The sequence below is a fragment of the Marmota monax genome, unplaced genomic scaffold, assembly GCF_021218885.2.
Source record: "Marmota monax isolate L192 unplaced genomic scaffold, Marmota_monax_Labrador192_F-V1.1 WCK01_AAM20220418_F8-fsc00234, whole genome shotgun sequence".
Lineage (NCBI taxonomy): Eukaryota > Metazoa > Chordata > Mammalia > Rodentia > Sciuridae > Marmota > Marmota monax.
The window spans coordinates 2,030,917-2,170,023 of record NW_026692493.1 but is presented as its reverse complement, the minus strand read 5'-3'; the positions used below and the strand labels follow the sequence as shown (position 1 = coordinate 2,170,023).

General features: G+C 49.4%; 9 protein-coding genes and 1 pseudogene across 27 annotated transcripts in view; 7 read left to right on the top strand and 3 right to left on the bottom strand.

The window, feature by feature from the left end:
• Positions 1 to 14,142: 14,142 nt before the first annotated feature.
• Positions 14,143 to 24,130, bottom strand: Mapk8ip2 (mitogen-activated protein kinase 8 interacting protein 2). Of its 2 annotated transcripts, XM_046443623.2 has the most exons (13): positions 24,058 to 24,130; positions 23,899 to 23,985; positions 22,981 to 23,086; positions 21,297 to 21,578; positions 21,064 to 21,157; positions 19,753 to 20,970; positions 19,297 to 19,372; positions 19,012 to 19,184; positions 18,821 to 18,930; positions 18,012 to 18,119; positions 17,783 to 17,853; positions 15,140 to 15,238; positions 14,143 to 14,943 (listed from the first exon to the last, which is right to left on the bottom strand). In XM_046443623.2, the coding sequence occupies exons 2-13, from the start codon at positions 23,961 to 23,963 to the stop codon at positions 14,871 to 14,873; spliced, it is 2,475 nt and encodes an 824-aa protein (XP_046299579.1). In that variant the 5' UTR covers positions 23,964 to 23,985; positions 24,058 to 24,130; the 3' UTR covers positions 14,143 to 14,870. The 2 variants fall into 2 exon arrangements, with proteins under 2 accessions (XP_046299579.1, XP_046299580.1); XM_046443624.2 differs by lacking the exon at positions 24,058 to 24,130 and having other exon boundaries at positions 22,981 to 23,147; positions 23,899 to 23,999.
• A 30,956-nt stretch (positions 24,131 to 55,086) lies between these two features.
• Chkb (choline kinase beta) lies at positions 55,087 to 58,706 on the top strand. 10 transcript variants are annotated; one of them, XR_006851541.2, is made up of 11 exons: positions 55,093 to 55,526; positions 55,768 to 55,876; positions 56,131 to 56,244; positions 56,408 to 56,555; positions 56,768 to 56,863; positions 57,016 to 57,074; positions 57,152 to 57,233; positions 57,359 to 57,467; positions 57,603 to 57,766; positions 57,981 to 58,062; positions 58,221 to 58,255. XR_006851541.2 is itself a non-coding variant. In XM_046443617.2 (11 exons), the coding sequence occupies exons 1-11, from the start codon at positions 55,275 to 55,277 to the stop codon at positions 58,293 to 58,295; spliced, it is 1,230 nt and encodes a 409-aa protein (XP_046299573.1). In that variant the 5' UTR covers positions 55,099 to 55,274; the 3' UTR covers positions 58,296 to 58,510. The 10 variants fall into 10 exon arrangements, 9 of the variants coding, with proteins under 9 accessions (XP_046299572.1, XP_046299570.1, XP_046299571.1 ...); XM_046443617.2 differs by having other exon boundaries at positions 55,099 to 55,526; positions 57,603 to 57,706; positions 58,221 to 58,510; XM_046443619.2 differs by having other exon boundaries at positions 55,102 to 55,519; positions 56,422 to 56,555; positions 57,603 to 57,706; positions 58,221 to 58,510.
• Positions 58,707 to 58,878: 172 nt separating this feature from the next.
• Positions 58,879 to 67,127, top strand: Cpt1b (carnitine palmitoyltransferase 1B). Of its 2 annotated transcripts, none has more exons than XM_046443612.2 (19): positions 58,879 to 59,022; positions 59,565 to 59,724; positions 60,022 to 60,161; positions 60,472 to 60,649; positions 60,866 to 60,967; positions 61,160 to 61,297; positions 61,378 to 61,455; positions 62,279 to 62,386; positions 62,462 to 62,546; positions 63,133 to 63,328; positions 63,594 to 63,779; positions 64,040 to 64,145; positions 64,223 to 64,339; positions 64,739 to 64,903; positions 64,981 to 65,115; positions 65,206 to 65,358; positions 65,831 to 65,944; positions 66,551 to 66,643; positions 66,798 to 67,127. In XM_046443612.2, the coding sequence occupies exons 2-19, from the start codon at positions 59,584 to 59,586 to the stop codon at positions 66,879 to 66,881; spliced, it is 2,319 nt and encodes a 772-aa protein (XP_046299568.1). In that variant the 5' UTR covers positions 58,879 to 59,022; positions 59,565 to 59,583; the 3' UTR covers positions 66,882 to 67,127. The 2 variants fall into 2 exon arrangements, with proteins under 2 accessions (XP_046299568.1, XP_046299569.1); XM_046443613.2 differs by having other exon boundaries at positions 58,978 to 59,115.
• A 7,910-nt stretch (positions 67,128 to 75,037) lies between these two features.
• On the top strand, positions 75,038 to 92,099 carry Syce3 (synaptonemal complex central element protein 3). The gene is made up of 2 exons (XM_046443472.2): positions 75,038 to 75,181; positions 91,827 to 92,099. Exons 1-2 carry the CDS (start codon positions 75,073 to 75,075, stop codon positions 91,982 to 91,984), a joined length of 267 nt encoding a protein of 88 aa, XP_046299428.1. The 5' UTR covers positions 75,038 to 75,072; the 3' UTR covers positions 91,985 to 92,099.
• A 1,015-nt stretch (positions 92,100 to 93,114) lies between these two features.
• Klhdc7b (kelch domain containing 7B) lies at positions 93,115 to 96,819 on the bottom strand. The gene has a single exon (XM_046443485.1). The coding sequence runs from the start codon at positions 96,817 to 96,819 to the stop codon at positions 93,115 to 93,117; it is 3,705 nt and encodes a 1,234-aa protein (XP_046299441.1).
• Positions 96,820 to 101,133: 4,314 nt separating this feature from the next.
• Positions 101,134 to 102,150, top strand: LOC124092128 (partitioning defective 6 homolog gamma-like; annotated as a pseudogene).
• An 18,427-nt stretch (positions 102,151 to 120,577) lies between these two features.
• Positions 120,578 to 122,608, top strand: Cimap1b (ciliary microtubule associated protein 1B). 6 transcript variants are annotated; one of them, XM_046443608.2, is made up of 6 exons: positions 120,681 to 121,159; positions 121,324 to 121,527; positions 121,774 to 121,878; positions 121,958 to 122,079; positions 122,180 to 122,378; positions 122,470 to 122,608. In XM_046443608.2, exons 1-5 carry the CDS (start codon positions 121,051 to 121,053, stop codon positions 122,360 to 122,362), a joined length of 723 nt encoding a protein of 240 aa, XP_046299564.1. In that variant the 5' UTR covers positions 120,681 to 121,050; the 3' UTR covers positions 122,363 to 122,378; positions 122,470 to 122,608. The 6 variants fall into 6 exon arrangements, with proteins under 6 accessions (XP_046299560.1, XP_046299562.1, XP_046299559.1 ...); XM_046443607.1 differs by having other exon boundaries at positions 120,687 to 121,159; positions 122,180 to 122,320; XM_046443604.1 differs by adding an exon at positions 120,578 to 120,652 and having other exon boundaries at positions 121,018 to 121,159; positions 121,958 to 122,608.
• Positions 122,596 to 126,671, top strand: Tymp (thymidine phosphorylase). Its single transcript, XM_046443602.1, has 10 exons — positions 122,596 to 122,999; positions 123,204 to 123,427; positions 123,574 to 123,776; positions 124,194 to 124,292; positions 124,824 to 124,953; positions 125,191 to 125,309; positions 125,705 to 125,867; positions 125,960 to 126,190; positions 126,277 to 126,417; positions 126,514 to 126,671. Exons 2-10 carry the CDS (start codon positions 123,214 to 123,216, stop codon positions 126,669 to 126,671), a joined length of 1,458 nt encoding a protein of 485 aa, XP_046299558.1. The 5' UTR covers positions 122,596 to 122,999; positions 123,204 to 123,213.
• A 901-nt stretch (positions 126,672 to 127,572) lies between these two features.
• LOC124092168 (protein SCO2 homolog, mitochondrial) lies at positions 127,573 to 128,396 on the top strand. The gene has a single exon (XM_046443611.1). It carries the CDS (start codon positions 127,573 to 127,575, stop codon positions 128,350 to 128,352), a length of 780 nt encoding a protein of 259 aa, XP_046299567.1. The 3' UTR covers positions 128,353 to 128,396.
• An 88-nt stretch (positions 128,397 to 128,484) lies between these two features.
• The window catches only part of Ncaph2 (non-SMC condensin II complex subunit H2), an 11,234-nt gene continuing 611 nt past the window's right edge, over positions 128,485 to 139,107 (bottom strand). The window contains exons 2-20 of one of the 3 annotated variants that reach the window (XM_046443599.2): positions 134,674 to 134,775; positions 133,721 to 133,776; positions 133,526 to 133,610; positions 133,386 to 133,454; positions 133,192 to 133,271; positions 132,963 to 133,108; positions 132,509 to 132,592; positions 131,740 to 131,897; positions 130,708 to 130,779; positions 130,360 to 130,426; positions 130,120 to 130,227; positions 129,896 to 129,949; positions 129,699 to 129,769; positions 129,517 to 129,625; positions 129,362 to 129,433; positions 129,223 to 129,278; positions 129,036 to 129,137; positions 128,797 to 128,946; positions 128,485 to 128,728 (exon numbers count right to left, since the gene is read on the bottom strand). In XM_046443599.2, coding sequence (XP_046299555.1) covers positions 128,588 to 128,728; positions 128,797 to 128,946; positions 129,036 to 129,137; positions 129,223 to 129,278; positions 129,362 to 129,433; positions 129,517 to 129,625; positions 129,699 to 129,769; positions 129,896 to 129,949; positions 130,120 to 130,227; positions 130,360 to 130,426; positions 130,708 to 130,779; positions 131,740 to 131,897; positions 132,509 to 132,592; positions 132,963 to 133,108; positions 133,192 to 133,271; positions 133,386 to 133,454; positions 133,526 to 133,610; positions 133,721 to 133,776; positions 134,674 to 134,775 — 1,782 coding nt within the window. In that variant the 3' untranslated portion in view covers positions 128,485 to 128,587. Of the gene's footprint in view, positions 128,729 to 128,796; positions 128,947 to 129,035; positions 129,138 to 129,222; positions 129,279 to 129,361; positions 129,434 to 129,516; positions 129,626 to 129,698; positions 129,770 to 129,895; positions 129,950 to 130,119; positions 130,228 to 130,359; positions 130,427 to 130,707; positions 130,780 to 131,739; positions 131,898 to 132,508; positions 132,593 to 132,962; positions 133,109 to 133,191; positions 133,272 to 133,385; positions 133,455 to 133,525; positions 133,611 to 133,720; positions 133,777 to 133,939; positions 134,634 to 134,673; positions 134,776 to 139,107 lie in introns of those variants that run through there. The other 2 variants (XM_046443600.2, XM_046443601.2) reach the window with 2 other exon arrangements.

Here is a 139,107-nt window from a genome sequence, read left to right as displayed (position 1 = left end):
GGCAGAACACTCGCCAAGCACATGTGAGGCACAGGACAGCACCACATAAAACATAAACAAAAAAATAAAGGTATTGTGTCCATCTACAACTCAATCTTTAATAAAAAATTTTTATTTTTTATGTGGTGCTGAGGATCAAACCCTGTGCTTCACACGTCTAGCAAGCCAAGGACTGGGTGCAGCCAAAACCGGGAGGTGAGGGGTCAAGCAACCAAAGGATGTGGAGGGGTCGACAAAAGGAGGTGAGGGGTCCAGGAAGCAAAGGACACAGAGCAAGTCCAACAGCTGCTCCAAGACCAGTCAGGAAGAGTGAAGTAGAAGCTCAGGAGATATGCTGGAGGGACAGCAGTCCCAAGAGGGGGGAAGCCGGGGCCATGAGGCATGAAGGCAGGCAGAGGAGAAGGGGTCTGGCAGGGTGCAGGAGCCCCGCACAAGACTTTCCTTCTCTCAGCTGGAGGGGTGCAGCTTGCTCAGGACAGGGTGAGGCTTTCCAGTGTGCGCACCAAAGGACACTGCTGGCTAAGGAGAGCAAGGTGTCCGGTGGCTTCCTGACATGGGAGATGTTCTTTCCGAGACTAAGAAGCTGGGGTTCTGGCTCAGTGGTAAAGTGCTCACCTAGCACCACTGAGGCACTGGGTTCCAATACAAAAATAAAATAAAGGTGTTGTGTCCACCTGCCACGCAAAGAAGAAGGAGCTGCAATTCACTGCAGCAGTGGTCTGTCACAACCACTTGGTTGAGCATTGGTGCATTCACTCAGATCCACCTGTGCTGTCACTCACTGTAGTCACACCCTGACTCAGATCCACCTGTGCTGTCACTCACTGAATTCACACCCTGACTCAGATCCACCTGTGCTGTCACTCACTGTAGTCACACCCTGACTGACTCAGATCCACCTGTGCTGTCACTCACTGAAGTCACACACCCTGACTCAGATCCACCTGTGCTGTCACTCACTGAATTCACACCCTGACTCAGATCCACCTGTGCTCTCACTCACTGAATTCACACCCTGACTCAGATCCACCTGTGCTGCCACTCACTGTAGTCACACCCTGACTGACACAGATCCACCTGTGCTCACTCACTGTAGTCACACACCCTGACTCAGATCCACCTGTGCTGTCACTCACTGAATTCACACCCTGACTCAGATCCACCTGTGCTGTCACTCACTGAATTCACACCCTGACTGAGATCCACCGGTGCTGTCACTCACTGTAGTCACACCCTGACTCAGATCCACCTGTGCTGTCACTCACTGTAGTCACACCCTGACTCAGATCCACCTGTGCTCTCACTCACTGAATTCACACCTTGACTCAGATCCACCTGTGCTCTCACTCACTGTAGTCACACACTGACTCAGATCCACCTGTGCTGTCACTCACTGAATTCACACACCCTGACTCAGATCCACCTGTGCTGTCACTCACTGTAGTCACACCCTGACTGACTCAGATCCACCTGTGCTGTCACACACTGAAGTCACACACCCTGACTCAGATCCACCTGTGCTGTCACTCACTGAAGTCACACCCTGACTCAGATCCACCTGTGCTACCACTCACTGTAGTCACACCCTGACTGACTCAGATCCACCTGTGCTGTCACACACTGAAGTCACACACCCTGACTCAGATCCACCTGTGCTGTCACTCACTGAAGTCACACCCTGACTCAGATCCACCTGTGCTGCCACTCACTGTAGTCACACCCTGACTGACTCAGATCCACCTGTGCTAACTCACTGTAGTCACACACCCTGACTCAGATCCACCTGTGCTGTCACTCACTGAATTCACACCCTGACTCAGATCCACCTGTGCTGTCACTCACTGTAGTCACACCCTGACTCAGATCCACCTGTGCTCTCACTCACTGAATTCACACCTTGACTCAGATCCACCTGTGCTGTCACTCACTGTAGTCACACCCTGACACAGATCCACCTGTGCTCTCACTCACTGAATTCACACCTTGACTCAGATCCACCTGTGCTGTCACTCACTGTAGTCACACACTGACTCAGATCCACCTGTGCTCTCACTCACTGAATTCACACCTTGACTCAGATCCACCTGTGCTCTCACTCACTGTAGTCACACCCTGACTCAGATCCACCTGTGCTGTCACTCACTGTAGTCACACCCTGACTGACTCAGATCCACCTGTGCTGTCACTCACTGAAGTCACACACCCTGACTGAGATCCACCTGTGCTGTCACTCACTGAATTCACACCCTGACTCAGATCCACCTGTGCTCTCACTCACTGAATTCACACCCTGACTCAGATCCACCTGTGCTGTCACTCACTGAATTCACACCCTGAGATTCACCTGTGCTGTCACTCACTGAAGTCACTCCCTGACTCAGATCCACCTGTGCTGTCACTCACTGTAGTCACACCCTGACTGACTCAGATCCACCTGTGCTGTCACTCCCTGAAGTCACACACCCTGACTCAGATTCACCTGTGCTGTCACTCACTGAATTCACACCCTGACTCAGATTCACCTGTGCTGTCAATCACTGAAGTCACACACCCTGACTCAGATCCACTTGTGCTCACTCACTGAAGTCACACACCCTGACTCAGATCTACCTGAGCTGTCACTCACTGAAGTCACACACTGACTCAGATCCACCTCTGCTGTCACTCACTGTAGTCACACCCTGACTGACTCAGATACACCTGTGCTCACTCACTGTAGTCACACACCCTGACTCAGATCCACCTGTGCTGTAACTCACTGTAGTCACACACTGACTCAGATCCACCTGTGCTGATACTCACTGAAGTCAAACACCCTGACTCAGATCCACCTGTGCTGTCACTCACTGTAGTCACACACTGACTCAGATCCACCTGTGCTCTCACTCACTGAATTCACACCTTGACTCAGATCCACCTGTGCTGTCACTCACTGTAGTCACACCCTGACTCAGATCCACCTGTGCTGTCACTCACTGTAGTCACACCCTGACTGACTCAGATCCACCTGTGCTGTCACTCACTGTAGTCACACACCCTGACTCAGATCCACCTGTGCTGTCACTCACTGAATTCACACCCTGACTCAGATCCACCTGTGCTCTCACTCACTGAATTCACACCCTGACTCAGATCCACTTGTGCTGTCACTCACTGAATTCACACCCTGACTCAGATTCACCTGTGCTGTCAATCACTGAAGTCACACACCCTGACTCAGATCCACTTGTGCTCACTCACTGAAGTCACACACCCTGACTCAGATCTACCTGAGCTGTCACTCACTGAAGTCACACACTGACTCAGATCCACCTGTGCTCTCACTCACTGAATTCACACACTGACTCAGATTCACCTGTGCTGTCACTCACTGAAGTCACACATCCTGACTCAGATCTACCTGAGCTGTCACTCACTGAATTCACACCCTGACTCAGATCCACCTGTGCTGTCACTCACTGAATTCACACCCTGACTGAGATTCACCTGTGCTGTCACTCACTGAATTCACACCCTGACTCAGATCCACCTGTGCTGTCACTCACTGAAGTCACACACCCTGACTCAGATCCACTTGTGCTGTCACTCACTGAATTCACACACTGACTCAGATTCACCTGTTCTGTCACTCACTGAAGTCACACACCCGACTCAGATCCACCTGTGCTCTCACTCACTGAAGTCACACACTGACTCAGATTCACCTGTGCTCTCACTCACTGAAATCACACACTGACTCAGATCCACTTGTGCTCTCACTCACTGAATTCACACCCTGACTCAGATCCACCTGTGCTGTCACTCACTGAAGTCACACACCATGACTCAGATTCACCTGTGCTGTCACTCACTGAATTCACACCCTGACTCAGACTCACCTGTGCTGTCAATCACTGAAGTCACACACCCTGACTCAGATCCACTTGTGCTCACTCACTGAAGTCACACACCCTGACTCAGATCTACCTGAGCTGTCACTCCCTGAAGTCACACACTGACTCAGATCCACCTGTGCTGTCACTCACTGAAGTCACACACCCTGAATCAGATCCACCTGTGCTGTCACTCACTGAATTCACACCCTGACTCAGATTCACCTGTGCTGTCACTCACTGAAGTCACTCCCTGACTCAGATCCACTTGTGCTCACTCACTGAAGTCACACACCCTGACTCAGATCCACCTGTGCTGTCATTCACTGAAGTCACGCACTGATTCAGATCCACCTGTGCTGTCACTCATTGAAGTCACACACCCTGACTCAGATCCACCTGTGCTGTCACACACTGAAGTCACACACCCTGACTAAGATTCACCTGTGCTGTCACTCACTGAATTCACACACTGACTCAGATTCACCTGTGCTGTCACTCACTGAAGTAACACACCGTGACTCAGATCCACTTGTGCTCACTCACTGTAGTCACACCCTGAATCAGATTCACCTGTGCTGTCACTCACTGAAGTCACACACCTTGACTCATATTCACCTGTGCTGTCACTCACTGAATTCACACCCTGACTCACATCTACCTGAGCTGTCACTCACTGAAGTCACACACTGACTCAGATCCACCTGTGCTGTCACTCACTGAAGTCAAACACTGACTCAGATTCACCTGTGCTGTCACTCACTGAATTCACACACTCTGACTCAGATCCACCTGTGCTGTCACTCACTGAATTCATACACCCTGACTCAGATCCACCTGTGTTGTCACTCACTGAATTCACACAATGACTCACACTCACCTGTGCTGTAACTAACTGAATTCACTCACTGATTCAGATTCACCTGTGCTGTCACTCACTGAAGTCACACACTGACTCAGATCCACCTGTGCTCTCACTCACTGAAGTCACACACTGACTCAGATTCACCTGTACTGTCATTCACTGAAGTCACACACTGATTCAGATCCACCTGTGCTGTCACTCACTGAAGTCACACACCCTGACTCAGATCCACCTGTGCTGTCACTCACTGAAGTCACACACCCTGACTCAGATCCACCTGTGCTGTCACTCACTGAAGTCACACACCCTGACTAAGATTCACCTGTGCTGTCACTCACTGAAGTCACACACCCTGACTCAGATTCACCTGTGCTGTCACTCACTGAAGTCACACACCCTGACTCAGATTCACCTGTGCTGTCACTCACTGAATTCACACCCTGACTCAGATCTACCTGAGCTGTCACTCACTTAATTCACACACTGACTCAGATCCACTTGTGCTCACTCACTGTAGTCACTCCCTGACTCAGATTCACCTGTGCTGTCACTCACTGAATTCACACACTGACTCAGATTCACCTGTGCTGTCACTCACTGAAGTCACACACCCTGACTCAGATTCACCTGTGCTGTCACTCACTGAAGTCACACACCCTGACTCAGATTCACCTGTGCTGTCACTCACTGAATTCACACCCTGACTCAGATCTACCTGAGCTGTCACTCACTTAATTCACACACTGACTCAGATCCACTTGTTCTCACTCACTGTAGTCACTCCCTGACTCAGATTCACCTGTGCTGTCACTCACTGAATTCACACACTGACTCAGATTCACCTGTGTTGTCACTCACTGAAGTCACACACCCTGACTCAGATCCACTTGTGCTCACTCACTGTAGTCACACCCTCACTCAGATTCACCTGTGCTGTCACTCACTGAAGTCACACACCCTGATTCAGATCCACCTGTGCTGTCACTCACTGAAGTCACACACCCTGCCTCAGATCCACCTGTGCTGTCACTCACTGAAGTCACACACCCTGACTCAGATCCACCTGTGCTGTCACTCACTGAAGTCACACACCCTGACTCAGATCCACTTGTGCTCACTCACTGAAGTCACACACCCTGACTCAGATCCACCTGTGCTGTCATTCACTGTAGTCACACACCCTGACTCAGATTCACCTGTGCTGTCACTCACTGAAGTCACACACCCTGACTCAGATCCACTTGTGCTCACTCACTGAAGTCACACACCCTGACTCAGATCCACCTGTGCTGTCACTCACTGTAGTCAAACACCCTGACTCAGATCCATCTTTGCTGTCACTCACTGAAGTCACTCACCCTTACTCAGATCCACCTGTGCTGTCACTCACTGAAGTCACACACTGACTCAGATCCACCTGTGCTGTCACTCACTGAAGTCACACACTGACTTAGATCCACCTGTGCTGTCACTCACTGAATTCACACACCCTGAATAAGATCCACTTGTGCTCACTCACTGTAGTCACACACCCTGACTCAGATTCACCTGTGGTGTTACTCACTGAAGTCACACACCCTGACTCAGATCCACCTGTGCTGTCACTCCCTGAAGTCACACACCCTGACTCAGATCCACCTGTGCTGTCACTCACTGAATTCACACCCTGACTCAGATCCACCTGTGCTCTCACTCACTGAATTCACACCCTGACTCAGATCCACCTGTGCTGCCACTCACTGTAGTCACACCCTGACTGACACAGATCCACCTGTGCTCACTCACTGTAGTCACACACCCTGACTCAGATCCACCTGTGCTGTCACTCACTGAATTCACACCCTGACTCAGATCCACCTGTGCTGTCACTCACTGAATTCACACCCTGACTGAGATCCACCGGTGCTGTCACTCACTGTAGTCACACCCTGACTCAGATCCACCTGTGCTGTCACTCACTGTAGTCACACCCTGACTCAGATCCACGTGTGCTCTCACTCACTGAATTCACACCTTGACTCAGATCCACCTGTGCTCTCACTGTAGTCACACACTGACTCAGATCCACCTGTGCTGTCACTCACTGAATTCACACACCCTGACTCAGATCCACCTGTGTTGTCACTCACTGTAGTCACACCCTGACTGACTCAGATCCACCTGTGCTGTCACACACTGAAGTCACACACCCTGACTCAGATCCACCTGTGCTGTCACTCACTGAAGTCACACCCTGACTCAGATCCACCTGTGCTGCCACTCACTGTAGTCACACCCTGACTGACTCAGATCCACCTGTGCTAACTCACTGTAGTCACACACCCTGACTCAGATCCACCTGTGCTGTCACTCACTGAATTCACACCCTGACTCAGATCCACCTGTGCTGTCACTCACTGTAGTCACACCCTGACTCAGATCCACCTGTGCTGTCACTCACTGAATTCACACCTTGACTCAGATCCACCTGTGCTGTCACTCACTGTAGTCACACCCTGACACAGATCCACCTGTGCTCTCACTCACTGAATTCACACCTTGACTCAGATCCACCTGTGCTGTCACTCACTGTAGTCACACACTGACTCAGATCCACCTGTGCTCTCACTCACTGAATTCACACCCTGACTCAGATCCACCTGTGCTCTCACTCACTGTAGTCACACCCTGACTCAGATCCACCTGTGCTGTCACTCACTGTAGTCACACCCTGACTGACTCAGATCCACCTGTGCTGTCACTCACTGAAGTCACACACCCTGACTGAGATCCACCTGTGCTGTCACTCACTGAATTCACACCCTGACTCAGATCCACCTGTGCTCTCACTCACTGAATTCACACCCTGACTCAGATCCACCTGTGCTGTCACTCACTGAATTCACACCCTGAGATTCACCTGTGCTGTCACTCACTGAAGTCACTCCCTGACTCAGATCCACCTGTGCTGTCACTCACTGTAGTCACACCCTGACTGACTCAGATCCACCTGTGCTGTCACTCCCTGAAGTCACACACCCTGACTCAGATTCACCTGTGCTGTCACTCACTGAATTCACACCCTGACTCAGATTCACCTGTGCTGTCAATCACTGAAGTCACACACCCTGACTCAGATCCACTTGTGCTCATTCACTGAAGTCACACACCCTGACTCAGATCTACCTGAGCTGTCACTCACTGAAGTCACACACTGACTCAGATCCACCTCTGCTGTCACTCACTGTAGTCACACCCTGACTGACTCAGATACACCTGTGCTCACTCACTGTAGTCACACACCCTGACTCAGATCCACCTGTGCTGTAACTCACTGTAGTCACACACTGACTCAGATCCACCTGTGCTGATACTCACTGAAGTCAAACACCCTGACTCAGATCCACCTGTGCTGTCACTCACTGTAGTCACACACTGACTCAGATCCACCTGTGCTCTCACTCACTGAATTCACACCTTGACTCAGATCCACCTGTGCTGTCACTCACTGTAGTCACACCCTGACTCAGATCCACCTGTGCTGTCACTCACTGTAGTCACACCCTGACTGACTCAGATCCACCTGTGCTGTCACTCACTGTAGTCACACACCCTGACTCAGATCCACCTGTGCTGTCACTCACTGAATTCACACCCTGACTCAGATCCACCTGTGCTCTCACTCACTGAATTCACACCCTGACTCAGATCCACTTGTGCTGTCACTCACTGAATTCACACCCTGACTCAGATTCACCTGTGCTGTCAATCACTGAAGTCACACACCCTGACTCAGATCCACTTGTGCTCACTCACTGAAGTCACACACCCTGACTCAGATCTACCTGAGCTGTCACTCACTGAAGTCACACACTGACTCAGATCCACCTGTGCTCTCACTCACTGAATTCACACACTGACTCAGATTCACCTGTGCTGTCACTCACTGAAGTCACACATCCTGACTCAGATCTACCTGAGCTGTCACTCACTGAATTCACACCCTGACTCAGATCCACCTGTGCTGTCACTCACTGAATTCACACCCTGACTGAGATTCACCTGTGCTGTCACTCACTGAATTCACACCCTGACTCAGATCCACCTGTGCTGTCACTCACTGAAGTCACACACCCTGACTCAGATCCACTTGTGCTGTCACTCACTGAATTCACACACTGACTCAGATTCACCTGTTCTGTCACTCACTGAAGTCACACACCCGACTCAGATCCACCTGTGCTCTCACTCACTGAAGTCACACACTGACTCAGATTCACCTGTGCTCTCACTCACTGAAATCACACACTGACTCAGATCCACTTGTGCTCACTCACTGTAGTCACTCCCTGACTCAGATTCACCTGTGCTGTCACTCACTGAATTCACACACTGACTCAGATTCACCTGTGCTGTCACTCACTGAAGTCACACACCCTGACTCAGATTCACCTGTGCTGTCACTCACTGAAGTCACACACCCTGACTCAGATTCACCTGTGCTGTCACTCACTGAATTCACACCCTGACTCAGATCTACCTGAGCTGTCACTCACTTAATTCACACACTGACTCAGATCCACTTGTTCTCACTCACTGTAGTCACTCCCTGACTCAGATTCACCTGTGCTGTCACTCACTGAATTCACACACTGACTCAGATTCACCTGTGTTGTCACTCACTGAAGTCACACACCCTGACTCAGATCCACTTGTGCTCACTCACTGTAGTCACACCCTCACTCAGATTCACCTGTGCTGTCACTCACTGAAGTCACACACCCTGATTCAGATCCACCTGTGCTGTCACTCACTGAAGTCACACACCCTGCCTCAGATCCACCTGTGCTGTCACTCACTGAAGTCACACACCCTGACTCAGATCCACCTGTGCTGTCACTCACTGAAGTCACACACCCTGACTCAGATCCACTTGTGCTCACTCACTGAAGTCACACACCCTGACTCAGATCCACCTGTGCTGTCATTCACTGTAGTCACACACCCTGACTCAGATTCACCTGTGCTGTCACTCACTGAAGTCACACACCCTGACTCAGATCCACTTGTGCTCACTCACTGAAGTCACACACCCTGACTCAGATCCACCTGTGCTGTCACTCACTGTAGTCAAACACCCTGACTCAGATCCATCTTTGCTGTCACTCACTGAAGTCACTCACCCTTACTCAGATCCACCTGTGCTGTCACTCACTGAAGTCACACACTGACTCAGATCCACCTGTGCTGTCACTCACTGAAGTCACACACTGACTTAGATCCACCTGTGCTGTCACTCACTGAATTCACACACCCTGAATAAGATCCACTTGTGCTCACTCACTGTAGTCACACACCCTGACTCAGATTCACCTGTGGTGTTACTCACTGAAGTCACACACCCTGACTCAGATCCACCTGTGCTGTCACTCCCTGAAGTCACACACCCTGACTCAGATTCACCTGTGCTGTCACTCACTGAAGTCACACACCCTGACTCAGATTCACCTGTGCTGTCACTCACTGAAGTCACACACCATGACTCAGAACCACCTGTGCTGTCACTCACTGAAGTCACACACCCAGACTCAGATTCACCTGTGCTGTCACTCACTGAAGTCACACACCATGACTCAGAACCACCTGTGCTGTCACTCACTGAAGTCACACACCCAGACTCAGATCCACTTGTGCTCACTCACTGAAGTCACACACCCTGACTCAGATCCACCTGTGCTGTCATTCACTGTAGTCACACACCCTGACTCAGATTCACCTGTGCTGTCACTCACTGAAGTCACACACCCTGACTCAGATCCACTTGTGCTCACTCACTGAAGTCACACACCCTGACTCAGATCCACCTGTGCTGTCACTCACTGAAGTCACACCCTGACTCAGATCCACCTGTGCTGTCACTCACTGAATTCACACCCTGACTGAGATCCACCTGTGCTGTCACTCACTGTAGTCAAACACTGACTCAGATCCACCTGTGCTGTCACTCACTGAATTCACACACCCTGACTCAGACCCACCTGTGCTGTCACTCACTGTAGTCACACCCTGACTCAGATCCACCTGTGCTCTCACTCACTGAATTCACACCTTGACTCAGATCCACCTGTGCTGTCACTCACTGTAGTCACACCCTGACACACATCCACCTGTGCTCTCACTCACTGAATTCACACCTTGACTCAGATCCACCTGTGCTGTCACTCACTGTAGTCACACACTGACTCAGATCCACCTGTGCTCTCACTCACTGAATTCACACCTTGACTCAGATCCACCTGTGCTCTCACTCACTGTAGTCACACCCTGACTCAGATCCACCTGTGCTGTCACTCACTGTAGTCACACCCTGACTGACTCAGATCCACCTGTGCTGTCACTCACTGAAGTCACACACCCTGACTCAGATCCACTTGTGCTCACTAACTGAAGTCACACACCCTGACTCAGATCCACCTGTGCTCTCACTCACTGAAGTCACACCCTGACTCAGATTCACCTGTGCTGTCAATCACTGAAGTCACACACCCTGACTCAGATCCACCTGTGCTGTTCTTCACTGAAGTCACACACTGATTCAGATCCACCTGTGCTGTCACTCACTGAAGTCACACACCCTGACTCAGATCCACCTGTGCTGTCACTCACTGAAGTCACACACCCTGACTAAGATTCACCTGTGCTGTCACTCAGTGAAGTCACACACCCTGACTCAGATTCACCTGTGCTGTCACTCACTGAATTCACACCCTCACTCAGATCTACCTGAGCTGTCAATCACTTAATTCACACACTGACTCAGATTCACCTGTGCTCTCACTCACTGAAGTCACACCCTGACTCAGATCCACCTGTGCTGTCACTCACTGATGTCACAAACGCTGAGTCAGATCCACCTGTGTTGTCACTCACTGTAGTCACATCCTGACTGACTCAGATTCACTTGTGCTCACTCACTGTAGTCACACACACTGACTCAGATCCACCTGTGCTGTCACTCACTGAAGTCACACACCCTCACTCAGATCCACTTGTGCTCACTCACTGAAGTCACACACCCTGACTCAGATCCACCTGTTCTGTCACTCACTGAATTCACACCCTGACTCAGATCCACCTGTGCTGTCACTCACTGAAGTCACACACCCTAACTCAGATTCACCTGTGCTGTCACTCACTGAAGTCACACACCATGACTCAGATCCACTTGTGCTCATTCACTGTAGTCACACACCCTGACTCAGATTCACCTGTGCTGTCACTCACTGAAGTCACACACCCTGACTCAGATCCACTTGTGCTGTCACTCACTGAAGTCACACACCCTGACTCAGATCCACTTGTGCTCATTCACTGTAGTCACACCCTGACTCAGATCCACTTGTGCTCTCACTCACTGAAGTCACACACCCTGACTCAGATTCACCTGTGCTGTCACTCACTGAAGTCACACACCCTGACTCAGATCCACCTGTGCTGTCACTCACTGAAGTCACACACCCTGACTCAGATCCACCTGTGCTCTCACTCACTGAAGTCACACACTGACTCAGATTCACCTGTGCTTTCACTCACTGAAGTCCCACACCCTGACTCAGATCCACCTGTGCTCTCACTCACTGAAGTCACACACCCTGACTCAGATCCACCTGTGCTCTCACTCACTGAAGTCACACACTGACTCAGATCCACCTGTGCTGTCACTCACTGAAGTCACACACCCTGACTCAGATCCACCTGTGCTGTCACTCACTGAAGTCACACATTGACTCAGATCCACCTGTGCTGTCACTCACTGAAGTCACACACTTACTCAGATCCACCTGTGCTGTCCCTCACTGAAGTCACACACTGACTCAGATCCACCTGTGCTGTCACTCACTGAAGTCACACACCCTGATTCAGATTCACCTGTCCTGTCACTCACTGAATTCACACACTCAGATTCACCTGTGCTGTCACTCACTGAATTCACACACCCTGACTCAGATCCACCTGTGTTGTCAGTCACTGAATTCACACCCTGACTCAGATTCACCTGTGCTGTCACTCACTGAATTCACACACCCTGACTCAGATCCACCTGTGTTGTCACTCACTGTAGTCACACACCCTGACTCAGATTCACCTGTGCTGTCACTTACTCAGATCCACCTGTGCTGTCACTCACTGAAGTCACACACCCTCAGATTCACCTGTGCTGTCACTCACTGAAGTCACACACTCAGATTCACCTGTGCTGTCACTCACTGAAGTCACACACCCTGACTCAGATCCACCTGTGCTGTCACTCACTGTAGTCACACCCTGACTCAGATCCACCTGTGCTGTCACTCACTGAAGTCACACACCCTGACTCAGATTCACCTGTGCTGTCACTTACTGACTCAGATTCACCTGTGCTGTCACTCACTGTAGTCACTCCCTGACTCAGATTCACCTGTGCTGTCACTCACTGAAGTCACACACCCTGACTCAGATCCACCTGTGCTGTCACTCACTGTAGTCACACCCTGACTCAGATCCACCTGTGCTGTCACTCACTGAAGTCACACACCCTGACTCAGATTCACCTGTGCTGTCACTTACTGACTCAGATTCACCTGTGCTGTCACTCACTGTAGTCACACCCTGACTCAGATCCACCTGTGCTGTCACTGAAGCCACATACCCTCAGATCCACCTGTGCTGTCACTCACTGAAGTCACACAAACCCTCTTTTTCTATTTGTTGGCTACCAAGGGTATTTTAGTAGAGATGTGTGGTTTTTATAAGCAGAACTTATCATTTTTAATTTTTTATTTTTTGCAGTATTTGGGATGGAACCAAGCCTCATGCATGCCTGGCAGACGCTCTCCCTGAGCCACACCGCAGCCCCAAACTTGTAAATATCCTGTAGTAAACTTTCAACACTCCTCTGTCCACTTCTTCCTTGTCACTGAAGTCACACACTGACTCAGATTCACCTGATGTCCTCTGGCCACCACTGTTACACTTTGGTCTCAGCGGGAGGAACACTGGCCCACCCTGATGCCCACTTTCATGTGGACGCCTGGTGGGGAGCTGGGTACAGTGAAAAGCAGTCACCTCTTTTCTTCTGGTCTTCTTAGAGGGGTTCTAAACTAACAGTTTTAAGGTCTCAGTGGAGTGTCTTCAAGGAGTCTGGGCCACTCAACCCTCACATGGGAAGGACGCAGGATGCTGTAAATGCCTTCCCTCTCTGGCCTGGACGTCTTCGGCGGCCCATCAAGTGTGTTTGCAGAGAATCTCTGTTCGGGCCTCCAGAACTTCAGAAAGCACTAAAGGGTGCTTCTTTCCCAGGAGCCCTTGCCCTGGAGTCTTCGTGTCTACCACCACAGGCAGCATCTGGGCACCCCGGATCTCAGCACCCCTTAGAAACAGCCAGGGTCACACCAAGCAGAGTTTATTGAGGCCATCGCAGGGCCCATGTACACAGGGTGCATCGCACGCAGGGCAGACACACACTGGACTGAGGGGGTGTTAGCGGCAAAGCAGATGAGAAGGGGCGCCTGGCAGGCACCTCCTCCTAGCAGCATGGGGACTTTGGGGCGAGCATCAAGAACCACTCCTAGTCGCCCCACAGCTCTCTTGGGGACCCTTTCCCGTGCCCCCCAAACTCCCTGGGGGGTGGAGGTCCCTCTCTCTCTGTGGTCAAGGATGGAATGATCCCTGGAGATTCACTATAAAAATTAAGATTCCTTTATAAATCACAGGGGAAGGGCAGGAGGGGATCCCTGGGGAGCTTGGCATCACCTGCCACCTCCAGCCTCGCCTTCCTTCACCCCCAAGTTCTGACCCCAAAGTAGAGGGCAAAGAGCAAGGTCTGCAGGCACAGAAAGGGTATGAGACAGAGGAAGGGAAAGGAGGCTCAGGGACAGGACAGGGGAGGGCGTCAGAAAGGGTGCATCAGAGGAAACGGGGGGCCTGGCTCCGTGGCCTCGCAGCTCCCACGATCGTTCCCTGGGGGTTGAGGACAAGAATTCCCAGCCCAGAAACTCCCACAAACTTAAGGTCCCACGTTCCCCAATCCTGTCCTTGCCAAAGCCACAGTGGCCTCAAGACACTCCAGTGGTGGCTGCACTGGAGCAGTGGGCAGGAGCCAAGGGCGTGGGCGGCTACTCCAGGTAGATGTCCTCTGTGGGGCAGGCGTACGCCAGGTGCTCCTGGTAGTACTCCAGAAAGGCGCGGCTGCAGGAGAAGCACCAGTCCTCAGCTCCCCCCGGGCCGCGTCTGTCCCTCCCACCTGCCTGCAGTCACATCCACGCCACCGGACTCCCCCCCCCCACTCTCCCACCACGAGGTCCCACCTCTCGTGGCCACGCACCTGTCTCCCTCTTTGTGGCTCTCAAGACTCAGCCACACACCCACCCACGGCCCCACTCACCCCACACTCTGCGCCACTGGCCTCATGGACTCCTGGGACACAAAGACATGGCAGGCGAAGCGGCTCAGCAGGGGGTGCTTAGTGATGAAGCCAAAGTAGCTGCAGGGAAGTTGGGGAGGAGGTGTCAGAGCACTGACCCAGCTTCAGGCACCCCAAATGATCTGGAAAGAAGAGGCAGGAACTACGGGCTTGAGGGGAGAGCAGAGGACAGGAGGGTGGGGTCACGATGTCAAGATCTGAAGGCACCTTTCTGGGCACCCCAACACAGTACTGGGCACCCAAGGGAGCTAATGCTGAGTTAGCACCTTGCCCAGGGCTTCCAATGTACAGGGAGCAAGGCAGCCTCCCCGTACCCTGCCCGGAGGCTGCCTGGGACAGATGAGCTGGCTCTGCCTCATTCAGCCTCTCCCGTGGGTTGTCCAGTCCCACCTCTGGCCCTGCAAACCCAGCTCCTTTCCAAGCTCCGACACAGTGTTGGATGTCACCCCAACTCTAGAACCATCTTGGATTCCGTCATGGGCTCCGACTGGAGGAAGCACTGTCCTCCCAACCACTTGGGTCACACACACCCTTCCTGCATGGCCCCATGCTCTTCTTCCAGAGCACTAGTGACCACTGTTCTGAGGGAGTGGCGGCCAGACCTGCAGCATGACTCCAGATCCCCATCCCACTGACCCTGGGCCAGCCAGATCCACTCTCATATGGCTTTGGGTCTGTGGTTCTACCAGATGGGAAGTCACACAACAGTATCATTTCCAAGGACAATGTGACCTCTTGTCCATAGACAAGACCTGTCTCCCATAATCATGTTGTTAACATTTAAATGTTGCTTACTAATGTTAGGAAGGCACTGTATTAAGCACTTTCTAAACTCACAGACCTCACAAAAGCCTCAAGAGGTCGTGTCCTGATAGAGAGCTGAGCAAAGAGATCAGTGTCTTGCTCAAGGACACAATGGACATCCTGTGGATGTGCTGCAGGTAGGCAAGGCAGTCTGTGCTCTTAACATCCCTGCCTCATCCACACACAGCATGCCCAACACTCCTGCTCTCCCGCCTGCCTCACAAGGAAGTGAGTTGGCTGTCCCCTAACACCATGTCCTCAGTGCTCCTTGCTGTGAGGGACTAGGCTGGGATCTGAAGCAACAAACATAAGAAGGGTCTGGTTAAGACAGCAGCTCCCATGCCTCCTCACTGGCCACCTTAACAGCTTGACCCCAACCCCTTGTATGACATCTCTCTTCCACGGAACTGCAGCTGAGCCAGTGTCCCCCTTACGGCGTCGTAAGCTTGTGGCTCCTACAATGTCCCTCTAAAGAGAGACAGGTGGCTCTTTTTCATCTCTAACAGTGCCTAGGACTGTCCTGCAGGTTGGTCTGGCCCTGGCACTATGTCCCACCTCTTACCCCCGAGCAGTGTCTCAACAACGGAGCCTTCTCAGTGGAGAAGATGCAAAGCTGCTTGACCATTGTCTAGCCAAGAGACAGCCCCCTTCATTTTCTTCACACTCGAGTCCAAATGACCCCTCTGACCCCTGTCATGAGCCCCAGCCTGGCAGCATGGTATCTACCATGAGGATTCTTGCTCCATCTCCCTCTAGTCCTTCTGAGCCTCTGGCTGGCTCTGTCTTTGAGTCCTGCTCCTCTCCCTCTAGGACACTGGGGCTCAGCAGGCTGGGGTCTGTGCCTGGGGAGGAAGCCAGCAGCCCCCAACCACCCACTGCTGCCACCATGGCAACTCTTCCTCCCCTTTCTCTGCTCTTGTCACTCTGCCTGGCCATTCTTCCCACCTCATGGTCTCAGTTATCCACCTGCTCCAAAATGAGACCTTTCTCCAGGTCTCTCTCCTGAAGTCTAGACACGCTGACTGCTCTCCACATCTTCTCTGTGTGTGGGTCACTGTGCCCATCACCCAAGTGAACACCACCCTTGATGCCCTCCAGGTTAAGTCTACAGCCAATCAACGCAGGTACTGCCTGTCCCATCCACTAAATGCCTGTTGCATCTGCCCACTCTCCACCATGACACGGCACCTGGGTCACTCTGGCAGTCTCCTGCTGGCAGTACCTGGCCAACCCCTCTATACAGCAGTCCGTCCCAGTCAGCTGGCTGACCTGCCTATGGCACACCCTCCCATAGGACCTTCTGTGGCCTCACTGCCACCGGGATGAAGCACCAGCTCCTGGGCACAGTCTAAAGGGCCTAGGTCGGCATGACACTTGCAGCGACTCCTCTATACCCTCCCTGCTCCTCTTATACCAGGTCCAGGGCCCTGGTGTCCCTCTCTAGTGCAGCCCCAGGGCCTTGGCTCAGCTGGCCCCATAACAGGTTGATCCTCTTCCCCCACCCCTCACCTGGTCATCATCTGAGCTTTGCTTCCCTGAGTCCTACGAGGACTCACCCACCTCTGCAGTTATTCCCAATGGTGTCCATTCAGAAGTTCACCAGACCTCCCAAAGACGCTCTGGCACTTCCCCATCTGGGTGTCTGACCCCCACACAGACCAGCTGGGAGCCACGTCTCCTGAGTCCAGCTTCGAGTAGGTGCCACATGGGTATAGGTGGACTCTCAGGAGTGGGGATGGGACTGGAATACAGGTGACCTTCGGGGTTTGTGGGGATCACAGGGGAAGGTAAGGCTCTCACCAGCTATTGCGGGGGTGACAGCCACAGAACGAGATGTTCTTCATCTGGAAGAAGTGGCTGCAGCGCTGAAACTAGAGCAGAGGTAGAAGGAGGTGTCCACAGTTAGACAGGAGAGACCAGTGGCCATGCGAGCCCCACTGCTGCACATCCCTGCCAGCCTGCCCCTAGGCCACACCCTCTTACTCCCCTGCGCCAGTATCTCTCTGACCCCAGTCTCCCACATCCCCACCTCAGGTCCTCCTCCACTCAGACTCAGCTTGACCCCCCGCAGAGAGATCTCAAGGTCACAGGAGGCAGGAGGGCGTAGGTGGACAGTCAGTTTCCGGGCAGTAGCAATCTGAGGAAAAATGTTGTGGAGAAAGAAGGTCTTCAGGGCCTACAAGGGCTTCTCTCTCTCTCCCACTGGTAAACTATGGTTCTGTTCTTTTTAGACCCTCAAAGACTCTTGCCAAAGACCCATACAACATGATTCTGAAGGATGACAGGGTGGTCTTATCCATCCTTGGCCTCAGGACAAGCCAATCGCTGCTCTATCTTATCTCTCTCTGTTCCTCTGCCAGGCCGCTCCTCTTGGCTCAAGTGCCAGGAATTCTGATTCTTGGTTTCTCACTGCCTGGTTCCAATAAACCTGTAAACCCTGAATGCAGGACTCATCTGTCCTGCTTCCTGCTGTCCTCCAAACTCAGTCCCAGGCCTGGCAGGTGGGCAGGCACTCACTGAATGTCCACTGAGCACATGAGTAAGCGAGCACATGACTCCTAGGGAAGGAGCCCTGAGAGTTGGTCTCGACTTTCAGACAGGAGGAGCACTGGCTAAAGAGGAGGTGCCAATGGAAAGGTGAGCACCCAGTCAGCAGATGGAGACCCAGGGGTGAGGGGACAGCTGCCACACTTTGCCCTAGGTCTGTCTGCTCAGCCTCTGAATCAGGGCCAGGGTACCCACCTCTGAGCTGCCCCCACACTCTCCCTGGAGGATGTTGGAGGCCTGGAGCATCAGGGAACCGAGCCAGCCTGTGCCCACCCTCATTTCCAAACTGACCTTCTGCATGGCTGCACACAGGATGCCATTGCCCTGGTGACATGGCACCTCCACAGAGCCGAGGAACTGCACATCGAAGCGCTCCACCCAGCAGGGGCTCCGCTTGCTCCCTGGGGGTCACAAGGGTAAGGTCAGGGGGGTGATGGAGAGAGTCTGGGGAGATAAGCTGCTCCTCGGGGATGGGGCCTCACCCAGCAGGTCCTTGGCAGGGCCGGGCACTGCGTGGGCATAGAAGGCAGGGAACACACCACGTTCCCCAGTGCGCATATTGAAGCCCCGGCACCAGAAGTCATCTTCCTCAGCTTCCACCAACACTGGGTCATCCACATCCAGCTCCAGCTCATCAGGGTGGCGAGGGATGAACCTGAGGTGAGGGGAGAGGTCATTGAAGTTGGGCAGGCCTGCTGGGTCATGCCTTGAGGTGTCCGGTTTGTGGAATGAGGCTAGGGATCACCAACAGAAAGGGGAAACTATACCTGAAGACAGCCCGATGGGTCTGCTCTCTCTCCTCCCCATTGACCAGACAGGAAAACAGGCCAAAGGACTCAGTGCCTGAGACAGACAGAAGAGGCAGAGAAGGAGAGAGGCAGACTCAGGGAAAAGGCAAGGGCTCCACGGGCCTGGCTTTGGAGGATGTTGGAGGCCTGGAGCATCAGGGAACTGAGCCAAGTTCCTTCCTCCAACAGGTTTCTGTGGGTGTCCTAAGCCAAAGAGGGAGAGAAAAACCCAGCCCACCAGGGGCTGGGACAGAGTAGATCCTCCCCAACTCCTTGCCCACAGACAGGGCTGGGGAGGGCAAGCCCTGCGTTTTGGGATAATGGGCAACCCTTGTCCCTGGGACACCTGGGTGCTTTGGGGGACCAGATGGGACCTGGGCCAAGAAGATGTGCTTTCTCCTCTGGGCCACCCTCTTTCCCCCACCTTCCACTCACTGGAGGATCTAGATGTGCTGTTGACAAAGACATTGAGGAACTTCTTGGAGAAGGTGAGGTCAGGACTGTCTGGAGAGGCATCCCCCGGGGCCTGATCACTGCCTAGCAGCGCAGCCCCCACCTCCTCCTCGCTGGCCTCGCCGCTGCTGTCCTCTTCGCTGTCGTGGCCCAGGCCTGCGCAGCGACGCAGGCTCACCAGCTCTAACTGTGTGTGCTCGTCCACCACCAACGTGTACTTGACCGCATCGTAGACCAGCGAGGCGTCCCGCGGCGGCGCTGCGGAGCCGATGCCCCTGCCCGCTGGGGGCCCCAGGCTGTCCTCCGCATCCTCCTCCTCCTCCTCCTCGTCCTCCTCCTCCGAGCAGGCAGCAGAGTAGGCACGGCCAGGGCGTGAGGTGCGGCCAGGCGCGGCCCACAAGGGTGTGATGGTGTCACGTGTGGGGTTGCTGAGGAAGAGGCAGGGCCCCGGCTGTGCGCTGCCAGGTAGAGGCGCGGCGGGGGCAGGCGGCGGGGGCCCACACAGGGTCTCCATGTCCACCAATTCCACGCCTGGCCCCACGGCCGCGTCAGGGTCCTGGGCGTCCTCCATGGCCCTCCCGGCCGGCGACACAGGCTCCCCAGGCAGGCGCTGTGCGGGAGACAGGCACTGGCCAGGGCACCGGATGGGCGAGGAGCCCTCGGAGATCATGCGGCTCACCAGGTTGCTGAGCAGCCAGGGCGAGTCGGCGTCCTCGCTGAGGTCTGCCTCGGATTCGGACCCCGACTCATACTCGCTGTTGGTGTCATCAGGGCCCACCGGCAGGAAGGCCGGGCGGCGCGGGGGTTCGTGCGAGGGCTCGGGCTCGGAAGCGGGTGAGGAAGCCTCCTCGATGGAGTTGGTGAGGTGCGAGGAGCGGCCACTGCTGCTACTGCCGCCATCACTGCTCAGCTCCAACTCGGTCTCAGAGATGGATGAGATCATGCGCCCCAGGCGCACGCCGCTGGCCTCCTCCAAGTCGGAACCAGGGGAAGACAGCTCCTGGCTGCTGCGCCGTCCCCCGTGGCCCCCGCTGGAGCGGCTTCTCAGGTCAGCCTCTATGCCAGGATCCGAGGAGGGTGAGGCTCCACCTGGCGCTTGGGGCTCCGGGGGCCGGTTCCCTTCACAGTCACAACCCGGACACACTAGTGACTGCTCTTCACAGAGCCCCTCCTCCGTGGGTGGGAGGGGACCAGGGAGCTCTATGGGGCAGGGATAGGGATCAGTCACCACTGGCCAGTCCTCCTTGTAGCAGGCAGCTGCCCCCCACCCCACCAGGCTCTCACACCCCTCACCTCCAAGGATCTCCTGAGCCTGAGAGCACAGCACTGTTTCCTGCCAGGAGGCTGGGGGCGCTGGGGCAAAGCCTCCATTGTTATTCAGGGAGTCCTGGAACAGAGGGAAGAGAAAGCAGACTAAGGAGGAGCTCTGGTTTCCAGGGGTGGGGGGACTTGCTGCCATGGGGTGCAGAATCTCAGGTGCTAGGAATCAGGCTCAGCTCTGGGATGCTACAAGTCAGGACCCTCACCTGGGCTCCCAGAGAAGTGAAGTGAAGTGTGGTGGGCCGGTGCTTGTGGGGCTCTTCGAGGGAAGGGGAAGGGATAAGGGGCTTTGGGATAGATGCCTCTGATTCAGGTCCTCCTCCCTCCTTGCACTCCCCATCTCCCTCTTCTTCCTCCTCCTCTTCTTCCTCCTCCTCCTCCTCTTCCTCCTCTTCTTCATTGTCATCAATCATCTCAAACTCCTGGAAGTCATCCTGGAATGAGCAGATGGGGTGCGGCTGCTCTGAGCGTCCCAGGGAGAGGCTGTCCTGCAAGAAGGAGTGAGATGGGCAGGGCTGGGTCAGAGTGCAACAGAGACCTGGGTCCCAAGTGCCAAGAGAGGGAAAGGCAGGGAGAACTCATTGGAGACCTCCTTCCAGTGCACTCTGGCCCCCACCAACAGAGTGATTTTTTTTTTTAATCTTTATTTTATTTATTTTTATGTGGTGCTGAGGATCGAACCCAGGGCCTCACACATGCTAGGCAAGTGCTCTACCGCTGAGCCACAATCCCAGCCCCTAGAGGGATGTTTTTAGAGATCTGCTTAAGATGCACAGGGATTGCTTCATTTCTTGAGAAAGATTCAAATTCCTGAGACTGAGTGACATATTTCCATAGCACCCCCAATCCACCTTCTAAAGCCTTATCTCAGTCAAAACCCCATCACATTTAACACTGGCACTCTGTTTCCTTCATAGCATTTTCCCCCCTTCACAGCAATTAACACATGATTCACAATCACTGCACATGGTTTTTGGTCTGTCTCCTCCACCAAGCCACAAGCCCCACCAGAGCAGGATATACCCATGTTGTGCATTGGTACACCCACCTAGGGAACAGCACCTCAGGCTCAGTGGATGTTCAGTAAGTAGCAAAAGAATGCATAAATGAAGAGACAGCCTGCACTCCGAGTATTCACCAAGTTTGCACCAACCCCAGGGCCTCTGGCATAGCCAATCCTTCTGCCAGCAATTCCTCTTCTGCATCTTCCTTTCTGCCCCATGTGCCTGGCTCCTGCTAACCTCAGGACATGACTGACACTTCTTCTGAAAAGTCTCTCAGTCCTATCAGGTATTCTTCCCTGTCTTCAAACCTGTGTCCCAGTGGGAATCCAGCTGCTGACACTTGAGGAGCTATTGGCTCCTGCATGCCCTTCTCCCCAGCTAGGCTGCAAGCCCCCCAAAGCAGTTGTCCTATTCCACTCCTAGCACCTGGAAGCCCAGCTCTTGCCACACAGCAGTTGCTCAGAGTGGATGAAAACAGAAACATGGAGACAGGAGGACCAGAAGGGGGAGAAAAAAATTTAAGGGGTGGAGCCTTGAGACAGATGGAGGCAGCAGAGATGGGGACAGGGCAGAGAGGGGACAGATGATATGGTCGATGAAGGTGTTAGATCTTTTGGAAAGTAATCTGGGGACTGAGGGCACCAGAGTGAAGACAACCTCCCCTTTGTAGGCCCTGCATAGCACTAGGCTTCCAGTGTGTTAGGAAGACAGTGTTGATGCTGAGGAAGCCCCAAGGCCGAGTAGCTAAAAGGCAGGAGCCATCAGAGGATTTCCTGTGCCAAGGCTTAGCTCAGACTTGCCCCAACCCCAAGTGAAGGCCAGGCAGAGCCTAAGCAAGGCCCTCCCTCCCTTGACCAGGTTCTTTGCTCCCAGCCCATTCCCCCACCTTCTCACAGTGGTCCGAATCGTAGCTGAGACCCAGGCCACAGTCATCGGTGATCTCCGACAGGTCTTCATCGTCAAATTCTTCCAGGCTTATGTCCTGGGGAGGCCTGGGGAGGAGGCCCAGGTCAGGGAGCCACTAACCCTGGACTCCCCAGCTGGGAGGTGATACTGAGGAAGGGTTGAGGGAGAAGTCCAACTCTGAGGCCCCCAACTCCCAGGCCCACCTCCTGCTATCATCTTGACCCCAAGCTCTGCCCTCCAGAGGACGCCGGGCCCTGTCAACCCAGAGGGGCCACCCTCCCCCTCTCCCCTCCTCACTAAGCTCCAGGCCCCAGTGGGTCACAGCCTCAGCCTCTGGGGAGTCAGCCAGAGCCAGCAGGAGGGGGGGAGGGGAAGCTGCGGCAGCGGGAGAGGGAGAGGGAGGGGTCTGGCCTACTCTGTCCCCCCCACCTCCAGGCAGGTCTGCACCTAAAGGTCCGCCCGGCTCCCACCCCAATCCCTTCCTCCGGGGCTGCAGGTTTGATTTCGACTCTTTCCCTGTCTGGGACCTCTGGGCTAGGCCTGGGCCTCCAAGGAGGCAGCCCAGCAAGGCCAAAAGGACACTGCCAGGCACAGACCCGGTGCCCGACATGCTGCCTGGTGGGCTGTCTTCTCAGCGGGTCAGTCCAGAGACCCATTCTTGACAGATCAGCCGCCGGGCTGGGTGCGGCAGTGTCCGGCGGGAACGGGGGCGTCCCTGGGTCTGGGCGACAGAGGTACAGACGGAGGGGCTCGGAGCCGCGGGTGGGGGAAGGGCGGCAGCGGTCAGGGCCTGCGGACCCGAGAGGGGCCGGGGTCCACGAAGGTGGGGGGCGGCGCGGCCGGGGCCGAGGGCGATGGAAGGCGCCGGCCGCGAAGGCCGCGGACGCCGAGAGCGTACCTGCAGCCCGGCGGCGACAGCGAGTGGAAGGTGGAGAGGGAAAACATCTCCGCGCGATCCGCCATCTTCCCGGGAAAGGCCGTCCGGCTGCGGGGGGGAGGGGTGAGGCCACCGGCGCCCTGGGCCGCTCCCGCCCTCGGCCCCGCGCTCCCCACTCACCTCGTGACACGCCCTGCGACACCCGCCCGCGGCACACCTCGCCGCCCGGCCCGGACACCGCGGCAGCGAGCGCCGCGCCGCAGGGGGAGGGAGGGAGGGGGGAGGGAGGAGGGAGGCAGCGGCGGGGCGGGGCCTGCGCGGGGGGCGGGGAGGCGGGGGGCGGGGGGCGGCCGCGGGCTCTCGGGGAGGTGGGGGGCGGACGCGGGCTCTCGGGGAGGCGGGGGGCGGACGCGGGCTCTCGGGGAGGCGGCCGCAGGGGCGGACGCGGGCTGGCAGGAGGTGCCGGGGCTGGGGTCGGGCGGAGGCTGTGGGAGGGACGCAGACTGGGGGTTCGAACTCAGGCTGCAGAGGTGAGCTGAGGGCAGGCTGGAGGGCGGAACCCCGGCTGGGGCACTGGGCCCGAGGCTGTGGGAGGTCCCGCCGAGGTCGGGGGGGAAGCACGCTCCGTCGGGGAGGGCGGCGTGTGGCTGGGGCGGTTTCGGGGCGAGGCGGCTGGCGCGAGGGGGTCTTTGGACGGGGCTGGCTCGTGGACCGCGGGTCAGCAGGCCAGGCGTGAGGCCGGAGCCCTAAACGAGGCCCGAGAACCGCTCCGGCCCGGGTCTGCGCTGCTCTGTTCGGCTGCCGGGCGCTGTCTGTGGGAGGTGGGTGCGGCCTCCAGAGCTGCGCGAGCACCCCGAGGCGTCGGCCAGGCAGAGTCGGGGTCCGCGGTCTGGACCGAGCTGGTGGTAGCGGCGGACTCGCCGGCTGGGGCCGCAGGAGCTGTCCGCCGCGGTGTGCTGATCAGGGCCGGTCGGAGCTGTCCCCCAAAGGGGTGCTGATCGGGCCAACGGAGATTGCTCCCTGAAACATTCTGACCGGGCCGGAGCAGCCCTTGCCCTGACTGTGCTGAAAGGGGCTAGACAGGGAGTGCTGATGGGGTTAGCCAGCCAAAGGGTAAAGCTGAACTTTCTGTGCACAGTGCAGACTGCAGTCTGCACAAAGGCACTGGGAAAAGTGAACACTCTGAGATTGTGTTCATTCAACTGAAACGCTGTTCCTGGAGGCGGCTTATGCTCTGGCCTGCTAAGGGCTCTGTGAGTGAAGGTTGAAGGAGAGCTGGGGTCAAAGTGGGGAAGGGCGGGGCTGCCACGGGCCAGCAGAGGGGGAGAACCCAGGAACTTTGTGGAGATTTGCCTGGAGTTTCAGCCACAAGAGTGCAACGAAATTTCCCCTTTTCTCCAAGATGGATATTCTGTGCTGAGATTTCTTTATATCTAAATGTCCTTTGGAGAATCATTTCTAAGGGATGGTGAGTGATTAATGGCTGGAAGCGACAGGGAAGAGGGAGTTCACATAGTCAGGAGGCACAAGACCATTTTGGGGTGGCAATCTCTCCAGCTCAGCGGCAGCCCATGGCTGGCGGATGACTGGTCTTCCTGTCTACTATGCTCTAACCTCAACTTATATATTTCTTAAAGCATTTTTCTAGAAATGGCCTCTATTTCATGTTTCCCTTTCATGACTGGAAGCTGCTCAGGCAGCACAGAGCGAGTGAATAACAAGCTCACAGGCTGCACCAAAGTCAGGGACACTGGGTCTCTGCCATCATAACTTTTCCCCAACATTCCTTATTTCTGAGGTTCAAGGAGTTCGGACATATTCACTAGTCATTTGCCCTGATTCTCCCTGTAAAACCCCAGAGTTCCCCCAGAGTGTACAAAGGGTTTTGGACCCTAACTTCCCAGATTTCCTTTTGACCCTGCATCTTGTCATCAAACTGGTTAACTTGGGCATTCACATAAATGACTCCATCCAACACACTGGTCAGCCATTCCCTGATTTCTGATTAGTCAATGATCTGTGACTCTCACAACTCTGATGATTTCTCCAAAAAGAGCCCCTGGGACTCACCTCCATCTGGAATTGCACCCATCTTGAAGTCATGTCAGATCACTGATCTCGTCTCCCTACAAGCCTTCTCAGATGACCACCTCCAGATTCCAAGAGTATAAGCACCATCTTATCTCACAACCCCTACCCCTATCTTGTCCCCAGAGTGCAGGTGGAGGGTTACCTACCATGGAGTTGAGAGACTGTGGCACCAAACTTTGGCCACAAACTTTATGGACATGAGCAAACTGCTCAACCATCAGGACCTCAGTTTCTTTACACAATGGTTGTGCTGAAGATGCATGGCAAGTGGAAAGCCCCCAGGATTTATTCAGTGTTCACTCTGCTACTCATAATGGGGTTATCCTCCTCCTGGCCCCTCAGGACCACTCTGCCAGGAATATATGAATGAAGGACCAAATCTCTCTCCTGAAAAATTATATTCCCTCCCATTGTACACATTTTATCAGATTTGTACACTTACATCATGTGACCCTCAGCGCTTCCCTGCACAGATGGCAGGACTGAGGCCCCCTGGAGAGTTGAAGTTACTTCTGGAAGTCCTCTCCCCACTGCTGGAAGCCACAGGCCCTGCTACTTCCCTGAGCATGCAGCATCAGTGCCCTTCCAGATGCCCTTCCCCTTACATAGTTTGGTTTGGTTTGTGCTGCTGGGGATTGCGAAGATGTTCTATTTTAACAGTTTTTTTCCCCATTATGGTCCATTAATGGCATGGACAGTAGTGCAAGGCAAAAAGCTGGTTGGACTTACAAGGGAGAGTTAGAATAGTAACATATCTCAACAGTACTGACCACGACAATCCTACAAAAGTCAAAGGGCATTTTCTGACAATTTTTATAGACTAAAAAATAATAAATGCAAACCATCAGTCTGTTGTTCTACTCATATTGCACAGAAATCACAAATACCAAAAAAGGCTGAAACTGCAAACAGAAATATGTAATAAAAATGCTAAGAGTTATTTTGATTGGGATGTTGTCATGACCAACAACTCCACCACCTCCCAAATCTTGATTTTAAACATCCAGTTCTCTCACCATGACCTCCTGTTTTTCTTGACCTCTTGCTATATTTCAATATAGCCATTCTTTGACTATATAAGACTGTCTGTCAGTTACCATTGCTATGTAACAAATTATCATCAAATTTAATGGATTAAAACAACTGATTTATTCTGAGATCTGAAGTTCTGGGAAAATTCTGCTGGGAGTTCTTTCCTGGACCTCTCCTGAGGTTTGGGTACAGTCCGAGCTGGGCTGGGTATCCAAGATGGCCTGCCCATGTGGTTGACCGCTGATGCTGAGTGTCTACAGGGTGCTTAGTCAGGGCATTCCAGCAGCCTCTCCATCAGGGTGTTTTGGGGGTAGTTGAGGGCCAGGTGGAAGTTGCATTCCTTTCTGACCTAGCTTGGAAGACTTGTGGTATTGCCTCTGCCATACCTGTTGGTCAAAGCAGCCCCAGCCAATGCAGTTAGTGGAATCTTAGAGCCACCTCTCACTGGAAGGAGTCAGGGCTATGAGATGACCACAAATCTCCATTCCATTGATCCTCCCACAGCTCTCATTGCCTACCCAAGTCCCTCCTTGAAACTGATCCTCTCTCTTGCATCAACTTCTTTTCTAGATTCTCATGATCTGGTGTTAAGTAAATGGCATATTCTCATATCTGTTTGCATAAGAAATCCAAAGTCATGGGTTACAATACTGTTTTGCCTTAAAGGAAATGGTACTTAAAAATAATTTATATGGTTTTAAGAAATAAATCTTACAAATAATTATACATTTCAGAAAATAGATTTCCACCAGTGCAGAAGAGTACTATGACAAAAAAATCAGAGTTGAGGTTTTTGTTGTTGTTGTTATTGTTGTTTTGCAATTCTCCTGCCTCGATCTCCCAAACCACTGGGTTACAGGTATGTGCCACTGCGCCTGGCAGAGTTGAAATTTTTAAAGGAATTGCTACTATTGGGTGAGGGGGAGTGTCTGAAAGCTCCATGTTTTATTAGATTCCTTCACACAAATTACATGCCCCAAGTCAGTTTCACTGAACACAGAGCAGACATTTACACAGTCTTCACACTGCTCCAGTGTCACAGCTTTAAAGAGGACTGCACCGGCAAAGGTATTTCTGAGAGTCCAGAGACTTTCCCACTTACTGTGATAAATGCAACAAATCCCAGGACTTATCAGGCCAGAGAACATGTGCTGAGCATGGCTCCTCATATTTCCCCAGGTCCTCCTAAGAGATGTCCTGAAGATGGTGGTGGTGACAGTGTGCTGCCTGACGCAATGGGGAGACTCCTGATAGGAACAGGAGGCCCTGAGTGGAGACTTACCACAGTTTTCTACTCACAATCTTGTCATCTGAGGACTCTAGCAGAATCATCTTCTTTGGTTAACAAAAGCTGCTTTTACCAAGCATTATCTCCCAGATCAATGTCCAGGCTCTAGGCAGGACCCGTGGAGACCACAGGTGAGGTGACAGTGACCAGGTGGCTAGGAAGAGGCTCCTCTGCCCTCCCCCAACATCCCTGCCCAGCCACACTGCAACCACCCAGGCTCCTGCACTCCAAGTAAGCTGTGCTTGTGCCTGCATCCCCTTCTCAGACCCTGCTCCTCGCGAGCCCCAGAGAAGTGGACCCTCTGTTGGCCACTATCAGAGCCTTAAATGAACTGGGCTGGTTCATCCTGAACAGAGCCTAAGAGACTTTAACTTTGTTTACTTCAGTCCTAACTTAAATTCTATTTTTACATTTAAAATTTTTCAGACCTACAAGAACTGTTATTGTTGCTTTAAACAGTATTTACTTAAATTCATTTAAATGTTCACCTCTCTCTATTCTTCATTCCTCTTTGCATGTCAGCCCTTTCTGGGATATCTTTTTTCTTGCTTAGAGTACACCTCCTAGAATTTTCTGTAACACAAATCTCTGGGTGGTAAATTCTTTCAGGTTGTCTGAAAATGTATTTTGTTCTGATTCCTGAAAAGCTTTTACTGGATGTACAATTCTAGGTAAGGTCTACACTCTCTGACTCTCTCCCTGCCTGACCCTTGCTTCCCACTCTTGGTACAGAACAGGCATGTTCCCACCTCAGGGCCCTTGCACTAGCTCTTCAATCCCCTAGACCATTTCCCTGACATGTCCTGTTACTGTCTGTCTATACCCATTAGCACAGGAGCTCCAGAAGGGCAGAGGAGGAAATCTGGACACAGACACACATAAGGGATGACCACATGAAAACAAGAAGAGAGAGCTGTTCGCAAGCCAAGGAGAGAGGCCCCAAAGAAACCAGCCCTTGATGATTCCCTGAACTCAGACTTCTGGCCTCCAGAACTGTGTGAGTAGGAGAGAAAAGAGAAGAGAATTTTGGGTCAGATTTTAGCCCGCGGCCAGCACAGGCTTCATAAATGAAGGTTCAGTACGTGAGCAATCCTTAGGGAGTTTTGAACTAAAGAGACAGACTCTAATTACCTTTAAACCAGCTCCAGGACGGCTTCTCCTAGCTCCAGCCTCCAGCCACCTATTATGGTAGCGAGGTTTACTGAAGAGGCTAGTGAGAGAGAGAGAGAGAGAGAGAGAGAGAGAGAGAGAGAGAGAACAAGCCAGGGAGTGGACTTTTATTGGGGAACAGAAAATTCTGGGGAAAATCCCATCCAATGAAGATTAAGGGGGCAGTGCCCAAGGTCAGGTGTGATGACTGTGGCCTGACACGCCTCCACATGGACAAGCCCTCTGACCTGAGAAGGCTGGGGAAAGCTCTGGACACAAAGATGTGTCTAAGTGCCTCTCGCCAACCCAGGGAGGTAACTCAAATGACGTGCGAGGATGGCCTCCCACATCAGACAGTTAGTGCCCACCATGACCTTGAGCCTTACTTGCTGTCCTCCTCAGCTGTCACCCTTGATGGGCACTTCTCTCCCTCTCTAGCTGTAAGTAGAACTTCTTGGCCTTCTGTGTTCCCAAGTTGCAGTCAGGTGTGTCTCAGTGTGAATTTATTTTCCTCCTTCGTCCTGCCTAAGGTTCACTAGGCTTACCTACATGAACCCCTCTTTCATCATGTGCAGATTTCAAGTCCTCATCTCTTTCAGTATCTCCTCTACCCATTCATTCTCTCCTGGAACTAGCCTCCATGCCTGCTAACCTCCTGTTCATGTTTTCCACATCTGTATCCTTTCAGGTAGTATTCCAGATACTTTACCCACATTTATCTTTTAGCTCACTAATTTTCTATATACTAAGTTTTTAATTTCATTGTATTTAAAATCCCCCCAGTGGTAGAGTGATAGCCTAGCACATGTGAGGCACTGGGTTCAATCCTCAGCACCACATTAAATAAATAAGTAAATAAGTAAAACACCCCCTCAAAAAATTAAAAATTTGACTAAAATTTCAACAAAATCAAGGACTTTCTTCTACAGTTTCCATTCAATTCTTTGCATATGATTTGATTGTTCTTTATAGTTTCTTAGTTTCTGCACCTATTTTCAACCTTGGCTTTTAGTATTAATTCTATTAAACAGGCATTTCATAATCCTATTTGATGACTTCATTATCTGGAATGTCCTACCCACAGTCACTGCTGACTTGCTCTCAGGATACCTCATTACCTTGCTTTTTAGTTGCCTTTTAAACTGAGAGTTGTTTATAGCAAAATCTAAGGCCAGGAAGAAGGTAGGGCCCATCGAGAGAAGATGAGAGTTCAGGCTGCTTTAACAAAATACCCTTACACTGGGTGATTTATAAACAATAGAAATATATTGCTCACAGGTCTAAATGGCTGATAAGTTCAAAATCAAGGTGCCAGCAGATTCAGTGTTTTGGTGAGGGCCCATTCCTCAAAGATGGATCTTCTGAGTTCTCACATGGTGGAAGGCCAGACAGGCTTCCTCCAGCCTCTTTCATGATAGTTATCCCCACCTATCAGGGCTCTCCCTGAGACGAGGGGCACCTCCTACAAGCCTCACCTCTTAAAATTATTGCATGGAAAGTTAGATTTTAACACGTAAATCACTTCCACTAGCCACCTCCAGGGACTGTTAACCAGAGATCACTCTGTTAAATTCTCCACTGAAAGGTCTAGGACCACTCTGCTAATGTGAGCTGTCAACCTGGGTAAGGTTGACAGCTTCTTATTCTCCACATCTGTCCTCCACATACTTCACTTTGCCCTAAATTTGAAAGAGTTGATATCCTATCCTTCAGTCCCTGAAGGACAGCTTGTCTTAATTCATTTTTGCACTGAGGGCTCAACCCATCAAAGTGTCCAGCTTTTGAGGAGAATCAGGTGTGTCTCCGTGTGAGTTTATTTTCCTACTTCGTCCTGCCTAAGGTTCACTAAGCTTCTCCTACCCCATTTCCTCCCAGCAGGCTCTGTGGTTGGTCTCTGTGTTCCACATCTTGAAGGCTTGTGTGTGGTTTCCCAGGGCTGTAGTAACAAAGTTCTCCTCTCTCCTAAGGGCTCTTCCCTCATGGTCTAATCACTTCCCACAGGCTGCACCTCCCAGTACCAGCACACTGGAGGTTAGGATTTCAACATGAATTCCAACAACTCTTTAAAGAAGAATAACAAAATCCAGGCCCTTAACAATGTAACATCCACACCATTCTGCATTTGGTTAAAAAAAAAAAAAAAAAAAAACCTGCAAAGCTGAACTCAAAAAAATCAGTCAAAACAGACTCAGATTCTCCATTTGTGTACAAAGTGTCAAAATGTATTCTACTGTCATGTATAACTAATTAGAACAAATAAAAAACAGATTCAGAAAAGGCAGAAATGATGAAACAAACAGATATGGACTTTAGAACAGCTATTATAAATGTATTCATGGATTTAAAGGAAACATGAACATAATGAACAAAAAATTGGAAGATATAAAGAAGAAACGAGAGGAATTTTGAGAGATAAAACTGTAGTAGATGAAATTAAAAATTCACTGGATGGGATTGGGGCCGGGTTGTGGCTCAGTGGTAGAGTACTTGCCTAGCATGTGTGAGGCACTGGGCTCAATCCCTGGCACCACATAAAAATAAAAAATAAAGTAAAGATATTGTGTCCATCTACAACTAAAAAAAATTTTTTTTAATTACTGGATAGGACCAATAGAAACAGAGGGAAAAAAAATCAGTGAACTTGAAAACAGAAATAAGAACTAGCCAAACTGAAGCAGAAAAAAAAAATGACTGAAAAAAAATTAAGAAATCCTTCTCACCTTTGGAACCATGTCAAGCAAAAAACAAGAAGAAAGAAGTATTTGAAGAAATAATGGAGGCTGGAGTTCTAGCTCAGTGGTAGAGTACTTACCTAACACATGTGAGGCACCGACCTCAACACTACATAAAAATAAATAAATAAATAAAGGTATTGTGTCCATCTATAGCTAGAAAATTATTTTAAAAATAAATAATGGTTAAACATGTCCCCCCAAATTATTAACTACTATGTGCTCACAGATCCAAAACACTCAACAAAACCCAGGATAAACACAAACCACACCAAAGCACATGATAATTAAGTTGGTATTCTACGTGCAGTGAAAATGTCCTCCAAAACTGAAGATGAAATAAAGACAACTTTATTATTTTATTTATTTTTTACTTTGTGTACTGGGGATTAAATGGAGGAATGCACTACCACTGAGGTACATCCCCAGCCTTTTTTACAATTTTTTAAAATGTTTTTAAGTTGTCAATGGACCTTTATTTTATTTATGTATATGTGGTGCTGAGGATTGAACCCAGCACTTCACACATGCTAGGCAAAGCACTCTACCACTGAGTCACAATCCCAGCCCTACATTTTTTTTTTTTTTGAGGTAGGGTCTTACTAAGTTGCTGAGGCTGGCCTTGAACTTGTGATCCTCCTGCCTCTGCCTTCCAACATGCATCACTGCACCTGGCAAAGACAACTTTAGACAATCAGGATCTGAGAGAATTTTTTGCTAGCATATCCACAATGCAAGGATGAGAGGACACCCCTGCAGGGGACCTGAGGTTAAAGAAGCCTAAGGGTAACCCAAAAATAGTTTTCTCATGTTTGAATTTTAAAACATAAATTGACCATATAAACTTGAAAAATTATTTGTGGGCTTTATAGCATGCATATAAGTAAAACATAACACAACATTACTAGTAAAAAGGAGGGGAGGGAGAAATGGAAATATACTGTTGTTCGGTTCTAACACTACATGAGAGAGCACAGTATTATTTGAGGGTGGACTACGATGAGTTAAAAGTAGATTTTACAAAACCAGAGGAAACACTGTAAAGACCATAGGGGAAAAAACTAATAAGAGTGGAGATAAAATGGAATACCAGAACACACTTGCTAGGTGTGGTGGTGCACACCTGTAATCCCAGCAGCTTGGGAGGCTGAGGCAGAAGGATCATAAGTTCAAGGTCAGCCTCAGCAACTTAGTGAGACCCTGTCTCAAAATGAATAAATAAATAAATTTTAAAAAGGGTTGGGGATGTGGCTCAGTGTCAAGCATCCCTGGGTTCAACTCTTGGTACAAAACAAGAAACACACACACACACACACACACACAATGTGATTAATCCAAAAGAAAGAAATGGAACAAAGTAAGATGGGACAAATATAAAACAAATAGTGAGATTAGTGAGATAGTAAATTTATGTCCAATAATGTCAATAATTTTATTAAATTGAAATTAAATCTAAAACATTTAAAAGACTGACAATATTTGAAAAGCAAGATATAATTATAAGCTATTTTGAAAAATGAACTTCAAATGTAAAACTAAAGGTAGGCTAAAAGTAAGGCAGGAAAGAGAAAGAATAATAATTGATGAGGGGCTGCGGTTATAGTTCAGTGGTGGAGCGCTTGCTTAGCATGTGCAAGGCACTGGCTTTGATTCTAAGCACCACATATAAATAAATGAATAAAATAAAGATCCATCAACATCTAAAAAATATTCTAAAAAAAGAATTGATGAAATAGAAAACAGACATAACTGAGAAAAATCAATAACACAAAGAGCTGGTTCTTTGAAAAATATCAATAAGGGGCTGGGGTTGTAGCTCAATGGTAGAGCATTTGCCTAGCATATGTAAGGCCCTGGGTTCAATCCTCAGCACCACATAAAGGTAAATAAATAAAATAAAGTTATTATATCCATCTACAACTACAAAGAAATTAAAAAGAAAAATATCAATAAAATCGATAAACCTCTAGCAAGATTAATTTTAAAAAAAGTAAAAAGACATAAATTACCAGGATCATAAATAAAAGCAAGAATATCACTAGAGATTAAACAAATATTAAAAAGAGACAGGAATAGGAAAGGAAGTGGAATAAATCTGATATAACCTTCCTATGTACATATATGAATACTACAGTGAATTTCCATATCATGTACCACAAGAATCAGATGTACTCCATGTTTGGATAAATATGTCAAAATATACTCTACTGTCATGTATAACCAAAAAGAAAAGGATATTAAAAATATTATGAACAATATGCCAATAAATTTGACAACTTAGATTAAATGAACAAATTCCTTGAACAACACAAATTACCAAAATTGAAACAAGAAACAGAAAAATTTGTTTTGACCCTGAAGCTATTTTAAAAAGTAAATTCCCTATCATAAACACTCCACACCCAGACTTCCTCACTGGCGGATTCTAGTAAGCACTGAAGAGAGAGAACACCAATCCTACACAGGCATTGGGAAAGCAAGGGTAAGAAGCCTCCCAACTCATGCTGTTAAGCCAAGATGCGCTGCTAAGGAACACTGAGAACAGGGACGACACCAGCATCTCCAAAGGAACTGCAGTCCTGGCTCCCAGCCAGCTTCCCGCGGGTCCAGTGCAGCTCTTCAGTGTTCACCTCCTCAGCCGCGGACTAGAAGCCTGAGGCCAAAGTCAGCAGCCCAGAGGACGGAGCCAGGAGCTGCTTCAGGAATCCTGTAACCCATCAGGAGTGAGTCTTGGTCACTCACACCTGAGAAGAGCGGTCAAGGGACAGCTGCCTCATCTAAACATGGGCTCTTACTGTGTTTATCCTCTTCTGTTTTATCCTGTGTTTGGGACACCTGAAATATTTTTTAGTTTATTGCCGCAGTCTGGCTGGGCACAATATCACGAGCCACCACACAGCTTGTAGATTCAAACAGCAACTCTTTATTCCCGAACTCACACCAGCCGTCTACAAACACGTTCTGGGGAAATCCACGTTCTCTGCCCAAATCCACATTCTCTGCCCAAATCCACTCCACTGGGCTTCTATCTCCAAAATATACTGTCTGAATCCCGTGAGAACTCAAGGGGAACTCAGGCAGCAGGATACGCCCTATTCCCAGCAGGAATAATCTTGAACCTTAAACCTGGAACCTAAACCGGGAATGCCCTAATCCGCCTTGGTCCTTGAGCAAGGTCACCTACATTCAATGTCACTGCAACATGGGGTACGCTGGCAAGGAAATTGTCATACCTACTTGGCTAATGGCTCCCAGCAGTTTATAAGTCACTGGATTTATACACTACTATACATTGGGAATGTTGGTGACAAATGACGTATCTTCTCATGTATAAGTCCCTGGGTGCTATGGTTTTGACCTGAAGTGTCCCCAAAGGCCACGTGTTACAGGCTTAGTCCCCAGGTTGGTGATACTGGGAGGCAATGGGAACTTTAAGAGGTAGGCCCTGGGGAGGTCTTAGGTCACTGGGGTGTGCCCTCCAGGGCAACTGCAGGGTCCCCATCTCCTCTGTGTCCCAGTGAGGTGATCAGTATTGCTCCACCATGCACACTGCCACAGAGTGTGGCCTTGCCACAGGCCCACAGACAATGGGGCCAACCAACTGCCACTGCAGGCTCTACCACCATGAGCCAGAATAACCCTCTTCTCTGTATAAGTTGATTATGTCGCCAGGTATGGTGTTGTACGCCTGCAATCCCAGCGACTCAGGAGGCTGGCAAGTTCAAAGCCAGTCTCAACAATTTAAGAAGGTCCTAAGTAACTTAGCAAGACCCTGTCTCAAAAAATGAAAAGGGGGGGCGGGGTTGTGGCTCAGCAGAGCACTTACCTAGCACATGCGAGGCCCTGGGTTCGAGCCTCAGCACCACATAAAAATAAATAAATAAAATAAAGGTATTGTGTTTGACTATAACTAAAAAGTAAATATTTTTTAAGTATTTATTTTTTAGTTGTAAGTGGACACAAATACCTTTATTTTATTTTTATGTGGTGCTGAGGATTGAACCCAGTGCCTCACGCATGCTAGGTGAGCATTTTACCGCTGAGCTACAACCCCAGACCAAAAAATAAATATTTTTTTAAAAAAGGACTGGATATGTGTCTCAGTTGTTAAGTGCACTTGGGTTCAAACCCCAATACAAAAAAAAAAAAAAAGTTGATTATCTCAGTAACAGAAAGCTGACTAGCACGCTGGGCCAACTGGGTCTGCGCCTGGGCCTGCTGGAGTAAACTGCAGAGTGCACAGGCCTGTGTTTCACACAGGAGGCTGTGACTGCTGGGCTGTCACACAGGTCTCTCTCAGGTATAGGTGTGTTCCAGGTTAACAGAGCACAGAGAAACATGAATGGCCAGCCAAAGGGCCAGACTATAGCAGAAACTGATTATCTCCTAATCGTTTTTTGTTGTTGTTGTTGTTTTTGTGTGTGTGTGTGTCCTGGGGATTAAGCCCAGGGGTACTTAACCCTTAAGCCACATCTCCAGACCTTTTTTAAATATTTTATTAGAGACAGGGTTTCGCTGAGTTGCTAAGTGCCTAAGTTGTTGAGGCTGGCTTTGAACTTGCACTCCTCCTGCCTCAGCCTTAGCCTCCCAAGCCGCTGGGATTACAGGTTTGTGTCACCTAGAATAAATAAATAAATAAAATTATTTTAAAATAATTTTATTTATTTATTTGGCTGGCCTGACTGTGCCTGGCCTGATTGTCCCCTAATCTTATTCTCCTATTCCCCCACAATTTTTTTTTCTTTTCTTTTCTTTCTTTCTTTTTTTTTTTTTTGAGATGAGATCTTTTTATGTTGCCCAGGCTAGCCTCAAACTCCTGGGCTCAAGTGATTCTCCTGCCTCAGCCTCCTGAGTGGCTGGAATGATAGGCACATACCATGGTACCTGGTTTGAGAACCCCTGGAGTTGCAGAGGTACATGGGGTGCTGGGGTAGAACCCAGGGCCTCACACATGCTAAGCAAGTGCTCTACCATTGAGCAACACCCCCAGCTCAAGAATCCCTGTTGTTGTTTTCTAAATAGTGGTAATGAGCATGCCATTTATTATACTTCTTTGTGTGTGTGGTACTGGGAATTGAACCCAGGGCCCAGCACATACTAGGCAAGCAGAATAGCACTAAACTACACCTCCATCCCAAATCCTTGGTTTTTAATCAGACATTTAGCCCTCAAAAATAGAGCCATTATCTAAGCCTAGGGCTGGCTACCTGCATGTTTTTAGATGCAATTGATAAATGCACAAGATGGTACAGGTGGGTACTGTGCAATCCAAAGGCCCATGTGATGTAGGCTGTATGCTCACACACAGACAACATTGCTAAAATTTCCCTTACTTAAGTCCCTATTATTCTAGGTCTCTATGATTCACAGCCAGATGTTACCATAATTGCTAGAGCATAAATTTCTCCATTGAGGAGAAATTTAGTACTGTTTCATAAGATTTGGTAAAACATATATATTCTATTCTCCCTTTGACATCCTAATCCTAGAGTGGTAGTTCTCAAAATATGGTTCATGGATTCCTGGAGCCCTAAGACACTGAAAGGGCAAAACAATTTGTGTATTATTTATCTTTCTGTGGTATTAATATTTGCGCTGATGGTGCAAAAGTAATGATTGGTAAAACCACTGGTACCTTGGCACAAGTTATGGTAGTGGTCCCAAAATGTGATAGTAGTTGTTGAACTCCTCACTGTTACTTCTGGAAGGAAAAAGGCAATTCCACTGAAGAATTCCTTGAAGAAGCAAAAAAATAAAAAAAATTTTAAAAAAATCATCAACTACATCTCAATACTAAGAAATATACACTATTCAGGGTGAGGACACAGGAAGAATACATAAAGTCCTTCATACTAAGTATGACTGTTGTCAAATTACTTACACAATTACTTACATTGCCAGCTCAACTAGGCACTTTTGTGGAGCACTATTTTTAAAATTTTTTTAAAGGTTTATTTTATTCTGTGATAAAGTCCAAATGGTTATGGATGTCTACATATCAAATAATATAACACTGACTCCACACAGCAAAACTAAAGAAACAGAGAAACATTATTAGCATGAGAATTTGCTTCACATTTTAAGTCTACAAGTTGTGTGTGCATGTGCATGCAAACAAAAAATATCTGTGACAGCAAGGACAGATAATTCTTTTTGAAGAGTTATGTTTCATAGGAAAAAAACGAAATGGTTCTGCAGCTCATATAAATCTAAAACAGACCTCATGGTTCATTCATTTTTATTTAAACTTCTATTCTGTATAGAGAAAGAACAGAAATGTTAGCATCTTGTAATATAAAAAATTTTTAGATACCCATTCCACAATATTTATTTTTTTTCTGTGAAATTTTTCATAATAACATTTTGTGGGGGCTGGGGGATATGGCTCAAGAGGTAGCGCACTCGCCTGGCATGCAGGCGGCCGAGGTTCGATCCTCAGCACCACATACAAACAAAGATGTTGTGTCCGCTGAAAACTAAAAAATAAATATTAAAAATTCTCTCTCTCTCTCTCTTTCTTTAAAAAAAATTTTGTGAAGTAAATTTCCTATTCATTGTTAAGTTAGCAAATGTTGCCCATTTATTCTTTAAGATATGCTAAAGGATAACTTTTTTAAAAGTCTAAATCCACTAATATTTTAACTGACATTGCACAAAAGTTCTGAATTAATTTTGAAATACCTGCTATTTCAAAAATGTTCAGCCAGGCACAGTTGTGCACACCTGTAATTCCAGTGGCTATAAAGGCTGAGGCGGGAGAATTGCAAGTTTGAGACCAGCCTCAGCAACTTAGCAAGGTCCTGAGCAACTTAGCGAGACTCTATCTTAAAATAAAAAAATAAAAAGGACTAGGGATGTGGCTCGGTGGTTAAGAGCCCCTGGGTTCAATCCATAGTACCAAAAAAATGAAAAATAAAAATTGAAAATAATCATAACATGCTAATTTATGTAAATAATAATATCTTTCTATCATGGTAGAGATTCCATTTTCTTTACATAGGCTCTTACATTTCTCTTAAGGTCATTCCTTAGTCATTTACATTTTCTACTGCTATCATGAGTGAAATATTCTAAACATTGGACCATATAATTATTTTTTAGTGGTTTATAGGTCATAGTATGGATGTTCTGCATATTTGCCAAACATATGATTAATAAATAAGTTCTTTAAAAGTTGATGCTTTGGGATTTTCTAGGTTAAAATTTTATATTGTGTGTAAATGATGATTCTGTAGTATACGTCTATGTTCTATACATTATTGCATTGTCTAGAACATTTAAAGCAATTATATAATAATGGTCATAGTATGATTGCCTTTCCCATATTTTAGAAGAAATTCTAAAAGTATTTCCAATTAAATACAATGCTCAGTTTTGGTTTAAGATGGCTATTCTTTATTATATTAAGAATGTATCTTTCTATTCCTAGTTATCTCAGAAAAACTGATGAATACATGTTAAAGTTTACCAAATACCCTTTCAACATTGAGATTATCATTTTTGTATTAGACCAATAATTACTATATACATTACAAGGACAAATTTGATAATATGGGATAAAAAAATAATATTTGGTCATGGTAGATAGTTCTTTTAATATAATGTGAACTTTGGTAGCACTATTTTTTTAATATTTATTTTCTTAGTTGTAGCTGGACACAATACCTTTATTTTATTTTTATGTGGTAGGGAGGATCAAACCCAGTGCTAGGCAAGCATTCTACCACTGAGCCACAACCTCAGCCCAGCACTATTTTTACTAGAAAGAACAATTGACAATCTATGGTTATTCATATTTGGATATTTGACAGATACTTTCTCAAAAATGAACAAAATGTGCATGTCACATGAAGGAAAACAACTGACAGTATTTGTTGCCAATAATAAAAATTTGAGGTTGTGGCTCAGCGGTAGAGCTCTTACCTAGCACGTGGAAGGCCCTGGGTTTGATCCTCAGCACCAAATAAAAATAAATAAATAAAAATAAAAGTACTGTGTCCAACTACAATTAAAAAATAAATATTAATTGAGATTTTTTTTTTTTTTAGTGGTACTGGGGATTGAACCCAGGACCTTGTGCATGCAAAGCAAGGAAGCACTCTACCAACTGAGCTCTATCCCCAGCCCTAAAATTTGAGTTTTTAAGTAAAAAATTAGAATTCTGGAAAATCTGTGTCTATCACCATAAGCTTTGTTTCCCAACATTTAAAGATTTTTCTGATGAGTTTGTGGCAACATTAACAAGGATGATTTCTTCTTGAAGTGGGGATGGGTACTAGGGATTGAACTCAGGGACACTTGACCACTGAGCCACATCCCCAGCCCTATTTTGTATTTTATTTAGAGACAGGGTCTCACTGAGTTGCTTTGTGCCTCGCTGTTGCTGAGTCTGATGATTTGCCTGTCTCAGCCTCCCGAAGGGTGAATCTGTTTTGAGGGGTGCCCACTGGGGATTAAACCAAGGGGTACTTTACCACAGAGCTACATCCCCAGTCTTTCTTTTTTAATTTAAATTTGTTTGTTTGTTTGTTTGTTTGTTTGTTTAATGTGGTGCTGAGGATGCAACCCAGTGCCTCACACATGCTAGGCAAGCACTATGCCACTGAGCCACAACCCCAGCCCCTTCCCTATTCTTTCTATTTTTTTTTTTTTTTTTTTTTTGAGATAGGGTCTCACAAGGTTGCTCAGGACCTCACTTAGATGCTGAGGCTGGCCTTGAATCTGCAATCCTCCTGCCTCATTCTCCCCAGTTTCTGGGATTACAGGCATGTACCCATACCCAGCAACAAAAATTATTTTAAAAATATTATGTAATAAAACCTGTCAAAATGTGGCTGCATATAACTCAGTGCACCAAAGTTTTCTGAATGACCAGCATATATGTTCCAAAATTATGCATGAGTCAAATATCCATTTAGCATGCAAAATAGACCAATGTATTTTTAAATAACAAAGGATAATGATATAGTTTTACATTACAAATTGCAACTGACATTTAAGAAAATACCTTTTGCTGAGGCTATAGTTCAGTGCTACAGCACTTGTCTAGAATGCTACAGGCTCTGGGTCCAGCCTGGGTTTGAGGAAAAGAGGAAGGAAGGGAGGGAGGGAGAGAGGGAGAGAGGGAGGGTGGATGGATTAATTCATCAAGCCTTAATGAAATGTCAAAGAAGATACACAATTATCTGAAAAGTTATTGAAAACTTTCCCAACTACAAATCTGTATGAGACCAGATTTTCTTCACATATTTCAACCAAAACAACATACTGCAAGGGTCAGTGCAGCAGACACTGGAAACCAGCTGTCCTCAACTAAGTCAGATGTTAAATCTGAGAGGGCTGGGGGTACAGTTCAGTGGTAGACGACTTGCCTAGCATGTACAAGGTCCTGGGTTCAATCCCCAATACTGGGGGAAGAAACAGAAAGAAACTTGTGAAAAATGTAAAAACAACGTTACTATCTCAGCCCATTTTGTGCTGTGGTGACAATAACTGAGAATGGGAAACTTAGAATGACTACACCTCTACTGGCTCGTAGTTATGGAGGTTAAGAAGTTCAAGGGACTGGAGTTGTAGCTCAGTGGTAAAGCACTTGCAAGTGTGAGGAACTGGGTTCGATCCTAGCACCACATAAAAACAAATAAAGGCATTGAGTCCATATACAACTAAAAAATAAAATTAAAATAAAAAGAAGTTCAAGGGGAGGACTGCATCTGATGAAGGTCTTTTTGTCTCATTATCCCATGGTGGAAGGAGAAGAACAAGAGAGAAGAAGATCCAGAGAAGACACAAGATCAAACTCACAGTCTCAGGAGGTATAAGTGGCAATAACTGAGTCATGAAGCTGAGCACAGTGGCACGTGCCTGTAATCCCAGAGAGTTGGGAGGCTGAGGCAAAGGACTGAAAATTCAAGACCACCCTCAGTAGCTTAGGGATAAAAATTAAAAGGACACGAGAAGTAGCTTGTTAATAGAGAATCCCTGGGTACAATCCCCAGTACTGAAAAAAGAGAATCATGAAGGTAGGTACCCTATGACCTGAGCATCTCCCATAAGTACCCCACCTCCCAACATTCTTGTACTGTGAATTAAGTTTCCAATGCATGCTTTTTTTTTTGGGGGGGGGACATTCTTGGAAATTACAGTAGCCACTCTTATCATTAAAACTTTATTTTAAATAGTTATTTTTCATAAGATATTGTTTATGTTAACATGTAAAGGTTTACTATTATTTAAAATGATTAAGTAAAATACTCCTTCATGAATATACCATACTTCAAGTATCCAGAGGGGAAAATCAAATCACATTGTAATGGAGTCCACTTTATGCTATGAGTACAAACCTTTCACTTGACCACAAGTGGATTATTTTTTTATTTATTCTAATTAGTTACACATGACAGTAAAAAGCATTTTCACAATCATATATAAATGGAGTATAACTTCTCATTCTTTTGGTTGTACATGATGTAGAATCACACCAGTCATGTGGTCATATACGTACATAGGCTAATAATGTCTGATTCATTCTACTATCCTTCCTACCCTAAACCACCTCCCCTCCCCTCACTCCCCTCTGCCTAATCCAAAGTATTTCTACTTTTCCCTAGCCACCCCCTCTTATTGTGAATTAGCATCTGCATATCAGAGAGAACATTTGGCCTTTGGTTTTTTGGGATTGGCTTATTTTACTTAGCATAGTATTCTCTAGCTCCATCCATTTACCTACAAATGCCATAATTTCATTCTTTTCTAAGGCTGAGTAATATTCCATTGTGTATATGAACCACATTTTCTTTATCCATTCTTCTGTTGAAGGGCACCTAGGTTGGTTCCATAGTTTGGCTATTATGAATTGAGCTGAACATGGATGTGACTGCATCACTGTAGTATGCTGAATTTTTAAAAATATTTTTTTTAGTTATCAATGGACCTTTATTTTCTTTTTTGATATGCAGTGCTGAGAATTAAACCTAGTGCCTCACACATGCTAGGCAAGCACTCTGCCACAGAGCCACAACCCCAGCCCAATATGCTGATTTTAAGTCCTTTTGGTATAAACCAAGGAGTGGGATAGCTGGGTCCAATGGGGGTTTCATTCCAAGTGTTCTTAGGAAACGACATACTACTTTCCATAGTGGTTGCACCAATTTGTAGTCCCACCAGCAATGTATGAGTGAACCTTTCCCACCACATCCTTGCCAATATTTGTTGTTGTTTGTATTCTTTTTAATATTTTTAAATTTTTTTATTATAGGTGGACACAATATCTTTATTTTGTTTATTTATTTTTATGTGGTGCTGAGGATCAAACCCAGTGGCTCACATGTGTGAGGCAAGCACTCTGCCACTGAGCCACAACACCAGCCTTGTTGCTTGTTTTCTTGATAATTGCCATTCTGACTGGAGTGAGATAAAATATTATTGATTGAGTTATTTATTTTTTTATGTTAAGTTTTTTGAGTTCTTTATACATCCTGGAGATTAATGCTCTATCTGAGGTGCAGGTGGTAAAGATTTTCTACCATTCTGTAGGCTCTCTCTTCATGTTATTGTTTCCTTTGCTGCAAAAAGCTTTTGTTTGAACCAATCCCATTTATTGATTCTTGATTTTATTTCTTGTGCTTTAGGAATCATTATGGAAGTCAGGTCCAAAGCTGACATGATGAAGATTTGGGTCTGCTTTTTCCTCTATTAGGTGCATAGTCTCTGGTCTAATTCCTAGGTCCTTGATCCACTTTGAGTTGAGTTTTGTGCAGGGTGAGAGAGTTTTAATTTCATTTTGCTGCATATGGATTTCCAGTTTTCCCAGCACCATTTGTTGAATGTATGTTTCTCCAATGTATGTTTTTGGCGCCTTTATCTAGTATGAGATAACTTGTGTTTATGTGTGTTTGTCTCTGTCTTCTATTCTCTACCACTGGTCTATATGTCTATTTTGGTGCCAGTACCATGCCATTTTTGTTACTATAGCTCTGTAGTATAGTTTAAGTTTTGGTATTGTGATGCCTCCTGCTCCATTCTTCTTGCTAATGATTGCTTTGTTTATTCTGGTTCTCTTATTTTTCCAAATGCATTTCATGATTGCCTTTTCTATTTCTGTGAGGAATGTCATTGGGATTTTGGTTGGAATTGCATTAAATCTATATAACACTTTTGATAGTAAGGTCATTTTGACAATATTAATTCTGCCTATCCAAGAACAAGGGAGATCTTTCCATCTTTTCAGGTCTTCTTTAATTTCTTTCTTTAGTGTTCTATAGTTTTTATTGTAGAGATCTTTCACCTCTTTTGTTAGGTTGATCCCCAAGTTTATTATTATTATTATTATTATTATTATTATTATTATTATTTTAAAGAGAGAGAATTTTTTTAATATTTATTTTTTAGTTTTTCGGCGGACACAACATCTTTGTTTGTATGTGGTGCTGAGGATCGAACCCGGGCCGCACGCATGCCAGGCGAGAGTGCTACCACTTGAGCCATATCCCCAGCCCTTTATTATTATTATTATTATTTTTAAAGAGAGAGAGAGAGAATTTTTTTAATATTTATTTTTTAGGTTTCAGCGGATACAACATCTTTGTTTGTATGTGGTGCTGAGGATCGAACTCTCACGCATGCCTAGCACGCATGCCAGGCGAGCGCCCTACCGCTTGAGCCACATCCCCAGCCCCTATTATTATTTTTTGAGGCTATTGTAAATGAGGTAGTTTTCCTAATTTCTCTTTCAAAGGATTTGTCACTGTGTACAGAAATTTGATTTATGAGTGTTGACTTTATATCCTACTACATTGCTGAATTCATTTATTAGTTCTAGAAGTTTTCTGGTAGAATTTTGTGGATCCTCTGCTGCTCCTGACCCACGGGGGCAGGTGAACTTAAGGTCACTCATGTGAATTTCTAAGGACACCAAATAAAACACACTCACTTTACCTTTAAACAAACTTCAGAACGGCTCGTCTGCTCTAGGCCTCAAGGTCCCTAAATGGGAGAGCAAGGGATAGTCATGAGAGGCTGGCGAGAGACAGGGGGAGAGAGAGAGAGGGAGAGAGAGGGAGAGAGGGAGAGAGGGAGAGCGAGAGAGCACGAGAGCACATTGGTTTGGAAGTGGGCTTTTATTAGGAGCACCATCATTCTTAGATAAAGTTCCATCCAAAAAAATAAGAAGGGGCGGAGTTACAAGGGACATGTGAGTGTAATTAACCCAAGGGCTGTAGAGTGACACCAAGACACATCCTCAAACTTCTGGAACCCAGGCAATGTCCAAGTCACTACAAGATGTTGTGATAGTCAAAGCCTCTCCACTCCAAGAGGGAAGACGCGAATCATTCAAAGTGGCTCCCCACAATCCTCTAAGTATAGAATCATGTTGTCAGCAAATAGTGATAGCTTGAGTTCTTCTTTTTCTATTCATATTCCTTAATTTCTTTTGTCTAATTGCTCTGGCTAGAGTTTCATGGACTAAGTTGAATAGAAGTGGTAAAAGAGGGCATCTCTGTCTTGTTCCAGTTTTTAGGGGGAATGCTTTCAATTTTTTTTCCATTTAAAATGATGTTGGGGGCTGGGGCTGTAGCTCAGTGGTAAAGCACTTGCCTCACATGTGTAAGGCACTGGGTTTGATCCTCAGTACCACATAAAAATAAATAAAGATATTGTGTGTCCATCTACAACTAAAAAAATATTTTAAAAAATAAATAAAAATAAAATGATGTGGGGCTGGGGTTATGGCTCAGTGGTAGAGCGCTCACCTCATATGTGCAAGGCCCTGGGTTCGATCCTCAGCACCACATAAAAGTAAATAAAAAAATAAAAGTTATTGTGTACAAACTACCAAAAAATAAATATTAAAAAAATTTTAAAAATTAAAAAGTAAAATGATCTTGGCCTTGTGTTTTGCATAGATAGCTTTTACAATGAGAGGTATGTTCCTATTATCCCTAGTTTTTCTACTGTTTTGAACATGAAGGGATGCTATATTTTGTCAAATGCTTTTTCTTAATCTATTGAGATGATCATATGAGTCTTATCTTCAAGTCTGTTGATGTGATGAATTACATTTATTGATTTCCATATGTTGAACCAATCTTGCATCCCTGAGATGAACCCCACTTGATCGTGGTGCACTATCTTTTTAAATATGTTTTTGTATTCAATTTTCCAGAATTTAATTGAGGATTTTTGCATCTATGTTCATCAGGGATATTGGTCTGATTTTGTTCCCTTGATGTGTCTCTGTCTGGTTTTGGTATGATGGTGACACTACCCTCATAGAATGAGTTTGGAAGGGTTCCCTCATTTTTTCTTTCATGGAATAATTTGAGGAATATTGGTATTAATTCTTCTTTGAAGGTCTTGTAGAACTCAGCTGAGAATCCATCTGGTCCTGGGCTTTTCTTGATTGGTAGGCTTTTGATGGTATCTTCTATTTCTTTTTGCTTGAAATTAATCTGTTTAAATTATGTATGTCCTCCTGATTCAGTTTGGGTAAGTCATGTCACTAGAAATTCATCAATGTCTTCAGGATTTTTTATTTTATTGGAGTATAAATTCTTTAGTATAAATTATTTAGTTCTATAGTTTGTTCAAAATAGTTTCTAATTATCTTCTGTATTTCAGTAGTACCATTGTGATATTTCCTTTTTTATCATGAATTTTAGTAATTTGAGTTTTCTTTCTCTTTCTCTTCATTAGCATGGCAAAGGGTTTATAAATTTTATCTATTTTTTCAAGGACCTATTTTGCCAATTTTTTAAATTGTTTCTTTTGTTTCAATTTCACTGATTTCAGCGCTGATTTTAACTATTTCCTGTATTCTACTGCTCCTGGTATTGATTTGTTCTTCTTTTTCTAAGGCTTTGAGATGTAATGTTAGGTCATTTATTTATTGACTTTCTATTATTTTAATGAATGAGCTTAATACAATGAACTTTCCTCTTAGCACTGTCTTCATAGTGTCCCAGAGATTTTGATATGTTGTATCATTGTTTTCATTTATCTCTAAGTATTTTATTTCATCCCTGATTTCTTCTGATATCCATTCATCATCCAATAGCATATTATTTAGTCTCCAGGTGTTAAAGTATCTTCTAATTTTTATTTTAATATTTTATTATTTCTAATTTCATTCCATTATGATCTGATAGAATGCCAAGGTAGTATCTATTTTTTCGCATTTGCTAAGAGTTTCTTTGTGGCATATGGTTTATTTTAGAGAAGGATCCATGTGCTGCTGAGTAGAAAGTGTATTTACTCATTGACAGATGAAATATTCTATGTATGTTAAGTCCAAATTATTGGTTGTATTATTTAGTTCTATAATTTGTTCAGTTTTTGTTTGGAAGATCTATCCAGTAGTGAGAGAGGTGTGTTAAAGTCACCCAGTGTTTTTGTGTTGTAGTCTATTTGATTCTTGAAATTGAGAAGGGTTGTTTGTTGTACATAGATGCTCCATTGTTTGGGGCATAAATATTTGTGATTGTTATGTCTTGTTGATATATAATTCTCTTAAGCAGTATGAAATGTCCTTCTAACTTTGGCTTGAAGTTCATTTTATCTGAGGATGGAAACCCCGGCTTGTTTACATGGTCCATGTGAGTGATATGTTTTCTCCCATCCTTTCACCTTCAGTCTGTGGATGTCTTTGCCTTGGAGACAACATATTGTTGGATCTTGTTTTTTAATCAATCTGCCAGTCTGTGTCTTTTGATTGATGAGTTTAGGCCATTAACATTCAGGGTTATTATTGAGATATGATTTGTATTCCTGGTCATTTTAGTTTATTTCTAGTTTTTAATTTGACTTAGTTTCTCCTTTGCCTTTTCCTTTAGTGTAGTCCCTCCCTTTGCTGGTTTTCACTTTTTTCTTTCATTTCCTCCTCATGGAATATTTTGCTGAAAATGTTCTGTCATACAGGCTTTTTAGTTGGGAATTCTTTTAATTTTTGTTTATTATGGAGGGTTTTTATTTCATCTTCAAATCTGAAGCTTAGTTTTGCTATACATAAAATTTTTGGTTGGGATCCATTTTCTTTCAGAGCTTGGTATGTGTTGTTCCAGGACCCACCTCTGAGGGTCTGGGCTGAGATACCAGCTGAGGTCCAAATTGGTTTTCCCCTATATGTAATCTAATACTTTTCTCTTGTGGCCTTTAAAATTCTATCCTTTTCCTATAAGCTAGGCATTTTTATTATAATGTGCCTTGGTGTACATTTAGGGTCCTGTAAGCATGGTTTATTTTAAAACTGACATTTTTTTCCTCCTCTTCTTCCCCTTCCCTTCCCTAATAGTGGGGAAAACATGGCTACCATTTTTCCAACCCTGGCTAAGCTACCATGTCCTTCATACCTGGAAGGATATCACTACCCACCAGACTAAAAAAATTCCAGACCCGGGCCTGGAGCAATGGCTCCTTCAAGGACATCTAATGGACATAAATTAATTCTATCTACTGATGATATTTGGACCCCTGCACTTGTATTCCTATTTTAAAGGCCCTGTGTTTCCCCTGGGAAAGAGAATCACAGCCTCTGGGACAGGAGATTCCTGTGTTTCTCCTTTACTTGCAAATCAGTAAGGTGTTTTTTCTTTTTCTCAAAATCTTGTCTTTATTATTAGGTCTGTAATGGAGATAAGGATCAAGCTTGCAGTATCAACATCCAAGGAAGAAAAATCAGGCTGAACTCAGAACTTTCTTTTTTTTTAGAGAGAGAGAGAGAAGTTTTTAACATTTATTTTTTAGTTATCGACGGACACAACATCTTTGTTTGTATGTGGTGCTGAGGATCGAACCCGGGCCGCACGCATGCCAGGTGAGCACACTACCGCTTGAGCCACATCCCCAGCCCCTGAACTCAGGACTTTCTAACTGCAATATTTAAGGACTAGGACACATGGAGTGAGGGGCTGAATGTTGTGAGTAAAATCCATACCTTAATCCTGGCAAGTGTTACCTTGTTTGAAAACAGAATCTTTGGAAATCTGATATGGGGTCCCCTCTTATCCTCTGAGAGTTTTGTTTCTATTCTTGAATAAATCTTACTCCTTTCGCTCTTAAAAAAAATAGGGGCTGGGGTTGTGGCTCATTGGAAGTGTGCTTGCCTTGCATGCGTGGGGCACTGGGTTCAATCCTCAGCACCACATTTAAAAAAATAAAATAAAGGTATTGCATCCATCTACAACTAAAAAAAATTTTTTTTAAAGAATCTTTGGTGAGGTGATTAAGGATTCCGAGATAAGGAGATCATTTGGTTTATCCAGGTGGACCCTAATGCAATCACAAATTCCTCATAAAAGAGAGGCAAAAGGACATTGAGCAGATGAATGAAGAAGATGCAGCTTGACTATGGTGACAGAGATCAGAAGGATGCTGCCACAAGCTAAAGAATGCTTATAGTAGGCCTGGATTGTGACTCAGTGGTAGAGCGCTTGCCTAGCATGTGTGAGGCACTGGGTTCGGTCCTCAGCACCACACATAAAAATAAATAAAGGTCCATCAACAACTAATAAGATATTTAGAAAAAAAAAAAAAAAAGAATGCCTATGACACAAAGAGCAGGTTTTCCCTGAAGCCTCTGGAGGAAGTGCAACCTTACCCTCACCTTGATTTCTGGCCTCCTGAACTATGAAAGAATAAACTTCTGTTATTTTATGTCACTAAGTTTATGGTAACTTGTTACAGCAACAATTGGAAATTAACACAGTTACCCAAGAGTATTATGCCTAGTCAATTTATTTTTCTGTCACCAGCATATGGATACTAATCAAGTCATGGGTAAAAATTAGCTCAATTAGGATTCACAATCCTAACAGAGCCAATACATTTAACATAACTTCTCTTTATAATTTGATGCATGTATACACTGCATAACCAACACCACAATCAAATTAATGATCACACCTATAACCATCCACACTGTACTTCAGGTGCCCAGAACCTGCTTATCTTATAACTCAAAGTTTGCACCCTTTGACCAACATCTCCCCATTTCTCCTACCTCCAAGCCAGGTTACACTGCTCTCTCTGATGCTTCTATTCCTTATGTAAGTGACATCATACAGCATTTGTCTTTCTGTGTCTGGCTTATTCACTTAGTATGTTTTCTAGGTTCATTCATGTTGTTAAAAATTGAAAGATTTGGGACTGGAATGGTGGCTCACTGGTAGAACACTTGCCTAGAAAGTGTGAGGCACTGAGTTTGATCCTTAGCTCCACATAAAAATAAATAAATAAAATAAAGGTATTGTGTCCATCTACAACTAAAAAATTTTTTTAATTGAAAGATTCCCTTCTTTTTGTGGCTGAGTAAAATTCCATCATATATCACACTTCCTTTATCCATTAGTCCCTGGATGGACACTGGGGTTGATTTCTTGTCTCGGCTGTTGGGAACAGTGCTGGTAAGCAGACCCTGCAGGCTCCTGCTGTACCAGAGAGCTCCTGGGGCAGGAAGTACAAAAACACAGATACGTGGCAGGTGCCTTAGAGGCAGCTCTGTGGGTCCACAGCAATTTAAGGTGGAATGAGGTCCTTCAATGGGAAGGCTGGTCACCACCTCTACAAGAGAATTGGTGCAAGAAATACAGCAAGTAGAGTTGCCACTGCTGCTGAGGCACCCAGGGATGTAAGCAACATTCATCATGACCCTCCCCTGCCTCACCAGCTGGGTACCACAGCCTGCCTAATGAGGTACCCAGGCCTTCCCCCCTGAGGGGTATGAGCCCCTGCTGTTGGCAGTGTTTGCTGCACTAGTACCTCTCATGGAAGTACTCCAATGCACAACTCCTCTAAGTGCCAGTTGTGTGGTAACACTCAACAGCCTCCTAACAGCCTGGGTCTGTTATCCCTTCCTCTTTTGCCTGCAAGTCCACCAGCAAGAGCTCAGAATGATATAGTTGTGTCTGCAGATTCAGGTCCAGCATCCTTCCCTGCCCATCAGTGGGATCCCCTCATGCAAACAGCCCAACTCCAGTGGATCCTAAGGCTGTGGAGACAGAGCATGTTTTACATGTGAGTTGCTAGACGATGGTGAGAAATAGTTAATTCCAGCCTCTAGGTTCGTGGACGTGTGTTTTTGCTCCCCAATCCTCACCTGCTGACTCTTAGTGGATCAGCATCACATATGGGGTTTTGATTCAGTGCACATACCCCAACTTCTCAGGATACTGTCCCAAAGCCAAGACCTTAGCTCAGCCTTTAGAGGTCATTCTAGGGCTGGGGTTATGGCTGGTGGTAGAGTGCTTGGCTAGCATGCACAAGGCACTGGGTTTGATCCTCAGCACCACATAAATGTAAAACAAAGATATTGTGTCCACCTAAAATTTAAAAATAAATATTAAAAAAAGAGGTCATTCTATCTTTCCATTAGACTAGCTTCTTGTGGGTAATGCAGGACCTCAGAGAAGCGGTGGATCCATGGCATTCCACATATTGCCACATCCCTTTCACTGTAAGAGAGTTTTTTGGCCTGAGGCAATGTTATACATGATCCCACGCTGGTAAACTAAGCATTCTCTAACTCCTGGATAGTGATGTTGCCTGAGACACTGTGGATAGGGAAGGCAAATCCACACTCAGAGTAGTTTTCAGTTCCAATGAGGATAAATCAGCCAGGAACAGTGTTGCACACCTGTAATCCCAGCAGCTCATGAAGCTGAGGCAGGAGGATCACAAGTTCATAGCTAGCCTCAGCAAAAGCAAAGCACTAAGAAACTCAGCAAGACCCTGTCTCTAAATAAAATACAAAATAGGGCTGGACATATGACTCAGTGCTTAGTGCCCCTGAGTTTAATCCCCAGTTCCAAAAAAAAAAAAAGATGAATGGGATAGAAAGGGTGGGCTGAAACCAACCTGCTAGAGTGACTAGCTGATACTGTCTACAAATGGCAGTACAACAGAAGCTCAGCTTGATCTCAGCTGCTAACAGGTCAGTCAACAGCAGTAATAACTAGCGGAGTCATCATTATGCTCTCACTTGATAAGAGCGAGCCCGAGTTCGTAGGCAAAACCTGCATTTCTGTTACCATGGCACCTCCAACCATGAGCTAGCTCACTGTATAGTACAGGAAGGCAGAGGCTGGTATCGCTGTCTTGTTCAGTGACTCCCCTGCCATGAGGAGGCACAAAGATGCACACATGCTGTGACCACTCCCTGGGTCCAGCTGTTTCCCCAGACCTCCAGTCTCTAGTCTTCTGCTCTGGCCCTTTCCTGACCAACCAACACTGTCACACCCAGGATTCCACCTAAACTTCCATAAATAAGCTCCATCTACTCACTCTGCACCAAGTGATAGCCACGGCACTGCATGAGGTTCTGCTCACAGAAGATTCCCCTTATCATCACCCTGAATGGGACTGCCACACAGCAAGCAGCAGTTCATTTTCAGCTTGTAATACATCAAGATGACCCACTGTGAACCGGACCTGATTTTTATTTTCTGTTGATAGACAGGCATTGGTGCAACAAGGTAGGAGGTGTGGGACCACAGTCACCTTGTCCTGTAGATGACTGCTCCCTCGTGGAAAAGGTTGGCTCCATTCCCAAGGATACCTTTTTCATTGAACAATGAATGAATTATTCTTATTACTTGGTAGATATGACAATGTCTATCCCAGGACAAGCAGACTGAGTTGCAAGGTCATTTGGTGCCCCAATCAGGTGTTCAGCCTCTACTTGGGTGTGGTAGCATGCCAGGGGCTGTTTTTACCTGGCAAGTGATTTTACCAGGTGTACTACAAACCTCCTACTGAGGCTTGCTAGAGGTACCACTTAGGGCCTTTTCTTCCACAGATGAGCCCAACCCAGCCCACTGGTTCTGCTAAATGGCAGGGGAGCCCATCCCCCAATCTAGATCTTCAGGAAAGACTTCTTTTTCTCTATGCCCCACTCAAAACTGGCAGTTTACCAAGCTAGCCCCAAAATGGGGCTATATATATATAGAGAGAGAGAGAGAATATATTACTATATTCCCTAGTAAATTCTGGCTCCAAGTAGAGAAGTTCATTAAAGTGCTATGCCTCTTTCTTCTTGATTGGGATGCATAATACAATAACTCCTTACCTCAGAGGCAATGCCCCAGCTTCCCCTAGAACATTGTACCACTAAGATACAACAGGTTCTATAACTTTGGAGGCTATATCCTCTAACATTTATGGTCTGAGCATAAATGTTAGAGCATAAATGTTTATGAGCATCAGTGTCACTTCCTTCTTCACCATGTCAAACTAGTATGACGTCATTTATGACTTGTGGAGTGTCCAGATGATAAGGTCCTTACAGACTATGTTGTAACAGAAAACAGGAGAGTTAAAACAGCCTTGGAGCCACATAATGCATATGGCTGTCCTTCCCATATAAATGTTATCTGCTTTAGATCCTCTTTACTATTGGGAATTGAAAATAACGTTCAGTATATCAGTCACTTCATTATCAATGACAGAGGTGCATTAATTGGTTCCAATAAAGACATCACACCAGGCATGGCTGCTGAGATTGGGAACACTACTTGGCTAAGTCTATGATAGTCCACCTTCATTTACATGAATATATTTGGATTTTCAGGGACTATCTAGGTGAAATGAAAGAGTGAAATGAAGGAGTGAAATGGGAAAGTGACACAATTCATACAAATTCACCTGGAAGGCAGTGTTGCTTCTGATTTACTACCCTGGGGGGACCACTAGGGTGGGGAGTTTCTACTTTGCTCCTCCTGCCACATGGTTCTTACTCCACAAGTCAGGGATCAATGTATGAGCTCTGCTTACTGTTAGGTATAACCATCCAAGCACACATTAGGACCAGGGAAACTACCACAAGGAGTTGGGGCAGAATTCCATTTTTCATGAGATTTTCATAAGCCCCTACTCTAATCAGAAGACCAGGATGCTTCAGGTGCCCTGGCGTCAGCTCAAGTCCTGTGTCTAATCTTCGGAGTTCTGGATAATCCCTTTTCCATAACAAATTAGTTATTTAAGTGCCTCTAGGCACCTTTAGGGGAGGAGTGGGGAAATATTTCTTGTGTATACTTATGGTAGCACTCTAGAATCTGTCCTCAAGGGAACCCTCCCTTTCAATCAATGGGCTTTGGGGGTCTCAGAACTGGCTCAGATTTAAATGGAGTGAGGGATCAAGATTTTCTGCGGCAGCAGCTGACATTTGCCTTCCCATTCTTGATTTCTTTCTGGTCATTCGAGTTAGTTAGCTGCCCATGTGTTTTATCCCAAAGAGCACCGAGGTTCAACACTAGCTGCCACAAATCCTAGTGGGTCAAACCTCCTGACTGCCACACCCACATGCACTTACCATGGGATGCCCTCCTGGGAAGTGAGTCTGAGCACTCCAAACAGCCCAGGTGGGCCAAGGAGAACTTACAAAACCCCAGATGTCTGCTCCAGAGCTTGATTCTGCAATTGATTCTAGGTCTGGAACCAATCACAGAATTGGTCAGTGAAGGGGGCGCAAAGACGACAACTTCAAGCGGCAGCCAAGGTTTCATTACTCTGAGTTGCCAGGAGTCATCGGAACTGTTTAAACAGCCCCATTCTTTCACTCGCACGATAAACGTTTATTGCACGCACCATATACCCCCACTTCCCTCAACCTAGACGTGCGTCTCTCACGCATCCTAAGACTCTAAACCACACTGCCCAGAACAGCAACGCTGTGCGGGAGCCCCAAGGGCTCACCTCCACCGGTCCGAGCCTCCCGCAGGATCCTGCAGAGGGCGCGCCCCGCCCACGTGTCGTAAGCCTCACCGCTCACTCTTCTGATTGGCCAATACACTTTCTTAGTTCCGGGCCGCGGTCCACACAGCTCCCGGTCTTTCAAACGACCCCCGCCCAGAGGGGCGTGCCGACAAGCGCCCCACCCAGGGAAAGAGACTTTGCTTTTTGCCTTGCACAGGGGAGGGGCACAGCGAAGACAAGCGGCATTTGGGGCCTTCGGAAAACTGAGGTCACGGAGAGAGCCGAGTCGAGCCGGAGAAGCCCGAGTATGACCGGAGAAGCGCAGACCGGCCGGAAGCGGAGTCGAGCGCGGCCGGAAGAAGCCGAATCCGTCCGAAGGGAGCTGAGCGCAACTGGGCGTTGGGCCCGGCGGAGCCCGCGCCATGGCGGCGGAGGGGACAACTGTGGCCGAAGGCGGGACAACTGTGACCGAAGGCGGGGCTGTCGGCGGCCGCCTGGCCAAGGACAGCTTGTGGCAGTCTAAATCCCCGGACGCGGCCCCGACCCGGCGACGCTCCTCGTCGCTGTCGCGTGACGCCGAGCGCCGAGCCTACCAATGGTGCCGGGAGTACCTGGGCGGGGCCTGGCGCCGAGTGAGGCCGGAAGAACTGAGGGTTTTCCCTGTGAGGTGGGAGGTCAGGGGTTAGCCCCTCCTGTGCGCCGCCGGGGCCCGGGTCAAGGGTCAGCCTCGGAGTCCTCGAGACTTTCCCGCTTCTGCTGCCTCCGAGTGCTCATGCCTTGGGTGGGGCGGGGCCCGCGGGGGCGGGGCCCGGGGGCGGGGCTCGGGGCGGGGCCCGCGGGGGGCAGAGCCGGGAGGGGCTAGGTCGCGCCGTGAGGGACTTTCTCCTGCTGAGGGTGCCTGATGTGGGTCTGCAGCGGAGGTCTCAGCAACCTGCTCTTCCGCTGCTCGCTCCCGGACCACCTGCCCAGCGTCGGCGAGGAGCCCCGGGAGGTGCTGCTACGGCTGTATGGGGCCATCCTGCAGGTAAGGGGGAGTTAGGGCTGCAGGATGGCCCCATACGGCCTTAAGTCGTGCTGGTAGTGTCGTCCCCATTACGCCGTTGAGGCCAGGGACTCAGTGATTTGTACTTTATCATACTAGAACTTGTGCTCCAGAGCCTCCAGGTAGTAGATAGTTCCAACTATGGTGGGCGCAGAAAGCAGACGCTCCTGTATGTGCCAGGGCCCCACTGCCTTGGGTCCTCCTGACAGGCCCCTTTACTATCCATCTTCCTTCAGGGTGTAGACTCCTTGGTCCTAGAAAGCGTGATGTTTGCCATTCTTGCAGAGCGGTCGCTGGGTCCCCAGCTCTATGGAGTCTTTCCAGAGGGCCGGCTGGAACAGTACCTCCCAGTATGAACCCAGCCCACTTCTCCCCAAATCGCCTTCTCCCCTCAGTCCCTATCCCTTCCCCAGTGTCTGCATTCACATCCCAGTCTTTTCCCCAAGACTTTGGCCTCCTCCCATTCCCCTACCCCTTCCCCCTCCTGCCCCTGCCCCCTCACCACCCTGATAGGTTCCTGGGTGCAGAGCCGACCATTGAAAACTCGAGAGCTTCGAGAGCCAGTGTTATCAGCAGCCATTGCCACGAAGATGGCCCGATTCCATGGAATGGAGATGCCGTTCACCAAGGAGCCCCACTGGCTGTTTGGGACCATGGAACGGTAAGTCAGGCTTAGGACTTACCTGAACTGGCACACACCTGAACTGAACCAAATTCTGTCCAGCCCTACAGTCAAGTGGATTAGGCATTTCCAGTATCTAGTATGGGCACTCAAGATTCTCAGCCAATAGAATGACTTAATCTGGTTTCAAGGGCAGTTGGGAGAGAGGGTAAGGACAGCAAAGTGAGTGTATTCTATTCTTTGGGCTTCAGGTACCTAAAGCAGATCCAGGACTTGCCTCCCACTGGCCTCCTCAATATGAACCTGTTGGAGATGTACAGCCTGAAGGATGAGATGGCCAACCTCAGGTAAGGGCAGGCAAGCTGTGGGTGTGAGGAAGGTAGCACCAAGAAACTAGGAGTCCTCCCCAGGGTCTACTTAGGGTTAGGGTCATGGCCTAGCCCACGAGGGTGACTCTAGTCATTCCTAATCAGTACCCATGCCTCTCCTACCCTTGTAGAAAGCTGCTAGATTCTACGCCATCGCCAGTGGTCTTCTGCCACAATGACATCCAAGAAGGTAGAAGAAGTTTTCCAATCCAAGGTAGAGGGGCCAAAGGGCCCTCATGTGACCCGAACCCCATCCCTTTCCCCCAGGGAACATCCTATTGCTCTCAGAGCCTGAAAATGCTGACAGTCTCATGCTGGTTGATTTCGAGTACAGCAGTTATAACTACAGGTGAGGGTAGAAGGGAAGGCTCCTATACACCTGGTTGCATGGGAGGAAAAACAGACCAGGTGTTCATCTCTGCATTGTAGCTGCCCAGGGCATTTGGGAACTGAATGTCTACCTTGTTTCCCCAGAGGCTTTGACATTGGGAACCATTTTTGTGAATGGGTTTATGATTATACTCATGAGGAGTGGCCTTTTTACAAAGCACGGCCCACAGACTACCCTACCAGGGGACAACAGGTATGTGGGCTGGAGGATGGGAAACAGGCCTCATCCTGTAAGAGAGGAGGGAAGTCAGTCTTGGAAGGGTATGGCCAGAAAGGGTGCTAAATATTTAAGTCTCTCCAGTTCCTGGCTCTTGTCCATTGATTTCAGCTCCATTTTATTCGCCATTACCTGGCAGAAGTAAAGAAAGGCGAGACCCTCTCCCAAGAAGAACAGAAAAAATTGGAAGAAGATTTGCTGGTAGAAGTCAGTCGGTGAGGAAGGGAGGGGCACCATGAGAGTAGGCCAGGGCTCCAAGAAAAGGGGGATTACAGGTAAGGTGCCAATGCACATTGAGGCCAGAGATATGGAACATGAGGTTGAGGCTGGCAAGGAGGAACAGTTTTGAGAACTGGAAGAGTCAGGATGAGGTAGGGATTAGAATAATGGAGAAGCTAGAGTTTAGGGACTGACCAGCCTAGGGAAGGGGATCCAGGCGATGCCAAACGTGCTCTTAAATGCCCCTTCTTATCCTGCCCCCACCTCCAGGTATGCTCTGGCATCCCATTTCTTTTGGGGTTTATGGTCCATCCTCCAGGCATCCATGTCTACAATAGAATTTGGTTACTTGGTAAGTAATCCAGGGGTGGGCATGTTAGGTGGGAGCTGGAGTGCACCAGGGACCATATGTCCTCTAAGAAATCTGGGTATTCCCAGGTGGTCAAAGGATGGTAGAGGGTGCTGGTCCTAAGTTCTTCACTATTGTGAGAGGTGAATTTCCTTTCCTAGGAATATGCCCAGTCTCGGTTCCAGTTCTACTTCCAACAGAAGGGACAGCTGACCAGCTTCCAGTCATCATCCTGACTGTCCAGTTCCTACTCCTCAGAGTTTCTCCTGGAGCCTCCAGGGCAGGACCTTGGAGGGAGGGGCAGAGGGCGGGAGTCCCTGGGATGGGGCTGTGCCCCACAGTGCAACTGTATGAGGAGGCTGACCTCTCCTCCAATTTGAATAGTCCCCAAGGCAGGCAGGCAGGAGCCCTTGGGCTGTGTACCTTAATAAATGAGCTTCTTCCTTCACAAGATATCTTGTTCCTGACTAGCTGCAGCAAAAATACCAAGCCAAGGAATGCACACAGACTGACCAAGTGACCACTGCTTTCTGTTCAGTGGTCTGAGCTTAAAATGGTTGAGGATCCATTCTGCCCATTGGGGTACCCTATCCCTCAACCCTCCCCTCTTGCAGCCTAGAATAACAAATAAAGGGAGGACTGGGGAGTGAAGAGGTTACAGAGAGCCCTGGGATGAGCAGCCAGCCTGAGAAGGGATCAGGGAACAGGCTGCACAGCTGACACAGCCAGCGACCTTTCCCTTACATTCAACTATTTTTAGCTCTAATGCCATCCTCCTCACGTGAAACTCTTTGCCTCCCCCCACCCCCATCGTTGTCCCCAACCCTTGGGGCTCCCAGATCTTCAAGCACCCTTCAGTCTGCAGGAACTACCCACCTGATTCCCACCGTGGAAGGGGAGTTTCTGGTTCCGCCCTGCATCTATTCTCTCGACCCCAATTTGGGAGTGGGTGTCAGATTCCCGGTAAGGGCGGGGTATCGGTGGCCAAGCCTGAAGGACGAGGGGACATGGGCCAGAGTGGCCAGCCCCATACACTGACAGGACCGAACCTGAGCTGTGAGTAGGGACCAGAAAAGGGCGGCCAAGCCCCCCACTCGGCCCCTAGCCCAGCTCGGGAACCAAGCCGGTGCTGAAGTCCAGAGTTGGGGGCGCCTGGAACCCGGCTCTGTCCAGGCCGACTCCGCTTCCCAGGACGCTTCTCCCAAGCCCAAGGCCGCCCTTCGCTGCCCTTGGGGTTCCTGGCGCTTTCATGGCCCGGACCCACTTCCTTCACCCTCATAGCTAGGCCAGTCCGAACGTGCGCGCGGGTTCCGCGGCAGTTGGCGGGGCTGGGAGAGCCCGCCCGGGGGGCGCGGGCCTCCGAGGCCACCAGTGGGGTGGGGGCAGGGCGGGAAGGCAGGGGAGGGGGGCGGGGGCCAGTGGGGCGGGGCCTCAGCTCGGAGAGGGGGCGGCCCGGGGAGGGGCTGGCCTGAGCTGCTGCGCACCCTCCGGCCACCTACTCCCAGGTGCCGACCAGCCCCCAGGATGGCGGAAGCACACCAGGCCGTAGCCTTCCAGTTCACTGTGACCCCTGACGGGGTGGACTTCCGGCTCAGTCGGGAGGCACTGAAGCACATCTACTTGTCCGGAATCAACTCCTGGAAGAAACGCCTAATTCGCATCAAGGTGGGCTCAGGTGGTCCGGACCTCGCTCCCAGCAGGTGCAGGGCAGAGGCCCCATGATCAGGGTCTCTCATGGCTTTGCTTTAGCAGTGTGGTGGGTACAAGCCCTAGCAGTGCAGAAACCATAGTGGTGACACAGGTGTGGTGGGGCACAGTGAGCAATGGGTGCTGCAGGTGTGAGGGCCTGAGAAGGAGAATACAGGTGGTTGAGGCAATGCAGAGAGCCGAGTCCCGGGACTTCACAGGTGCCTGATTACCTCGTCTTTCTTCTCCACAAGGATGTCTATTTCTGCCCCACAGAATGGCATCCTTAGGGGTGTGTACCCTGGCAGCCCCACCAGCTGGCTGGTTGTCGTCATGGCGACAATGGGTTCCTCCTATTGCAAGGTGGATATCTCCATGGGTCTGGTCTGTTGTATCCAGAGTTACCTCCCTGAGAGGTAAGAAGCCAAGAAGGCAAAAGTGTCAAGGGCAAACCAGGCCAGCTCCCAAGGCCAGGGTTCCTGAGTTGGGCAGATACAGGACAACAGCCATGGCTGGCCACAGGGGCAGTGCTCCCCCAGGGCCACCATCATCTCAGTCCCACATCAGTTTGTATTTGATGAATATACCTTAGTATGTGTGCCCAGAGAGTTTCTTGCCCCTCTGTGCCTCCCCTGAGATAGTTCCAAGTCATCAACTGCATGTCAGAAGTCCCAAGACTGGTCTCCAGGGAGCCCTCCTCTGCAGCCTTCCTTCCTTCTCCAACAGGTGTGGCCCCTACCAGACCCCGCAGACCCGGGCACTTCTCAGCATGGCCATCTTCTCCACTGGGGTCTGGGTGACAGGCATCTTCTTATTCCGCCAAACCCTAAAGCTGCTTCTTTCTTACCATGGGTGGATGTTTGAGATGCATGGAAAGACCAGTCGCTTCACCAAGATCTGGGCTGTGAGCAGAAGTATTGGCGGGTTCAGGCACTTGGTTTGAGAACCTGCGGGGCTCATTTGGGGTCTGAGAAGGAGGTGAGAGGCAGACTGAGCACTGGTGTCTGGTGCATGGTTTGTCCTGAAGGGGTCAGGAGAGTTCTGAAGGCCTCACTTATCTGCTGATTTGTGTCTGTTCTTCCACTGGCTCCCGCACCAACTCTGTGCTCTGTGTCCCCAGATCTGTGTCCGCCTTCTGTCCAGCCGGCGGCCCATGCTGTACAGCTTCCAGACATCTCTGCCCAAACTTCCTGTCCCCAGCATACCAGCCACAATTCAGAGGGTGAGGGCCTGGGTCCCAGTGGGCACAGGAGGCTGGATTCAGAAAACTTGCCCAAACATAAAGAACTATTCCCTGTAAATAATGGGCTTGAGACTAATGGGGCCGGGGTGAGGAGAGAGAGGTGGGAAGAGAGTTAAGGCAGAGGTAGCCATGACCGTCTGGCTCCCATGTAATGATAACTTGGCTGAACAGTACTTGGAGTCTGTACGGCCCTTGTTGGATGATGAGGAATATTACCGCATGGAGACACTGGCCAAGGAATTCCAGGACAAGACTGCCCCCAGGCTGCAGAAATACCTGGTACTCAAGTCATGGTGGGCAACGAACTATGTAAGTCTGCTGTCCTGGGATTGTCCTCACCCATAGGTCTGACTGCCCCTTCCCCTGCTGTAACCTCCATCCACCCACAGGTGAGTGACTGGTGGGAAGAGTACATCTACCTTCGAGGCAGGAGTCCCCTCATGGTGAACAGCAACTACTATGTCATGGTAAGAACTAGAGCCCCCTGGCTCTGGGGCCGGGATTTAGGACAGCCCAAAGACTTAATGGAAGTTCCTGTGGGTGAGTGGGGGTTGTAGAGTGAGATCTGAGAGAGAGGGAGGAGAGAGGGGAGAGCCTGGAAGAAGAGTCCTGAGGCAATATAGGGGAAGTGGCCATGCCAGGACAAGGAGAATCCTGAGACCCTGCAGCCTGTCACTGCCTCGTAGGGTCTCTTGGGCTCACTGTGCCTGCCTAACTCAGACTTTGTCATTGCCTTTCTTGTTCCCTCACTAGCTTCCCAACCCCAGTTCCCTAGACACTTTCTAAGGGACTTCCTAAACCCACCTTGCTCTGTCATTCTGTGGAGCCAGGTGATGAGAGCCAGGCTTCACTTCTCAGGGCTCAGGAACTCACTGTCTATCTCAGTCCACATGGCTGGCACTTGTCCTGACTGTCGCTAGCGCACAGCCAGCTGGTCTCCCTGCCCTCTCCTTTCCCACTGTCCAGAGTGCACAGGACAGGGCAGCCTATTGGAACTCCCCTCCTCCACAAACTGTCTTTCCAGAAACTTATACTCAACCTGTCCAAACCAGAGGTTTTAAGCTGCTCTTTGGTGGTAGAACCCCTTCTTCAAAGCAAAACATGAACAAATAAAATAGCAACAGATGAAAGATGCAGCTCTGGTTGAAGCTGGGTAGCTGGAGCAGGGTAGTGTAAGTTACACGTTGGACTGAGAGCAACTCATGCCCTGGATAAGTTGGTCCTTGGTGGGGTGAGACCCAGGTGATCCAGACAGAGGCCCCCACCCTGCAGGCTCTGCTCTGTCTGTAGGACCTTGTGCTGGTCAGGAACACAGAAGTACAGGCAGCCCGCCTGGGAAATGCCGTCCATGCCATGATCATGTATCGCCGCAAACTGGACCGTGAAGAAATCAAGCCTGTGAGTTACATCAGGATTGAGAATGGGGTGGGAAGGGGAGGCCTGAGTCTGAGCCATCCTGGGTCTTCCTCCCAGGTGATGGCACTGGGCATGGTGCCCATGTGCTCCTACCAAATGGAGAGGATGTTCAACACCACCCGCATCCCGGGCAAGGAAACAGGTACTAGGCCACAGCCAAGCACCACTGGCCCATCATGGCTAGGTGCCCTACTGCTGCTCACCAACCAGAATCTCCAGTGTCTCAGGATCATGAACCTGTGAAAAGTGGTCAGTTTGTGACGGATACCAGACATGTGTCATTTGCAGGCATGATCCTGGTGCTGGGACCCCAAGGGGCCTAGAACAGAGCTTCTCCCCTCCAGGGCTTCACTGTGCATGGGAAGGTGGTCGTGTGAGTAAATAGCAGTGGAGCTTAGAAGCACAGATACCCTCCCCAGAGTCCATAGAGGAGGAGAGAGCAGCAGGTTTGGCAGAGGCAGTAGCCTTCCCTGTTTCTGACACTGTCTCCTGGGGCTATCTGTATAATTTCCTAGCTCGTTGGCTCCTTCTTCTATGGAAGATCTCACAGGATGGTTGTGAGAGGTAGTACAGGGCCTGGCTTAGCATGGAGATCCACCCCAAGGGGAAGGAAGGCCCAGGATAGAGCTGGGCAAAGCAGGGTCTGCAAGGGCCACCTAGAAAGGGCTCACATGGGGAGAAGTCTCCCCAAGGACCTGCCTCAGCCTGCCCACCGGCCTCTGTCACAGATGTGCTGCAGCACCTCTCCGACAGCAGGCACGTGGCCGTCTACCATAAGGGCCGCTTCTTCAAGGTGTGGCTCTATGAGGGCTCCCGCCTGCTCAAGCCTCGGGACTTGGAAATGCAATTCCAGAGGATCCTGGATGACCCCTCCCCACCCCAGCCTGGGGAGGAGAGACTGGCAGCCCTCACTGCAGGGGGAAGGTATCTGGGCCTGTGGGGAGGGTTTGCCTTGGCCTAGGTTCAAGGCCTCATGAGGAAAGAGCGTGGACCTGTCTGCCGCCCTGGCATTGGGGGTGTGTAGGGCCACACAGTGAGGGCCCTGGAGATGTCAGCAGTGGGCATGAACCTCTAACAGTCAGTGTGTGGAGGGCGGGACCAGATGCTCCTCCCTCACCCAAGCCCAGCCCAGCCAAGCCAGGTCCTGGGTGGCACCCAGATCCAAAGTCCTCTGCCCTTGTGCTCCCAGGGTAGAGTGGGCACAGGCACGCCAGGCCTTCTTCAGCTCTGGCAGGAACAAAGCTTCTCTGGAGGCCATCGAGCGTGCTGCGTTCTTTGTTGCCCTGGATGAAGAGTCCCACTGCTACAACCCTGATGACGAGGCCAGCCTCAGCCTCTACGGCAAGGCCCTGCTGCATGGCAACTGCCACAACAGGTGTGTGCCTTGGCCTCCGTGTTGAGGGTTGGCCACGGGCTAGAGAACGAAGATAGGAGTCAGGGTCACGGTCAGTAGTCAGGCTGAAGTGGAGATAGAGGTGACTTTTAGGGTTACAGTTGAAGACTAAGGAGTCTTAACATTAGGTCTAGGTTTAGGGCTTGGATTATTGGTTAGAATTGAAGGATTAGGGATTGTAGCGTAAGGTTCTGTGTATGTCCCCAGCTCTTGAGTCACCCCTGTGTCTACTTCTCCTTCAGGTGGTTTGACAAATCTTTCACTCTTATCTCCTTCAAGAATGGCTTGTTGGGCCTCAACACAGAACACGCGTGGGCAGATGCCCCCATCATTGGGCACCTTTGGGAGGTAACAGGATTGGAGGGGGGTCTGCAGGGCAGGCACTGGCAATGAGGCTTAGTTCTCAGCTTGACGTTTCTCTACAGTTCGTCCTGGGCACAGACACCTTCCACCTGGGCTACACAGACACTGGGCACTGTCTGGGCAAACCAAACCCAAGGCTAATACCTCCTCAGAGGCTGCAGTGGGACATTCCTGAGCAGGTATGCAAACCAAGAGCAGTAGGCTGGCACGTGAGTGATGGGTTCTGAGTTGCTCTGCCTTCTCCTCCCCTCTAGTCCCTACTACTTGGCCTGGCCCTCAGGGGAAAGGGACAGGAGCTCCCCTGGGGTGCCACAGGGAAAGCAGAGTCCCTGGGTCTTCTGTCATTGGTGAAAGATGGAGATGTGAGGCTTATGTCTACCAGCACCTGTTAGTGCCTCCCTCTTCCCCCTCTGGCTTAGTCGGGCCTCACAGAGTCTCCTCAGGTTGTTCTTTGTGCCCCCTGCCAGTTAAGCTGCCTTTGCTCTTCACCTGTCACCAAGATGTCATGCCTCCTAGACATGACCTGGAGTCCTGCTTGGAGGGCTCTGCCCCCAGCTGACTCTTCCATGTCTTGGCAGTGTCAGGTGATCATCGAGAGGTCCTACCAGGTGGCCAAGGCACTGGCAGATGATGTGGAGCTGTACTGCTTCCAGTTCTTGCCCTTTGGCAAAGGCCTCATCAAGAAATGTCGGACCAGCCCTGATGCCTTCGTGCAGATCGCCCTGCAGCTGGCTCACTTCCGGGTAGGAGCCCCTTGGGTGCTGAGTGGGCAGGGCAGCACCAGGGTTACCTGATGGATTCACCCTTCTGTGTACCCCAGGACAAGGGCAAATTCTGCCTGACTTACGAGGCCTCCATGACCAGAATGTTCCGGGAGGGGCGGACTGAGACCGTGCGTTCCTGTACCAGTGAGTCCACAGCCTTTGTGCAGGCCATGATGGAGGGGTCCCACATGGTGAGCCCCCACCCCTGCTTCTCATTCCCCAGCCCCCTGTCTGCCTTAAGGGTCAGGGCTACTCTTTACCCCTCTAATTCTGCCCTCCAGAAAGCAGACCTCCGAGATCTTTTCCGGAAAGCTTCTGAGAAGCACCAGAATATGTACCGCCTCGCCATGACAGGGGCTGGAATTGACAGGCACCTCTTCTGCCTGTATGTGGTCTCCAAGTACCTGGGGATCAGCTCTCCTTTCCTGGCTAAGGTCAGTGTTGATGGTGGGTGTGTCCTCCATCCCCCTGCATTCAGGCCCCAGGGGCTTGGCCTTGGGGTGGGGCTCTACTCTTTTCTGCCTGGCCAGTTCCCCTGAAGTTGCTGTAGAGGGTGGGGGCCATCTTTCCCACACCATGCCCAGCCCAGGTCAGCAGGGTCCTCCTGGTGGAGTCACTGTGCTTGTAGGGGAGACACACACAAACGTGTGACCCATCAGGTGATGGCTGTGCTATTGATAAAAGAAGCTGAGGCAGGGGCGGGGCAAGAAGGGCCTTGCCTGGCAAGATGGAGGGTTTCCCACAGAGGCTGAGGTGAGACAGAAGGGCTGTGTGGACCAGGGGCAGCAGCCAGGGAGCTCCTGTACATTGCATATTCCTGCACCTTCCGTCAGATGTGGCCTGCCTCAGGTCTGGACTGGGTGCTGAGTGCCTCATGCCTAGCTGGCTTTTGCCTCCCTCTTGCAGGTGCTCTCAGAACCCTGGCGCCTCTCCACCAGCCAGATCCCTCAGTCCCAGATCCGCATGTTTGACCCAGACCAGTACCCCAATCATCTGGGTGCTGGAGGTGGCTTTGGCCCGGTGAGTATCCCTGAGGAGGCGTGGGCAGCACCAAAGCCCAGGGTTTCATTAGGGGGTGCAGAGCCTTGACCAAGGCAGACCAGGGTAGGAGTACCTTGTTTAGAGGAAATTCCCAAACCTGCATGACAGCAGAATGGCAGCTGTCAACCCAGCATACAGGACCAGGACCCAGCCATTCTAAGCACCTTTCCACTGAAGCGTGACCACATCCAGAGCAGGTTTCCAAGGAACAGGGCAACGTGTCGGGTCCTTCTGAAATCTGTCTACTCAGCGAGTCCAGCTCTTTCCTACTGAGACATTCACCCAGATGCCCAGCTGGTTTGTCAGAAGGCTAGAGGCTTCCCTGGAGAAAGGAGGATGGTCTAGAGTATGAGGTTCTTGAGGGAAACAGCAGTCTGGGATACCTGGTAGGGGTCCAGAACCAGAGGGGCAGCATTGTTTGATCTTCACACTGTTTCCTGGGTGGGGAGAGGGTCCTGCCCTCTGGAAGGACGCAGCATCTAGAGGTGGACCTCCTCCTGAGTCTGTCTTGGGAAGAGCAACACCAGCTTGGCTTTGAGGCCTTCAAGGTCAGTTTACATCTTCTACTTCACCTCTCCTCCTCAGGTAGCAGATGATGGCTATGGGGTTTCCTACATGATTGCAGGTGAAAACACTATCTTCTTCCACATCTCCAGCAAATTCTCAAGTTCAGAGACGGTGAGTCTCCCCTGCTCCAGCTCAGCCCTGAGAAGGGGTACCACCTGGGGCAGCCCGGGAGCACACTGCACCTCTGGGTGGAGATTAGTCCTTGTTTGTGGGGACAGGGGCGGGAGCTCTCCAGATGGTGTGTCTGAGTCCTCAGTTCCCACAGAATGCCCAGCGCTTTGGGAACCACATCCGCCAAGCCCTGCTGGACATCGCTGATCTTTTCCAAGTTCCCAAGGCTGACAGCTGAGGACTGGAGAGATGCCAGCTGCCCTTTCATCCCCACGTTGTGGAAGAAGGGGCCTGTGACTGGATTGCAGACACAAGGGTGGCCGTGCACAGGTGCCCAGCTCTGAGGACAGCTCTGGCAGCAGGCACTCCCCAGGTGGACGCTGCTCCCTGAGGGCCTAGGTGGCGGAGGTGCAACGGGGAGAGAATTTTGATTTGATTTTTTTGTCTTGGTAGATACTAATAAAAATAAGGCTGTGTAATTCTCTCTCGGCCCTTAGGTACCTATTTTTTCTTTGGGAACTAGAAGGCCCTCCCCCTGCCCCAACTCAGGTCAGAATGGTGGAAAGGAAGACCTGGTCTGGGGAATTTTTCATGAGGGGCTTGCGGCCTGCTTTGGAGTGTGTGTATCTGCAAGTGAAGCCATCTCTGAGGCTGCTGTTCACACCCTCATGTGCACTTGGAATAGATCATTGCTTCAAAACCTTCACTGGCTCCCCAAGGCCACCTCTGTTTGTTTTCCAGAGAGCAGGGTCCATCCATCTCCTCCACACTCAGACGTGCCCACTCTACCCCTCTGGGCTGGAGCACAACTCTGCAGAGGCCTGTGGCATCCTCCCAGATTAGGTGGGGCCAAAATCCCAGACCTGAGGCCAGAGTGCCAGGTGGTCATATCTGGGAGAAGGCACGTGGGATACAACATATCCCTCCACTCAGACTGACTTTTCTATTAAACAACTTTGAGTAAACCAAAAACAATTCTTATGAACAGTGTGAGTAGGTGCTGAATCACTATTGCTGCATGCTTGAATTAATCCAGATCTCAGTGTTCTCTAGGTGCTCAGAACACAGAAGTGGACCAGGTTAGGTTGGGGGCCTTCACTTAGAAACCAGTGTTTGCTGAGCACCCACCACAGACATGGCCCTGTGCTGAACAGGGCACTCTGTCTGCCCAGTGTAATTTGTTGCCAGGTGAGGCAAGCACCATAAGCACTGAGTAGCCGGTGGAAACCAGGAGGCTTTGAGAATAACCCATTTAGCAAGTACTTACTGAGTGCCTGGCACTGGGCTGCAGCAGTGGACAAAACTAGCCAACGCTTCCTGTGGGATGGGAGTCTAATAAAGGATACAGAAAATAGCTGAGAAGAAGATGGACATCACACAGTAAGTCAGATGGAGATAAGTGCTAAGGAGACGGGGCAGATGGAGGGGTGGATGGTAATTCCAAAGGACAGGCCTTCCTGAATGGAGCCACTGCTGGCAGACTTGAACGAGAGGAGGGAGAAGAGTCGTCCCTCAAGTCCCATCCTTGAGGCAGAGCAGTTCCTGGCCAAAGGGTCAGCAAGAGCTGAAGCTCCGAGGAAGGAGGTGCCGGCTGCAGGAAGTCTGCACGGAGGGCCTGCAGCTGGTACGGTGTCTGTTGGGGAGAGGAGCAGGGGCGGGCAGACAGGGGGCAAGTCTCAAAGACCTGACTCTGGCTTCTTGAAAACATGGGGAAGCTGGTGGGGTCTGAGCACAGGGTGACAAGAACTGTCCAAATTTTAAGAGGATCTCTCTGGCTAACCAGGATGGTAGAACAAAGTGGGATGCAGTAGGGAAGAAACAGGAGGCCTGTCGGGGAGCTTCACTGTGGTGGTGGCCGAGGGGCTTACACAAAGGTAGTACCATAGGACTGGAGAATTGAGGAACTGAGAAGCTCAAAGCTGGGACTGACAAGCCTGATGTAGAGGCATCAAAGATAACTCAATTTTTTTTTTTCTTTACTTTGGGTGACTAAGATTTTTAAATGTGAAATTTGACTTGCCTATAAGGTATATTCATAAAAATGTCCCAAAGACTCTTGAAAACATAAATTAAAAACTAAGGCAAGATACAAACTCCTTATAACAGTTTTTTATTTTGTTTTGGGGTACCAGGGTTTGGACCCAGAGGTGCTTAACCACTGAGCCACATCCTCAGCCCTTTTTAATGTTTTATCTAGAGACAGGATCTCGCTGAGTTGCTTGGAGTCTCATGATCCTCCTGTCTCAATCCAAGCCACTGCGATTATAGGCATGCACCTCCACTTCTAGCCCTATAACCATTTCGAAGGTAGTTAAAACCTTCAGAGCAATGAGAGGATTCTCAGGGCACAGGCTTCTAACCGCTTGAGTCTCCATAAGTTTATAAAAATACTACTATGCTCATAAAAATGTTACATTCTATATCAGAGCTTTCTTGGGCTTCCAAAATGTCTTCACAGACTTCAGCCTCTCACAGTCTGCACAGGAGGGCCTGCAGCTGGTATGGTGTCGGGGAGAAGAGCAGGGGACAGGCAGACAGGAGGCAAGTCTCCTGTCCTGGGTAATATCTCCTGGGAAAGAGGGTTTTAGTAGGTTTCTGGAGACATCAGTTCACCCAATCCCTGGAGAGCAATGAACAGGAAGTTTTCAACAAGCTGGCATTAAGTTAATGTTGAAATTCAGTCATTCAAGTTCTTTTATCGGGTTTGTTCTTGGTTCAAATAAGTGAGAGGAAAGCCAAGCATGGTAGCACATACCGGTAATCCCAGTGACTCAGGAGGATGAGGCAAGAGGGTCACAAGTTTGAGGCCAGGCTCAGCAACTTAGTGAGACCCCCTTGTCAAAATAAAAGATAACAAAGACTGGGGATGCATCTCAGTGGTAAAGTTCCCCTGTGTTGAAGTCCCACTACCAAAAGAAAAAAGTGAAAGGAGAAACAATAATGCTAAACCGGGGTATAAACCCCCGGTGAAAACCCGCCGTACCCAAATAAGTTCCTTTATGTCTCATGGGTTTGCAAATCTGCATTAATTAAGACTAGTAGCCACAACAGGATTTAAATCCTAAAATCTCAATGACTTAACCCAAAAGAGTAAAAGTTAAATTCTTGGTCAAATCAAATCCAGTTGCGTGAGGTTGGGGCTTTGCTCCATACCATTTTTTGAGGACCTAGACTAACAGAAGCCCTACCTTCAGCATGAACACTGAACAAGTACATAGGGCAAAGAGAAAGTGAGGGCCACTTGTGGAAGGCTTTGATGGACCTAGGCTGGAAATGATGAAGGGCACTTCCATCTACAACCCCCTGGCGGAGACTCATTGCAAGGGAATGTCAGAAGTGAAGTCGGGCTGAGTGCCCGGGCTGTAATGGAAACGTTTGATGACAGCTGGTCTCAGATGCACAAGGACACAGAACAGACTGACATCTTAGGAGCTTCCTAAGAGACCAGACCTTCAGGGCAGGGGCTCTGCAGGAAATTTCAGATAGCACACCTCTATCTGCTCACACTTAAGCCAAACTGATCTTCCCTGAGTCCCCTCTCCATTCCCCAAGGAAGGCAAGCTCATCCACATCCTTACCTTTGCCCTTGGTGGACCTTCTGCCTGGAATCCTGGGCCCTTCTCAGCCTTGTAAACTCACTCCTCAAGTCTGATGGGACTACACTTACAATCAGAGTTAACCCCAATTCATGTTTTTCTGGAGTGTTATAATGGAAATCAGTGCTGGGCTATTTAAGCAAATGGAAGAATGATTGGAAATATGAAGGGCAGGTTCTGGCAGGAAAGGACAGCCAGAAAACCAGGTTCAGAAGGGACAGAAGCCTGGCAGCTTAGGGAGGAGGTGTGGCCCAGGGAGCAGTCTCTCCAATAAACAGGCAATGCTCACTAGTGTCCAGAACTGTCTGTCTCAATTCCAGCTCCTCTAACCTCCTCTTGGGTTAGACTGCTAAGAATCAGATTACTTTTAGATGCTTTTTTTAAATGGAGAGAACACGCAACAGGGTCTGGGTTTGTCAGTATTTTCAGACACAAGGTGTTCAAAATTAACCACCTTCCAAACTGGCTTCTTGGTGCTCTTTTCCTCTCCACCTCTGTACCATTTCCAGCCACATGCATATTCCTTCTTTCTCCCTCACCTCCCACACGACCAAGCTCTGTTCAGTACACCTTCTGAACACCTTTTGATCCTCTGTACTTCCCTCCACCGTGGCCATGCCTACCCTTCTCCACACCTCCATCATCACTCACCCAAAGAGCCAGAGCTTGCTCCCTCTCCATCCTGCGCCCCCACCCACCCGCCACAGCAAATGGCCCCTCCATTGTCACTCCTCCCTGTGCAGCACGGGCGAGGGTGGGGTTAGCGTTCCCCGCTTGGTGAGTTCTGCCTCCACTGCCCAGAGGTCAGGAGCGCCAGGGGACCTGGGCCCGCACTGCCTAGCTTGGCATCCTTGTGTGTACCCTGCTGCTTTTCGCAGGCGCTGCCCCAGTGTCACGATGGGCAAAAGGTGCGACTTACGCAGTCGAGGGGGAGAAATAAAGAATGGCCACACGCTTCTGCCCTTTCCCATGATTCATTCACTCAAATCACTCAATACAATTTCACTATAGGTTCTTGATCAAGAAAACGACGATCCTTAATGCAAGGCGCTGCCATAGACATAATCAATTCACAGCACACAGTTCTAGATTAATTAATTCTAAGCACTGCAAACACCCTCAGTCATGACAGGCTCCTGACAGACATTCCTTCTACATGCTAAGTTCAGGTGCTGGGTGTAAAGTCTCAGGCCTTAGGCTCCAAGTCCACAGATGCCCACTCACTCAGATGCCGTGATCAGGTCAGGAACCAAGGCAGACTTCCCCTGGGGTGGAGCCGAGGGCCAGCTGAGGGGATCATAGGGAGAAGTCGCAGCTCCCACCAGGGTCAAGATGTGGCTGTAGAGTTTGAGAGCAGTGAGGACCATGCAGAGGGTCAGCAAACAGTGACAAGTGATGGGATGTCAGTCCAGGTCCTCATCAGGCTCTGAGGTTTGTGTGCATCCTTGTTTTGGCTGGCTGAATGTGGGTTCATTTGCTCCTTCATTTGCAGTAAAGTTGGGGGCTTCGGACCACCTTTCAATCCCTATCAGCTGCCACTGGATTTCTCAGTCATTTACCCTGGGGCTAAAGCTTCTGGTCTGGTGGTCCCCACCCTAATTTTCTTGCCTTTCCCTCTTATGGGGTCCCTTTCCCCTTATGGGGTGAGCACAGCCTGCCAGAGGCTTCACTCTGAGTTTATCAGGGAGGGGGAAGTGAGTTGTCTGGGCCTCAGGGCCGCACCGGAGGGTCTGTAGGCAGGCCTGGTGAAGCTGCTGCTTTCAAACTGGAGTTTTTTTAAATGGAATGCTTCGGCTCTGGCCTAAGGCCATCCTCACACGGGGCTTGGCTTGCCCTCCCTCAGGCCTCTGGTCCTTGGGAAGACCACAAATACTGGGCTTTCAGCTATTGTTTCACACACACACACAAAGGTTTAAAGCATTGTCTACACCACATGCTGCACCCGAACACAGGGACACAGTGGTCAGACAGGTCCTCCACACGCGTGGCCTCAGGCAGAAACAGGTGGGGGGAACTTCCCTGGGACCAGGCCGGTGCCCTTCGACCCCTCTCCCCCGCCCCACACAGGGGTGCGCCCCGCCACCCCCAGGCGCCCCGCCCTTCTTCCAAGAACAGCCAATCAGTGTGAGACGCGTGCTCTGGGGGCGGAGCTACCAACGGAAAGGGGCGGGGCGTGGTTGCCAGGAGCCCATCCTGATTCCCGAGGTGCGGGACCGAGCCCCCAGCGCCTCTGGGCCAGGTGAGCAGGCCCGCCACCCCCACCCCACCACCCCCACCACCCTCACCCCACCACCACCACCCTCACCCTCACCCCACCACCCTCACCCCACCACCCTCACCTCACCACCACCCTCACCCCACCACCACCCTCACCACCACCCCCACCCCACCACCACCCTCACCCTCACCTCACCACCACCCTCACCCTCACCCCTCACCCCACCACCCTCACCTCACCACCCTCACCTCACCACCACCCTCACCACCACCCTCACCCTCACCTCACCACCACCCCCACCCTCACCTCACCCCCACCCTCACCACCACCCCCACCCTCACCCCACCACCACCCTCACCCTCACCCCTCACCCCACCACCCTCACCACCACCACCCTCACCCCACCACCCTCACCTCACCACCACCCTCACCTCACCACCACCCTCACCACCACCCCCACCCCACCACCACCCTCACCCTCACCTCACCACCACCCTTACCCTCACCCCTCACCCCACCACCCTCACCTCACCACCCTCACCTCACCACCACCCTCACCACCACCCTCACCTCACCTCACCACCACCCCCACCCCACCACCACCCTCACCACCACCACCACCCTCACCTCACCCCCACCCTCACCACCACCCCCACCCCCACCCCACCACCACCCTCACCCTCACCCCTCACCCCACCACCCTCACCACCACCACCCTCACCCCACCACCCTCACCTCACCACCACCCTCACCACCACCCCCACCCCACCACCACCCTCACCCTCACCTCACCACCACCCTCACCCTCACCCCTCACCCCACCACCCTCACCTCACCACCCTCACCTCACCACCACCCTCACCACCACCCTCACCTCACCTCACCACCCTCACCACCACCCTCACCCTCACCTCACCACCACCCCCACCCCACCACCACCCTCACCACCACCACCACCCTCACCCTCACCTCACCACCACCCTCACCCTCACCCCTCACCCCACCACCCTCACCTCACCACCCTCACCTCACCACCACCCTCACCTCACCACCACCCTCACCCTCACCTCACCACCACCCTCACCTCACCACCACCCTCACCACCACCCCCACCCTCACCTCACCACCACCCTCACCTCACCACCCTCACCTCACCCCCACCCTCACCACCACCCCCACCCTCACCCCACCACCACCCTCACCCTCACCCCTCACCCCACCACCCTCACCACCACCACCCTCACCCCACCACCCTCACCTCACCACCACCCTCACCTCACCACCACCCTCACCACCACCCCCACCCCACCACCACCCTCACCCTCACCCCTCACCCCACCACCCTCACCACCACCCCCACCCTCACCCCACCACCCTCACCCCACCACCCTCACCTCACCACCACCCTCACCTCACCACCACCCCCACCCCACCACCACCCCCACCCTCACCCCACCCCCACCCTCACCCCCACCCCCACCCTCACCTCACCCCCACCCCTCACCCTCACCCCCACCCTCACCCCTCACCCCACCACCCTCACCCTCACCCCACCACCCTCACCCTCACCACCACCCCACCACCCCCACCACCCTCACCCCACCACCACCCTCACCCCACCACCCTCACCCCACCACCACCCCACCACCCCCACCACCCTCACCCCACCACCACCCTCACCCCACCACCACCCTCACCTCACCCCTCACCTCACCCCTCACCTCACCCCTCACCCCTCACCTCACCCCTCACCCCTCACCTCACCTCCTCACCCCTCACCTCACCGCTCACCTCAGCTCCTCACCCCTCACCCCTCACCTCAGCTCCTCACCCCTCACCCCTCACCTCAGCTCCTCACCCCTCACCCCTGCTCCTCCTTATTTAATAACAAGGGTCGACAAGACGGTCAGCACAAGCCCAGCACCAGTTGAGAGCTGCCGTGATGGGAGAGGCCTGGGAGCCATAGGCTCTTACTATAGCAAGAGCCGAGAACTGTACCCCACACGTGCACACGCACCCTGAGAACAACGTTACGTTTGGGCCATCCCTGCCTGATCAACAGCCACCTAGTTTCTTCCCTCGTAATCTCACAGAGCACAAATTCCCTGGCAGTTTCCATGGCCTTGTTAATTATTTTTCTCCCTTCTTTTCTAGCCCAGAGTCTTGTAGTTAAATAGATAAGCATCAATTATTAATGGGATGAATTGATGTGATCAGTCAAGATCAGAAGAAGATCTGGAGTAATTTTGTTAGCATTCAGTATTTTAAATAACAATAAGTATGATTTGTTAAGTGTTTATTACTGTAGGTACTTGCAGAAGAGTACATGATTTATGACATTTAATCCTTACAAAAACCTTATCCATAAGGTACAGGTACTATTAGCCGTTCCCTTTTACAAAGTACAGAACTACAGTTGGAAATGTGAATGAGTTGCCTACTCAAGTCAGGACCCAGTCTCCCTGGCAACTGCTGCTAATGCCTCTGGAGTAAGTGGTACTGTCGGAATCTAAGAGCCAGGGAAGAGTTCTTTAAAGAATCACTGGCTGTGGAATGTGGAGTAGAAGTGAAATGCCAGTCCATCTCATGGCAGCTTCTTGCTGTGTACCACCTAGATGGCTGATTCTGACTCTGGGGAAAGAAATTACGACAATATGCTACGAATGCTGTCAGACCTGAATAAGGACTTGGAAAAGCTATTGGAAGAGATGGAAAAAATCTCAGGTAGGATGCTTTCCAAAACAGCGTGCCTTCTTTTCAATAGCTTGAATATTCCCCAAACTTCTGAGCTCATATCCAGTGTTCCTTCTCCTAACAAGGCTTTCCTTGACCACCTTCCAATTTTCATAGCAGTAGCTGTACCACAAAATTTGACCCTAACATTGGATGACCTTGAATTATTTTCTGTGGTTTTGCATTGTATTTCTGCAATTGGACTATTATTATCTTCTTGAGGACAGAAATAGTGACTTGCAGTTGGTACATTACCAGATACAACTCACATGTAATGACAACTCACATCAGATGATAAACAGGTGACTATGATATCTGTGAGCAGACCAGGGCTTTCTTTCTGTAAATCATTTAAATAGAAAGTGTTCAGCATAACAGTGATAAGAATGGGAGATACATTCAGTGGACTGAAAGAGCAATAGGACTGAGCAAATTTCTAAATTTGGGGGAAGAAATGTTAGTTTATTGTCTTATTTAATCTGTTTCTACTCAGCAGTGGTAGTAACACCATTATAATTTTATTTGTTCTTTATTAACTCAGAATATATGTAATTCTTATAATTTGTGAGCCTAATCGTTGCTAGAAAAAATAATAATGTAAAACAAACTTTAGAAATCATGAATACCTTAGGGTTGGACATGTAGCTCAGTGGTAGAGCACTTGCCTAAGCATGTACAAAGCCCCGATTTTGATTCTCACCACCACAAAAACAAAGCAAAACAAAAAGCATGCATACTTTAACTCAAATTTTTAAAAAAAGGTTTTTGTTTGTAGTACCAGGTATTGAATCCAGTACCTCATACATGCTAGGCAAGAGCTCTGCCACTAAGTCATATCCCCAGCCCTTTTTTAAATATTTATTTTTAGTTATAGGTGGACACAATATCTTTATATTATTTTATTTTTTATGTGGTGCTGAGGATTGAACCCAGTGCCTCATGCATGGTAGGTGAGCACTGTACCTCTGAGCCACAACCCCAGCCCCCAGCCCTTTTTTAAAAAAATATTTTTTTAGTTGTCAATGGACCTTTATTTTTATTTATTTATTTATCTGTTTATATTTGGTGCTGAGAATTGAACTCAGTGTCTCACATGTGCTAGGCAAGTGCTCTGCCACTGAGCCCCAGCCCTAGGCTCTCCCTAACCCTTTTACAAATTTTATTTTTGAGACAGTTTTGCTAAGTTGCTTAGGTTGAGCTTGAACTGTGATCTTCCTGCCTCAGCTTCCCAATTAGCTGGGATTACATGTGTGTGCCAGTATGCCCAATGAAAACAAACTACTTTAAAAGACATTATTCATTTTTTTTAAACATTTAGTTTTTAGTTGTAGATTGACACAATACCTTTATTTTTTTTTATGTGGTACTGAGGATCAAACCCAGTGCCTCATGCATGCTAGGCAAGTGCTCTACCTCTGCCTCGACCCCAGCCCAAGATATTATTCATTTATTTTTTAAAAAAAAAAGTATTCATTACAGCAAACTCTAAAAAAATTCTACTTAAAAATGTTTCCACTTTTCTGCCTAGATACTGGAAAGTTTTAAATATATTTTAAACTACCTATTTCAAAAGTTCTGTAATTCATTTTCCACTATAAACTATGTAACTCTTTCAATCTAGTGAAATGTTCTCTTTATTTAACAGCACTCACTGGGTATCTACCATGTGCCATTCTAGGAATACAAAGTCGAATAGAGATGGTCCTTCCTTAGATGTGGGTGGGGAGCAGACACAAACATTAGGATGACTAGTTACATTCCCTGGACTCATGTTAAGGCGATTATTTCCCTTTATTGAATTATTTCTTAGTTTTAGTTTCATATATTTTCTTATTTTGTTAAAATATTTTTTAGTTGTAGATGGACACAATACCTTTTATTTTTATGTGGTGCCAGGGATCGAATCCATGCCTCACCCATGCTAGGTAGGCGTTCTACCACTGAGCCATAACCCAAGCCCCTATTTTCCTCTTTTATAATTCTATTTATATATAAATGTTCTACCTGTTATCAAATTTGGGGGTAATGTAGTCTTTTTAACAATTTCTCTAGCAGTGTGTCAGCTGCTGAAAGTATGTTAGCAACATATAAGCAGTAGCAGATTAAATGATATTTGAATTGTATAGTTTACCTTTTGTGCTGGGTGTGGTGGCTCACACCAGTAATGCCAGCTACTCTGGAGACTGAGACAGGAAGATTGCAAATTTGAGGTCAGCCTAGGCAACTTAATGAGACCCTGTCTCAAAATTTAAAGATAAAAGGACTGGGGATGTAGCTCAGTGACAGACCAACCCTGGGTTCAATTCCAAGTACCACAAAAAAAAAAAAAAATCATACCTTTGGTAATTTTTTAAGCAATAGATGTTCTCGAACCCAGGGACTCAAATCCTAACATCAAAATATTTTTGTAACTGAAGTATAAGCAACAGAATAATTTCTTCATATTGTCCCTGGGATAAGTTAGGACAGTTTTTATTGGCAGAAGTAAGATAATTTTGGACCAGGATTATGTCATCTCTCATCCTGACCCTTTAGGTTAGATCTGAAGTGAGGCTCAGCATGTAACCCGTGACCTCTGATGCCCCCGCAAAGACCTTTGACTTGTTGTTCTTTGGATCTTTAATCATACCAAGGAGGCAATCCCTAACAAATGTAAAAATTTCAAGCAATATCAAAGGCAAAATCTTAACTCCACGGCTTAAATTCCTCTTTCTCTACTGTCAAACTTAAGTCAGGACATGGCTAGGACCGCATTCCTGGCACAAGTTTAGCTGGCATTTTTGCTCCATGAGAGTAGAGGGTAGCAAGGTGGGGTTACCCCCGCAAGTCCACCCCATCCTCTCCTATCAATTTGCAAGTGATTTATGACTCGTGAGGGTCTTATATATAGCAGGGCAGAGACAGCTATTCCATTCATAACGTTATGTTTTAAAAAGTATAGTATCAGGTCTGGGGCTGGGGCTCAGCGGTAGATCACTCACCTAGCACTTGCGAGGCCCTGGGTTTGATCTTCAGCACCACATAAAAATAATTAAAGATATTGTATCTATCTACAATTTTTAAAAAAGTATAGTATCAAACTATTTTCATTATTAATCTTGAAGCTCCCCTCATCATTCTTTTTCTTATTTTATGATTTTTAACTTTTCTCTCATTTATTCTTCCAGAGGAACAATATAGATTCATTTATTTAATACTTTATTTGGAATTGTGTTAAACCTATACATTAATTTGGGAAGAATGATTTTTTTAGGGAGGGTACTGGGAATTGAACTCAGGGGTGCTTTACCATGTGCTATTTTCCAGTCCCTTTTTTTTAAATATTTTGTTTTAGTTGTAGCTGAACATAGTACCTTTATTTTTATGTGGTGCTGAGGATTGAACCCAGCACCCCGCACATGCTAGGTGAGCACTCTACCACTAAGTCACAGCCCCAGCTCCCCCGGTCCTTTTATTCTTGTTAAGTTGCTAAGGGCCTTACTAAGTTGCTGAGGCTGGCCTGAAACTTGCAATCCTCCTGCCTTAGCCTCCCAAGCTTCTGGGATTACAGGTATGTTCCATTGGGTTCAGTAAAGAACGATATCTTTTTAACATTACGTGTTCTCATTTAGGTAGAGTATGTCTCTCTAAATTATGTATTAATATGCATTAAGATGTCTTAAAATGAGTTTTGCAAAATTTTTCTGCAAAAGATTTTTTTCAATACCTTTACTTCTGGTCTTTATTCCTTTTATATGTAAGGTCTTTTTACATTTTTTTTTTTTTTTGCTACATTAATGCCAGCATGGAGGAAGGCTGTGGATTCTTAGGTATGAGTGCTATTCCAGTGTTATCAGTGATAATGACAACAACTTATGTTGATCGTACACCATGTGTTGGTGTTGGACTCTGCCATATGCCTTACACATATTGTCTTAGTTATTTATTAGAGTAAAAATCTGGGGCATAGATAGTATTATTATCCTTATTTTATAAATGAGGAAACTAGGGCTTACAGAATCTAAGTAACTGTTCAAAGATACTTGGGTCTGCACAATCTCTAGAGTCATATTTTTCCACATTCTGAAATTATATGTTTACTATTATAGTATTTGGAAGCAATTGGCTTTTTAATATTTCAAAGACCTCAATGACTCAACCATTGGAGAGTTTTTTTGTATAACTTTTCAGTTTTTTCTTTAGAAATTGCTTTGTTAAGATTATGTCAATCTGGATATTTTCTTCCAAATCATCTCTTTTAGCAACATTTTTTAATGTACCAAAATGATATTATATGCAGTGGAAATTTTCTGGTGTGAGCATTAGCATTTCAAAATAAATGGTTATTAGGTTTATAATTGCTAATCAAATAATAACATTTAAAGGAAATGTTGCATGTTCCATTTTAAAATTAAAAGTAAAATTTAAAATCAAAACAAAGTCATGATGGCCCTGAAGCAAAGGGAGAAATAAAATTAAGAAAGTTTGTGGGACCTCTGGCCACTCTAGCCCTCTGGAGACAGGATGGTAGACTGTGCCCTGAGCTCTGCTGTGGCAGCTATGAAATCCCCCTGATAAGGAAAGGGTAGCAGGCTGCAAGGGTGCCTGGTGGCCAGAGATGTGCCCCACAGTGCCGGGCTGGAGCTGCTGACAGCTGGTCACTAGGACACACAGAGTGCCAAGAGACCCCCAGGTCCCGGAGGGTAGGGGGTAGGGCAAGGGCCACTGCCCCATGTGGTCTGCTGGACACACCAGCCAGGCCATTTTAGGTCTGTTTTTTAATTTTATCAGTGCTCTTACCTCCTGTACATAAGCCTGAGATTTGGAAATAATAAAACAGCAAAGTGTAGAAGAAAAAAGAAAGAAAGAAAGGGAGGGAGGGAGGTAAGTTGGTTTGTGGGAAACGTTAAACTAGTGTTATTTCTTTAGTTACATCCTTTCACCTTATTCAGTATCTAATACCCGTCATCAGAAACACTCAGAACTTACTACTAAATACTACATATTAGATAATTGAGTCTCCACAACAATGTCATACAAGACTCTCATCCCTGTTTTATGGATGAGGAAACCAAGTCATAGTTAGCTGTTAGCTATACTACTCTTTGTAACTAATCTACTATTTGTTGTTATCAAGATTTACAACATCAGCTGATCAAGGTGGTGCACCTGTAATCCTCGATACTCAGGTTGAGGCAAGAGGATCCCAAATTCAAGGCCAGCTTCAGAAAACATAGTAAGACCCTGTTTCAAAATGAAAAATAAAAAGGGCTGGGAATGTGGCTCAGGGGTAGGGCCCTCCTGGGTTCCATCCCCAGTACCACATACACACACATATACAAACACACACACACACACACAGAAGATTTATGACATTTAAGTTCTGTAATCATAACCCCTACAGTCATTGTGACATACATTTTTGTATTCAAACAGATGGAGTATTTAAACCTAGTAACTATATTCTTTGATTTCATAAATGCCTGAGAATATCTGTCTGTGCTTATACCTGGATGGCAGTTTGGTGGAGTATTGATCACTTTCTCTGTGGCTTGAAGGAGAACTTGGTGGCACTGTGCAGTAGTGGGAGGCCTTTGTTTCCTCTTGAGCAACTTGCTTCTTCTGCCTTTAAGATTTTTTCTTTATCTTTGAAGATCTGTGATTCCAGCAAGATAAGACTGGTGTTATCATGTGACACTTTTCCTGGGACCTGGCAAGCCCTTGGAACAGTGGACTTGAGAATGCTCATGAACAAATTTTCATTTATTGTTTCACTGGATACTAGTTGTTCTGTTTCTTTGGTTTCCTTCTTTAAGAATTCCAGTTGTCCATGTTGTGCATCTCCATTTTGCTGTATCTTTTATTATCATTTCTGTAATCAGTTTTATTTATTTGTTATTTTCCATTTTATTTTGTGTGGTCTCCTCAAGACTATCCCCCTATTCTCAAATTACACTGTTGCATGGTCAGTTTTTCATTTATTTCTATCTCAAATATAGAGGACTGATTTTTTTCATGGCCCTCGGTTCATGGTATATCATGATCATACCGGCCCTCCAGCTTAATTTTTTATTTGTCCCCTTTAATCTGTATAGTTCATTCTTTTCCCTCTCTCCACCCACAGAAACAATTCTAATGTGCTTAATGTATGCCTTTCTGTGTGTATGTTCTTGTAAAATGTATATTGCTGTTTTATGTACATATGTTTTTAATTTATGTAAATAGTATTGTTATATGTCTCATGCTATTTCTTATTTTTTTCATCCAGAACTACATGTGTCAGCTCCTTCCAAGATGTGTACAATCTATTACTTTTCAGTGCTGCAAGTTATGCTATGGTGTACATCACCCCTGGCCAGGGTGGGCTAGGCCACAGGGGAAATGAGACTGATGTTCAGGTTAAATTCGTCCTAGGATCTATGGGTGATGGTAATTCTCAGAAAAGGGTACATGGGCCAGGAAAGCGTCTCAGTGTGCTTCTATTTTTCCATATTCTGACTTATCTGGATTTCTTGGGAGGGGGGAATTCCTCTGCTTTTCCTAATTTTTTATTGCTGTTTTATTAAAACTTTGAGTTGAATGCTGTGTTCATTTATTTTATTCTTTTAAATCACTTGGGGATGTAGATTTATCTCTGGCATATCCTTTACCACATTCATAAATATTGATATATAATGTTCTTGCTTTTTACTGTTCCTGAAGTCGTCTTCATTAAGGTATAATTTACATACAATATAATAAATGCACTTTAAGAATAGAGTGCACTGAACTTTGCCAAATGTGGCATGGTAAACAACACCAGCATCCAAGTGCAGAACATTTTTGCCAACTCCAGAAGTTTCTTTTTACCTTGCCCAGCTCATCTCCAACCTCCATCCCTAACACCATTTAACAACTACCATGCATGCCCCGAGTTTCATCTAGATGGAGCTGCACGGTACATGCTCTTGTATCTGGCTTCTTTGGCTCACCAGTTCAATCAGCACAATATCATCGATGTTATGTACCAGCTGGTGTTAGTCAGCTTCTCACCACCATGACAAAATACCTGATAAAATCTACTTTAAAGGAAGAAAGGTTATTTTGGCTCATAGTTTCTGAGGTTTCAGTTCCTGGACTGTTGTCCGCATGGTTTGGGGGCATGTAGGGGGCAGAATATCACGGTAGGGAGCTAGTGGTAGGACAAAGCTGCTCACTTCATTATAACTAGATGCAAGTAGAAAGAGAAAGGAAGGGGCTGAGGTTCCAGTATCCCCTCCTCCAAGGGCACCTCTTACTTCAGTGACCTACTTCCTTCCATTGGGCATCACCTTCTCAAGGTTTCACCACCTCTGAGTAGTGCCATAGGCTGGTGACAGAGCCTTTCACACAGATCCAAACCCTAGCCACTGGGGAGTTGATAGACCTGATAAGGGTAGTGAAGATGAGTTATTGGCCTGATCATCTAAAAGCAAACTGCTTCTGATTGGCTTTGCTCACATGTACCCAGAAAACGTTTGCCAGATCAACAGCTGCATACCAGGTACAAGGAATGTGTTCATTTGTTCATTTTTTCCAGCAACAAACCATATCTGGAGTCACCTTCTGATTGAGTTTGATAATCTGCTGTCATTCTCTAAGATCCATTTTCTGCACAGGCCAAATAGGCAAGTGGAATAAGGATGTGGTAGGAATGTCCCCGCACCTCTCAGGGTTTTAATGATGGTCGAAGCCTGCAGTTTGCAGAAATGCAGTTGCTTTGGTTTACTGCTCTCATAGCTGGAGGCAGTCCTGCTTGGCTTCCATTTCGCCTTTTGCATCATGACAGCCCTCATGAGTCAGTGAGCCAAGGTAGGGATTCTCCCGGTTACTGAATATGCTGTTTCAATTCTGCACACTGAAACTGTGAAAATAAACACAGGGTGGGTTCAGAGGTCTATGGTCCACTGTGAGACAAACCAGAGCTGACACTCCATTGGCCACCTGGCCTCCACAGCCTCAACTCTGACTGGTGGACCACAGTAATGCTCTGAATCTCCAGGAATTAGTGTAAGTTGAGTCTAATAACCCTCAAAAGGTCTGACTACTTTCCTTTTCACAATGTGTATGTGATACTGACCATGCAGTAGGTTCATAGTGAAGAGTGGTGGCCCAAGGACACAACCCTGAGAAATGCCCTCAATTGGAAAAGCAGACAAAGGTGTTTTACTGTAAGGGAAGAGAAAGACAGTCATGGGCACAGAGAACTGGAAGAGTAGCATCATGCCATCCAAGGCAGGAGACAGTTTCAGGAAGAGGTGATGATCAATACAGCCCTGTGTTTAGAAATACTGAGGTCATTTGGTGATTTGGAGAGTGCTGTTTTAGTGAGGACAAAAGGCTTGTGCTGAGGAGCAAATAGCCTTGCATTCCTAATGTGACAGTGAAGGAGCTGTAGCCTAGGGCTGGCCACACCTGTAATCCCAGCTGCTCAGGGAGCTGGGGGTGGAGGCCCTGCAGGATCCTTCCATCCCTCACCAACAAAACCTAGATAGAACACATTTTTAAGGCATCACTGGTCACACAAAAGGTAAGACCCCTAAATAAACTTAAATATAGTTAATAAGGCCTCTGCTGGATCATACTGCACCTCCATATAAATAGGAAAAAGGTGCTGCTTTTTTTGGGTAAATGATTGGAAAAATTCTCCTTTGTCATGAATTAGAAAAAGGCACCCCCTCTGGCCAGATAGCAATCTTCTCATATTGAAGAGAGGACCATAATTTAGATTTCAGCCCCCACTCACTCGCTTTCGCTGAAATCCTTCATGCAAGGCCAAAATTGCACATGGTACCATCAACCTAGTAAGATGAGCCTGGCTCAACTAGGTAGCTCAGCAGGTCATGCAGGAACTGGAGGTTCAATGGTGACAGGCTGGGAACAAATATCCTAATGCTGAAGGCAAAGTCCCAGAGCAAAGCCACCAGAACAGCAGGAGTCGGAGCAGCAGGAGGAGATCTTGCTCTGTAGTGGGATCCTCTGTGTGTTTGCTAGGTCTGCCCTGCAAACGACTACAGTCTGGACAGCTTAAACAATAGAAATGTGTTTTCTCACAGTACTGGAGGCTAGCAGTGCGGTAAGGTTGGTTTCTCCTTGGCTTGTAGATGTTTCATCTCCTTCTTGTGTCCTTACATGATGACCCCTCTCCTTATCAGGATGCCACTCATACTGAATTAGGGCCCATTCCAAAGACCTCATTTTAACTAACTACCTCTTAAAATTACAATCTCTAAATACAGTCACATTCTGAAGTACCAGGAATTAGGATTTCAACAGATGAGATTAGGGAGGAAGCAATCCACCCTATAACAGATACTGAATCTTGAAACATCAGAGAGGTCGAGAAGCTGAATGTATGACTCTTGCTCAGTACCAAAACCCCTGAGAGTGTTAATTTCCTGGATGGGGGCTACCTCAGCAATGACCTCACATACAAAGATAAAACCACAGACATGCAATGGTAAGCCACTGTGAGTGAAAGAAACTAGAATCAGTACCTTTAGATGTCCAAAGATGAAGTCAGACACAGAACATAAGTAGCTATACGTAAAATGGTTTAAGAAGTAATGAATGAAATAACAGATGAGCATAAAATAAATTTAAGAATAAACAGCCAAAATTGGTAAAAACAAATGGCGATTCTAAAGTGAAAAATATAATGAAATAAATAATATAATGAAAATATAATAATATAATTAAATTAAAAATATAATGAAATAAATAATATTTCACAATAAATATTGTGAAATAAAATGTCATCAATAACAGTTGAAGGGGCTGGGATTGTGGCTCAGCGGTACAGCGCTCGCCTAGCACGGGCGGGACTCGGGTTCAATCCTCAGCACCACATAAAAAATAATAATAAAGGCATTGTGTTGTGTCCATCTACACCTAAAAACTAAATATTTTTTTAAAAAATAACAGTTGAAGACTTGAGAAGAGAATTAGTAAACAGGAAAAGAATGCATCAAAAATAAAAAAGGGCTGGGTGCAGTGGTGCATGCCTATCATCCCAATGACTCAGAAGGCTGAGGCAGAAGGATCGTAAGTTCAAAGCCAGCCTCAACAATTTAGCAAGTCTCTGTCTCAAAAAAAAAAAAAAAAAAATAGAAATAGCTGGGGATGTATGTGGCTCAGTGGTTAAGCACCTCTTACTAGGTTCAATCCCTAGTACCATAAAAAATAAAAAAGAAGGGGCCAGGGCATAGCTCAATAGTAGAACACATGTTTATCATGCACAAGGCCCTGGGCTAGATCCCTAACCCTGCAAAAATAAATAAATAAAATGAAAAAAGATTAAGAAGGTTTAGCATGGTTCTAATGGGGATCTCAGAAAAAAAGTTAAAATGGAATAATGACAATATTTAATAATATAATGACTGAATTTTCCAGAACTGATGAAAAATTGAATCAGAGATCCAAGAAACAAAATATATCCCAAGCAAAAGAAAATTAAATCCATACCTAGAGAGTGAAACTTCAGAACATCAAAGACAAAGAGAAAAATTTTGTAGGAAGCCAAAGAAAGAGAAAGAGATCATCAAAGGAAGGACAATTGGAATGATTTCCCAACAACAATCATGAAGACTAGGAATTGGTGGGAAAAAACTAAATATCATAAAAACACTATTAACCCAGAATTATGCATCCCAAAAAACTATCTTTTTTCAGAAAGATATTTTTTAAAGATGGACACAATATCTTTTTATTTATTTTATTTATTTATTTTTTATGTGGTGCTGAGGATTGAACCCAGTACCTCACAAGTGCAAGGTAAGCCCTCTACCGCTGAGCTATAACCCCAGCTCCCTGAAAAACTCTCTTTCAGAAGAGAAGACAAAGCATCTGCAGATGAACAAAACTGAAACTATTTATCACAAACAGACTTGCTCTAAAGATCCTCTAAAAGTCATACCAAGTAAAAGGAATGTGATCCCAAAGGACGATTTGAAATTCACAAAAATATGGAAAAATGAGTAAAATGTTAAACATGTCAGTTGGGGCTAGGGTGTTACTCAGTGGTGGGGTGTATTCTTGGCTTCTGTGGGAGGCCTTCGATTCAATTCTCAGCACCAAAAAAAAACCCCAAAAATAGATAAATCCTTGGGGCTGGGGTTGTGGCTCAGTGGTAGAGCGCTCGCCTAGCATGCGTGAGGCACTGGGTTCCATCCTCAGCACCACATCAAATTGAAATAAAGATATTGTGTGTCCACCTACAATTAAAAAATAAATATTAAAAAATGGGTAAATCCTACTAAATAATTCATTAGGTACATTTTTGACCTTTCAAATTATTTCTTGTGACAGTATTGCTGAATTTTCTGCCTCTACATAACAAGGATCTCCTCTCCTTCAGCTTCCAATAACTTTTCTCACTTCTCTTAAATCCCTTATTGTTAGTCTCATTAAAGTCCAAAATTCTATGAACAGTGCATTCAAGGCACTTTAAACTTTTACTAGCAAAATCCTTACAGCTCTTCTTGTTTCCACTTATCACCCATTTCCAAAGCCACTCCCAATTGTAGGTTCTTGTTATGGAAACACCAAATTCCCAATACCAAAATCAGTTATTTGTTATTTAGTGCAAATTAACCCAAACTTAGAAAATGAAAATCAAAACCATTTATGATGACACAGTTTCTGAATGTCAGAAGTCTGGGTGTGGCATAGCTGGGTGGTTTCTGGTTGTTTCATATGAGATCACAGTCAAGATACCAGCCATGGCTTCAGTTTCTGAACCCTGGACTGGGTGCTGGAAAATCTGCTTCCAAGCTTAGGTGGCTGTTGTCAGGAGGCTTCCTATGTGGCCACTCCATAGGACTGGTCATACCTTTGCTCAGAGAAAATCTCAGATGGCATAATGTCACCTGTACCATATTGTTCCACGGATCAACTCTGGTATAAGAGAAAACTATACAAAGCTGTGCCTACCAAAAGGTAATGCCCACTGGGAGCCCACTTGGAAGCTGGCTGCTACCTCTAAAACACAAATGGTTGGAAATAATAGTTTAGTAATGTGGTCGGATATAAGATGGATATACAAAAATAGATTACATTTTTACATATCAGAGGCAAAGCATGAGGACATATTGTGTGTGTGTGTGTTGCTAGGAATTTTTTTAAATAAAAATAAATGGAGCCATAGTTAACTCTGTGAATAGAAAGGCTTAATGTAATAAATGTGTCCATTCTTTCCAAATTCCATCTAAGAGTACAAAGTAGTTTAATCAAAATCCTCTCTGGGGGGCTGGGGTTGTGGCTCAGTGGTAGAGCGCTTGCCTAGCATGTGTGAGGCCCTGGGTTCAATTCTCAGCACCACATAAAAAAATAAATAAAGATGTCCATTTATAGCTAAAAAATATTTTTTTTAAAAAATCCTATCTGGATTTTCATGAAATGTGACAGGTTGATTCTAAAACATTTATGAGAGCCCTAAGAGTCAAGAATATAGTAAGATATTTCTGAGGAAGACAGATAGGGACAGAGGACTTACCCTATAATTAACAAGATTTATTATGAATCTATTTAAACTTATGTAAGTATGTCATGTTGTATATATAGCTACATAATAGGTTAAAAGCTATATAAGTAAGCTATAAAGCTATGTATTTAAAATGTTGTCATATTGGGATAGAAATAGACAAACTAAGCAATAAAACACAAAAGAGGGCCTAGAACCAGCACATTGCACTTTTATTTGATATACCTGGTATATCAAGTGGACTCCCACCTCCTCCCTGTTGCAGCACATGGCTTGTTTCCCAGCAGTACCTTTAACCACCTGCAATCACCCCAGTTGATGGTGGTCTCTCCCGTGCAGGAGAGCAGTGTGAACCTCATACCTTGCATGCCACCAGGGCTGCCTTTGCAAGTGCCATCACAAAAGTGTTCTGTAAACACCAAATGAATGAATGAAAAACTCAAGAAATGTGTATTTCTGGAGAACTTTCTGATGATTGTGAGTCTTCCTACTGTGTGTATTCCAAAACTTTCCATGGGCCCTAGAGAGGGCTGTGTACCTTATGTGGTGTTTTGGTGTCTTGCTGAACTGCCTCTCTGAGCTGTGCTTTGCCACCCTGGTACCAGCTTTCTTTTACCAGTGATCCTAACATAGTAAGGAAGGAACACCTTGTATTTAAATGAGGATGCTAAGCTGGGAGGGAGGTGCACACCTGTAATCCCAATACTCGGGAGACGAGGCAGGCCTCTGGGATGACCCCAGGAGTCTGAGGCCAGCCTAGGCAACATAGCCAGTACCTTTCTTTTCGTAAAGACCCACTGGAAAATTGTCCTTTAGGGTAGTAGTGTTTTAAAGGATGGATTGTTTCTCTTTTGTGAATACTGAGTCATTTGAACATGTTTCTTTCTCTACTTTGGCTTAGGAAACTCAGAGTCAAAATTCTAGCTCCTATGGAAGATCATGTCTGTAAGCTGTTACCCGCCTACACCAATTTTAATTTCTTATCTATCTTCTTTACCCTGAATACCTCAATTATTTATTTTGTAAAAGTTTCTTCTTTCTTGAAGCAACTCTCCTTGTATAAATATCCAGTCTTGTTTCTTACAAGTTCTATCTTCTGCAAAACACTAGAAAACAAACACAGTTCAGCCAAGTTCTTTGCCACGTCATGACAAGCATCACTGTTTCTCTGGTTTCTGATAACTTATTCCTTATTTCCATCTGGTACCTCATTAGAATGGTTTGGCCTTTTGTATTTCCACAGTCTATTCTTGATCATTTATGTATTCTCTAAATTCTTCTTTTATTCTGAGCACTTACCAAATTACTTTTAAAGCTCCATACACAGGGTTGGGGCTGTAGCTCAGTGGCAGAGTGCTTGCCTAGCATGCTTGAGGCACTGAGTTGGATCCTCAGCACCACATATAAATAAACAAATAAAATAAAGGCATTCTGTCCATCTACAACTACAAAATTTTTTAAAAAACAAATAAATAAAAAAAAGTGGAGCTGGGGTTGTGGCTCAGTGGTAGAGCGCTTGCCTGGCATGCATAAAGCACTGGGTTCGATCACAGGCACCACATACAAAAATAAATAAATAAATAAAACAAATAAAATAAAGGTATTATGTCCATGTACAACTAAAAAAATATTTTAAAATATAAGCAAGTAAAAGCTCCATACACAGTAATACTGTATCAATTTCTAGCCTGCACTTCAAAGCTCTTGCAGCCTCTACTAACTGCCCAATTCCAGGGCTACTTCCACACTTACATGCACTTGCTATAGCAACAACCCACTTCTTGGGACCCATTTGTCTTTTTGTTTTTTTTCTGTGATACTGAGAATTGAACCCAGGCATACCACTGACCTACATCTGAGCCCTTTCTATTTTTATTTTGAGATAGGGTCTTGCTAAGCTTCCCAAGCTGACCTCAAACTTGCAGTCTTCCTGCCTCAGCCTCCTGAGTTCCTGCAACTACAGATGTGCGCCACCATACCTGGCCTATTGCCTTATTCATTTTTGTTTGACTGATTGGCTGTTTTTTGTTTGTTTGTTTATGTTTTTGTTTTGCTTTGCTTTGTACTAGGGGTTGAACCCAGAGGCTATTTTCACTGAACTACATCCCCAGTCCTTTTATTTTTTATTTTGAGATGGGGGTCTCATTAAGTTGCTTAGGGCCTTGCTAAGTTGCTGGGGCTGGCTTTGACCTTGAGATCCTTCTGCCTCAGCCGCCTGAACTTCTGAAATTACAGGCATGTACCACTGTGCCCAGCACAATTTTTGTTTTCATTGTTTTGTGACCCTATAACAAATCGACATAGAGTGGTTTAAAAGACACAACAAACATTTATTTCTCAGAGTCCTGGAGGCTAGGAAGTCAATCTAGTGCTGATGAGAAGCCTTTTCCTACTTTGCAGTCACCTTTTCACTGTGTCTTCACATGGCCAAGAGCAAGCTCTCGTGTCTGTTTTATAAGGATACCAGTCCCATTCACATGGACTCCATACCCGTCGGCACTCATCTCCTAAAGGCCCTGCCTCCTAATGTGTTCATCTTAGGGTTAGATTTCAACATGTGAATGGGGAGGGGACACAGACACTCGGTCTATATGTCTCTTTGACACATGTGCTAGGCAGCTCATGTATATTACCCCCTTAATCTTCACAGCAAGCCATGAGATCAGGAAGTAGGCTCTGCTTTGCGAAGCAGAAACTGAGTTTGCCAAGTCTAACTCCTTATTCAAGGCCACAGGGACAGCCAGTGAAGAGTTGGGAAGCAAGTTCTGTTCCACAAACCTGGTCCATGTGTCACCATGTCAGCATTCAGCCACCAGCCCTGTGGTAGCTTACAGGCTAACAATTTTCTCTCCTTGGAGCATGGGGTGTCCCAGCAGGGTCCCGCTCCCTGGCAGCACAAGTGAGATGCCCCCAGGTAGCATAACCAGCTAGACAAGAATCACCATGGGGTGGGGGGTGGGGCAGTCGCCTACATTGTAACAAGTGACCCAAGGGTCACTCAGGCTTCTTTAAGTCCAAGAATCCCTATACTAGCTAGAGTCATGAACTCTGTTGGGACACTGCACACTTTCTTTTCTTTTTAATATTTATCTTTTAGTTATGGGTAAACACAATGTCTTTATTTTACTTTATATGGTGCTGAGGATCAAACCCTCCTCACGCATGCTAGGCAAGCGCTCTACCTCTGATCCACAACCTCAGCCCTACACACACCTTTTCTAACAATTTTCCCTAACCAAACAGGTATTACTCTGAGCTTCAAGTCTGCCATGTGGCTGACCTTGCTTGTGTGAGATACACTTGTGCTTTTATCACTAATCATGCTTCTTGTATCATCTTTGGTTAATTTCCTTGAAGACATTGCTTCCCAGAGTACCAGTATTTTTTAGCTTGACAAAGAGGAGTGTTAAGGAGAGAGATCCACTGTGCTGCGCTGTCACACAGAAAGGGTGACCTTTGTTCTGTGAAGTTCTAGAATGTAGAGCCACAGTGATGGCGCCTGGTGAAAAGAGGGGGTTTTGCATACTTCCACAGAGTCTGCACAAGAAGCATATGTTCACCTGGAGACCCAGGGCACTCTGCCCTCAAGCTGCTCTCAGAGGGAAAGATCAGTGTGGACATGCAAAGCGTCTCATCGGGGAGGCAGCAGAACCTCCCCAGGAGAAGCCCTGGCCTGAGCCTTAATGAAAACACGGAGTTGTACAGCTGCAGGTGGACAGGTATCCCAGGCCACGGAGCATGGAGAAACATGAGAGTGAGGACTTGTAGGACTGGGAATGGTTGGCCTACTTGAGCATGTGAACCAGGTAGACTCCTGTGGAGGTCACCCCGAAGCCACCAGCTGTGAACTGTGTGTCAGCAAGGACTTGGGGTTTGCTCCATTTTCTCCCGGTTCACATCAGACTGGCCTCCAGCTTTTACTGTCATGGGCTGATGGATCCAGAAGTTAAAACTGGAAATTAGGGAGCATCATTATTGCTGTTTGCAGGGAGTTTTCATAGGGGGTTTTATGAGCCCTGTGGTGGCTTACAGCTAACAACTTTCTCTCCTTGGAGCATGGGGGGTCCCAGCAGGGTCCCGCTCCCTGGCAGCACAAGTGAGGTGCCCCAGAACTGCAGCGCCACCTGTGGCCTGACTGGGCCTGTCTGGTTGTTGCAGTGCAGGCGACCTGGATGGCCTATGACATGGTGGTAATGCGCACCAACCCCACTCTGGCGGAGTCCATGCGCCGGCTAGAAGTCGCCTTCCTCAACTGCAAGGAGGAGATGGAGAAGAACTGGCAGGAGCTGCTCAGTGAGACCAAGCGCAAGCAGTAGGCCCCGCTGCCCATCCACGCTGCCACCCATCATGCACTGGAGCCACAGAGACGGGCCAGTGACCCAGATACATAGCTGTGTGTACAGCACTTGTTTTTCAATAAACTTATTTTTAAGCACAACCTGAGGACCCTTTCTGTCCTGTGCTGTGATCCACTCAGCTGTCTGCCATATTTTGTGAACTCAGCAAGACAAGGGTAGGATGCAGATGCTTTCAATGGGTGGGACATGTATTTGGTGCAGTTGTGTTGAGCATAAGAAAAAAGAGCCAGACAGGGGCAAGCCAAGTCAGTGCTGGGATAGGCAGCAGCACTCAATCGAATTTATTTACCTGCCTAATGTGGATTTTGAAGTGGGTAGGGAGAGAAAACATTCATTTCTCATGCTGTGTACCCCAGGTACTGTGCCAGGTAGCCCACTGATGATCACATTCTCACGGCTCTCCTGAGGGGCAGGTGTCCATTATGCCTCTTTTACAGAAAAGGTAAAAATGGGAGGTTAAATGTATTGTTTTGAGTCCACATAACTAAAAAGGGGTTCATTTAGAGGGAAATCTGGGGGAAGGGGATGGGAGCCTGGCAGGGCAGAGAGACCTGCAAGTTGCAGAGGAGCCAAGTAGTCTGTCAGGTCTAGGCAGGGCCGTGTGCAGGGCTCCAGACCCAGTTGCACAGGTGAGGGCTCCACCCCCAATCAGACTCAGGAGGAAAGAGTCAAAAGGCTCCTCAGAGGCAGAAGTTCCAGAGGCAAGGGCATCTCCTGGGGACCTCTTTGCCTCCACTTCCACCTGACAGAATACAGGGAGCACAAATAAGCTTTCATCCCTCTCCTTCCTTAGCTCTGGGCCCAGGAGTTTCCCAGGAAGATGGGAGCCTGGGAGCAAGCTGAGGCATCCAAAGCAGGTAAGGACCTGGGGCAGGTACCAGCATGGTGTGGGGAGGGTAAGAAGGGAGGTGGAAGGGCTCTCACTCCAGAATAAGTGACAACCTTTACAGCAGGAGACAAACATAGAAGGAAAAGTGTCCCAGAAACTGGAGCAGAAGGTTCTGACCCCAACCCCACCTCCACGCCCCACACCCCCTCAGACTACCCCAGATGAAAGGTGTCCCTGAAGTACAGTTCTCCACTGGCACTCAGAGTGAGGTCTGCAGCCGGGCCGCAGTGGGCAGAGTCAGGATGAATGGACAGAGGATCCCCTTATTCCCCAGGGGAAAGGGCTGCAGCTCCTTGGCCTGAAACTGCGCAGTCCCCTCAGAGACTGCAAAGGTGGCTGTGACCTGGTGGTTGAGACAGTAAATGGTGTTGCCCAACACAGTACAACGGAGTGGGATGGCCTCAGGCAGTGGCAGGGAGGCAGCACGGCTCCAGGAACCCGTCACCGTGTTGTAGCGCATCACTGCAGCGCCCACACCCCGCAGCAGGTCGAAGCGATACAGGAAGCCCCCTAGTGCCACCATGTCACTGGAGCGCCGGTGGCTGGCACTGTAGGGGCACTCATCCCATGAGTCCTTCACAGGACTGTATCTAAGCAGGCGGTAGAAGAGGTGACCTCCTGTGACATAGATGTCCCCACGGCAGGCCACAGCCTCATGGGCCACAGGGAAGGTGCCTGCAGGGAGGGGAGCACGTAAGGTCCAGGCATCTGTGCGTGGGTCGTAGCGCTCCATGCTGTACAGGCACTCGCCTCCAATAGCATACAGCAGCCCGTCCAGGGCCACCAGCTTGAGCTGGGCTCTGGCTTGCTGCATGGGCCGAACCTGGCTCCAGATGTTGGTCAGAGGGTTGTAGCAAAAGACCTCTTTGGAGCAGACAGCCTTGGCACCAGAGCCACGGATGCCGCCTGCAAGGAACAGGTAGTTGTGCATGGTGCAGAGACCACAGCCCCGGAGGGGGGCTTCCTCCGGCACCTGGGTCAGGGGCCGCCAAATGTTCTCTTGAGGGTTGAACACATGGAGGAATGTTCGATGAGGCAGAGGTGCAGTCTGAGCTTCAGGAGATTCCTCACCACGAGAGCTCTTCTTGAACCCGGAACGGCACACCGGGTAGAGTCTGGGCAGTACAAGGACCCCGAGCCTAGCCTGGCCCTGGCCCGTCCGCAGGCTAAGGATGCGCTCCCGATCAGCCCCACTCAGCTGCCGGTAGAGGTGCGGGTCGCCCAGCACGTGCAGCAGGTTGCTGCTCATCAAGGCATAGGTCTCCTGGGCTAGGCCAGGCTCCCCATGCTGCTGGGCAAAGGCCAGCACCTCCAGGCAGCTGCCCAGGTCTAGCCGCTGGGGACGTTGAACAGCTGTGGCAGCCTCCAAGGCCCACGAGTGGGGCTTCTGGGATCCCTTGACCATCCCCAAACTCCCAGGCCTCTGCAGAAAAACCATGAGTTTTTGGGCCTCTTTCTGCTTCTCTGTGAGGACTCCCCTGCTGCCTGCAGAGCTGGCCTCCTCCCTGAGCACTTGACCCTGGTGCTGCTCTGGGGCCACCTGGCTGACCAGATGCTCAGAGCTCAGGGCTATTTCACACATGCTGTGTTTCCGTGGTCTGGGGATATGCTGAGAATCCCACCTCATAGCAGAGGGTGGTGCAGAGCCAGACTGCATCTGCACAGAGGGCTGTGTGTGTCCCCCAGGCACTTCAGCTGAGGGCAGTGAGTCTAGACTTTTCTCCTTGGTTCTGTTTTCTTTGGGGCCTAGAGGTGGGCCAGGGGTGGGCTTCCCATTGGTTTCAAAGCCCACTGGCTGCGCCTGACATGGAGTCTTGGCCAGTCCTCCGGCCTGTGTGACAATCCCCAAAGAAGATGGGTGCCTATTCTGGAGGTTGGGGATTTCCCCTTCAGATTGGGAAGCCCCTGGTCTGTGTTCAGAATGGGTGAAAGAGCTGGGACCTGCAGGGCTCACAGGGACTGCCCTTAGGGCGCATCCTTTGGGCTTCTCTTGCCTGGGAAAGGGGTGGCTTCTAAGAACCATGGCAATAAGGTTTCCCCAGCTACTTGTAATCTGCCCTTCGTGGTAGCTCCTGGAGAGACCCACTTTGGACTCTCCAGCCGCAGGGCTTGACCCACTAGCTAAGGCAGGGGCTGGGAGTAAGGTTGGTGATGGGGATGGGCATGGGGTTGAGGCAGGGGCTAAGGCTGTGGGCGGAGCTGAGGCTGCGGCTGCGGCTGGTGATGGGTTTGTCACTGGGAATGGGGCTCTGGAGGGAGAAGGGGCTAGGGTTACTGTTGGAGCTGAAGTGGAAACTTGGTCTGATGAGGAGGCCGGCGCCGCGCTGACATTTTCACCCTCAGAAGGATCCTGGCTGACTCCGTGGGGCAGAGAGTTTGTAGGAGAGGGGCTGGGGGCTGCAGAGAGGAGGCCCACGCCAGACCTATTTGCCTTCGGGGAAGGGCGACCCGGATCCCCGCCCCGAGGCGGGGGCGTGGCTGGACGACCAGTGGAGGGGACGCCACTGTGGCCCCCTACAGTTGGCCTTCCTCGGTGCGGGGTCTGCTGGGGCTCCAGGTCAGCCACCAGGCCACCAGCCGCCCGCTCCCTGCCCTGACGAGGCTGGGACTCCCTCCCTTCTCCCGCTCTGCCCAGCCCGGAGTCGAGCCGGGGGCCGCCGTCTGCTGGGCCCGCAGCCCCGGCCGGACGCGCGCCGCAGGACTCCACCTGCACCTCCTCAGGCGAGAAGCCCCACGGCGGCCCCTCCGGCCACTCGCCCGCCGAGTCCAGGGCGCGGCTGAAGTCACTGGTGGGGCTGACCGCTTTCCTAACCCAGGGCCGGCCCTCCGTCGGGGCCGGGACGCCCGCAGCCTCCCGGGGGGCGAGGGCGCTGCTCTCGGTGACCTTGCCAGCCTCGCCCTGGGAGCCCAGGGGCTGGGCTGGGGCTGCCTGGGGGCTGCACTTCTCGCGCCCGCGCTCCGGGCGGTTTGTCCCAGGAGCCGTGAGCGCGGGCTGGGCCTGGGGCAGTGCCTGCTGGGCAGGACCCTTGGCGGAGGCGGACAGCCGGGAGCCTGGGCCCGGGCTGCGGGAGCGGGCGTCCATCGCAGCGGCGGACGCAGCGTCTATAGCATCCCACACACTCACCGCAGCGCCCAGGCGGAGGGGGTCGGGCTTTGGGGGATGGCAGGTTCGGTCTCCCGAGACAGCGTCGGCCTGACGTCGCCGGCTGCGGCGGACTGTCCCCAGAGAGCCAGGCAGGTACCAGCGGTTGGTGTCCTGTTGCTCTCTGTGGATAGGGGCTGGGCGAGCTGGCCCCTTAGCACCGGCACCACCTGCCCCCGCCTGCAGTTCAGCTTCGCCACCAGAACTCCGAAGGGTGAAGTGGATCAGGAGGGGAGCAGGTGTCGCCCCTGCTTTGCTCCTACCCAGGATAGCAGTGTCTGGCCTGGGGGGCTCCCTTCCTTCACTTCGCTGGGCTCCTGGGGTGGTGTTACCACACCGCTCTCCCAGGGTCCCTCCACTGGTGGCATTTCCAAGAGTACTGAGTGGAGGTCCAGCTGTGACAGCCAAAACTCTGCCAACGAGGGGTTCCTGGTCCTGGGCCGCAGACATAGCAAGGCTCCCCTGACTGGGTCTTGGAGGGTGAGGCTTCTTCTGCCTTTCTCTGTCTCCCTTGCTGCCACCACTGACCTTGGACTCTGGATGCAGAACCAACCTGCCTTCTTGAGTAGACTGGGTCCCCCCGACTGTGGACTTCGGTCCTGCCACTTCCTGATCCTGTCCTGAGCCGAACCAATGCAAAGCCAGTGCTGTGGCAGCCACCACAGCCAGAGCCAGCAGACCAAGCGCAGCACCGTCCCAGTCATGATCACCGTCCCCATCCCAGCCCCAGAGGGGCCCACCAGCCTGGGCACCCTGGATCATGGTACTGGGTGCAGACAGGGTATGAGGAATCCAGTGCTGGTTGGCTGCTGTGCGTGCCCTGCTCACGGTCCTGGGCTGCCCTCTGGGCCAGTGGCATCCTGAGAGCCCCGCCCAGGGCTGCCCTGTTAAGGTGGACCTATTCTCTAGTACCTTGGGAGTCTCTTCCTGCCTGGAGGTTTGTCAGTAGGTCCAGTTGGAGATATCAGGAGACCTTCAACAGCCTTGCCAGGCTGCCTACCAGCTCCTGCCCCCTTCTCCTTTTCTTGGCATCCCAGGATCAAATGGCAGTGTTCTCAGGCACTATGCTAGCAGCCCAGCCAACCTGCTTCTGCCTGACAGATCCCCACACCCCCAGTTCATCCCACACCCTGGTCCCTCCTCTGAGCCTGGGTCCAGCTGCAGGGGCCTGGCAGGGAAGGTAACCCGCGGGGAGATGTTATCTCTGGCCTTAGTAACATGATGCAGCCCTGATGAAGTTACCAGAAACTGGAGAGGCCGATTCCACTGTGACAACAGGGAGGAGTTGGGGGGACAGACTTCCTAGTCTCAGACTAGGGAGGGGACCCTGGGACATGGGTCCCACAGTAAGACTGTCATATCAGTGTCAGTATAGGTTTGTATCTGGGTGTTAGGACGGAGGCTTCCACACTACCTTCTTCAGCAGCCTCTGGACTTTCCTTGCCCTGAGGTCACCAGAGAGAGATGGGGTAGAGTTTTGAAGTCAAGAAAAAAAAAATGAAAATCCAAAAATGATGTTTCTCTCTTTGCAGCCAGGCTTATTCCCACCCACCCAGATCTAGGACCTCCTGAGCCCCGCTTTACTCCTCCAGACTGCTCAGATGTGGTTCCAGGTCCCAAGAGAGCCATGAGCCTGCCTGCCCTGCTCGAGTTACATCAATCGGCCACCACCCAGATCTTTCAGAAGCCCTTCTGGCCCTGGGCCTCTGCCAGCCCCACATCTGAGTGTCCTCTCAGTCCCCAACCTTTCATGTCTGGTCTGAAACCTCACCTCAAGACCCCAACTCCTCTCTGCTTCCTCATCCAGGCTTAGGCCTCACACGCTGGTATGCAGACATGGAACACAATCTTGGTTCCCTAGGGAGGAGCCCTTCTCCATCTGTTTCTCACTTAAACCCACCTCAGGAATGAGTCTTGAGACAGGTGCCCATTGGAGCCCAGGTGTGAAACAGTCTGAAGTCCCTGGGACAGTGGCATACCCCCCAGTGTGGCTTTTTCCTTTTTCTGGGGACATAGTGGACCCAGCGACTTTTGCCTGAGTCAGGCAGCAAGGAGATGCCAAGAGTGTCCCTGGCACCCAGCCTGGGTTGTGCTGAGCCTCAAGTGTCTCTCCTGGCCTGCCCCCCACCTCTTCGAGTTCCCCCAGGACTATTAGATGACAGTGAGAGGGTGGGGTGGGCCCTGTGCCTTAAGGTGGACTTCAAGCTAGGGAGGATTTTCTTCCCTGATCCTCTGTCCTAGCCCCAGGCTCTGAATCTTGGTTTAGGTGGGGTCCAAGACTTTCAGAGGGTGGAGATGACACCCCCAAACCTCCCTATGGGCCATACAGTGCCCCTTCAGTCAGCTCCACCTAACTTCTAAAGACTTTTCAGTCAGAGCCCCAGGCCACTATCAGAGCAAGTGATGGAGGACAACATGGTAGGGAGGAACAAGCACAGGGATCACCCCAACCAACCCACAAGGTGTGAGGACCATAGCAGGTGCTGCAGACACAGGTGATTAGGACCTGCTCTTTCCCTTTGGAAAGGAAGCATCATCCTTTGCCAAAAACAGACCGAGGGCAAAACTTTGAATGTAGAGACTTCATGTGGGTAGAGTGACTGTTTGGTCCTCTTGGCTTCCCAGAGAGAAAATGTGGCACAGCTGGGAATATAACAGAACTTCAAAGCACCTACACAAATCATGAAACACACACAATTGGCCAATGTGTGCTGTGACAGCATAAATACCACACATACCATAAAGGGTTGCAATGGAAGATCTGACCAGCAGCCAGGCAGCCGGTGCTTTTGCACAGGAGTTTCCCAGTCACCAGGTACTACCTAGCAGCCAGGCATTCTGTGTCTTTGCACAGAAACTTCTTAGTCACCAAGCTTGTCACAATCATGAAGTCTGTAGACCCCAATCCCAAACACATAATTCCTACAGACCAAGGCCGGAGCCCACATACCTGGGGGTTTGGCCAGCCATCCTCTTCTTGGAGTTGAAGCCCTAAACGACCATGCCCTCTGGGTAAGAGTGAGTGAAACACAAACCAGCCCCCACATGGGTTTGAGGCCGAGGTCTGTATGACAGAGGATCCAGGGACTTCAGCTTTGAACTTGGATCAGAGTGGTTCAAACTGTTCCTATCAGTCTTCCAACTGAAATCCTTTTTTTTTTTTAGAGAGAGTGAGAGAAAATTTTAATATTTATCTTTTAGTATTTGGCGGATACAACATCTTTTTTGTATGTGGTGCTGAGGATCCAACCCGGGCCGCACGCATGCCAGGCAAGCGCGCTACCAAGCCCCCCAACTGAAATCCTTAAGAAAGTTACCATCCTCAGGCATGGTGGCCATGCCTGTGATCCCAGTGACTCCAGAGACAGAGGCAGGAGGATAACAAGTTTGAGGCCAGCCTCAGCTACTTAGTAAGACCCTGTCTCAAAAAATAAAAAATAAAAAGGGCTGAGGATGTGACTCAGTGGTTAACCATCCCTGGGTTAAACCCCCTCCCCCACCAAAAAAAACCCACCATTCTAGACCTCAAATAATTTCTACAAATAATGTTCACACTAAATATCCATGTGGGGGACTGGGGATGTGGCTCAAGCGGTAGCGCGCTCGCCTGGTATGCGTGCGGCCAGGGTTCGATCCTCAGCACCACATACAAACAAAGATGTTGTGTCCACCGATAACTAAAAAATAAATATAAAAAAAAAAAAACTCTCTCTCTTTAAAAAAAATATAATAAATAAATAAATATCCATGTGGGAGGCCAACCTTACACGTGACTGAGTTACACTCCCCGGCTCGGTGCTGAGGCTCTCAGTCACAGAAATGTGGCACCCTTCTTGGGTGCGAGGGTCAGTGTCTCGTGCATGGGTGTGTCTTGCTACAGCCCTACGGGTGAAGCTATGCTCACCTATTCCCTTGTAATCTAACCCCTTGCCCTGTTTAGGAGAGAATCCTCCATGGAAGTGCCTTGTGTGTGTTCCCTTCTCTTACTATGCCCTTGGGTGTGGCCTACCCAGGTGCCAGTCAACCTGCTGACAGTGGACATCATGAAGATAGACTCAGCCCCCTGAAACCTGACCTTGCCTCATTTAAATAACTTCTCCTCAATAAAAGGGGTCAGAGTCTGCTTTCGCTGTCTCTCTTTCTGCGGACCCTTAAGGTCAGAGGAGCTGTCACAGTGACACCAAAGAAAAAGGTATTTGTGGCTCTGGTGGGGTTATTTTGTACAGCCCAGTTAGCCCAGTTTAACTGGAGTGACCCCTGAGCCTTTTAGTTGTGAGAACAGAAACCTGGCATATCCAGGTTGCAGACACACGAGGAAAAATGACACAATAACAAGGAACTAGCAAAGATAATAGACAACAGAAAAGTCCTGCAATGACTAGGGATGTAGCTCAATGGTAGAGTGCCCTGGGTTCAGTCCCCAATATTTTAGTCACCTTTTTTGATGTTGTGACCAAAAGACCTGGCAAGAACAATTTTAAGGAGGAAAAGTTTATTTGGGGGCTCATCGTTTCAGAGGTCTTAGTCCACTGACAGCCAGCTGCATTCCTCATAGCCCAAGGTAGAAAGGTATGACAGAGGAAAGCAGCTCAGGGTATCGCACCAGGAAGCAGAGAAAGAGAGTCTTCTCTCACCAAGAAAAATATATATGTATACCCCAAAGGCATGCTCCAATGACCCACCTCCTCCAGCACATCCTACCTCTCATAACCCATCATTTCACCTTAAGCTTTCTTGTATTGTCCCACACATGAGCTTTTGGGGGACACCTCACACCAAACCATAACACCCAGTATTGCAATATAAAAAATACAGTATGGTGGAGCTGGGGATACAGCTTACTGGTAGAGCACTCACCTAGCATGATTTGATCCCCAGCCCTGGGGAAAAAAAAACACCGATAAGCGCTAGCATAAGGATAGACACATGCAAATATAATCAAGAAATAAATGGCGCTCCGGCCGCGGCACACCAGGCAACCCGTCGCCCGGGCCGACGGCTGGGGGCGTCGCCCCCAAGAGTCTTTCTGCGGCCCCTGAGCTTTGAGGGCGAACCGAGACTGATCGGGCCGAAACCATGACCCGGAGTTTTCACAAGTCTCAGACCCTGCGCCTCTAGGACTGCAGCGCGGTGGAAGCCAAGAGCAAGTTTGGGGCTGAATTCCGGAGATTCTCCTGGAACCGCCACAAGCCTGGCAAGTCTGAAGATTTCTCCAGCTGGTGGTGCACACCCAGCACCTCTCCAGCACCGAGGTGACCATCGGCCGTGCAGAGGCGCATGGCGACCTGCTTCCCATCGACGACGATGACAGCTTCTGCCAGGCCGCCTCCAGCGCCAACCCCCTGCTCAGGGTCTTCGTCCAGAAGCGAGAAGAGGCAGACCACCACAGCTTTGGGGCTGGCACCCTCTCCAGGAAGAAGAAGGCGCTGGTGACCCTGGGGGAGGAGGGCCTCCGCCGTCGTGCCCACCTCGACCTCAGCCTGCCCCATGACTTTCGGCCCGGGTCCTCCATCATCGACGTGGACTTCCTCCCCAGACGCACCGCCGCGTGAGGCTGTCCAGACCCGGCTGCGAAAGGCCTCTGGGCTTCTACATCCGAGACGGCGCCAGCCTACGGGTCACCCCCATGGGCTGGAGAAGGTTCCAGGCATCTTCATTTCCCGCATGGTCCCTGGGGGCCTGGCAGAGAGCACGGGACTGCTGGCAGCGAATGACGAAGTCCTGGAGGTAAACGGGATTGAGGTGGCGGGGAAGACGCTGGACCAGGTCACAGACATGATGATTGCCAACAGCCACAACCTCATCGTCACTGTCAAGCCCGCCAATCAGAGGAACAATGCCGTCCGCAGCAGCCGCACGTCCGGCAGCTCTGGCCAGTCCACGGACAGCACTGCCAGCCACCACAGCCTGCCAGTGGCCCACGTGCTGCAGAACTTCCACCCCGATGAGATGGAGAGCGACGAGGAAGCTGACATCGTCATTGAGGGCACCTTAGAGCCTCAGAGTGTCTCCGAGATGCAGGGCACACCTTCAGGCAGCCTGGTCCTGCCGCAAGGCGGGGTGGAGGAGCACCGGCCAGCCGTCGCGCTATAGGCCCAGAGGCTGGGAGGCAAGTGCTGCCTGTCCCATGCAGGGGCTGTGGGAGCCGGTGGCCCTGGGAGGCACTGTGATTTCAGACGTGAAATTCCTAGCAGGAATATGCTAAAAATGTATGCCAACTTAAAACGAGGACAGCTTGTGTCCCTTCCTCCTTGGTCACAGGCGTAGCCCTCTTCTCTGCGTCAGCTCAGCACTATTTTATAGAATTTTGCCCCACAACTTAACAGACACATGCACACCCCAGGCCAGGCCCCCATGCAGGTTCCAGCCCTCTGAAAGATCTGAATACAGAAATAATTAGTTTTTAAATTTCAAAAGTACTTCATTTTTTTTTAAATTAACCTTTTGAAGTTCATGTTTTTTAACTCAGCTCACATGAAGATGCCCTTTATGCTGCGCGGTTTCTGCTGACCTGCACAAGACTTCCCCAAGAGGACCGAGGGGCCAGGCCTGTGCCAGGTCCAGCAGCAGCATTCACACCAGGCCAGACCCCCACGGGCATGTGGGTCCCTACAGCAGTAGGCACCACCGTCTCAGGAAGCAGAGTGAAGGTGAGGCAGGCACTGCCAGAGGTGACTGCGAGCTGCGTGCTCCCAACTTGTCCTTCGGGGAGGTTTTCGAGTGTTTCCTGCAGAGGTGGTGGACAACGGGCCTCAGGCACCCGGACAGAGTTATCTCTGCCCCCACAGCAGCCAGTTCTTCCTGTCAGTTGATGAACACATACTGACCTCCATTCCTAACGTCATGGTCAGAGGCAGGGGTTCTCTTGCTTTTGAGTCATATGAACATAATGGTTTTAACAAATGTTAAATTCATTGTCATTTTCCTTTAAACTTTTAGAAGTTTATTCATGTTTGAGTCAATTAAATTTTATATGAAGTATGTCTTCAGCTTAAATCCAATGTCAGGGAGAAAACATTACATTTATGCTTTGAGAACAAACTTTGGCCAAATAAGTCTCCTGCAAACAAAGAGTATTTTCCAGGTTTTCTAAGCATGAATTCCACTGCTGCTTTCTGCATGATCCAGCACCACCTGCTGGCCATCAGCAGAACTGTCTTGATCTGTTAAGGTCAGAGGGATTTGGTGCAGCCCAGCTGCATTAATTAAGTGAAAAGAAACTTCTTTTCCCTTTGAAACTCTTTCTTGGGCAGAGTAGCCTTTTCCGAGTAGCTTCCTCCCTGTGTCTGAGTTTCTCATTTTGTACAAGGGGCCACAGCACATCTCCAGAGTATAGGACAGAGTGAGACACCACTGGGCAGGGATCCAGCCCCCAGGACGCATGGAGCTGCCACAGGGGAGGTGCTGGCCAGTGAGACAAGCCGTGGAGCCACGGGAATGCCCAGGAGGATCACCAAGATGAGGTTTTCACTGGGTCTCTGCTGGTATTAGTGTCCGTGGAATAACTGGGCCCACTACCAAGAAGGGAAGTTGTATTTCTAACCATGTATTAAATTGTTACACAAATGTGAATCCATGTTTTAAAGAGAACAAGGCTCACTCAGTGTGTAAGCTTTGTGCCTGTTGCTGGTAACTGCAGGGATCACAGGCTGCTTGGAGGAGCTGTGAGAGTGTATTTTTCTACCCGGGTCTGTACTTCTGCAATTTGTCTCTTAAAAGAAAAGCAACAAAACCATGTCACTACATATTAAGGATTTTTTGTTTGTTTGTTTTATATATCAGAGAATAAATTTTTTGCCTTTGAGTTTAAAAAAAAAAAAGAAAGAAATGGAAACAAACTCATGAAACCATGGCCAATTGACTTTTGACAAGGGTGCAAAGGCTGTCCAATAGTAAAAGAATAGCCTGTTCAATAGATGGGACAACTGGATATCCACAGGTCTAAAGAATGAGGCTGGACCCCTACCTCACACTACACACAAAATTTAACTCAAAATGGATCAGCAACTGTCGGGAGCTGCCACGTAGGAACCGAGCGCCCCTTAGCCTTGAGCGATGAGAATATGGAGATGTGGCGATCCAGCCTTGGGCTGTGTGTGTGTGAATACCAGCACTGAGCCCACAGAGTGAATTGAACCAACATTGCCCCTCTGTTTTGGCGGGCCTCGCCCTGGATTTTTGCTTGCTCTGCCTATGACCCCCACACAGCTCAGTGTGGCCTTCCTAGATGTCAGTCAGTCGGCTGTCAGCAGACATCACGAAGCTAGCTAGACTCAACCCCCTGAAACCTGACCCCTTGCCTCATTTGAATGGATTCTCCCCAATAAAAAGGTTCAGCATGTGCTCCTCTCTCTCTTTCCATGGACCCCTAAGGTGAGACGAGCCTCATAAAACCCAAGGAAAAAGGTATTTCTCTGTCTCTGTGAGATTATTTCGTGTAGCCCAGTTTACCTGGAATGACCCTAAGTGTTTAGTCGTAAGACACAACAAGCAACCTACACATCAGAGCTAAACTTTAAAACTCTTAAAACAGAGGGTTCAGTCATCATGAGCTGGAATTTGGCAATTTGTTTTAGATGTGACATGAATAAAGTAAAAAAAAAAAAGTCACTTATGCCTCAATAAAATTTAAGACTCTTGTGCATCAAAAGAAATCATGAAGATATAGAATGGGAGATTTCTTCAAGCCATGTCTCTGATAAGGGTCTAATATCCAGACTACACAAAGAACTCTTACAAATGAAGAAAAAAAAAATTTAAATGGGTAAAGGACTTGAGTAGACATTTCTTCAGAGAAGACCTGCAGATGTCCAGCTTGCAAAGGAAGGGGCTCAGCATCATTAGTCATTAGTGAAATGCAGATCAAAATCAAATCAAAGCCGGGAGCGATGGCACCCGCCTGAATCCCAGTGGCTCAGGAGGCTGAGACAGGGGGAGCTTGTTCAAATCCAGCAAAAAACGAAGCACTAAGCAACTCAGTGAGACCCTGCCTCTAAATAAAATACAAAATAGGGCTGAGGATGTGGTTTACTGGTTAAGTGCCCCTGAGTTCAATCCCCAATACTTAAAAAAAAAAAAAAAAACCATAATGAAGAACAACTTCACATCCACTTGGGAGTGGATGTTAAAGAAGATGGAAAATAAAAGTTTTGTCAAGAAATAGAACTCTGGTACCTTGCTGGTGGGAATGCAAAATGGTTCAGCTGCTGTGGAAAACAGTTGGGTGGTTCCTCAAAAAGCCAGACACAAAATGCATGCAGACCTGACCCTGCAGTTTGTCTGTAGGTGTCTGTGTGAGAGAAGCAAAAGCAGAGACCTGAACAGCACCTGGAACACATACCCACAGCACTGTGCAGGAGGAGGAGTCAGTCCACGTGTCTCCTAGGCCAGACAAACTGGTACACACACAAGAGGCATCCCCAAAAGGAAGGCGGTCTCATACCTGCCTGACTCCCTCGGACCTCCAGAGCGCCCTGCTGAGTGAGAAACCCCAGGCACAAGAGAACATATGCTAAATGAGTCCTCAAAAGAGGCTCCTGGGACAGGTGAGTCCATAGTGGGGGCAGAGGAGATCACCTGGGCTGAAGGGAGGGGACAAGGGGAGGCATTATTTGTGGGTGCAGAGTTTATGTTAGAGATGATCAGAGGTTTGGGGAGGGAGTGGTGAGAAATGAATGGCACAGTGAATTATTTTATGCCACCCACTGTGCCCTTGAGAAGGTTAAAATGATGAATATGATCATACCATCCCTAAACTGTCCTTATTCTCTGGCTGGACATGGATATTCTGAAGGCCCACGTACAGTCTCAACAGCGAGGTGACCAGGCCAATCGCTGTGTTGGACAACTGCAGTTCCCTCCAAGAGGGGCCCAAGTTCCTCCAACCAAAGAGAAATGCACAGAGTTCCCAGGCTCGGGATCCGCCCTCCCGAGAGCCCGCAGAGAAAGCCCAGGTGCGCAGGAGGGTCCTGGCCGCTGCCAAGGCCTTGGGGTCCATCACAGACTGGCTCAGCCCCGAGGGGCTTCTTCTCAGCTAGGCACCGGGAGCCAAAGGAACTGTGCACCAGCCCCTAGGCTCGGGACTTCCAACAGGAATCACTTGACTGTTAACATCACCGTCAAAATCTAAAAAATAAAAAAGTCAGCTGAGAAGTAACCATTGAGAAAATCGACTGTGTTTTACTTAGAAAAACATCTAAGGAGGAGGATGTTTCCAAGGATACTGGCTGGTAAAGTTGCTGAAGGAAAAAATACCACATGTCCCATGCATTTTTGCTTCAAAATATGCGGAGAATAAAAACAAAATAAACCACCAAAAAACAAAAAAAAATCCAAAATCTCTTCTTGGGCAAATGTAACATCCGCGTCCCCTACGACGATGAGCACCGGCTACTTCCCTGGGAGCAACCCCAGGCGCCGCCGCGCGCCAGCGCGCCCTCTGGCGGTGGTACTCAGCGTGGAGCCCCGCAGGAGGGTTCGCGGGTCTCCACGGTTGCAGACGTTTAAGTGGCTGTTATAAAACTTCATTAAACTCATTCTCTGTGAAACACATACTCAAGGCATGCCACACCCACTGTGCCTTCCCTCACTGGCTGGCATTTTCTGCTATATACCAAACATGGATTGACCAGCTTTCTCCTCAAGGGGCTGAATCTGCGCCGTGGAGCTGGGGAGTGAAAAGCGCCGGTCTCCCTTGGAAAGAGAGTGCAAACGCACTTCCACCTCAATTCCGGCCTCAATTCCCCTGGGCACTTACCAGAGAGAAGTGGAAACCTGCGTCCACACAAAAACCTGAGCACAACTGTTCACAGCACTTCCGCTTCCAATAGCTCAGCTATCGTTAAATCAATGACAAGGGCCTGGGGCTGTGGCTCAGTGGCAGAGCCCTTACTAGCACGTGTGAGGCACTGGGTTCCATCCTTTGCACCACATAAAAATGAGCAAATAAAATGCAGGCTTATTGTCTGTGTACAACTACAAAAAAATGTCTTTAATTAATTAATGACAATAAAAACGCTCAGTATCAAAAACTGCCTCCTATAACTAAAACCACATTTAGAGAAAAACCATTCATATTGCTTTAACGCTCTGATAGTTAATGACTGGTAAATAGTTTGATTAAGCCTGGGTTCCTAAAAATGTGGAGCAGGCAGAGACACCTGTGCATGGCCGTATCCGGAACCCTAGAGATGCCTAGGGGAAGGAAGAGTGAGGAAGGAGGAGGCCAAGGCCCCAGGATGGGTCTCCTAACACTGGTCATTTCCCAGCCCAGTCCATCCAGGAAAAGGGAGAGGATGCGCCATGCAATCAGAGTTCTCCCCTGGAAGCCTGAGCAGGGGTGAGGCAGAGGCCACAGGGCTCCCTGAGGCTGGGAGGATCCAATACGGGCAAAAGGGTGTCCGACACACTAGCAAAGGTTTTGTTTTGTTTTGTTTTTTAGCTAGAGTTTAGGAAAAAGAAAGGATAATAATCAAAAGCAGAAAATACATAGAAGACAAAAAATAAATGATTCTGAATTTCAAAAGCTATAGCTAAATCATTGAAAATAAGAAATGAGCCAGGCCCACTGGTGCATGCGTGTGATCCCAATGACTGAGGCAGGGATATAGAAAGTCCAAGGCCAGCTTCAGCAACTAAGTAAGACCCTGTCTCAAAAAAAAAGAAAAAAGAAAAAGACTGGGATATAGCTCAGTGGTAGAGTATACCTGGGTTCAATCCCCAGTATTGGAAAAAATAAAGAAAAGAAAATGAGAAATTGGGGGAGTCACCGCTTTTCCAGAGTTTGCATGATTAACATACAACCCCTTAAATATCTCAGTAGAAAAATGTACCACATAGGGACAAAAAAAATGTTTTCTTTACATAGATTTCAAAGACTGAAAAACATATCTCACGGAAATATATGTCCCTCTCCTTGCTGGGGCTGGGACTCAGGGCCCTCTGAGTGCTGGGCAAGTGCTCTAGCCTGAGCCACACCCAGCCTCAGAAAGACGGGGCGGTGCGGTGAGCAGCGAGCTGTGGCTTGTGACTCTGGGCTCCTGCCCCAGGCCCACCTCAGCTCCTGTGGCCTTCACGTTTACTGTAAGGGCTTGTTCCTCTGTTCCTGAGAACTCACTGCTTCTAACTTCCGCTTCTTCTTACCCCTAGTCCCGACTTTCAGGAGGACTTGGCATTTTCTTGCTTTTTGATTTTAAACCCTCCTCGGAAACACTTCACTCCCCTCCCTTTCTCCTAGCACCAGGAGGAGTTTGGAAGGAGTTGGGCTTCCACGACAGCTCAGCCCTCCAAAGCCTGCTCTTCCCCACCACGAAGCCTGCGGTTCTATTGGCTGTTGGCTCTCAGTCTGTCCTTGGTACCGTGCTCTGGCTGGGTGCTGGGTGCTCTCCTGGGGGCCCAGCTTCATGCTTCCACCTGCACAGGCTCCTGGGCTGCGTCTTCCCCGAGTTCCCTGCTTTCCAGCTTCCGCCACCCAGCACAAGTCTGAAGCCAGCCTGCTTTTCCTCCTGTGGGCCCTGGGGTTTCTTCACAGACCTGTGACTTCTTGTCTCTGAATTGAATGACTCTCCTCTCAGGCCTCCCGGATGAGGATCATACCCTGGCGTTCCCCAGAGCAGGGGGTGAATGGTGGGAGCAGGCTGAAACCCCGGCTCCCACACCTTACCTGTCAGAGGGTAAGTGCTTTACCACGAGCTACATTCCCAGACCTTTTTATTTCGTTTTTAATTTTGAGACAGGGTCTCACTAAGTTGCCCAGGTTGGCCTCCCACTTGGCTTCCTCTGGTCTCGGCCTCCCGAGTCACTGGGATTAGATGTGCACGCTGGGTCTGGCGTCAGCCCTTCACCTGTCTGTGTGGACTTCTTCAGCAGCAATTTCACTTCATCAGCCTCACGAAGTCACCCAATTCAATCTCTCAGTGACACTGAGGTAGAAAAGGCCAGGCAGTGGAAAGCAGGAAAGGCCAGGGCAGGTGGACCAGAGGGCCAGCCCAGGGATAGCCAGTCCAACATGCCTCACGTGTTATAAGACAGTTCCTGGTTCTCAGAAGGGGTGTCAATCTCCATCTTGCCAAAAGCGACTGCATAATCCATAATCAGGTGGTGGAGCAATTGAAATATCAAAAGCCAGTCCAGAGGACCTTATCAACTTTTTTTTTAGGTGCCTCTGAAGGGAGGAGTGCTGGAGGACTAACTGCGCCCTTGCCTCACCCAGGCACCCGGCCCAAGAATTCTGCATCTTTCTTTCACTTTCTTTTTCATAAAATCCCTGCTCACCGGCTCAACTTAGTGGTGACCCAGGGTCATTCTTCAGCTCTGTGGAACACAAGCTCTGGCCGGAGGAGTCCTGTCAGCAATAACGTGAAATAGCTCAACAGGCACCTGTGAAGCTCAGCCCCGCTACTCCCTGGTCTTCCTTCCCCTTCCTTCTTCCCAGCTGAGATGCCTGTTGTGAGCCCGGCCAGGCCAGCCTCAGCCAGGTCCCTCCCAAGCTTTGCCGATGGCACATGACCCTTGCCTCATCCCTGTCATGGGGTTGGAATACAATTCCTTGTGAGTCATGGCTAACCATTCCCAAGAAGCCTGTGAGTGAAAATAAGATGGCCCTGGTGACATACGAAATTGCACCAGGTCAAAAATATGAAAACTGACATTTTTTAAAGTATTTGTTTTTTAGGTGTAGATGGACACAACACAACGTTTTTATTTTTTATGTGGTGCTGAGGATCGAACCTGGGTCCCGCCCGTGCTAGGTGAGCGCTCTACCGCTGAGCCACAATCCCAGCCCCGAAAAACTGTCATTTTTTTAAAAATATTTTTTTAGTTGTACCTAGATGCAGTGTCTTTATTTTGTTTATTTACTTTTTTTTAAAGAGAGAGAGAGTTTTTTAATATTTATTTTTTTTTTTAGTTTTCGGCAGACACAACATCTTTGTATGTGGTGCTGAGGATCGAACCCGGGCCGCACGCATGCCAAGTGAGCGCGCTACCGCTTGAGCCACATCCCCAGCCCTTTGTTTATTTACTTTAAAAAAAAATATTTTTTAGTTGTATATGGATATAATACCTTTATTTTATTTATTTATTTTTATGTGGTGCTGAGGATCAAACCCAGGGCCTCACACGTGAGAGGCAAGCAGTTTACCGCTGAGCCACAACCCAGCCACCATGAAAACTATCATCTTTAAAATACTACTTTTAAAAACTATGGAGATAAACAGTAATTTTGAAAAAAAATTCAAGAATGAGTTAAAGATTTAGCTACCAGAGCATACACACAATTTTGATGTTAAATGAAAGGTTAATGAACAGAACTTTACAAGAACAGAAAATGGGTTCCTTGGTGTTAAGTTGAAAGACAAGTCTGTCGAGTTGAGAAAGAAGCAGACAGAGAAAACACAAGCCTTGTCACTGCCTTGGAGAGACTATGTTCAGTGTGAAAATACTGTAAAGTGATAAACCAATGTGGAAATAAACAGAGATCCACCAAATGACAACAGGGACAATTTATCCGGGCAAGGGAGTCAGTCACCATCAATTGCATTTTGGCAGAGATGCGGAAGATACGTGCAGGAAATAAAAATGCTTCATAGTGGGGGAAAAGGAAGGCTTCAGGTCTGCCCCCGTTGGAGCTATTTTAAAAATGATAGTTTTCATATTTTTGAACTCAAATTTGTTCACTGTTATATTCATCTGTATTTGATATTCCTGAGATTTCTTATCTGTTTTATGACATCCGACTTTTATCTCGTAGGTCCTTTTATCTACTGTACATCTTTGAAGATTGTGAACTGTGGCTTTAATAAACTTTCTGATTGCTACATCATTTCTATTTCCTGGGCACAAATTCTCCCATCTTTAAGATTTATAGGATGAGTATACTAATTCTCGGTTTCTTCATACATTGTGTGAATGGGGTTTGAGAGTTTATCTCTTGGGGGATTCAGAAGAAGAAGTTTTCTTGGCTTTTTGTCCTTTCTTTTTAATTTTTCATGTATTTTTCTCCCTCCTTGTTTGTAGTTCCATGATTTTCTCATTCACAGACAATCAGAATTCAAAGGCAGCTCTTTCACAGTACCTCAGCTCTCCCTTCCCGATAAATCTGCAAGGTGGCCCTTCTGACCTCACATATGCAAAAATCCCCTCCCAGTTCCCACTATTGTTCTCCACCAATAAAACCCTAAGTCTGGGGAAGGGGGAAATCCACACCAGGAATCTAGACAGGGATCTAAGCAAGGCTTCTTCCCAGTGGCATTTGTTACAACCAGGCGAGATACTTGTGCTGCAATTTCATAGCAACCTGGGTGGAAGATGAAGTCTTCATGCAGCCTGAGAAGACCTCACTGCAGATGTCAAATGAAAGGACACTTGCCGACTCCACGCAAAGTCCAAAGACCATGCCGCACGCCAGCATCTCATACAAGAGATTCATTGTCAGTAGCGCAACAAACCGACCAGGCTGTCCCTCCAAGGAGAGCAGCAGAGCGTCGGCTCACTGAGCAGCTTCGTCTGTAAGAGGGATTTCATAAGCTGCTTAGGAGTTTCGTCATAAGCTGGGGTAGGGTTGATCGTTTAGCAGGCACATGTTCTTTTTTTTTTAATATTTATTTTTTAGTTTTAAGTGGACACAATATCTTTATTTTATTTATTTATTTTTATGTGGTGCTGAGGATCCAACCCAGGGCCTCACGCCAGCGAGGCCAGCGCTCTACCGCTGAGCCCCAGCCCAGCCCCAGGCACCAGTTCTTATGGGAAGCTAAGCAGCTTTGCTTCAGAATCGAAACTCTGGAGCCTCTAGATAAAATGGCTTCCGGCCTAAAATGGGAAATCTGATGCCCATATTGATCTGATGCCCATAGTCACCCAGAAGCGTGTAGAAGCCTGAGAAGCTGCACTCATCAAACATCTCACAACCTGAAGACCCAGGAAAGGTGGCTGGGAATGGGGCCAGATGCTGAGTGCAGAGCTGGAGACCTTTTCATCACTGACTTATCGGAGTGCTTGTCATGGCCAGTGCCCTGAGCAGGGCTCCTTGGCATGCAGGAGTCTTGCTTCTTTTGTTCTTCGTCCACACATGCTCTGAGTCAGGGGCAGCCCAGTTCTGTAAGAGTCAGATGGTAACTATTTGCCTCTGGGTCCCAAGGTCTTGCTGCACGAGGGCCCTGCCACTGTAACAGGAAACAGCCAACCGGGGGCTGAACCCCACTTACAAGAGGACGAGGTGGAGGTGGGCTGGACGGGGTGAGCCTGACCCTTGCTGGGGCTCTGTGTGCATGTCCAGTGGAGACGCCTCCTGGAATGTGAGCCCATTTAATCTTCACGTGGGTGGAGAACAGGTGTCTCCCGCCGGATCTGCTGGAGGCAGGACTCTTGATTCTCCACCCGTTCTGGATAGGGTCAGGGCATTTAGCTTTCACTCTGTTTATCTTAAAATTAGTTATGCAGATTCCCTTGCAGCCAAGTCGGGTGAGGTGGTGGTTCTGTGTGTGAGACAGGAAGACAAAATGACCCTGACTCTCCTGCTGCACACAAGGTGTGGAGATGAGGGCAGCAAGGTGGCAGCTTCGATCTCAGGCTCCTGCCAGCCACGGCTGCCAGGTCACTTCTTCACAACAGTCCCTGGGCCCAGCTCGCCTCCTAAACCACAGCCCACCCAGCAATTTCGCAATATACCCTGTGCTAAACCCACTTCTGCTTTAAACCCTGGGAGTGGTTTCTGTGTTCTGCACTGACCCCTCATGGACCCAGCTACCACCCCAGTCAAGGCTGCTTCTCTCTCCCTCTCTCCCTCCCGCTCTTCCTCCCTCTCAGCACTGGAGATCAAACCCAGGGACTTCTACCACTGAGCTACGTCACATCACAGGCCTTTGTATTGCGTATTTTGAGACGGGGTCTCATTAATTTGCTGAGGCTGACCTTGAACTAGCCGTCCGGCTGCATCAGCCTTCAGAGTCACTGGCAGTAAGTGGATCTCTAGGACATCTCTATTCATAACTCAGAGATGGTTCTGACCCGAAGATCAAAACTTCAGATGTGAATGGCAGGGGACTGATGTAAAGAACTGTTAACTGGTGACAACAAGGTGAACTGCTGAAGTAGGTAAAGAGCACTCTTCAGGAAAACAGACGCAGGAAATGCAGAAAGTGGCACCACAGGTGGGGCTTAAAGCGGAGCCAGGAAAGGGCCAGGAGCTACAAGAGCAGCTGCTGGGCACAGTAGGCGGACCAGCGGAGGAGGGGGGAGGGGAGGGGCCAGTCAGAAGTTGTCTGAGAGAAAACCGGGAAGTCTCTTGGGTTTCCAAGGTAACGGCAAGACCAGAGCAGGCCTCAGGCACAGAGAGGAGTCTGTGACAGCTGGGAGGACAGGCTGTTAAGAACAGACCCAGGAGAGGACTCTGGGGACACCCTCCACAGTGCAAGTGCCCTCTCCACAAGACTCTTCTGCTGCCAGTCCCAGCCTCTCTGTCCTACCACACCTGGGGCAGGTGTGAAGCTTAAGGGCCTGGAGAGCCCCGAGGTGCCCTGCAGGTGTGGAGAGTGTTGAGCTGCAAAGAAGCTTCTGGGGATTATGCCACATCTTTCCACTTCCTTCCAGTGTTAAAAAAGAAGGCAGGAATCTGGGTTCGGTGTAATGCTGGATCACAAATTTAAAAGGAATTTTACCAACTAATACAGCAATCCGTGTCGCCCGCTCGGCCTGTGCATAACCCGTCGGTGATCTTTGATACTGTGTGTGAAGACCAGTGAGCACTCCTATGGTCCCAGCAGCCCAGGAGGCCCGGACAGGAAGCTCACCACCAGCCTGGGGTCTCGAAACGGAGGTCTCAGTTCTGATGTGGCTCAGTGGTAGAGCACCCCTGGATTCAATTCCAGTACCCAGAAAAAGAATATAGACTAAACAGACAGTGTCAAAATAGGATGCTCACAGATCACTGCTTGTTCTGGAGTAGAAGAGCCCGGAGTCTGAGGGAGTCTTTGTGTGCATGTCTAGATGTCCGGGGGTCCCACAGAGAAGACTGGTTCGCTGCTGGGTGTCCTGTGCCGTGGGCAGGCTGCCTTCACTTATTTATTTATTTTTTAACAATAGGACTGCAAACCAAAAACCAGAAACCAATGAAACAATGAACTCTGAAATCTGAGATTTGAGTTCTTGAGGAGAAACACTCCCTGATTTCCCTGCTGCTTGGTCCCAGCAGCAGGGTCAGCAGAGGGGAAACGGGCTTCCTGAGAGAACACTGGGGCTCTTATTTTGAAAATAAACCTTTTTAATAAGGTATAAATTCAAATTTAAAATATGTTTGAAATCTATAATCAGGTGGGTTTATAATTTTGGCACCAAGGACATGGTCTTATCTGAGGGCTTTTTGTTTTGTTTTTGTTCGAGTATTGAGTGCAGCAGTGCCTCACCACGCAGCTACACCCCAGAACTTTTTCTTTCTTATTTTGGGACAAGATCTAAATTGCCCAGGTTGGCCTGGGGACTCTCCTGCCTTAGCTTCCTAAATTGCTAGGATTAAGCAGCTCAGGAGGCTGAGGCAGGAGAATCACAAGTTCAAAGCCAGCTCCAGCAATTTAGTGAAATCCTAAGTAACTTAGTGAGAACTTGTCTCAAAATAAAAAATCAGAGGGCCTGAGGATAAGGCTCCAGGGTAAAGCACCCCTGGGTTCAGGCCCTGGTACTGGGAAAAAAGAAAAAAAAGCCAGAATTACAGGTATACATCACCATGCCTGGCTTTTCAATTATATTTATCTATTTATTTAATATATGACAGCAGAATGCATTACAATTCTTATTACATATATAGAGCACAATTTTTCATATTTCAGTTATTTTTAAAGAAAAGGAGAAGAAAATAGTAGATTGTAATGAAACAGAAATTTTAGGATGGCAAAAAGAAAACACCAAATTCCCTTGTTAATTATAGTCTTTATTTACTAGTGTGTATTGAATTTTTAAATAACAGTAGTGTTCTCTCTTATTTTACAATCAATCTTGCATCGATTAATGATGAGGTGGCATTCTGAGAAATGTGTCATTAGACGACTTCTTTTTCTTTGTAGTTGTAGGTGGATGAAATGCCTTTGTTTATATTTGTTTATTTTTATGTGGTGCTAAGGATCAAACCCAGTGCCTCACAAGCTAGGCAAGCTTTCTGCCACTGACTTACAGCCCCAGCCCTCATTAGGTGACTTTATCCCTGAGCCAGTGTCCGGCACTCACAGGAGCCCGGCTGGCATGGCCTGCTGCACACCTGTGCACACTCACACCTGGGTATGCATATGCAGCCCATTGAACAACCAAAGCCCTGATGAACAAACAGTATTAGGTCCATCAAGCACAAGAGAAAACCCTGCATCCAGGCTGCTATGACCAAGAAATTCATGAGTGCAGCGTGGCAGGGTTTCACGGCATTTTTTATGGTGGGCACACAAACCAAAACGCTGATAAAAAGCATAGTGTGATAAGTATGTGAGCCAGCAACAGTCGATGTTATCACCCCGAGCACCGTGCACTGTGCAGAACCGTGAGTGCTGCAGGACTGGCAGCGTGCCCCACAGTGGCACACCAACACAGTAAGGTGGCAGCTGCTGTGTCATTAGGCTGTGGGAGCTCTCCAGCTCTATGGTAACCTGTGGGACCGCTGGGACTGCTGCTGTAGAGCTGCCATGCGTCTGTACCTGTGAAGGTGCTGGGGATCAAACCCAGGGCCCCAGGGCTATGCGCCTGCTGGGCTGTACCCTCAGCCCCTACTTTTCTCTTCTTATTGCCTGTGCTAGAACCTTCAAGGCAGTGTTAGATCATGTGGTAATAGTAGGTGTGCTCACCCAGTTCCTCAGGTTGACAGTGTTAGCTTTGGTTTGCAGAGAAGCAGTTGACACCTGATTCAAGTCACCCAAGCTGACTCTACCACCGCCCTGAAAGGACTCTCATTTGTCTACTCACACAACACTTTCTTTTTAAAATTTTATTCATTTTAATTAGTTATACATGACAGTAGAATGCACTTTGATACATCACATATAATGGAGTATAATTTCTCATTCTTCTGGTTATACATGATGTAGAATCACACCGGTTGAATAGTTATATATGCACACAGGGTAATAATGTCTGATTCATTCTAGGATCCTTTCTCCCCCTAATCTAAAGTACCTCTATTCTTCCCTAGCCCCACCCCCACTCTGAATCAGCATCCACATATCAGAGAAAACATTTGGCTTTTGTTTTTTGGAACACTTTTGACACAAAACATTAGTGTTTTCTAATTCCGCACACACCAGCTGGGGATGCAACAATCCAGTTCTGGCACCACCTGCCTGGACTCAGTGTAGACACCACAAGCTAAGGGTTCTGTCCCACAGAGGCCCCACTTCAAAGGCAAGGCACAAACCCAGACCTTCAGGACTCCTGGGGGACCATCTCTGAATTGGGGTCTCCACGGAAGACTCTCCTTGGATTCAGTCATTTGCTAGAATGGCTCACGGAACACAGGAAACTCTTTATCAAGTTCACTGATTTATTAGAAAGGGCACTCACTACCAAGGTAGAGTCAGAGAGAAGACCCTGGGCCTATTGGGGAGGGGTCCTCTGCAGGCCCAGCACCCAGCACCCTGAGGCCTCACCATTCTCACAGCTTCATTTATAGTGGGAAGTTATCTGTCCTAAGAGAAGGTTAGGAATCACATGCAGAGCTCTTTGGGCCTGGTGAGGTTTTGTTGACTTTGCTTTGGTTTTAGTGCTAGGGATTGAACCCAGACCCTTGAGCACCCTAAGTACACACTCTACCACTGAGATACACCTCCAGCCCCCGGGAGATTTTTTTTTTTTTAATAATAATAAAAAAATTTTTTCTCAGCAAGAGAAACAATAAGAGAGGTAAATAGGGAGCCTACATCCTGGGAACAAATCTTTACTCCTCACACTTCAGATAGAGCCCTAATATGCAGAGTATACAAAGAACTCAAAAAATTAAACAAGATAACAAATAACCCAATCAACAAATGGGCCAAGGACCCGAACAGACACTTCTCAGAGGAGGACATACAATCAATCAACAAGTACATGAAAAAATGCTCACCATCTCTAGCTGTCAGAGAAATGCAAATCAAAACCACCCTAAGATACCATCTCACTCCAGTAAGATTGGCAGCCATTATGAAGTCAAACAACAACAAATGCTGGCGAGGATGTGGGGAAAAGGGTTCACTGGTACATTGCTGGTGGGACTGCAAATTGGTGCAGCCAATTTGGAAAGCAGTATGGAGATTCCTTGGAAAGCTGGGAATGGAGCCACCATTTGACCCAGCTACTCCCCTTCTTGGACTATTCCCTAAAGACCTTAAAAGAGCGTACTATAGGGACACTGCTACAACAATGTTCATAGCAGCACAATTCACAATAGCTAGACTGTGGAACCAACCTAGATGCCCTTCAATAGATGAATGGATAAAAAAAAATGTGGCATTTATACAAAATGGAGTATTACTCTGCACTAAAAAATGACAAAATCATGGAATTTGCAGGGAAATAGATGGCACTAGAGCAGATTATGCTAAGTGAAGCTAGCCAATCCCTAAAAAACAAATGCCAAATGTCTCCTTTGATATAAGGAAAGCAACTAAGAACAGAATAGAGAGGAAGAGCATGAGAAGGAGATCACCACTAAACAGGGACGAGAGAGGGGAGGGAAAGAGAGAGAGAAGGGAAATTGCATGGTAAAGGAAGGAGACCCTCATTGTTATACAAAATTACATATAAGAGGAAGTGAGGGGAAAGGGGAAAAAAACAAGAGAGAGAAATGAATTACAGTAGATGGGGTAGGGAGAGAAGATGGGAAGGGAGGGGAGGGGAGGGGAGGGGAGGGGAGGGGGGATAGTAGAGGATGGGAAAGGCAGCAGAACACAACAGACACTAGTATGGCAGTAGGTAAAAAAGTGGATGTGTAACCGATGTGAATCTGCAATATGTATATAGGGTAAAAATGAGAGTTCATAACCCGCTTGAATCAAACGTATGAAATATGATATGTCAAGAGCTTTGTAATGTTTTGAACAACTAATAATAATAAAAAAGATTTTTTTTGAGAGAGAGAATTTTTTAATATTTATTTTTCAGTTTTCGGTGGACACAACATCTTTATTTTATTTTATGTGGTGCTGAGGATCAAACCCAGCGCACCCATGCCAGGTGAGCGCGTTACCGCTTGAGCCACATCCCCAGTCCCCCACTGGGAGATTTTTTTATAGCAAAATTTTAATCCCCCTTTCTGGCCCCGAATTTTGCTGAGTAAGCAATGATCGTAACTAAACAATATTTCCCAGTTTACAGCATATGAAAAGTCTATGACATAGTTCTAGGCAAAGAAGTGTAAAATTAACGGTTTCCTGGAAAGTCCCCCAGAAGGGGCCACCCTCAGCTAGACCTGCACCTTTGTCCTTCTCTGGTCCTCTTCTCCTAGGCTGGAGGTAGAGCATACACCTCCCGACCTGAGGGCTGAGAGTGGAGACACAGAACCTCGTCCCTACAGACTTCAGGGGGCCTCACTATTTACTCCTGGACTTCTTTTACCTTATGGGGGAAACGCACGCTCACAGGAATTTGATCCATCGATCGGGAATGTTTCTGTTTTACTTACAGGGAGGTAGTTACTCATTGCCACATGTAATTCCTAACTGATACACAGAGAACATTGTCTGTGACATTGTTCATTCCTAGGTTCATCAGGTGATTCTTAGTTTTGAAAAATCACCATTTCTTGTAGGTTTTTAAACTTATTGTCACAGAGTTGCTCTATGAAAAATCAAATTATTTTACTCACTCTTTTCTATGTTTGAATCTTGTTTTCTTCTTAATTTTGTGTGCTCTTACTTTCTCCCTTTTGTCACAGGAGTGTGAGCAGCTGAAGCTCCAAACCTCAGCTCTTGCGTCAGATGGAAAAACTTTAGTCGGACACCAGAAGTTATGCAAGAAAACTTTATTGTAAGTGGAAGGAAAGTGAAGCTCAAGCAGAAAACAGAGAGGCAGAGAGAGAGAGAGAGAGAGAGAGAGAGAGAGAGAGAGAGAGAGAGATGTCTCTCAGCAGAAAACCACAAAGGCAACAGTGCCATCTCCAAGTTCATTGCTGTTTGATATTTGCCCTGAAAACGAAGGACCACATTATGCTCTCTCCTACATGGTTCACCCCTCCTTCATGTCCAGTAGTGAAGTTTTTGACCCTAATTGGTCCTCTCTGAAGCTGTCATGACAGCATCCCACTCAGGGAGGCTTCCTCTACAAGTCGATCCTACGTTAACTGGGATCAGTGGCCAGACAGAAGTTACCTTGATCCAGACGCACAACTAAAGAAACCTCCTTCCAAAATATACGGAGGCACCCATGGCTTTACCCTGACCTGGGTGGGCCCCATCAAGAGCTAGTCCCAGGCTCACCTAGTGTCTATCTACTTACCTGTCTTCTTTTCACAAATATCTATTCTGTTTATTGATCCTTTCTACTATATTGTGTTCATTCCTGTTTCACTCCTCTAGTTAACTGGTCTTTTTTGTTTGTAAAATAAGTTGGAAATTTCTTTATATTTTTCATTAATGATGAGGTTATCTGAAAGCTATGATTTTCCCTCTGAATATAGCTTTAGCTATGGGCTAGGGTTGTGGCTCAGTGGTAGAGCACTTCCCTAGCACATATGAGGCACTGGGTTTGATCCTCAGCCATAAGGATCACTGAGCTACATCCCCAGCCCTTCTTTAAAATTTTACAATAGAGTCTCACCTGATGGGTGAGGCTGGCCTGGAACTTGCCAGCCCCGGGCTCAGCCTCCTGAGTCGCTGGGATTACAGTCAGATAGTTTGTTACTTCTGACCTAGTATCTTTTTGATCCAGAGGTTTTAAAATGGGGACCTATTAATTCCAATTGCTTACACTTGTGTCCCCCCACCTTTTTTATATATATATTTTTTTACATTTGATTGTTTGCTGAGAGAGAATTGGATCGGATTGTGATCGAGTCATGTGTCCTATTGTACTTTCATTCAACTTGTACGGTTATTTTCAGGTCCAATACATGATTATTCCACAGACTTAAATACGGGCAAAGTTCTCTACACATAAACTGGGCTTCCTATGTGAATTCTTTCTTTATTCGCACACTTGCTTTTTTTCTTAGTATACTTTTAGTTGTAGTTGGTATCTTTATTTTATCTACTTATTTCTATGTGGAACTGAGGATGGAACCCAGGGCCTGCACCCGCGAGAGGCGAGCGCTGTACCACTGAGCCACAACCCCAGCGCTCCCACACCTGCTTTTGGTCTGCGTATTTGCCTCCTTCCGGAAGGGCTGGCTAAAACTTGGAGAAGGGTGAGGCCAGCTTCAGGGCTGAGTCAAGGACCCCCACCCCACCCGCCAGCGCCGCAGACCCAAGCAGAGGCCTGAGGAGTCCTGCCAGGGCCGGGTGGAGCAGGGGTGCTGGGGGCGGAGGGGTAGGCAGTCTGGTTGCCAGGAAGCGAGGTGGGGACACAATGGGGCCTGGCATTGGGCGGGGGTGGGAGTTAGGGTGTCCAGCTCTCTCGCTTTGCCTTCCCAAGCCAGGAGCCAGCACAGCAGGTCAGTGCATCTCGAGGCCTTCGCTCCTAGAACTGGTTCCTCTCCCCAGAACCTTCCCCAACCCTAAAATCTTGCGCGCCCGCCCGCCCATGAATTGGGAATTCCCTGCCCGAGGTCGGGGTCTGCGCCGGGCCTGCGCGCGCACCCCCTACAGAAACCCGTCTGCGGGTAGGCGGCCGAGATGGCCCTGAAGGTGGCTCGCTGCCCCAGGCCCCGCCGCGGGGCCGGGACACCACTGTTTGTTTTCCGGGCGCCCGGGATACGGGGTGGGCCCCGCCCCCAGGGCTGCTCCGCCGCGGAGCCGGGTCGCGGGTTCCCCGCGAATTCGAGGTGGAGGGGCCGCGGCCGCCACCATCTGTCCACAGGTGCTGCCGGCTGTACGCGCCCCCGCTCGCGTCATGGCCTCGGACTACTGGGTGGGCCCTTGGCGGCCACACCGGCCCCGGGGCCCCATCGCGGCGCTCTATAGAGGACCCGGGCCCAAATACCAGCTGCCGCCGAACACCGGTAGCAGGGGCCGGCTCCGGGGAGGGCGAGGGGCGCCCGGGCGGGTTTGCGTCTGGGCTGCGGTGGTCCTACCCGGAGCCCGGGGGCAGAGTCGGTGCAGGGGATGGTGGGCCGTGCTGGGGGAGGGCGGGGGGCGGCCCGGTTGATGCTGGGACGTTCCGCAGGCTACATCCGGCACGACCCCTCGCGGCCCCGCGCCCCCGCCTACACCTTCGGTGCGCGCTTCCCCACGCAGCAGTCAACCTGCGGCCCCGGGCCCAGCCACCTGGTGCCCTCCCGCATGACCGTGCGCGGCCCGGACAGCGCCCCCGCCTACTCCATCTGTGGCCGCCTGCGGCACTCTGCGCCCTTCCGCACTCCCGGACCGGGTCAGGACCCCCTGGGACCCTGGTCTCCCCAACGCCTCCGGGGAGGCGCACCTGGGAACCTCCCCACCTGAACCCCGAGACCCCCTCTCTACCCTAACATCGTATATTCCGGATCTCAAAGTCCAGAACCCCAAGCCCCACAAGGCTGTGACAAATTGTGGTTCCGATTTCCCAATTCCAAGACCCTAACCCGGCTCCACCAGACCCCCCACCCAGTTCTGGCCCACACCTTGGTCTGTCCCCCAGGGAGGTATTTCCCAGAACGAGCCGGGAATGCGACGTACCCCAGTGCGCCTCGACATACCATTGCTTCCCGAAACTGGGGTGTCCACGCGGAGCCGCAGGGTCCAGGTGAGACCTGAAAGGCCCCGCCCCGGGACCGCCCGCACGCGCGCAGACCGCAGTGACCGACCCCTGGCGGCTCCTTCAGGTCCCGGCGCCTACACGGTGCCCTCGCTCTTGGGCCCGCGCGTCATCGGCAAAGTCTCGGCCCCAACTTACTCCATCTACGGCCGCACCAGAGTGGGCAGCTGCTTTGAAGACCTCAGCAAGGTGCGAGGAGGGCCGCCGGCCCAGCGCAGCGAGAGGTCAAGAGGGTCAGAGGTGCGCGGGGAACCCAGGCCAGACCCAGCACTCACTTTGCCTCCCACAGACGCCGGGCCCCTGCGCCTACCACGTGGTGAACCCCGGGGTCTACAAGACCCGGGCCCCCCAGTTCACGATGCTGGCGCGGACTTCGTTCCCCCAAGACAGCACCCTGAAGCCCGGACCCGCAGCCTACAACGTGGACCAGGTGGTCTGGAGTTCAGGGTCAAGGGTCAGAGGCAAGGGATGAGGATCCCCAGTCGAGGGTATGGGTCGGGGTTCAGAGAGAACAAGGCTCCCCGCGCGAAGCCGTACGCCCCCGGCTCCGCGAGGTCAGCGACGTCTTCTGGCCCGCAGCACCGGAAGCCTCGCGGCTGGACCTTCGGGATCCGGCATTCGGACTACCTGGCCCCAATGGTGACCAACGTGGACGACTGACCTGCGGGCGGGGTGGGGGCACAGGCCCACCGCAGTGCGCTTAAAGCTTCCGGAATCAGCCACGTGTCCGCCTCTCTCTTTGTGCACGGGCGGGGTCAGGGCGGGAGCGTCGAAGTCTGTTGGAGAGCTGGAGAGGGGTGTCCCCGCCGCACAGTGCCGGGAACTGGGCGGAGCCCGACAGAAACCGAGCCTCGAGGTCCCGGAAGCCCTGCATTCGTCAGGCAATTCGCGGACTGGCCGCAGGCTGCGAGCAAGGCTACTGGCCAGATCCTACAAGCTGTGCCTGCGGTCCTTGGGCCGCTCTGGGTTATTGCCCACCTGCCCCTGCTGGTGGCCAGTGGCCAGGTGTGCACGGCACCTGCAGTCTCGACCCCGTGGCCAAGGGTGACGTGGGGTGGAACCCGACCAGACTCCGGAACAGGACGGGCGAGGGCCGCAGTACGGAATAGGTATGGGCCAGGGTCACGTTGTGAGAGCGAAAAGTGGAAGTCAGACACCGAAGGAGCGACACAGTCATGGAACCCAAGGGTGGACACCAGAGACACACACAGGAGCCGAGTCGGGTCAAGGGCAGGGGGTGGCAGGGACATGGATGGAGGGGTGGGGAGGGAGGGCGTTGTCCTGGGCGATATATGTGTCTGGCTTCCCCGCAGGCCCAGAGCAATGGCAGCCCCAGGAACTCCAGCCCCACCAACCCCAATCGCACCAGGTGATGGTTTGCTGGGAGGACGGGGGGTACCTCCTGACTCAATGCCAGGGGCCAAGCAGCTCCCAGTGCTGATCCGCAGGAAGCGAGATGGAGGCCGCTTAAGTGAGGAGGACATCAAGGGCTTCATCAGTGCTGTGGTGGAGGGGAGTGCACAGGGGGCACAGATTGGTATGTCGGGAGAGCCAAACACCCCAGTTCCCACTTAAACTCTGGCCCCCACAACCCCATAGACTGCCTGTCCCCATGCCACAGCACCCCATCACTGATGCCAAAATACGATGCTGTGGGGACATCCCCTCTATGTTCACATCCAGGGGCCATGCTGATGGCCATCCGGCTGCAAGGCATGGATCTGGAGGAGACCTCTGCGTTGACCCAGGCAATGGCCAGGTCTGGGGAACAGCTGCAGTGGCCAGAGGCCTGGCACCAGCAGCTTGTAGACAAACATTCCACAGGGGGAGTGGGAGACAAGGTCAGCCTGATCCTGGCACCTGCCCTGGCTGCGTGTGGCTGCAAGGTTAGAGACTACTTCCTCTCCAAAACCTTGACTCAGTCAGCAACCGGGCCACCCTCACTTCCCAACTCTGGTCTGAAGACAGAACCCAGGCTTGTCCCTGCCAGCCCTCAGTATGGAACTGGGGTCCGCCTTAAGCCACAGCAACAGAAAACAGCCCCTGCTTCCCTGTAGGGAGAGGGTCCTGAAAGAAAGAGCTAGCTACTACTTTCTCTCTGTGCCCAGACTTATCTCCAGGGATGGTAACCACCTTCTCCCTCACTGACATCTGTACTCCCCCTCCTGGCCAGGACAGTTATTCTCCATTCTCAGCTGGGTTAATTCCAGCTAAAGTCTATCTAGGGAAGGTGAGGAAACACTTTTGAGTGAGTGGTGAGGGGGACCGTGCAGGTGAACTCAGCCAATATCCTTGCCTGCCAGGTGCCAATGATCAGTGGACGTGGCCTGGGGCACACAGGGGGCACCCTGGACAAGCTGGAGTCTATTCCTGGGTTCAATGTCATCCAGAGCCCACAACAGGTACAGGCAGGCCACTGACTTTTTATCTGGATTGATGGAGATCTTAGCCATAATCATGGAAGGGTTATTTATCAGAGTCGTTAATGGGAATACTGAGTATTCAAAGGTCACTGATAGTCATTGGGCATGGGTCAGGGTGGAGGGAACTTTGATCAGGATCATCACTGGGGACTTGGTCAAAACCACTGGTGGGGCCGGGCATGGTGGCGCATGCGGCTGGGGAGAGATAGGAGGATGGCTAGTTCAAAGCCAGCCTCAGCAAGAGTGAGGCATTAGCAACTCACTGAGACCCTGTCGCTAAATAAAATACAAAAGGCTGGGGATGTGGCTCAGTGGTCCAGTGCCTTGGTTTAAAAAAAAAAAAAATCACTGATGGACTACTAATTTACAGCTATACACTGATCATCTTTGTCAGGTCACAGAGCAGAGCCACTGCTGAGAATCTAGAGTCATCCATAGGTCACTGTCACTGAACAGGGCCAGTAGGATCCTTCATCAGAGGCCACTGGGGGGGCGGGGTGTCTTGACTAGATGCAAGTGCTGTTGGAGCAAGTGGGCTGCTGTATTGTGGGTCAAAGCAAGGAGCTGGTTCCTGCAGATGGAATCCTGTATGCTGTACGAGATGTGACAGCCACTGTGGATAGCCTGCCACTCATCACAGGTGACCTGACTCAACTCCAGGGACAGCTCTCTGCCTATGGGGGTTATGACCCCTATCTCTGACCTCACAGTCAAGGTCCTCTTATTAGAAGGACCCTAGTGAGAATACCTGACCACAGATTCATGAGGGTGACCTGATGCTTAACGCACTAGGCATTGCCACCCCATCCTAGGGGCCAGCCCCTCCTCACCCCAGAGTCAGCGTCACATGGAGTGATATCTCTGCCTCCCACAACAGCCTCCATCCTCAGTAAAAAGGCGGTGGAAGGGCTCTCTGCCCTGGTGATAGACGTTAAGTTTGGTGGCGCTGCAGTCTTCCCAGACCAGGAGAAAGCTCGGGAATTGGCAAGAGCACTGGTGAGCCCCTGCACATGCTGGGCCAGTGTAAACTCAGAGAAGCCCCTGCCCCGGTGGGCCCCACCTCCTTACACCCTCACTCGCCTCTGCCCACTTAGCAGTCCACCCCTCCCTCCTTCACCCGCCATCAGCCTTCACTGACCGAGGCTTAGTCTTATGCCTTTAGAAAATCTCCAGGTTGCCCCTCCACCCCACGCCAGACTCAAAATGCTTCCGACACCCACAGTTGCGGACTGGCATAGTGCTTCTGGTCCCCACCCCCAAGCCCTCTCCGACCTCGTTCTGAGGGTCTGGCCACCCAGGGTACTTCCGGAGCTGGAATTTGATGATGCAAGATTGGGGTGGAGGCCCCACGGGGTGCCAAGTAGAGTCCACACTGAGCCAAGGCTCTGCAGGTTGGCGTGGGGGCGGATCTGGGGCTTCGGGTGGCAGCAGCCCTGACAGCCATGGATAACCCTCTGGGTCGCAACGTGGGCCATACCCTGGAAGTGGAGGAAGCGCTGCTCTGCCTGGATGGCACGGGGCCACCGGACCTGCGGGACCTGGTCACTAGACTCGGTAAGGGAAGCGGTTGAGGTTGGGGACTGCAGAGCCGCCCTACCGGACGCCCAGGCCCCACGGCACCTAAAACTCGCCCTGCCGACTGGCAGGGGGTGTCCTATTATGGCTCAGTGGACATGCGGGTAGCTCGGCCCAGGGCACCGCCCGGATCGCTACGGCACTGGACGACGGCTCCGCGCGGCGCCGCTTCGAGCAGATGCTTGAAGCACAGGGCGTGGATTCGAACCTGGCCCGATCACTGTGCTCCGGGACCCCGGCGCAGCGTCGTCAGTTGCTGCCCCACGCCCGGGAGCAAGAGGAGTTACACGCGCCTGCGGACGGTGAGCGCCAGGGACCCGGGCCCCCAACCCGCTCCCAACCCGGGTCCCTCCTGAGGCTGCCAGACGCTTTCACTCTCTTCCCGCAGGCACCGTGGAGAGCGTCCAAGCGCTGCCACTAGCGCTCGTGCTGCACGAGCTCGGGGCCGGACGCAGCCGTGCAGGGGAGCCAATCCGCCTGGGCGTGGGCGCCGAGCTGTTGGTGGACGTGGGTCAAAGCCTAAGCCGAGGTGAGTACCACCCAGGACTCCAGGCCACGTCGTCTTCCCCGCCCCTTCCGGGTGCGTCCTCCCGCCCCGGAAGTCCTGACCGTCCTCGCCTGGCAGGGACGCCCTGGCTCCGCGTGCATCTGGACGGCCCTGCGCTAAGCGATTCGCAGCGCCGAGCACTGCAGGCAGCGCTTGTGCTGTCTGATCGCGCGCCCTTCACGGCCCCCTCGCCCTTTGCGGAGCTGATCCTGCCGCCCACCGCCGCGCAGCCTTGAAGCCCGACGGCCTCCGAGCCAAGTACGTGCAGGGGCGGGGCGGGCCGCGCCGCACGTGACCTCGAAGCATGCGCCGTGGTGGCGAGCCGGGACGGCGCTGCTTCCGGGGTTGGTGCCCTGGGGTTGGTGCCCCGGGCGCGGTTCCGGCATCGGAGTAGTGGGGGTCCCGGCTGTACCTGCGCTGTTTTTCCAGGGCTTTCCGGCCGCCTTCCCGAGGGGCCGAACCTGGGGACACTAGGACCGAGGTGGCCCCAGGCACCGTCTCATATCCTTGGGGATTTTCTGGAGGGCAAGCTCCGTGCTCTATCCCTGCAGCCACCCGTTTGGGTGTGGGGGCCCAACCTTCGCCAGGCAAGGACTGTAGGGGTAGCAGGGAGGTGCGTGTGGGACCTCCAGGAGAGCGCATACGTCGTCTGCCAGCTGAGGTTAAGTCTGGCAGTGCAGGTTTTCTGCTGAGCCTGGGAGGAGACCGGAGAGCCACCGTTGAAGTAGCCCTTGAGGTGACCGGCTGGAGAGGGCTACTTCCGTCAAGAAGTAGATTTATTTCAGATATATTTGCTTGCAGTGCCCTTGTTAAGCAGGACAAGAGGCTCACAGAAGTGAATGCTGGGCTGGGCTTTGCAGGGGCAGGTACAGGGCAGGGTGAGGTAACGAGATCAAGGCTACTAGGCTGAAGGGACAGGAGGGACTGTTGTGAAACTGGCCATATGTGGACTTTGGTGCCACTTAAGCTGGAGCTTGAGGTTTCAAAGGTGGACAAGTTTGGAGCTTCAGCGAGCAGGTGCAGGAGGCTGGCAAGCCAGAGTAGGAGGCAGGTCTCCAGGGATGGGACCCCAGGCACCTTTTGGTGCCCTCTTTCTGGGGCCTGACATCTTTGCTTTCTTTCAGGAGGATCAGGTCCATGCTGTTGCTGGCTCGGGGGCCCAAGGCCAAGGCTTGGCTTTGGCTTTGTCAGCTTAGGCCACCAGTACCCTCTATGACCCCTGGAAATGAAGCCCTGCACATGAGGCCCCGGCACTTCTCGTGGCAGGGCCCACCTCAAGGCCCTAGGCTTCGAACCAGGCTGCTCATCACTGCCCTATTTGGAGCTGGGCTGGGTGGGGCCTGGCTGGCTGCCAGGGCTGAGAAGGAACAGCGGCGGCAGCAACAGCGGACGGAAGCCCTGCGCCAGGCTGCTGTGGGTCAGGGCGACTTCAGCCTATTGGACCACCAAGGCCAGGCTCGCTGCAAGGCCGACTTCCGGGGCCAGTGGGTACTGATGTACTTTGGCTTCACACACTGCCCAGACATCTGCCCAGACGAGCTGGAGAAGCTGGTACAGGTGGTACAACAGCTGGAAGCCAAGCCTGGACTGCCCCCTGTGCAGCCCATCTTCATTACTGTGGACCCTGAGCGGGATGATGTGGCAGCTATGGCCCGATATGTGCGAGACTTCCACCCAAGACTGCTGGGTCTAACGGGCTCTGTTGAGCAGGTGGCCCAGGCTAGCCGCAGCTACCGTGTGTACTACAGTGCTGGCCCCAAGGATGAGGACCAGGACTACATTGTCGACCACTCCATTGCTATCTACTTGCTAAACCCTGATGGCCTCTTCACGGACTACTATGGTAGGGGCAGGTCCGCGGAGCAGATTGCAGACAGTGTGCAGCGGCACATGGCTGGCTTTCGCAGTGTCCTCTGAACCACTGCAGCCTGGGGCCATCATTAAACCACACTTCTCAGTTGTGTGTGTGTGATCTGTGCCAGCAGTCCACAGGAAGGCAGGCAGCTCTACACAGTAGATAATTTCAGTGGGTTTTGTTTTAAGGGTAGGTGAGATGGCAACACAACTTTTATTAGGCTGGGCCAGCCAGGAGGCAGAAGCAAGCTCTCAGCACACAGCGAGAACTGGCCCACCCTCCCATCACACCTTCTGCTTAGGGCTGGGCCATGGAGGGAGCCATGTAGGTCTGAAAGCGCTTGTGGGCTCGCTGGTGAGTGAGCAGTCTCAGAGACATGGTGTCCACAGCTGCTTCCAGCCCTGGCTGTTGGCTGATCTCCACCGTGTAGTCATTGGCCTGCAGGGGCAAGCCATCAGCAAGGTTTGGGGACCATCTTCCCCACCCATGAGACCCGAGGCACTCACCAGCTGCAGGGAGGCCAGCATGGAGCGACACACCTCAAAGGCAGGCTGGCCTGCCACCAGCTCCGCAAAGGGACACCACTTGTTGAGCTGGGGGAATCGTGAGATCACCTGGTCCCCGTACGTGTGGATATCAAAGGGCACATGCTGCTCCTGCATGGGGGAGGGGCGTGTTGGTGACAGAGAAGGACAGCGTGGGCAAAGCTCAGGCAGGAAGCTCCGGTCCTCAAGAACTGCCTCACCTGCTCCAGGAGCAGGGGTTGGATGGTGTCTTCCCAGTCCCTGATGCGCTGGCTCAGCTCTGTCTCCTGGACAAACTTCTGGGAGTTGGCGATGAAGAGCTCCTGGGGGGGACCGTAGGGACTTCCATCTTGTGTGCAGGGACCTGAGGCTTCCTCACCCGACTCCCTGCCTCTGACCCAAGCCTACCACATTCCTTCGAACCAGCTCCTCGTAGCTCAGGGACTCTGGCATGGCCTCTGCCTCTGAGAAGGACCGTCTGTGAGTTGCTGCAGCTGTGGTGCTGCCACGCCCTCCCCTCCAGCAGCTCCCGTTCCCTCAGACATACCCAGGTCAGCAGCCTCGCCAGGCTTTGCCTCCTCGGGCTCCACATACCCTTCAGGTTCCAGAAAGTCGTCTGCTGGGACACAGGAGAGACAACCACAGGCAGGAAGTCAGCTGGTTCTACTGATGAGCCCCACCCCAGAGCCAGCAAGCACCCACCTGTTGCCCCCAGGTCTTCCAAGGACTCCTCCAGGCGGTCATCCTCTAGGTGGTCATCCTCTGCAGGCCACAGGCCCTCTTCAGCCCTAGGCAGCCACCGCTCAGTTATCTGTTCAGAGAGAGCATCTGTGAGGACACTGTCCTCTTCCATCAGGGGCCCCCTCAGCCACACAGGTACTCACCTCCCGCCTCTGCAATGTCCGGAGGGTCTCCAGCTGCTCCTTCACATGCTTCCAGTACAGAACCTCCATGTCTACAGATAAAAGCTTTGTGAGGGGCTCACCTCTCCTGTCCAGGCTCATTCCAGTCCACCCAGGGCCTTGGGTGACCCTGTTCAGGTAGAAGGCACAGTAAGGTTGCACATGGGGCCTTGCCTCACCTGCAAAAGTTGGGCCTTTTCTCCGGGGCCTCCTGCTGTCAGCGTGGTCAGCATCTGTGAGGAAACTTGGTCGGCAAGAACCAGGCCAAAGCCTGGACCTCCCCATCAGTTAGGGACTGCCAACAGCATTAGGAAAAGATTGCTGGTCCCCCTTCCTCCACCAGCCCTGACCTGGCCCCAGCACCCAGGGACAAGGTGTCCCACCCAGCCCACCATGTACTCACAGGTGGCCAGGTACCACTGGTGGAAGTCCTGTAGCTTGGCAGTGGCTTTCCTCTTGCGCTTCTGTCCTGGAGCCTCCTCCACACAAGGGGGCACAGAGTACGGCCTGCCTGGGGTCAGGCTGGGGCTGTCTCAAGAGCAGCCATGGGACTGGGGTCCAAAGCCCACCCCCACCCTACTACCCCAGACCCCAGCACGCTGGGGAAAAAGAGCCTGAGTGGAGGTGTCCCCCACCCAGTTACCTTTCTTAAAGGGCTTGGAGTCCAAGGAGTCAAAGGGGTCTAGGCTCTGCCAAGGGTCTGGGGTCTCCTGAGCACAGAGCACAAGCAGATGCTGGGGGCGGTTAGGGCCGAACACCCTTCTTCCCAAGCCCAACACCAAGTGCATGACAGCCCAGGGAGAGGCTGCCCGCTCAACCCAGGGTCAGAGTATGACACCTGAGGCAGGGGAAGGGGCCCAGCCTGCGGGAAGGGGGACGTCAATTTCTGGAAGCCAGCCAATTCCTCAAGAGTAAAGCCAGGAAGGGAATTGAAGGGCCACGGGACTGGAGGCGTGACAGGGAGTCCTGCGGCTCACTCCCTGCCCCTCACCTTTAGCCGGGACATGGGGTCCGGGGCTCGCTCCCGCTCCCGCAACATGTACCTCCTGGTCAGGACGGCACTCTGCAAAGAAGGAGCCCACAGGTGCCCTGACCTGCACCTGTCCATACAAGATGCTGGGTGCCCCAGCAGCTCTGCCCTGGGGTCCATGACAAGAACTCAGCAGGGACCCTCTTCGGGTCCCATCGTTCAAGGACTAAAAACAACCCTAAGAAAAACTCTAGAACATCCCAACTAGCCATCACAGAAGAACTTTTCTTTTTTCAAAATATAAAACAAAATATGGAATATGACAAACATCCATGTTAACATTCCCTCCCATCTATGTCGAGTTGGTTGAAGCTTTTTTTTTTTTTTAGTTGTAGATGGACAAAAGCTTTATTTTATTCAGTTATTTTTATGTGGTGCTGAAGATTGAACCCAGTGCCTCATCCGTGCGAGGAAAGTGCTCTGCCTCTGAGCCACAATCCCAGTGCCTGGTTTGAGCTTTTTATTGCTGGACTGATTTGTGATGCTGGGGACTAAACCCAGGGCCCCAGGGATGCTCAGCAAGTGCTTTCCTGGAGCCACACAGCACACTGTTTTGTTGTTGTTTTAATTTAGAGATAAAAAGAAAAGAAATCCTTCTTTAGAAGGGGACAGATTCACCCCACGGGAATTGAGGGAGGCAGCAGAGGCCTCTGGAACCATTCCCTCTGGCCAGCCTGACCTCAGGTACTGTGAGCTCCATGGGGTTCAGACCACTGACTAGCAGCCCACCCCTGAGGAGCAGCAGCTGCTCCACTCAGAGGAGAAGGACACAGAAGCTGCCATGAAAAGGCTAGCTGCGGGGTGAGTCAAAGACAGGAAAGCTCCTAGGCGAGTCCCTAACTGGCCAGATGTATCCAAAGCAGACAGCAGGGAAAGACCAAAAGACCAATATGGGAACCACCATATTGTGCTGTGCTCCCTGTGTGAGGGTTACTGCCCCAGGGTCAGGGCTGGCCAGTGGGCAGCTCAACTCAGTTGCCTCAGGGGCCCTACCTGGTGGGGGCTCCTGGGCTCCTCAGGCTCCACTGTGGCCTTGGGGGCTCTGGCCTCTGGGAGTTCTACTGTGTCAACCACCACCGCCGCCGCCTCCGCCACCTCCTCCTCCTCCTCCTCACCTCCACTGCTGGGCGCTAGGCCTTCTGGAGCGGTGCCTGGGCAGGCAGCAAGAAATCTGTCAGCCCCAGGGGATCCCGGAGCCCAGAGAGCAGACAGGGCTGCCCTTGGTGGAAGCCCAGGTAAACCTAACAGGACACTCCCTCTGCTCAGCGTCACTCCCTGCACATGAAGTATCTGCTGCACATGGAGGATTGGGCAGGCCTTACACTCTGTCACACTAGTGTCTTTGTTTGGCTCATTTCTTTTTTGTGGTTCTGGAGATTAAACCCAGGGTCAGGCTGGCTTTGAACTTACAACCCTCCTGCCTCACTCTCCTGAGTAGCTGGGATTATAGGCATGGCCACCACACCCATCAGTTCATCTTCTTGGCAAACCTTCCTCTCTATGTGCTGCCACCTATGTCTGTCCAGAGAAGGCCAGGAAGGCAGTCCAAGGCCAGTTGCTGAGGCTCCATGAGGCCGGGGGCTCTTGAGCTCTCCAAGGCTGTGCCTGCTCCCCTTACACCTCACCCCTCACAAGCTGCTGAGCCAGGGACAGGCACGGCAAGCTGGGGAAGCTGAGAGCAGCCCATCTGGAGTCCTGTCCACATCTCTGCCTCCTGGGTCCCTTCCTCAGCCCTGTCAGTCCACCAGAGATCTGCTCTCACCTGGCTGCTGGGAGAAGTCAAGCACAGTGACAGAATTCCGGCACCCAGAGACGTCCATTGGCTGCTCCTCGGCCCTCCTGGCATCTGGGAGGCAGGGGTGAGACAGAGGTCAGCACCCCCTATGTTCCGCCTCATAAGGTCCCTACCTGATGCCCAATGAGCCCCTCTACAGGGGCAGCAGCAGGCAGAGCCCAGCAGGCCCCAGGCCTCAGGCTGGAGAGAGGAGTGGGTGTCATATCCCAGTACTGAAACTAGCTGGTCCCTCACTGGCTGGCCACTGAGGCACAGTGAAGGTGGGAGAAATGGATGAGCTTCAGCCAAGCCACCCAGTGGAGCAGGAGCCTGGGAGGAGGCAGCTCCCAAGAACAGAACTGGTGGGCACAGGGGAACCAACAGGAGTCCCTGAAAGACCCTTCCTTCCCTCCTACCAAGTGCCCAACACCCAAGCCCTTACCCTTCTGGTTTCTTGGTATGGTGCACGTGCCCACAGGCTCTATGGGGCACATGCCCACTGGCTCTAGCATGAAGGCCCCTTTGGGGTGAGGGGTGCACGTGTTCATCCTGAAATCCTTCCGGCTAGCCAGGACCTCACCCTGGTGGCTGTGTTGGCAAAAACACACTCACTGAAGAGGCCTTTCTTGGGTAGGCCTCTCCCCCTCCCCAAGCTGGGCTCAGGCCCATACCTGTACAGAGGGCTGCTGTTCTTCTCCACTTCATCAGGGGCCACCAGGGCCATGGGCAAGAGAGGGACAATAAGAAGCTCCTGCATGAAGGCCAGCATCAAGTGTGGGCCCTGAATGCCTTGAGCTCTTAGGCAAGGACCCACACAGAGCATTCCAGATAAACCCCCACCCCACCCAGAGAGCAAGGCACTCACACTGGGCACCTGGTCGTTCTTCAGATCTACATTAGCACGGGAGTCAGGGAAGTCGTCCAGCGATAGGAACTGTGGAGACAGCAGGAGTGCATAGAGTGCAGCTCAGACGCCACAGGGCAGGGGTCACCAATTCCACTTACCTCATCCTCTGCCTCCTGGGGGGCCTCCAAGCTGGCGGTCCCATTGGCCCCATCTTCCTGTGCTGAGGAGAGCTGCTTGGCTCGCCTGGGAGAGAAGAGCACCTCATGGGTGTCCTGGGGGCCACAGGGCCTTGAGCTGCACCCGCAGTGTGGAAGTGCTGGCCCCTGCCTCCCGACTCCACCTCTACCACTCACCTCTTGCCAGAGATGAAATCGAGAGCCTGGTAGACCAGCGAGTAGAGGTACTCCACCTGGCAGCCAGAAGCCAGCAGTAAGGACAAGTGAAGGAGGCACCACCCACAACAGCCCACGGCCCTCCCACTCCAAGGCCTGGCCATCATCTCCAAGCCTCCAGCATGAGTCCTGCCAATTTTGCCACCAAAAATAATTCTCACGTCAAACTAGTAGTCTTACCAGCATTACCCCAAGGCTGCGTGCTTCTCTCCTGTCTCCGTTTTCCATCAAGCAGCAAGCATGGCCTCAATGCGTGGCACCACTACATCCCGAGGGGTGCCCCACACAGCCCTGGTGGGCAGGCCCCACAAATCAGGCCCCTCGCACAGGCACCTGCTACTCTTTTGCCCACAGGCTCCTGCCAGCTCCTCCATCCTAGAAGCCTGTGGGCCTCTGACAGCCCATCAGAAATCAAGCCACAGTGGGCCACCTGACAGATCATTCCCCTAGCTTCTTGCCTGTCTCCTCCACAGAACGCTCTTACCACTAGGGTGAGGGCTGGAGTTTTTCAAAATGCTGCTGATGAAGCACTTTCAGGTGAGAGGCAGGGGAAGCAGAGTGCATGCGTACCCTCGCCACCTCTGTGCTGCTGCAAGTGTGCACAAGGGATGACAGAACCCACAGCGCACGCCACCCTCTCTTTCTGGCAGTGACAGTTTGTTTATCTTTTGCTAGAGACTGAACCCGGGGCTTCATGCATGTTTAGCAAGCACTCTACCCTGAGCTACACCCTCAGGTCCCATGTACCATTTTAAACCCAAGATCATCCTTTGGTATTAAAATATGTGAATGAGTCAGGGGTGAGGCCTCTGGTGCTATCAGGGCAGGTCACAGACAGGATGAGCACTGTTCCCTGCCCCAGCAAGAAAGCTGACCAGCGGACACTTGCCACCAAGGAACCCCGCAGGGCCCACCTTCTTGCTGTAGACACAGGCTGAGCCCTGGATCAGCAGTGCAGCCTCGATGAAGTTCATTGTGGTTTTGCCTTCGTCAAAAGAAATACAGATCTGGTCCAACTGCAAGAGACAACACCAGTGCCAAGGAAGCCAGGCCCAGTCTGTGCCCACTCTGCCCAGGGAAGCCCTACCCACCACCGGCCACAGCCCGACAGCTCCAGCTCTGCTCTGATCCCGTCAGCTGTCTCGGGGTGTTCCCAGAGAGGAGACACATGTCTTGTGATTCCCTATTTCCTGCATCCTCTAAGACCTGGTGTTTTGTGGGAGGGAGGCCCCCAGAGACCGCCCTGACCACAGCAGTTCCCTCAGACAACATGCCCACGAGCATCAGGGCCAACTCAGATGGCCCTCAGCAGGAAGACTCCTTACCCTGAGGGAAGGAAAAGAACCTCAGGATGAACGCAACAGAAACAAATGTTAGGGTCTCCATCCTCTGAGCAGAGCCCTTGACAAATAGGTCCAGTGAGGCATTCTCTTTCTTTTGCAACTCCCCGAGTCCCCTGAGCCTCAGCTCCTGCATCCCTCTAAACACCACAGTCCAAGGGGCTCCATCCTCAGCCCTCTCCTCCCATGGCACACCTGCCAATGCACCTGTTTGTCCACCCCATGCTACCATGCGGCTACTCATGCTGACACATGGCTACCATCCATGTGTCAACAGTTCCCCGCCCATCTCTAGACCAGCTTTCTTCAAGAACTTGGCCTCATTAACAGAGGTACTAAGCACCCCCCAGAATGTTTTTTGAGGTATTAGAGATTGGACCAGGGCCTCACACATGCCAGACTCTACCACTGAGCTGCACCTCAGTGCCCCCCACATTTAACTCAGGATCTTCCCCACGAAGCAGGCTCCTCTACCACACTGCTCCCACCAACACTCAAAGCCCCTTCCTATTCCTGCCCTCTGATTTTGCTTTTCCTTCTGCCAGGAATGCCTGGCTCTAAATGTCCCAGTGTAAACTCCCCTGCAGGGGCCTCCTTGCCACCCATCATCAGTGATTTGTTGGTGTGTGGTACTGGGGATTGAACCCAGATGCACTCTACCACTGAGCCCATTTTATTTTTTATTTTGAGACAGTCACTAAGTTGCCCAAGCTGGCCTTGAACTTGCAATCCTCCTGCCTCAGCTCCTGAGCAGAAGGGAGTGCAGGTGGGAGTCACCATGGCTGGCCCTGTCAGTGTTATCTTTTTGCACTACTTTCAAGTCTCTTCTTCCTTAGTGAACTGTGGACAGCATCAGGTAATTTCAGCCTTCCATTTAGTGCCCAATGCTGATGCCAAGTAAATATCTGATGAACTAAAGAAGTGGTAATATCAGAGCTAAGCCTGAAAAAACAGATACAAACTCACCAGGCAGGTGAAAGCATAGGACTTCAGAAAGAGCAATCCCCTGCCTATGAAAAGGCAGTCAGCAGAGACAGGCTACAACTGTTCAGAAAAATGCACATCACACAAACATGGCCAAAGTGTAGGCTGCGCTGGCAAGAGAGCTAAGACGCTGGGCACTGTGCTGCACAAGGAAGGGGAATGATCTGCGAGGGCGTCACCAAGGGGAGCTAATTCCTGAAGGATAAAAGAAATTTGGGGGGTGGGGTGCAGGAGCACCAGTCTACAGAAGTGTGAGAGCTGCAGAGTGCCCTGCCCTGAAGAAAGGATGTACAGGAGGCCCAAGCTAGGGCCCTTCCCTTTGAAGACCCCCCAGCCCAGCCAGCTCACTTGCTACAGGGATATCACACTCCAACAATCTTCTCATGACTCCAGGTTGGATTTCTCACCTAAACCCGTACATCCAATTGCTTTCTTCAATCATTCAGATGTTTTAACCAGATTCACAATAAACATGCCCACACTGAATTCTAGGCAGCACCCAACTCACCACCCAGAAACTCAGGGTCTCAGCAGCTTTCTTCCCCTGCCCACGTCCCTGCCAAATCCAGGCTGCCCTCCAATCAGCTGTTGCCCAGGCCTAGCTTCAACCTCTGCACTGACAGGACTCCTCCCACCTCTCACATCCCTGCATTTACTCTCATCACTCCACCACACAACCCTAATGGCTTTGTGCTACTCTTACGAAAAAGCCCCCAATCCTAACCAGAGCCCCTAAGGCAGGCTCCCTTGCTTGCCATTTCCCTCTCCAGGCCCTGGTCCTTCCCTGCTGGCCCACAACAGCACATGGGCCCACTTTCAGGACCTCCACTGAGCCAATCATCTTCCCACCTCAACTTTCAAACACTGTGTCCCTCTGCATGGAACATTCTTCAGCTCACCATGAGGAAGCAACTCCTTTAACCCAAACACAATTAGGTTTCCATCACACCCTTCCCAGAACCCTAAACCCTTCTTTCAAAGCTGGCATCACTTTGTAGACTACCCAGGTTGCAGTGGGAAGTGATTGTGCTCTGTCCACTATCACCTGTGACTTTGGGCACACAACTTCTCTCTCTAGTGCCTGCATGAGTAGTTTTTGTAAGGATTATGTGAATTTATCTGTGTGAAACAACAACAGTGCTTGACCCAAGTATGCACCAAGTGTATGATATTTATGACTCTGTGTTGCTACTGCCTTACGTCCCAGCCATCTGTCAAAGTACAAGGCCTACCAAAGCACAGATTGTTTGCTTTGCTCACCATTATTTTTGCAGAGTTTTGGTTCTTGTCACACAATGGACATTCAGCAACAATAAATACATAAGTAGATAAGAGAATATAACATCATAATGTGTTATGAAAAAAAATCTGATAATTATATGGAAAACAAAAGCAGCACTCTGAGGAAACCAGAGGTCAGGAAATCAGGCCCTCCAGGACAGAGAGGGTCTGGCAGAGCAGTCATGAAGCAGGAGGGAAGGTGAACAAGCCAGGAAATATTCTTATCAAGTATCCCCAAGGACCCTGCTTGATGTGGAAACCTAAATCCACCAGGCACAGTTCTCTGAATTTTCTTAGCAGACTGCATTGAAGCAGAGACGGTCAATCATCAGATCACAGGTTCACTTAATAAACATTTATTCCACACCTACTATATGCCAAGCACTCTACTAAGCAGAAGAGAGTATATACATAATCCCTGCCCTTGCAGAATTTAACACTAGGTTGAGAGAGGCCAAAACAACTAGATAAGTAGGAAATGTGATAAACATTCCAAAGTACACAAGTACTATGACAAGAGTTGGAACTATTTTAGTCACGTATACAGTGACCAGCTGATATTTAAGCTAAAATATAAAGGACGAAAAGGACTTTATCATAAAAGAATATTTTCCAGTGCAAACAAAGTATACGGACCCCAGCGAAGAATGAGCATGGGGAAACAGGCTGACTTGGTTCAACTGAACAAGGCAGAGAACAGCTTGAGATGAGGCTAAAACAGTGAGCACAGCCAGACTCAGAAGAGGAAATTTGGATTTACTCTAAGTGCAATGGAAAGCCACTGAAGGGTTTTAGGCTGAGCAGTGCTTTGGCATGATTTTTAATTTTTGAGTCACACCTGCTTCTGGGTGGAGAATGGACTGGATGGGGCCAAACATGGAGATAGAGAATCCAGATTGGAAAATGAAAAAATGAAGCACTCCACTTTAAATAAGTTAAAACTGAGATGCTCACATCCTAGTGGGTGTCAAGAGAGCAGCTAGATACAGAGAGAGAGAGAGAGAGAGAGAGAGAGAGAGAGATTGTGTGTGTGTTGGCCAGGAATGGTGGCCTACACCTGTAATCCCAGCAACTGGGTAGGCTGAGGCAAGACAATTGCAAGTTCCAGGCCAGCCTTAGCAACTTAGCATGGTCCTAAGGACTTAATGAGACCCTGTCTCAAAATAAAACACACAAAAAGGGCTGGGGATGTGGCTCAGTGGTTAAGCAACCCTGGGTTCAATCCCCCATCACCAAAAAAATAAATAAATAAAAGATCTGGGACCAAGCCATAAATCTGGGAGATGTCCTCATAAGTCACCTATACGGAAAAAAACATCACAGAAAACAGTGAGAGAGACTGTTTAAGGGAAAGAGGGCTCCACCCTGAGGAGCTCAAAACTTAGGATAGAAGACAAAAAAATAGGCAGAGAAATAGGAAGAAAATCATGGCACCACTATTTCGAGAAGGAAGGAGTGGTCAACCCAACAAATGCTGGCGAGCTGAATAAACTGACACATCTAGTATCCTTTGAATTTAGTAGGATGGAGGTCACTACTGATGAAAACAAGAAATTTGTAAGTAACACTGTAGTGGACGCGGAGTAAAAGAAAAGTGCAACACTAGACGACAGCTCTTAAGAGAGGTTTAGACACAGTTGTCAAATATGGAAGGAATTCATTGCTGATAGGATAGAACAGCATGCTAGCTTGCAACAGGTTTGAACGTCCAAAACAAGAAATCCCTCTCGCAGCACGTAGCTC

Excerpts from the sequence above, each read along its gene's own strand:
- Mapk8ip2 (XM_046443623.2), bottom strand. The coding sequence starts at position 23,963 with ATGGCGGATCGCGCGGAGATGTTTTCCCTCTCCACCTTCCACTCGCTG. Across the intron at positions 21,158-21,296 it reads TCACTTCTCTGGGAGCCCAG|GACTCCCTGAATAACAATGG; the intron begins GTGAGGGTCCTG and ends CCTCTGTTCCAG. Across the intron at positions 19,185-19,296 it reads ACCCATCGGGCTGTCTTCAG|GTTCATCCCTCGCCACCCTG; the intron begins GTATAGTTTCCC and ends CCCTCACCTCAG.
- Chkb (XM_046443614.2), top strand. The coding sequence starts at position 55,275 with ATGGCGGCGGAGGGGACAACTGTGGCCGAAGGCGGGACAACTGTGACC. Across the intron at positions 57,075-57,151 it reads CCACAATGACATCCAAGAAG|GGAACATCCTATTGCTCTCA; the intron begins GTAGAAGAAGTT and ends CCTTTCCCCCAG. Across the intron at positions 57,468-57,980 it reads ACCCTACCAGGGGACAACAG|GTATGCTCTGGCATCCCATT; the intron begins GTATGTGGGCTG and ends CCCCACCTCCAG.
- Cpt1b (XM_046443612.2), top strand. The coding sequence starts at position 59,584 with ATGGCGGAAGCACACCAGGCCGTAGCCTTCCAGTTCACTGTGACCCCT. Across the intron at positions 63,780-64,039 it reads CATGGCAACTGCCACAACAG|GTGGTTTGACAAATCTTTCA; the intron begins GTGTGTGCCTTG and ends CTTCTCCTTCAG. Across the intron at positions 65,116-65,205 it reads TGATGGAGGGGTCCCACATG|AAAGCAGACCTCCGAGATCT; the intron begins GTGAGCCCCCAC and ends TCTGCCCTCCAG.
- Syce3 (XM_046443472.2), top strand. The coding sequence starts at position 75,073 with ATGGCTGATTCTGACTCTGGGGAAAGAAATTACGACAATATGCTACGA. Across the intron at positions 75,182-91,826 it reads AGAGATGGAAAAAATCTCAG|TGCAGGCGACCTGGATGGCC; the intron begins GTAGGATGCTTT and ends TGGTTGTTGCAG.
- Klhdc7b (XM_046443485.1), bottom strand. The coding sequence starts at position 96,819 with ATGATCCAGGGTGCCCAGGCTGGTGGGCCCCTCTGGGGCTGGGATGGG.
- Cimap1b (XM_046443604.1), top strand. The coding sequence starts at position 121,051 with ATGGCCTCGGACTACTGGGTGGGCCCTTGGCGGCCACACCGGCCCCGG. Across the intron at positions 121,160-121,323 it reads CCAGCTGCCGCCGAACACCG|GCTACATCCGGCACGACCCC; the intron begins GTAGCAGGGGCC and ends GACGTTCCGCAG. Across the intron at positions 121,528-121,773 it reads CTTCCGCACTCCCGGACCGG|GGAGGTATTTCCCAGAACGA; the intron begins GTCAGGACCCCC and ends TCTGTCCCCCAG.
- Tymp (XM_046443602.1), top strand. The coding sequence starts at position 123,214 with ATGGCAGCCCCAGGAACTCCAGCCCCACCAACCCCAATCGCACCAGGT. Across the intron at positions 124,293-124,823 it reads TCATCCAGAGCCCACAACAG|ATGCAAGTGCTGTTGGAGCA; the intron begins GTACAGGCAGGC and ends TGTCTTGACTAG. Across the intron at positions 126,418-126,513 it reads GGGTCAAAGCCTAAGCCGAG|GGACGCCCTGGCTCCGCGTG; the intron begins GTGAGTACCACC and ends CTCGCCTGGCAG.
- LOC124092168 (XM_046443611.1), top strand. The coding sequence starts at position 127,573 with ATGCTGTTGCTGGCTCGGGGGCCCAAGGCCAAGGCTTGGCTTTGGCTT.